The 134747-nt window shown below is 47.8% G+C and overlaps 3 protein-coding genes and 15 non-coding genes across 19 annotated transcripts; all 18 read left to right on the top strand.

Annotated features, from left to right (window-relative positions):
- The first annotated feature begins 69477 nt into the window (after positions 1-69477).
- LOC147717950 (large ribosomal subunit protein eL8-like) lies at positions 69478-78068 on the top strand. Its single transcript, XM_086924734.1, has 8 exons — positions 69478-69705; positions 70609-70729; positions 70927-71076; positions 71740-71880; positions 72246-72325; positions 72558-72688; positions 73196-73265; positions 77853-78068. Exons 6-8 carry the CDS (start codon positions 72591-72593, stop codon positions 77955-77957), a joined length of 273 nt encoding a protein of 90 aa, XP_086780860.1. The 5' UTR covers positions 69478-69705; positions 70609-70729; positions 70927-71076; positions 71740-71880; positions 72246-72325; positions 72558-72590; the 3' UTR covers positions 77958-78068.
- On the top strand, positions 70780-70853 carry LOC147717955 (small nucleolar RNA SNORD24). Its single transcript, XR_015296325.1, has one exon. It is a non-coding gene; the product is annotated as a small nucleolar RNA SNORD24 (small nucleolar RNA).
- LOC147717954 (small nucleolar RNA SNORD24) lies at positions 71545-71617 on the top strand. The gene has a single exon (XR_015296329.1). It is a non-coding gene; the product is annotated as a small nucleolar RNA SNORD24 (small nucleolar RNA).
- On the top strand, positions 72036-72110 carry LOC147717953 (small nucleolar RNA SNORD36). Its single transcript, XR_015296382.1, has one exon. It is a non-coding gene; the product is annotated as a small nucleolar RNA SNORD36 (small nucleolar RNA).
- LOC147717952 (small nucleolar RNA SNORD36) lies at positions 72417-72490 on the top strand. Its single transcript, XR_015296282.1, has one exon. It is a non-coding gene; the product is annotated as a small nucleolar RNA SNORD36 (small nucleolar RNA).
- LOC147717951 (small nucleolar RNA SNORD36) lies at positions 73050-73121 on the top strand. Its single transcript, XR_015296217.1, has one exon. It is a non-coding gene; the product is annotated as a small nucleolar RNA SNORD36 (small nucleolar RNA).
- Positions 78069-95664: 17596 nt separating the features above from the next.
- LOC147717944 (large ribosomal subunit protein eL8-like) lies at positions 95665-102069 on the top strand. The gene is made up of 7 exons (XM_086924733.1): positions 95665-95911; positions 96106-96255; positions 96960-97100; positions 97465-97544; positions 97777-97907; positions 98415-98484; positions 101921-102069. Exons 4-7 carry the CDS (start codon positions 97530-97532, stop codon positions 102023-102025), a joined length of 321 nt encoding a protein of 106 aa, XP_086780859.1. The 5' UTR covers positions 95665-95911; positions 96106-96255; positions 96960-97100; positions 97465-97529; the 3' UTR covers positions 102026-102069.
- On the top strand, positions 95960-96033 carry LOC147717949 (small nucleolar RNA SNORD24). Its single transcript, XR_015296323.1, has one exon. It is a non-coding gene; the product is annotated as a small nucleolar RNA SNORD24 (small nucleolar RNA).
- Positions 96768-96840, top strand: LOC147717948 (small nucleolar RNA SNORD24). The gene has a single exon (XR_015296327.1). It is a non-coding gene; the product is annotated as a small nucleolar RNA SNORD24 (small nucleolar RNA).
- Positions 97256-97329, top strand: LOC147717947 (small nucleolar RNA SNORD36). The gene has a single exon (XR_015296221.1). It is a non-coding gene; the product is annotated as a small nucleolar RNA SNORD36 (small nucleolar RNA).
- On the top strand, positions 97636-97709 carry LOC147717946 (small nucleolar RNA SNORD36). The gene has a single exon (XR_015296407.1). It is a non-coding gene; the product is annotated as a small nucleolar RNA SNORD36 (small nucleolar RNA).
- Positions 98269-98340, top strand: LOC147717945 (small nucleolar RNA SNORD36). The gene has a single exon (XR_015296148.1). It is a non-coding gene; the product is annotated as a small nucleolar RNA SNORD36 (small nucleolar RNA).
- Positions 102070-119401: 17332 nt separating the features above from the next.
- Positions 119402-126180, top strand: LOC147717938 (large ribosomal subunit protein eL8). 2 transcript variants are annotated; one of them, XM_086924732.1, is made up of 7 exons: positions 119402-119854; positions 120051-120199; positions 120902-121042; positions 121408-121487; positions 121718-121848; positions 122367-122436; positions 126038-126180. In XM_086924732.1, exons 2-7 carry the CDS (start codon positions 120094-120096, stop codon positions 126134-126136), a joined length of 627 nt encoding a protein of 208 aa, XP_086780858.1. In that variant the 5' UTR covers positions 119402-119854; positions 120051-120093; the 3' UTR covers positions 126137-126180. The 2 variants fall into 2 exon arrangements, with proteins under 2 accessions (XP_086780858.1, XP_086780857.1); XM_086924731.1 differs by lacking the exons at positions 119402-119854; positions 120051-120199.
- Positions 119905-119978, top strand: LOC147717943 (small nucleolar RNA SNORD24). Its single transcript, XR_015296324.1, has one exon. It is a non-coding gene; the product is annotated as a small nucleolar RNA SNORD24 (small nucleolar RNA).
- On the top strand, positions 120709-120781 carry LOC147717942 (small nucleolar RNA SNORD24). Its single transcript, XR_015296326.1, has one exon. It is a non-coding gene; the product is annotated as a small nucleolar RNA SNORD24 (small nucleolar RNA).
- On the top strand, positions 121198-121272 carry LOC147717941 (small nucleolar RNA SNORD36). Its single transcript, XR_015296328.1, has one exon. It is a non-coding gene; the product is annotated as a small nucleolar RNA SNORD36 (small nucleolar RNA).
- LOC147717940 (small nucleolar RNA SNORD36) lies at positions 121579-121652 on the top strand. The gene has a single exon (XR_015296131.1). It is a non-coding gene; the product is annotated as a small nucleolar RNA SNORD36 (small nucleolar RNA).
- Positions 122222-122293, top strand: LOC147717939 (small nucleolar RNA SNORD36). Its single transcript, XR_015296137.1, has one exon. It is a non-coding gene; the product is annotated as a small nucleolar RNA SNORD36 (small nucleolar RNA).
- Positions 126181-134747: the final 8567 nt, after the last annotated feature.

Raw genomic sequence — 134747 nt, 5'->3', positions numbered from 1 at the left:
TATGTAATGACAGTTCGTCCTGGGACCAATGACCCCCGGTGGAGACCTGTCCGCAACGTTCTCCACAATCCCAACGGCTGGCATCTGACTCGATCACCACTTCTGGAGTGAAACTAAAAATGGCTATGCTGTTCCAAGCCTCCATGTGGTCTAGCCACCACAACATGTCCTACCTCGCCTTCTCTGAGAGGGGACTCTGTTCTGCATAACCGAGGCCTTTCCGGGATTGTTGAATTTTTAGTCTCTGAAGCGTCCGATAGTGAAGGGCAACTAGGAAAATTGCTTTATATCGAAGAGGCCAGTAGACCAACAACCCGGGCTACTGTTCTCAATGAGGCCATCTGCTTGTTCAGAATCAATCTCAACTCTCTCTTCATTGATCTGACTTTCTGAGCTGGGAGGAGTACCTGGCATAGAGGGGAATCGATCTGTAACCCTAGACTATGTCAGTACCGATTTCTGAGAGATCACAATGAACCCCAGGCTCTGCAGGAGACTGATTAGGCGCCTTGACGCCCATTGGGCATAGCTGCGCAATATAAATAATGTTTCATTCATTCATTCATCAACCAGTCGAGATGGGTTACTACTAGTTGTGGGCAACGTGCCATGATTATTATGTCATCTAAGTAGATGATTAGACGTACTCCCCAAGCCTGCAAGGATTCTACCACCTGACGAAGGAGTTTCGTGAAATACCATGTTGCTGATGAAAGACCGAAGGGGAGAACCTTGTATTCATAGCAAACTCCTTGCCGGCAGAACTGTAGGAAGCTCCGATGTGGCATGGAAATGGGGACGGACAGATACGCGTCCTTCAGGTCCAAATGGACCATCCAATCCCCCGCTTAGAGAAGGTCATAAATAAGATGGATACCCTCCATCTTGAAATGTCGATAGACCACCCATCCATTGAATTCCTTGAGATTTAACACAAGTTCTGGATCCGCCCCCTTTCTTCACAACTGAGAAAATACTGCTGGTAAACTCCATGGGGTGAGGATCCGTGGTGACTGTGGCCCCTTTCTTCAAAAGAGATAGTATTTCGGCAGAGATTAAATCCTGCCCCTGTCGGGAAAAATACATCTGTGGGGGAGAGGAAACCTGACTGGGGGAACTCTACAGTTCTAACTTGTAACCCTGCACTGTCTCCAGAACCCAAGCGTCTTGTGAGATTGTGCGCCATACCTGCAGAAAGGGCTGGATCCTTCCCCCCAACACTACTTCTGAACATAGGATCAGTCTCACCTGTGGTTCCGGCATCCTGATTTCCACCCTAGTTTCCTCCGTATCTGCCTTTCCTAAAGCGATTTCTGGAGAGCCGGATTGGGTAAAAAGATGAGTTGCTGTTGTTGGGGTCTGGATAGCTCCAGCGCTGCTGGTGGTATTGGCCACGTGGGGCACCCTGATTATATCCTTGGCTGCACGATCGCCCTCTATATTGTCCGGCACTGCCAAAAACCAGTCGGAACGCACAGCTTAGGGACCCCTGCACTTTATCCATACCGCTAAATGTAGCAACAAACTTGGTGAGCTCATCAAGAAAAGGATGTCCAAATCTGAGCGAAGGGACCTGATTCTGACGTGGATAGCTCTGACAGCTTCTGGTCCACTTTAGGAGAATAGAGCGCCGCCTTTCGCTGAACATCGCACCGTTTATATTTCCAAGCTGGTATGTAGCCCTTTGAGCCCATTCTGTTAGCTCCTCAGGATCAATAGCCAAGGCAGATTCGTTTACCTTAAAGCCCAACTCCAATATCTTTGTCAGCGGGCCCACCATGTCAAGGAGCTTATCTTGGCATGGCCGCCATGACCTGTCTATGCCCTTCTTAGGGTCTTTTGAATATTTTTTCAAATAGGTCACCATGGTGGGGTCCACTTCTGGTGTCTCCGCCACCTTACCCGGCAGGTCTGGCCTTGGGTACTCGGAGCACAGTTGCACTCTTAAATCCTTGTCAAAGCCCTGTTGCAGGTGAGCCTGGCCGTAATCTGTCACCTCCTGAGGTGGCAACCAGGCAGTGGAGTTAGGATGTATAATCTCCGCCGGTTCAAACGTGAGCAGGTTCTACATGACGCTCCTTTTTTGAGCGTTTAGACGGTCTAGGTGCTTTGTCTTGGTCAGACGTATTGCATGATGAGGTATCCCTATTGTCATTGTGGAGAGATTCTGTGGATGCCTTCTCAGGAGGGGGGCGTTATAATCGTGGTCACTGGACCTGGTCTTGGCCAGTTTGGCAAAGTCTGCAGTGTGGGGGTTTCTGGGACCTTTCCCAGTGGGTCTGGGTCGTATGCTAGGGGTGGGGAGCCAGCCTTGCTGTTGGGCCTAAACACAAAGGTGGCGCCTCAAAGGCTGTACAGCTCACACCAGGGCTTTATTAACTGAATGTTGCACCCCTACATCAAGTGCATTAACGAGGTCCTGCTCCAAAGACTCAGAGGGTTCTTCGTCAAAATATACCTCATCGTAATAATACTCTGCTGTGATGAGATTCTGCAAAGCAGCTGTATTGTTCCAGTAGTATAGATGAGGTGGACCAAGGACCCAGATATGAGGGGTTAATACCCCAGATCAGGAGCAACTTTATATTTATCAAGGGGCAGTGGAGCAACCTCAAGCAAGCCACATGCAGGAATAGATATGAGATGGAGGGAGGGCTTGCCACAACCACTGTAGGCAAAGCCAATGCAATATTGTATAGCCATGCTGGTCAGAAACTTGCAGGACATCGCTGGTGTAGTGACCACTGACGTAGGGCACTAGGACCCTGTGGTTCACAGGGCAGTGACCAGGTCACTGGACACGACATCCTGTAGGGGACAGGAAGTGGACAGACGACCACAGACCGAGGACGAGGACAGACGTGCTGAGCTGTGCTGAGACAAGAAAGAAATAAAGAAATACCTAACCTTCTTTGGTGTCCTGTCATCATCTGATAGTTGCATCTACAACTACACGACATCTGGCGACGAAGACAAGACTGCCTCAAATAGAGGTAAAAGAAAGCACGAATAGAAGCGACATTGCAGAAAGAGATCATCAAGCAAAAAAAAAAATGAAAGAATATGCTGGCAATGAAGACTGCGCGTCTACCAGATGCGTGTCCTCGCTGTTTCTCCCTCTGCCCCAGGGAAACAGACACGGTGCGAGGCAGTGCGCTCCCAAAGCTGACGCCACGCGGCCCATGTAAACAAAGAATTAAATCGAGCACAAAACCTTGAGGCTAATTACATTTAAAAAGCTATACACAATAAAGCAAAATGTGCCTCGAGCTCATATAGTCATACAGTACAAAACGCAATCAATATACCTCAAGAATGAAGCAGTTCAAATATAAGAAAATTAATGAACACTTAACTTGCTGCGGAACAGCAAAGAAAGAGGACACTGTCACCTTTGTTAGAGCTTATATAGGGCTATGCTCTATGGATGGTCAGGTGACTTATTGGTATTCATGGATAATGTGGTGTTTTGATACTTTTCTCTCATTGGCTGCTGTGAATAAGTAGTAAAGAAATGAGAAAGCATAATCAGAGCCTCCGGTCCTGACATAGAATTAAAACCTGCTTCCAGGGTGGCAGTGGTAATGTGACTGGGTTATAGGCGCTACTCTGTAGCATGGATATTGTGTAACCATCCTGCCTGGCGGGGACTTGATTGTTGATATACGAATTGCTTGATATAGTTGCCAATGTCGTGTCCCACCTACATGGACCTTGTTCCTATTTTTTATTTTATTAGTACGGAACACTACGGCCTGAACGATAGTTGCATAACAAAAAACGTTAAAATTTAACCTTCATTCATCCTGTGACACGGTGCTGCGATATCCTCCAGTTTTTCTTCCTTTCAATGTTTGCGGTTCTGATGCAGTACTGTGTCGCCATAATGTAAGCTGTAGTGCTCAACTGAGTGTTCGTGGCCGGCCGGATGGTTGTAGGCCCGTATTTGTTATTTTTCCTCGTGCACAATAAAGGTTTTCAAAAATTTTAAAAAAAAAAAAAACCTGCTTCCATCGCAAGGAGGACGAGCGCTCTCTTTTTTTGGCCCTAAACTTTGAAACGGTCTGCCTCTAGCATTGAGAGAGTGTCAATCACTCCCCTTGTTTTGCAAATTGCTTAAAATACGGCTATTTCAACCCCCAGAACGTTTTTTTAATCCACATTTTTCTTAGACAGGACTTTGGAGTGACCCATAATCCGCAATGAGTCTAGCGCTGGAAAACCCTTTTTGGGTAGCCATGAGCTGTACAAAACATGCATAATAATAATAATAATAATAATAATAATAATAATAATAATAATTGATCAAATCCCTGTTTTGGTGTCCTATCTCTTGCTGTTTCTTTCTCTCCATATTCCCTTCCCTCGGACCAGGGAGTTTATTCCCGGTGTCGCGGTTTTAACCCCAGCACGTCATGCCATTGGTCATCTGCCGCTGCTGACAAGGGTTAGAGGCTTTTAAAAGAGACTTTGGAATTTGAATCCAGGAAGAAGAGTAAGGACAGGCGTAGGAGGTCTCGACCACTGAGCGAGGTACCAGGAGCCAACCAGCAGTGAGGTAGAGAGGTATACTCTGCAGGGACTCTATCCTTGCCTGGTGGAGGTCACACAGACTGGGCATATGCAAGTTGTGTGAGTAACACTGGGGTAGGGGGAAATGGCTGTTCCCAGGACCATCTACTACTTGGTAAGTGATGACTTGTTCCGCTGGTTCTTGGTGACACTGTCTGTAGGAAGGTGGATATCTGACTATGGTTACCCCCAAACTTTTTGCCTGGTGTTTAGCTGGTTTTTTACATAGTTGGCCTGGGATCCTGCTATTCAGGGCCCCAGGCTAATTGCTCTCTCCTTAAAATGGACTTCATGTACCTTAGGTGCATACACCATTGGAACTGGTTCACCTTATAGGCCCCTGTAACAGTGTACCATAGGTACCCAGGGCATAGGTGTTTCCAAGGCCTACCAGGGGCTGCAGCATGTATTGTGCCACCCCTGGCCTGGCCTCCATATTTGACACAACTGGCTGATCACTCAGCTGGGGTAGGTTGGTGTAATCACCTCTTGCTTAGATATAGTATCCCTATATCTAACCTTAACTGGACACATGTTAACCTATAAGCCATTCCTATGGAAGACCCCTGCAATCCTGGGGGCAGAGTGCGTGGTTACATGTGAGATGGTTCTCTAGCATGAGCTGAGCCTGTCTGCAGCTGTCGGGAACAACTCCCTTAGCTGTTCCGGAATATTGCCATACCATATACTCTTAAGTGCATTATAATCCTCGCGGTTATATGCTAACTTTGGTTTGGCTTTATCAAAACATGTCGAGTAAGGTGTCATACGATTTGGAATACTATCCCCAAGACAGTTCTGTCGACGGGGATAGCACTCCACCCTTCTAGAGGGACACAACATGTACATAGCCTTAACCCCGGTTAAAGTTAATCAGAGCCTCAACATCACAAAATGGATGCTGCCACCACAGACACAAGTCTGACCTCCTGCTGCTGGGAGTCCTTCCAGCGAGGGAGGCTTGGACAAAGGGTTTCCTGCCTTGGGAGGTGCGAGCACCACCCCAGACAGGATTTTGTGTATTGGGTAGGACAGGGCTGAATAGAATCAGACATGCCCGGGGCACACAAGGTGTTCCCGTGCATAAGCCAGTCCAAACCGGTCCTGGGACTTTCCAGACCCAGGCCTGGCGAGGAGCTGGACAAAGGAAAGGGGGTGTAACCACCCCCCTTCCTGGTCCCACCCAGAGGAGGGACCTAGCAGGTGATCCACCCCTCAGATTGGGAATAAGAGTGGGAGCAGTGCCATAGCACCTCAGATCATCCTGAATCAACTTGAAACTAAGAAGACGACTGGACTTCGACATTCTGCTGCACAGAAGACGGAAGAGCATCTCCCTTTTGGCCTAGGAGTGGCCACCCCGTGAACCCTGTGGAGAAGTGTGGCTCACTGGTTAGAGCAGGCAGACCCTGAAGCAGAGGTCAGACCCGGGACCAGGGTTCAATTCCCGACGCGGCAGGGTCTTGAGCTCTAATGTCCATGGACTCGATAATTCTTGCTTCGGTGCCTGACCTAATCGTGGGTTCACACTCTGCAACTCTGGGCATTAAGCTTGCTTAATCTCCACAACGGCCCCCGCGGCGGGATGCCTGGCTTTCACCTTGGGGATGCCCTGTAGGGGCTATCTCACAGGGAAAAGCCAGGGCGGGTTCCCAAGGCAAGCGTGAAGATACCCCTTTGGGGGTCGATTCAGGCGCTATATAAGAAACATAATAATAATAATAATAATAATAACACAGGCACCATCCAGCAACTCGACGTCTGCTTTGCCGCCGCCTCCCGCCGGAGCCCGAGCCCAGAGCCTGACAAGACTCAGACTCCCAGACTTCACATAGCCCGATCCACAGTCCCTGCAAATGTAAATGTAAATGTGTTGGCATTTATATAGCGCACTGCTACCCGTAGGCGTCCTGGCGCTTCGACCGCTGCGAAACCCTTCCTGGCTTCCCTGAGAGATGGTCCCTTAATGGGTATCTCCAGGGTGCGACCAGGCATCCCCGGCGGTCTGGGGGGCCGTTAGTGAAGATGAGGCAAGCTAATGCCCAGAGTTGCCGAGTGTGACCGCTGATCAGAGTGGGCACCGAGGCGAGAGAATTATCGAGTCCGCTGACCCTGGTCCAGAAACCTGCCGCGCCGGGAATCGAACCCTGGTCCCGGGCCGTCCTCTGCTCTCGGGTCTGCCGCCTCTAACCAGTGAGCCACACTACTTCACAAAGAAGGGACCCGTGGAGGCACCGAGAGATGTGGGACCGGACCTCTTGAAAGACCCCCGAGACGCTGACTGTGCAGCACCCTCGACGCTGTGCTTTGGGGCTTGAGAAGCCCCACAACCGAGCAGCCCTTGCACCGAAGATCAGCCCCCCCAGCCTCTCCACGATCTACGTGGGGCCCTTTTGCATTGTGCCACTCGACGCGCCATCCCGGCCACTTGCCACGTGGTCAGCGGCCATCTTGGCGACGAAACCTACAAACTATACTGCGGGCCTGGTTGCTCCAGACTTGCCCTCACTCCTGTAAAAAGGAGCACCCGCTCTGACCTTGCTGGTCCGAGTGATAAGCCTTTTTTGATTCCTGCGTGGCTTGCATTAGCCAAAGCCTGTTTTCTCCAATCAAGTTACCGACACCGCCAACAGCGAGAAGCCTGCGTGGGACACCTCGTGATCGACTCCTGGACGTCCTCGACCTCTTCGTGTCCACGTGGCTGCAGAGAGAAGCTACACCTCATCACCTGTTTGCACCCGACATCGCCTGGTTCCAATCTGGTTCCACGGTAGTCACTGGCTAGTGACTTTGAACATTGTCCCCTCTGCTTTCAGGTCTTCACCACTTCAGATCCACCCTTGGATCCACCGGAACTCTTCACATCGAGCCGCCTGCAGCATCTTCAGCTCCAAGCACCATCGACCAGCGTGACGAAACCCGACACTACTTCGACCCTATGCACCCGCGTCCTGTGGGTGAGGTAACTCAGCAACGCCAGTGTTCCCACACTGGTACCCACCTCTAGTGTCTGTGTCTTAAGTTTCACTCCTCTAGGTCACTCGGAAGGTTCCTAAATAACTAACTTTGTAACTTTTACGCACCATAGACAATGCATTGGTGAGTGCGTGCACTTTAAACACTGCACCCGAGCCCCGCGGGCCTTTCCCGACTTAGTCACTGCTAGTCCCGATCAGCTCCAGCGATTCCCAAGGCCCTAGGCCTATTTCCTTTTCGATTGGTATCTCTTATACCACTTTCTTAGTATAGGGTTTAGGTGGCCCCTAGGGCTCATCCATATTGTGCAACTTTTGTGTATTTTTTAACTGTGTTTTGTTTTAACGCTTGTGCTTCTGTGCTCATGAAGAGTATAGGGGATATTTGTAGTTAATAAATATATATATTTTCAATATATATCTGTGTGGTGTCCTTTCATTTGGTATTCAAGGGGGTTGTATATGGTAAAACAGCTTGCTTCACATGCCTTTCAGAGTTTAGCCTAAGACTGCTTTGTCCACGCTACCACTAGGATAGCTGGTCTATAAGGTTGACTTACAACCAATCATCATAAGGGTTGCTTGGCATGGTACAAGGTGATCACTAGAACTAGTGAGCATCATATACCAGGCCAACTTCTCACACTGTCCACAAGAAGAGCATGAAGCGACCAGGAGCAGACGATCCTCTGGTTTAAAACCCCAGGATTGAAAACGTGGTGGCCCCATCACAGCAAGGCCAGCTCCTTGTCTGGTCTTGAAGGGCCCGACCCCCTCATGCACCAAAGGACTGAGCCGGTCTTATCTTTTGGGGGTATTGCTGCAGGCCCATTGCACTGAAGGGTCGAGTCCATCTCCATCCTGGAGGTGTTGTCTGAGGCCAAAGACTCCTGCTGCTCCAGTCATTCCCCAGACTAGTCACCTGGAGTAAAGCCCAGCTTCTCCTAGGAGCAGTCTCTTGCACATTCCCAGCTTACCACTGTACATCCCTCTCCTGGCTTCTCCTGCATCACTAATATTGATCCCAGCTCCTATGCTGAGCAGATGACTCTTGAAAAGGAGAGCACGGCTAAGGCAGCAAGCGGGAGCCACTGTATATCACAAGTAGTCCGCGCCTCAAGTTATCAGTCTTACCCGAAGCACAGTGTGCAAACATAGACAAAAGTACTGGACCGCTGGGAGGCACTGGGCTGAGTCGGGTTACCTCTGCCAGCAGTCCATCCACTTCAGTCCATTTGGGAGGTCACCCCAAAGTTTGCAACACAGGGTTTTGCAGGCTCTTAGAAGCCAAATGTATTACTCTAACTGCAGTTCCAGAATATTTGAGGACAGTACATTTTGCTCAAAATATTTCATGAGAATTATTTACTGTCGTGGAACATTTTGGGAAAACTTGGTAATTCCCCAAGTATTTTAAGAAGGGACTGAAAAGTATTCATTTTGCATTGCGGAAAGTACTGCTGCTAAAGGCAAAAAGCAGGAATACCATGCCCATCTTATGAATTATGCCAGTCACTTCCTTGAGTAGCAGGATTTGGTACTGGTCTCTACGGTGCAATAGTTGGACTTTCAGGATTGCAGCCCAATACCAGCAGGACGCTGTTCGAAGTAGCAGTACCTTATGAGCTCTGTAGTGGAAAGGTCCAATTCATCTGATCCTTTGAGCCAAAAGCAACTGAAGGAGCTGCCCTCCCCTCTCAGCCTCCTGTGAATCTAACTGCAGTATTTGCCTCTGTAGGAGGATGGCTTTTTGCAGGTTCTCCCACAATTTTTGCACCCACCTTTTGATGACTTTAGGTGCTGTTGTGAGGACTCTGAACCCTGGGATGCTGATGTCGAGTGCCCAGTGTATGTGCTCTGTGTACCACTGGATGCAAATTGGCTAATCCGTGATTGGTGAGGCTAACTCACGTCTCAGTCCTTAGTAAAATGGACTCCAAGTAGCCAGGGCCTGTAAGTTAAGGTGCCTTTGATGGACTGCAGCACTTTTTGTGCCACCATTAACAGGGCAAGTAAAGCTAGGCTTGTGCTGCTGACTAAATGGAAAGTAAAAAGAGATCTCAATTGTAAATCCTAATTAGAAACTCCTTATAAATCACCCATAACGTCTACCATATGTTCCCTCAGGATAGGGTGAAAGATTCTAAGTAGCAAAGCAGGTTCCCAGGTATATCCACCATGTGCCTGCTCTGCGAGGCCTCCGGGTAGTTTGGCGCTATACAAATATAATTTTTCATTTCATGTGCTGCATGCACCCCATGGCCCTGAGGCAACAGGGGGGCCCGTAAGGGCGCTCTTTCTTTCCTCACTGCCACCGTTTTCATGGCACCCTCCCTGCCATGAAAACTGTGGCGGTGAGGAAACTCCAAATATGCTTGCACCGTTAAGCATATTTGAGGCTCTGACCACCAGGCCACCGCCCGGGATTGCGGATCCCTGGCAGTTGTGGTGGCCCTATGCTGGTCCTACAGCAGTAGTTGTAATACGGCAGTCGAACTGCTGGTGCAGCGCTCCCCGACCGCCACCGCAAATGTAGCGTTGAATGGACCACCAAACTCATAAGTTCACAGGTAAAGATTTGACTAATATTTTCAACAAGGAGCTACAGGGGTTCTATAGCAGCCAGGTCAAGCCCCCACTCACTGATTCAACACAACTATATGACCTGATGCTGTTTTTTTAACAGTTCTGTAAGGATTTCAATGTGTATAGTAGGATCCTCCTTGGCATGCTGCCCGGGCAATAATTATACATACTTTGTCCCTTATCATGAATCCCTGTTCAATCCCTGGTCAATGTGAATGTTTTGCTTCCTTTTCGCACAACCTGATGTGTAGTGAAATGTATAGTGAAAGAAATCACCACAGATGTGAAAAAATGTGAGAGGATGTGGAGTACCTTACGGAAGTAACACCATGGGAGTCCACTGGTTGGTTCTCACCAGTGGACTCAGGTTCTCATCATTAGCACTACCACATCCAAAATAATAAAGAAAAATGAAAAGGAAGTGTGGTGATGGTGAAAGAGAAATGTGCACCCCTGATAAGTGTGCTGGTGCTACGGAGAGGTATCTCCTGAGTGCGACTCCGTACTGACCCAAATGAGGTGGACCTATGACTTAGGACCACATTATGTGGAATTAAAAAGGAGCTACACCACCACTGGCTTTACGTCTTTATTCCTTGTCGTGAGGTTGCTCACTTTAAAAGACACTGTGTTGCCTTCTAACTCCTCAGAGAGCCAACATGTTTCATTGCCTTTATAATTATGGCATTTCGTCAGGGCGAGGGTTAGTATTCACCACATTACTTAAATTTCATATATATGTAACCGTTTGGATGCCCGACTGTGGCATACTGGTGACCCCCTTTTCTTAGTCACTTATACGGTACAAATCCCCTTGCGGCTTCTTGTCAGCTGGGTGTCTGAGTGAGTTTTGTTTGTAATCATCCGTATGAGTGACTAAGAAAGTGGGTCACTGGTATGCCACAGTCGGGCATCCAAACGGTTACATATATAAGAAACTAACTCGTTTCGTTTCAAAATGCTTTATTCGGTTTGTACAGGTACAACCATATAGCAACATTCATAAATACAATTGAAGTCACTTTTATAAAGGATTAAAGAATGATGAAACTTGCTAAAACAATTACATTAATACAGCCAATCAAGTTAAAAACCTGAAAAATAGAAAATAATCACTAAATATAGCGTCAATTTAAACGTTTGGTGCAAGGCATGCCAAGTGGGATAGTACTAAACAAGAGGCCTATGCTGGGCGTAAAGTGCAGTAATATGTGCAAAATAAGCAAAAATTGGACATAGTATTTAGCAGCAATTTAGCAAATTAATGCAAAACATATCACATTAATATACCATAGAATAATCACTTATATGTAGCAGCCGTTTTAAACGTTTGATGCAGCATGCAGATAAGATGGTACTAGACAAGAGACCTATGCTAGGCATAAAGTGCAATAATATGTGCAAAATATGCAAAAATTGACCGTTGTATTTAGCAGCAATTTTAAAATCTAGTGCAAAACATGCCAAGTGAGGTAGTACCAGTCGGAGAGGGGCCTAAACTGAGCATAAAGTGCAATAGTATGTGCAAAAATATGCAAGGATAACTAAAGTGCAATGTCTATAAAATCTCTTACGAATTTTAGCAGCAATTATGTACAAGTCAAAGAGAGGCCTGAACTGGGCATAAAGTGCAATAGTATGTGCAAAAATATGCAAGGATAACTAAAGTGCAATGTCTATAAGATCTCTTACGTATTTTAGCAGCAATTATATACAAGAAGTTTTAAAAGTATAAGTCCAGAGGGGTACAGAACCAAGGGAACAATCGATACGGGATCTAAAAACATAATAATAACCAAAGTTCATGTATAAGAGAAATGCAAAAGGTTTGGCAGTAGCTCACAGTTGGTCAATAGGTGTCTTTTCCAACGGAGATCATATAATGATTGATTTCTTGTGCCCGATACATTTAAGAACATAGGTGGCTACACGGTAACATACATTAGGGGACGACAGGTCAAACAACAGTTGCATTGCAGCTCTTATGTCACACGTACTGTATTCTAAAAATAGTTGCTTTAGATAAAACTTTCTAAAACCAGTATAAAAGTTGCAAAGTAGTAAAAAGTGGCAGATACTCTGTTTCGATTTCCCATCGCATGGGCACGGGCAGGACCCTGGCTTCTTTACAGTAGGGAAGGCCACCAGATGGTGGACTATACCCAGCCTCAGGCGTGCCAGAACGAAGCGATGGGAGTTAATACTGACAAATGTAAGGTATGGTGGGAATCCTGTGCTTAAATTGTATTCCAGGTACAATTTAAAAGTACTTTGTGTAGCATACCCCTTCATTCTAATCCCTTTTGCATGATCCATGTAGATGGATTTAAGGTCACGCTTCGTTAAAACTGATTCTGTTGGGGTGTCTTTAAAAATATCTTGACCAAAAAGGGAATTATACCAGTGAAAAATGTGTTTTAGCCAGGGGATTTTTAAGTGCTGGTCCAATTTAATGCAGTCTAAAATTAATTCCTGGGTAAACTTGGTTTCATCTTTAGCCCAAATGGATCGCCAAAGGGAGAGGGGGCGTAGTGCAATCAAGTCTGTGGCATGGTGTATGCCCAGCTCCCTATGAATGATTTCGTTGGAGGCTGAAGCAGGGAGACATAATAAGCGTTTAAGGTACTTGTTTTCTTCCTGCTGAATGGAGAGGGCAATCTGTGAGTTATATCCCCATATCCCTGCTCCGTATAGAGCAGAGGACATGCACCTGGAATTATAAATGGAAATCATCTCCCTTATTCTACGCCCCCCTAGTTTGGAAGCGAATCTGAAGATGCAGTTTGTATTTCTAATCATCTTCATGCCTATACAGGATTGCTCGTTTCCCCATCTCCCATCCCCTGAGAAAGTAATGCCTAAGTAACAGAAATGTTGCACAGACTCAAGTTTATCCCCATCAAGGAAGAATGACTTACTTTTCTTTAGTTTCTTCCCACAGGTCATAGTCATAGTCTTGCCCTTATTAATTTTAAGCTTTCTGCCCTTAATAAAAACATTAAATTTGTCGATTAGCTTTTGGAGCCCGTTCGCGGTCCTGGAAATCAGGTCCGCGTATAAGAGGACGGGTATTTGTTTACCATTTATCATAGGGGCATCAGCAAAAGACTCTTGTAGGGACTGATCGACCTGGTTTATAAAAAGGGAGAACAGCAAGGGTGCGAGAACACACCCTTGCCTAATCCCTCTGCCTATTTTAAAAAAGGGGGTGCATTCTCTGTTTGGTCCGAATCTAACTTTACTTGATAAGCTGCTATACATTCTGGCCAGCAAATGAATGATTTCGGGGGGTGCGCCCATAGCAAGTAATGTTGGCCAGAGCAATGTGTGTTCCACTAGATCGAACGCTGAGCTTAGATCGGCAAAACACATGAACAAATTCCCTTCCTTTGCTCTTGTGTACTTGCCGATAATAAGCTCAAGGTTCACACATTGCTCCATGGTTCCTATGCCCCTACGGAACCCGTACTGGATTGGTGACAGGACATTATTGTCCTCAACCCAGGACTCTAATCTTCCCAGAAGCACGCGACTCAGTATTTTTAGTGACGAGTCCAAAAGGGAAATTGGGCGATAATTACGTGCTTCAGCCCTTGAACCTTTTTTGAAAAGTGGCACCAAAATAGATTGACCCCATGAGGTAGGTAGTTCGTCCTCAATAGCAGCATTGAAATAGCGTGTTAAAATAGGCGCCCATAAATCAATCTTGGATTTAAAAAAGTCCACAGGTACCCCATCTGGGCCCCGGGTTTTCCCCCCCTTGCTTTTCTCTATAGCATCCCGCACCTCATTTAAAGATACTGAAAACAATAATTTCTCCCATTTAAAATTGATTGGCATTACAGTTAGAACATTAGGATCTGGGGCCAAAGTACAATTAAAAGAACAATCAGAGTTAAAAATCCCAGTGAAGTGTATAATCCAGTCTTGACAGCTGACATGCGAAGTAAGTTCGGGAATGTTGTCATTCTTTAAGAACGGGCTGTTTACAGTGTCCCAGAAGAGTTTATAGTCTTTTGTTTCTGCAGCCTGATCTAATTTAGCCCATGCCTCGTCCTGTAGTTCTCTCTTCCGAGTGGCTAGTGCGATTTTGTAATTGTAACGCTCTTCCCTTATCTTACAGGGGTCTCTCGGTTTTGTATCTAGCAAGATTTTTAGCCTTTTTAGTGACTGGGCACAATTATCATCAAACCACACTGTCTTAATTTTTCTTGGCTCCCGTGATTTGCGTGTCAGTGATTTCTCGACAGTTTGTGTAATGATTAGAAATTTAGACAGCAAAGTTTCTGGGCTTGGTGTTGGGGATAGACAGTACTCCACTTCTCCATAGCAGTTAATAATTACATTGGTGACAATTTTAGCAGGGTCAACTTTTGTCCATTTCACCCTCATCCCATTTGGCCTTCCTACGGAGATGTTCTGAATAGGTTGACCATATGAGTTCCTTTTTGACCCCCAGCCCAGTAATTCGACAAATACACTGTTGTGGTCACTGACCGTTTGTTCAATTACCCAAACATTTATATATATTGCAGAGCTGGATACGATGATGTGGTCTATAAAGGATTGGCTATTCCTTCCATGGAATGATGGACATCTGACATTGTTTGCATTCGTATCACATTCAAGAAGTTCCAGATCATATTTGGCCAGTAGGTTATTCAAGGCACTGCCTAGGATGTTGTGCGGAAAATGATTGAAAACACAGGTAGTTTCCCTTCCTGAGTATTCCTCCCTATGGCCACAAGCCCCCTTAAGTGCATAAGTGCACGTTTTAATGTTAAAATCTCCGGCCCACAAGATTACAGCTGGTTTAGAGGAGCTTAATAACATTGCATCAATTGCCTGCTCAATATCAGAGATGAACAACCCCTGTCTATGGCTGGCGATGTTGTTGTAGAAGTTCACAATTATTAAGTCTTTATGTCCATTATGGGCCACGCGCAAAACGGATGCATAATCTCCCAAGACTGCATGGTTACTGACCCAAAACTCGGTCAATGTTGTGGATAGCAGGGTCACTAACCCCCCCTTGGCGCGGCCGGCCTGTGAAGCCACAGCCAGCACGTTGAAGGAGGTATATCCCTCGACATATACTTCAGCTCTGTCCCAGGTTTCTTGTAGGCATATGATGTCATAGCCTTGTTTAAGAAAGTCATCCCATGCGGGTGTATTTACCTTGGAAGCTAGGCCCGTTATGTTCCACGTGATAACCCTCAGTGAACTTTCCCTGGATACATGAGATGGAGTAATTTCTGTTGTGGCTGTCGGCGGTATTTGCTCGCCTTGGTGGTTTACAACAGTACAGGTGCTGTTAACTACCGTAGACAGGTCGTTAGGGCTGATTATAGGGTTCTCTATGGGGGGTTCATTTGCAGGAGGGGTTTCAACCGGGCAGATGCGGGTGGTGTTGACTATCATGGTTAGATTATTTGAACTTAGAGCAGAAGTGTCTATATGGGATTCACTTTCTCCAACAGGTGTATCCGGGAGTCAGTCGTTTTCATCAAGGGAGTTAAACACCTGGAATCTGTTTGATGTTGGAACAGCGAATTGACCAAAGATGTTACTTCCAGACCCGATTGTATTGTGGTGATTGAGGTAGTTGGGGTTAGGCATTCTGTACAATTCCATAGGTGGTTGTGGAACATGCTGATTACTAAATACATGAGGGGTCGAAGGGTACAAAGGATGGGAAGGATACCCGGCTAATTGTACAGGTGCCTGCTGTACAGATGGGTAAGGTGTATTAGTTGCTCTAGGATGTTTAAAATTCTGCACCGGAGTCTTAAACCCCACCAGATTTCTATAAAAGTAATCCAAAGGAAACAGGGTTGTGTTGTATTCATTGTCAGAAGGGATGGGTGCGTTCAGGATGGAGTCTCGTGCCCATTCAGTGGTTTTGTAATTTATAATTACGCAGTCCCCGTTTATTTCCTTTTTGCTTGGGCCCACCCACCCTACTCTTTGAGTTGGGATAATCTGGCCTGCACCACTTAAGGGGAAACCACAATTATGGACCAGCCAGTGTAAAATTTTGTTTTTGAGGGTTTCGCTGTTTTCGAATTGGGAGGGTTTGAGTTTTGGTACGTTGGCAAGGATTGCTACCAAAGGCCTGCTTTCTGGTGGGAGATTAATCACGGCGGGGATAATATTATTATAGTAGCTACGCGCCGGTGGGTTCCTGCTTACTGGGGTATAGTCCTTGGGCACCTCCCCAGTTACTCTGTGAGAGGTGGATGAAGATGGGCCGTTGGAGACGCTACTTTGTAAATTTACCGGTAGGTGCTGGGGGATTCGTATTACTCACTGGTGGAGCCTGTGGTTTAGATACGGTATGGACAGTCGTTTTGGCCTTATTCCTGGTTGATACATTTGGGATGGGTAGGGTAGTTTGTGTAGTTTGTGGGCCTAGGTGTTCAAGGATGTCTAATTTGGCTAGGCCCAGTTTTTCCAGGTTTTCCACCTTTTTGCCTATTTGCTCAAGTTTGTCGTTTAGGGGAGCAATGAGGAGCTTCATAGCATCCATGATTTGGACCAGTATAGACTCCATATTAACTGCAGGTCCTGGATTTGGCACCGGTTGTACACTTCCATTAGATTGATCTATGGGGGGTGTTGGTAAAATGATCTTCTTTCTTTTGCCCTTTTGTTTCATACATCCCCTAAAAGGAACCTGTAGTTTCCTAATATGAGTGCGTCTGGTTCTACGATGGGCAGTGCCCTGGTTGGTTGTACTATTGTCGCTGCTAATGTTGGCTAGATCTATTGTATGCATAGTATCTGCGTTGTCGCAGGTAATCAATGATGCGCTAGGCGCAGTACTAGGGCCCGGTTCCTCAGGTGGTGTAGCATCGATCTGTAGATTAGGGGTTAAGGACAGACGACTGTCCCTATCTTGGAGTATTGTGGGGGGTGTGGGAAGGTCTTCTGTGGGTGGGGGCACGGTTCCAGGAAGGCCTGTGTAAGATTGCATCAGAATGGAGTCGTTTGATAATGCTGTCATGTTGATGTTATATACAGTGCTATCAACAGGTTGTGGTGTGCGGTGAATTAGACAAGCACTAGGTGGTAGAGACAGTCGTCTCTCAGTGTTTTCGATGGCATTTGCTACCACTACAATTGTCTGTTGAAGCATGCGATCAATAGCAGTTAGCGTTGGTAACGGTGTTTTAGTTTGGGCAGTGGTCCTTGCAACAGAACGTGTGTTAATAGGCGTTTTTTTAACCATGTTCTTGGTGGTGGGTTTGGGTGCAGTTGGAGCCATTAGCAATGTGTATTAAGTCACAAAACGTAGTACCTTGGTGGTCACTGCGAAATTGGCCAGGGGGTAGTGCCCAGCCCAGTCTCCTCAGGCCTCTGAGGGCCACAGAGGGCCCGCCCTTTGCCCGGGCTTAGCCCCGGGCACGGCCCCGCGCGCGGTCCCGCGACGCAGGAAGGCCGGCCCCTTAAGCAGCGCCTCCGGGCGCCAAGCCTCTACGCGACTTCCGCTCGCGTCGCGGAGGCTGCAGGGACTTGAAGTCTCTACTCCCCCTGCTCAGCTGCAGGCCCGGTGGTGGAGGGCTGCAGCGGGGGGAGGAGACAACAGGCAGCAGGCGCGGTGGAGGAGGCACTGGGTCCCCGTGCTGTGAGGCAGAGAAGTCACCTGGGTCCCTGGACGCTGACAGACAGGCTGGTAGATGGTCCGGCGAGCAGGTAGGCTCGCGTACTGTAATGCTGTGGCCGACACCAGCTCCCCAGCAAGGCCGGCCCCTTAAGCAGCGCCTCCGGGCGCCAAGCCTCTACGCGACTTCCGCTCGCGTCGCGGAGGCTGCTGGGACTTGAAGTCTCTACTCCCCCTGCTCAGCTGCAGGCCCGGTGGTGGAGGGCTGCAGCGGGGGGAGGAGACAACAGGCAGCAGGCGCGGTGGAGGAGGCACTGGGTCCCCGTGCTGTGAGGCAGAGAAGTCATCTGGGTCCCTGGACGCTGACAGACAGGCTGGTAGATGGTCCGGCGAGCAGGTAGGCTCGCGTACTGTAATGCTGTGGCCGACACCCGCTCCCCAGCAAGGCCGGCCCCTTAAGCAGCGCCTCCGGGCGCCAAGCCTCTACGCGACTTCCGCTCGCGTCGCGGAGGCTGCTGGGACTTGAAGTCTCTACTCCCCCTGCTCAGCTGCAGGCCCGGTGGTGGAGGGCTGCAGCGGGGGGAGGAGACAACAGGCAGCAGGCGCGGTGGAGGAGGCACTGGGTCCCCGTGCTGTGAGGCAGAGAAGTCACCTGGGTCCCTGGACGCTGACAGACAGGCTGGTAGATGGTCCGGCGAGCAGGTAGGCTCGCGTACTGTAATGCTGTGGCCGACTCATTATTTTCAGGAGAACTGGGGTAGTTCAAGCAGCAGGGCACATGACTGAGATGCAATGAAGGTTGCACTAAAGGGGGGTCTGCTTGCATACTACATACAGGGTGAAACAACAATTGGTCCTTTATTTGGAAAAAAATTAGGCCTGACTCTCTGACCTTGAGGGATGCCCTCGATGCAACCCCAGAAGCTTAAAGAATAGAGGCACAACCATAGTGCATTATTAGATGACTAGTGCAGGCTGGAAAAGGATACGTTCAGTGCATATTAGCAGAGACTGCGTGCCAAAGGGGAGAAGACGGAAGCCATGTTGGTATGATTGCTGCGGCAACAAGGGTCTTAGGGGCCCATTTTCGCCATACAGGATACTGGAGATCACGTAGTTAACTCCCATGCAGACATAAATGAAGTGTTCAAGGTTCACATTGAGAGGGTGTACAAGAAAAGAGGGACCGGATTGGACGGCAGGGTGGAGGACTTTCTGGCAGGTTTAAAGATCCCCAGGTTGGAATTGGAGGAGAGGCAATTGCTCAACGCAGACGTAACCAAAGAGGAGATCCTAGCATCATTGTCAGAAAATAACACCGGGGGGAGATGGCCTTCCAGACAAATTTTACCATAAATATGCTAATGTGTTGTTTGGCAGGCTACTGGAGGTGTACCAGATGCTATCCTTTTAGGCTCTTGTGGTGCTGGTGCCCAAACCAGCAAAGATGCTGGTGGAGGCAACGTTTTATAGACTGCTATCCATGTTATATGTGGAAAAATACTGAGCTGCCTGTTGGCTACCTGACTGCTCTGGTTTCTATCTGTCTTTATCCATGAGGATCAGTGTGGGTTCATTCCAAAGAGGAGCACCATGTGTAATCAGTGTAGACTGTTTCATGTATCTATACCCCTAGTCTACAGGAGGGTTCCTATCTGCTAGCATTCCTTGAGATCGAGCAGGCGTTCAATTCGGTTGCATGGAAATATCTGTGGCAGGTCCTAGACTTAGACAGAAAGGGATTAGGACCCAAATACTTCTCCTGGGTCAAGTTACAGTACAATGATCCAAAGGCCAGAGTCCGGATGGTTGGTTTGGTTTAACTTTCTTCCCTCTATATCGCGGTGCGAGACGTGGGTGCCCTCAGTCGCCGCTGTTGTTGGCGCTGGCGATGGAACCTTTGGCATTACTGTTACGACAGAGGTTGGAGCCTTGGGGGATCCGGGTAGGTGTCAATACACCAACGATCTCATTATTCACTGATGATGCCGTAGTATATTTACGAGTTCCGGAAGATTCTGTCCCAGTGCTGTTGAATGCCCTGGCAGAGTTTAAGGGTGTGTCCAGAATTTCTGTTAACGCTCAGAAATCACACCTGCAGCTGCTGCTGGGGAGGGGGGGGCGGGGGGGGGGGGGGGTCTGACAATGATGGACCCCGCTGGACTCCCTGTAGTTGAGTTACCTTGGAGTACGGAGGGTATACGTTATCTAAGGATTAAAATAGCGTATGAAAAACAGCGCTTCTTGGACTTAAAGGTAGTAAGTGGTTGAGTGACTGCGAGCTTCAGTCCGGTAGTGAAGGAACCTCCTTCTCTCACTGATGGGAAGGGCAGCCACACTAAAAATGGTGGTGTTCCCACGGTGTCTGTATGTCCCACAGGCACGCTATATGAGATATCTAGATGTTACATCAAAGATCTGGACATTCTAATAACAGATCTCCTCTCTGCCACAAAACGAAGAGACTAAGACGGACCTTGATGAAACAAACATTGGAGCGGAGTTGCATCGAACTTCCCAATCTTGAGCTGTAATAACTTGCAGCCCGCCTTCAGCACGTGGTCCATCGGCTAGACTAGGAGGATAATTGGACGAAAAGGCTGGTGAGAGGTTCATGTGGAAAGTGTACTTTTCAGGAGCTGCTTATGCGCAGTGCACAGATTCCGAAGTCACAACCATTTTTAATCCAACAAGTTGGGCACATCTGAGAATAAGTGGTTAGGAGGGTTCTTCGTCATACGCCTTATGCAAGCGACATGTCAATGTAGGTATTAAAATAATTTGCTGACATAATGAAAGTCATGTCGATACCAAAATTCCATGAGGGGCGTTGTGATGTCCTGGGGGACCTTTATCCAGGGGGCCAATTTATAATGCAGGACTATATGATTGGCTCGTTCGTGTTGGGTTCTGGATAATACATACAATACACCAATATATCCCCACAGCGTGCAAGATTTGGTCCTGTTTTCCTGAGAATCCACTGCCCTCACAATTGCTGCAGAGATTGATGGATCTGACTGGGAGACGAAGACTCCTAGCACATGTCTATAAGGCCCTATGAGATGACTTAACAGAAATTGCCCCAAAGACACACAGTAAATGGGAGGAGGAGCTGACACCGCAGGACTGTAGTGGGGTAAATGTAAATTGATACTTGTATAGCGCACTACTCACCCGCAAGGGTCTCAAGGCGCTTGTACAAATACCACTGTGGAACCAATCCTGGCTTTCCCTGTGAGGCGTCCACTCCTGGGCACCCGCAAGGTGGAGGCCAGGCATCCTTAGCGTTGTGGGGGCTGTTGTGGAGATTAAGCAAGCTAATGCCCAGAGTTGCAGAGTGGGACTCCATGATTGGAATAGGCACCGAGGCGAGAATTATCAGGGCCGAGGCGGGAATTGAACCCTGGTCCCGGGCTAGACCTCTGCATCAGGGTCTGCCGCTCTAACCATTGAGCCACACTTCTCACGCCGAGCTCAAATGCACGCTTTAAACTCATACAGTATAATTACGTACACCAGGCATACCTCTCACCAAGAACCCTACATGCCAGTACCCCACCCGGTCAGACAGGTGTCAGCGGTGTGGTACACCGGAGTCAGACTTTGTGCATGTAGTGTGGAGTTGTCTGGTTGTGGTGCCTTATTGGAGGGACATTTTACAAAGTTTGAAAGTTGCAACGGGATGGGAGATTATGGGCACCCTGCTTGAAATATTGCTGAGATTATTCCCAGCCCCTTCTGGAAAAAAATTTAGCAGCAAATTCTTCGTGCTAGGGCTGGTGCTGGCTAAAAGGCGGATCGCTATTAAATGGATGAATGCCCACTCCCCCAGATGGGCTGCATGGTTGCGTGATATGTCTGAATGGGCGGTGGTTGAAGAGGTTAGAATGAAACATGTGAGATGGGATGAACGGGTGGAAGACGACCTGGCAGCGTTGAGACAGAGGCTATTAGACCTGCAGAATGATGGGTCAGAGATGGGAAGACACATCAATGAGGCATAAATGGGTCACTAAGAGTAAAATAAGCACTGAGATACTATGACCCAGTGAAGCACCAGTACTACAGGCACAAAAGTAATAAAGTTAGTAACATGTTTCCACAGCACTGAAGAACACAGCGACATAGGCCACATGCTATATATCAATAGATATCGGGTGTTCAACTAAATCACCGCACGAGCAGCCAGGGAGTGGGGGTGGCGGGGAGGGGTATGTGTTCAAATCTGTAGGGAAACATTCCTGTGTTTTATGTAACAATAATGGTTGTAAAATAAACTGTATTGAGAAACCAAGAAAAAAATGTTTTTTTTTAGAAAGCCCACAGTCCACAATTATCTGTACATTTGCAGCTTTGGAGGCAAAGGTACAATCATGCAATTTTTGCTTTTTTGCACAAAATGGCTGCAAATAAAACGGTCTGCTGAAATAAAAAAAATAAAAAACGAGAATGCTCACCATGAAATAGTAAGTCAATTCTCTTCAATGTTTCATGGTAGGTAAATGTGTATTGTTTTAATGTTTTTAAATCGAAACAATATAAGACAGCTCACATATAATAAAAAACATAAAATCACATGATATCACAGTTCATCATTTGATGCCGGCGCCCAGCAAATAGCAACAAGATAATATTGGGCAATATCTCAATCTATCAATTTGTATGTTGTGTCGCTCGATCAGTTCATCCGAGAGGTATACACTTTAAATCAGTGGCTAGTTGGCATAATGACATCAATAAAAAGCCCTAATCATATAAAGCTTTAGAACTGTCCCACTTGTACCCCACCCGATCTAAAATAAGTGCCATTACTGATCTAAAATGTCTGAGTAGGGGTCAGGACATTGTTTTGTCTGGCAAGGAATAATAACAAGCTTTGGAAATGCAATAGGTCTCGGAATTATTTGAGTTAGAGCAAATGGTATTGTAAATGGCAATGTCTTTTTGCCTTGTGTTATGGAGTGTATGCATGTGGTGTGTAGTGGAATTATGTGGGTTGGATTGGAATTGTAGCAATGGTGGCATGCTGCGCTTTAGATGACTATGTTTAAAAGTAAAGTGCGCAATACTGCGATTGCTACAATGGTTAATTGTAGATGCGTTAACAATTGATGTGTGTACTGATGGCTGGTGGTGTGTGTGCCTGTAGAAATTGTGCACTGATGGCTGGGGGTGTGCGTGCCTGGTGGAAACGTGCACTGACGGCTGGTGGTGTATGCCTGGTGAAAGCGTGCACCCTGCATACTCACACACTGCTCACCCTGGACACCCACATACTGATCACTGTGCATACTTACACACTGCTCACCCTGCATACTCACATACTGCTCACCCTGCATACTTACACACTGATCACCCTGCACACTCACACACTGCTCACTCTGCACACTCACACACAGACATGCTGATCACCCTGCACACTCACACACTGCTGGCCCTGAACACCCACATGCTGATCACCCTGCACACTCACACACTGCTGGCCCTGAACACCCACATGCTGATCACCCTGCATACTCACACACTGCTCACTCTGTACACTCACACACTGATGGCCCTGGACACCCACATGCTGATCACCCTGCATACTCACACACTGCTCACTCTGTACACTCACACACTGATGGCCCTGGACACCCACATGCTGATCACCCTGCATACTCACACACTGCTCACTCTGTACACTCACACACTGATGGCCCTGGACACCCACATGCTGATCACCCTGCATACTCACACACTGCTCACTCTGTACACTCACACACTGCTGGCCCTGAACACCCACATGCTGATCACCCTGCATACTCACACACTGCTCACTCTGTACACTCACACACTGATGGCCCTGGACACCCACATGCTGATCACCCTGCATACTCACACACTGCTCACTCTGTACACTCACACACTGATGGCCCTGGACACCCACATGCTGATCACCCTGCATACTCACACACTGCTCACTCTGTACACTCACACACTGATGGCCCTGGACACCCACATGCTGATCACCCTGCATACTCACACTCTGCTCACCCTGGACACCCACATACTGATCACTGTGCATACTTACACACTGCTCACCCTGCATACTCACATACTGCTCACCCTGCACACTCACACACTGCTCACTCTGTACACTCACACACTGCTCACTCTGTACACTCACACACTGATGGCCCTGGACACCCACATGCTGATCACCCTGCATACTCACACTCTGCTCACCCTGGACACCCACATACTGATCACTGTGCATACTTACACACTGCTCACCCTGCATACTCACATACTGCTCACCCTGCACACTCACACACTGCTCACCCTGCACACTCACACACTGCTCACTCTGTACACTCACACACTGATGGCCCTGGACACCCACATGCTGATCACCCTGCATACTCACACACTGCTCACTCTGTACACTCACACACTGATGGCCCTGGACACCCACATGCTGATCACCCTGCATACTCACACACTGCTCACTCTGTACACTCACACACTGATGGCCCTGGACACCCACATGCTGATCACCCTGCATACTCACACTCTGCTCACCCTGGACACCCACATACTGATCACTGTGCATACTCACACACTGCTCACCCTGCCTACTTACACACTGATCACCCTGCACACTCACACACTGCTCACTCTGCACACTCACACACAGACATGCTGATCACCCTGCACACTCACACACTGCTGGCCCTGAACACCCACATGCTGATCACCCTGCATACTCACACACTGCTCACTCTGTACACTCACACACTGATGGCCCTGAACACCCACATGCTGATCACCCTGCATACTCACACACTGCTCACTCTGTACACTCACACACTGATGGCCCTGGACACCCACATGCTGATCACCCTGCATACTCACACACTGCTCACTCTGTACACTCACACACTGATGGCCCTGGACACCCACATGCTGATCACCCTGCATACTCACACTCTGCTCACCCTGCACACTCACACTCTGCTCACCCTGCACACTCACACTCTGCTCACCCTGCACACTCACACACTGCTGGCCCTGGACACCCACATGCTGATCACCCTGCATACTCACACTCTGCTCACCCTGCACACTCACACTCTACTCACCCTGAATACTCACACTCTGCTCACCCTGCACACTCACACACTGCTGGCCCTGGACACCCACATACTGATCACCCTGCATACTCACACACTGCTCACCCTGCATACTCACACACTGCTGGCCCTGGACACCCACATGCTGATCACCCTGCATACTCACACTCTGCTCACCCTACACACTCACACACTGCTCACCCTGCAAGCTCACACACTGCTCACCCTGCACGCTCACACACTGTTAACCCTTCATTCTGACACACGGCTCACCCTGCATACTCACACTCTACTCACCCTGAATACTCACACTCTGCTCACCCTGCACACTCACACACTGCTGGCCCTGGACACCCACATGCTGATCACCCTGCTGAGGGGGGCTGGAGATGTGGTGACAGAGGGCAAAGGGTGGGTGAAGGAGCGCTAGCTAGTGCTGGAGAGAGTGACAGGAGGGGGAATAGAGGTGTTGGAGATGTGGGAGAGAGAAAAACAGCGAGCATCTCCTGGATGACGGGCGTGGAAGGGGGCGGTGCTGGAGGATGGGGGGGGAGTAATCGAAGAACAGGGCGAGAGAAAAATTATCAAAGTAAGTACAAAAAAAATGAGAGGAGAAAATACCATTACCGGACAAAGGAGAGGCTACATTCCGAACCCGTGCTCAAGGGGGGGCGGGTGTTAGTAGTGGTGGAGGAGAAAGGGAGATTGAAGTTGGTGCCGGGGAGTGTGAGAGATAGGCGGAAGAGAGAGCGACGGCGGAGTCGGGTTCTGAGTTACAGCTAGTTGTGGGCAGAGAATGGAGAGTGCGTCCGGGGAGGGGGAGAGGTAGCGAGGGCTGAGGAGCAAGAGGAGTGAGAACCAGCGGCGAGGGGAAGAGTGATCCAGTGCTGGCAGATGAAAAAGGGTGCAGGGAGGTAGTGCTGAAGTGATGGGGAAAAGGGTCGTGATAAAAGGGAGAGCCCGTGCTGGGAGACGGCGAGGCATGGAAAGCAAACCACGGGGAGGGCAGGTGAAGTGTGCCTGGGGGAGGAGGCTAGCCAGTGCGGTGGGTGGAGAGAGGAGTGCTGTTTGATATAGCGCCAGCGCTCACCCAAATGTGAAAGAGCGCTTTATATATAATGATGATTGAGTACCAGGAAGGATGCAGCTACTAAATTGTGTTTTTTGTAGGGCATTTATCACAACGTTCCACAGAGGAAACAGGACCGACACTGGACAACTACGGTGAATGCTGCGTTAAGGGGGTGGGGAGTCAACTCCCCGAGACTTGCCTTTCTGCCCTAGGCGGCTCAGTGATTCGGCCTTTCCGTACACGTTTGGCACACATCTCCCTGTTACCCCCAGGAGGAATGGCACTGTCACCACTGCGATTAAACTGCCATGAGAATAAACAACCACTGCCTACAACCAACTGTTAAAATAATCCGATCTCTCTGAGGAGATTCCTGCACTGTCTTGCGCTCACTTCCAGTGGCAGGTAGTGCTTGCAGTAGGCGCTATATAAACAGACCGGTGTCAGAGGGAGTCGTCTGTGAGCCGTCACCCGGCCAATGACTGTCATACGCTGTCACCCTCCTCTGTCACTTGTGACCTCTAGTCTCACCAACGCCAGGGTCACTATGCACGCCAAACACAATTGTGATGTATTTTTTTCAAAACTATCATTGGGAATGGCAAACTTGAAATTCCACTGCACCATGTGGACCAAAATTATAATAAAATATCCAGAGCAGCAAGTGGTGTAAAAGCTGTCACTTGATTGGCAAGACTAGGGGAACATCTCTCTTGGAAGAGGGTTTCCCTCATAATGTTTTAGCGCTCATTACAGAGATCGCTTTTGTAATAAAAACAAGAGGAGGAGCCGAAGAAAGAAAACAAACACTTGCATCGTCCTCGCGCGCTCCGTGGACGGCCGCAGCCCCGGGTCTGCCGCGGCCGGTCCTGCAGGAAGGGGCACAGCGCATGCGTAAGCCCGAAACCTTCCATGGGGCACGGCGCATGCGCAAGCAGCGGGAGGTATAGCTAGCGGCTCAGCTTCCGAGGAAGACAGCACCTGGCAACTGCGTGCGCGTTCGCGTGCACGTGGCCGGCGCAAATCGCCTTGCGCGCGGCCAGGTGCTGTCCTCCTCGGAAGCTGAGCCGCTAACTATAGGTCTCTGGCGAGAGCGAGCTTCGCTCGCTTCTAGTCGAGACCTAAAAAAGAGTGACCACCCAGAGGACAGAATCAATGCAACTTTGCATGATTATGGCCAGCCTGCTTTGTAAAGTGCAATATGCAATGACTTCTGGTAATATTAGTGTTTTCTGGGTTTATGAACAGCTTTGTTAGTGGAGTGCAGTGGACAGTGGCTTATGGCCTAACAGTGCTGACATGCAAATCCTAACTTGCCTTGAAGAAAAAGTGGTCAGCCTGCTTGAAGACTGGCCCACATGTTCAAAAGGACTCCTAGTCTGATCTGAAGGGCTGGGTGTGATAGAGTAGGGCCTACCAACTCATCTCCACTGAACCTAACCAAATACTTGGGCAAGTGGCTCGAATTCAAGAACATAAACACTTTCTTAAGAAATGTCATGCATCTAGCAGAAAACTGCTCATCGCCACCACTCAGACATGCAATGACAGTCTGGTTTCATTGGGTGATACTCAGGGAGCGAAATATCGGCTTCAGCCAATAGCACCTAAAGTTTTTAAAACATATCAAATGCAGATTACATGCATCAGTGCTTCCTGCTTGAAGTTGCACACTCGACAGTTATAGTTGGAAGTGCCTTTTAAGCATCTTTGGAGGCCTCTATGAGCTTAACATAGTAGCTCATAAATCGAGCTTTTATCATAACTGCTTGTTCACTCAAACCAAATTCTAATCATATTTAGGACGATGGTGTGGCAATGAGGAGAAGGAACAGATTTCTGTAACATCGCAATTGCGCTCCATCCAGCAATTCGTCATTTTTATTTTCCGTAGGTTAAAGTTAGCATAAACTTAGCTTCTTCGATCACTCTGCAGATGCCTGTGAGGTCAGGGCCACACATTTTCTTTGCAAAGTTCTTGAAGCTCATAACCATAGCAAAGAAGTTCCTTTCAGGGATGAAAGATGAGTTGGTGGGAGCCTCGCTGATTGAGGTGGATGCCTAGATACTTTAGACTTGAAACTTCCTCCAAGGCTGCATTGTTCGTATTACATTTAAACTTCGGTCGATTGGAAATGTTGTTACTCCTGGCACCACATACCATAGTGTTCGTTTTAGCGGGGTTTACTGCTAGCTTGTTGTCCTTGCAGTGCTGTGTGAGAGCCTCCAACTGAAGCCCGGCTGCAGAACAGCCAAAGAATAATGTGTCATCTGCATATTGGAGGCCATAGATGTGTGTGCCAGCAGATTTGAGAGGGACCGCTCTAGCCGAGGCTTGTGTGTCATTTATATCTGCCACATAGAAATGAAACCAAAAGGGCTGCAAGAGTACATCCTCGTTTCACACCAGTTGTGATATATATCTTGTGGGTTGGAACTCTTTTTGCTGGCGTTTTCAATTGCACCCCGGTTCTGGTATAGAGGCTCCTGATGGTTCTGAGTAGGTTTCCTGGAATGCCCCAGTTGGACAGTTTCTGGCAGAGCCTCGCTCTGTCCACTTTGTCAAATGCTACTGTGATCTCAGTTGATGCTACGTACAGCGGCTGTTTTATGATTTAGGAAAGCTTAAGACTATGAAAGTAAAGCTGAATATTAATAGGAATATCTGTCCTGTAGGTGTAGAAAGATGGCTCTGTATATACTATAACAAAAAGAGGTATAGTGTGCACAGAGTTCAATGAGGCCCCAAAGGTATGGCAGAGGTTAAAGTAGATAATACCTTCCTCTCAATGTGCTGGTAGCTAGGCTGGGCACTTAGTCTTATCAGAGGGTAGTTGGGGAGGTGAGGCGTTGAGTGCCCTGTTGAAGCCAAAGGTGCAGAGTGGTGCAGGTGTCTCAGATCCTTTTGTTGGTTTCTTGCTGGACTAATCCAGTGTCCACAGAAGACCAGAGCCTTTGTTGAAGACAGCACAGATCCCCGGGGTTCTTGGAGGTTGTTGGCTGTGGACCACTCTGGTTTCTTGGAGCAGAGTTGCTGGAGGAGGAGACAGGCCAGGAGGGCTGGGGCCAAGTCAGTCACTGTCTTCTTCTCCTCTACTGCACAACACTTCGGTCCTTCTTCTTTGCAGGTCGTCGAATCTGAGGAACAAGGTTCAGGGGAACCTTAAATGGTAAATATAAGTATTTTACTGAGGTCAGGGGCAGTAACCAATGACTACTGTCCCCAGGGCGACTACGCCCTTTAGGGTGCACATCCCTGTTCCTATCGGGCCTAATTCTCCAATTCAGGTGGAGAATTTCTCAGAGAGGGATTCACCTTAGCACCTGGCGACCCTGGGGGGTGCCAGGCTAAGGTGGACACTCCTACTCTGCTTATTAATTTTCCTGCCTGTCATGCTGCCAAAAGTGGGGCTTGGACAGGGGTGGGCGGCATCTCTACTAGTTGGAGCTGCCCTAATCAGCACATCACTAGGTGAGAGCCTTTGAGGTTCACCGCCAAGTGTTACTGTTCCTGCCAGGGAGAGGTGTGAAGCACCTCCACCCAGATCAGGCTTTGTTTCTGGCCTCCGAGAGCACAAAGGCTCTTACTCCATGAGGTCAGAGACCTGCCTGGTGGTGGCTGGCAGGGACCAGTCAGCCAATGCACTAGAAGCTGGTTGTTTTTCAGGGGGAATCTCTAAAATGCCCTCTAAGTGCATTAAATAATAAATCCATCGCTGGCATCAGTATGGGTCTCTTATGCTGAGAAGTTTGATACCAAACATCTTAGTCATCAGGAAAACCATCATGTAGCTGTAGAGTTTATGTTGACAAACTCCCAGCCCATGTACTTAAAATGGCTTCACTGCACTTGCAATGTCTGAGAATGGCACATACACTGTAGGGGCATATTGTTCACGCATACATGTGGTATGGTGCACCCTACCGTAGGGCTTTGAGGCCTGCTAGAAGGGTGACTTACCTATGTTACAGGCAATGGTGTGTAGGCAAGGCACCCCGGAATGTGTACCATGTTGACTCTGTTAGTTTACCTACACCAGAACGCATAGACTGAGATGGCAGTGTGTATGTATTTGGTGTGTGGTCATTTAGGGTGGCACAATTCATCCTGCAGCCCTAAGAAACCCTCTCTGGTCACAAGGGCCTTAGTACCACCAGTACCTTTTACAAGGGACTTATATATGCGCCAGAGATGTGCCACTGATAGGAGCAATGGTACCGTTTTGGGAAAGAACACAGGCACTGGGGACCTGACTGGCCGGGACCCAGGTCACACTCAGTCAAAGTGCATCAGAAATCTGGCAAAAAGTGGCAGGATTACTGCAACAGAAACCCACTTTCCTACAGTTGCTCAAAGACATAGACACATTTTTGTTCATTTACAATATGTTGTTGAAAAAGAAACTTGAATTGTTACATAAAAATGACATCAATGAGCCATCTAAGGTCCCACACAACGGGTTTCTCCCATAGTGGTAGTGCCCAAAAAGGACAGTGAAGGAGCTGTACTCCTATGTGTTGATGTGCGTCAGGCAAACACGGCAATCGAACAAGAGCGACATCCAGGTTCACACATTGCTGATATCATGACAAAGTTAAGTGGTGCAAAGGTCTTCTCTATTCTTGATTTAAATGAAGGTTATCATCAGATGGAACTGGAAGAAAATTGCAGATACATTACAACCTTTTCTACACATGCTGGTCTGTTTCAATACAAAAGACTGAGTTTAGGTGTGTCATCGGCTGCAGACCTTTTTCAAGACGTCATTCGACGTATCATCCTGCCTGTCATGAATGTGTTCAATTATAGCGATGACATGTTCGTTTTTGGAGCTACACAAATAAAGAAAGATAAGGTTCTCACACAAGTATGTTGTTTACTTGCAGATACAGGTTTGATTTTAAATGCAAATAAATGAAATTTCCACAAAACAGCGTTAAAATTATTTGGCCATATCTTATCTGATGGGGGTATGACACCGGATCCTGCTACAGTACAAGTGCTGTCAAATGCTGATACCCCACAAGATGTTTCAGTGATGTGTTGATTTCTTGGCATGACCAGCAACTGTTCCAGATATACATTAGACGTTGCCACTGTAAGTGCTCCATTGAGAGAGCTGACAAAAAAGAATGTTTCATTTCATTAGTCACATGATTGTGAGAAGAGTTTTAAGAAGATCAAACAAGCCATTGAGAATGCTACTGAAATTGTGAATTTCAATGCGAAGCTTCATACAGAGGTTATTGTTGACGCTAGCCCAGTCGGGTTAGGCGCAATCCTTGCACAGCACAGCGAACACCCAAATGCTTCAAGGCATATTGTGGCTTATGCAAGTTTGTCCCAAACAGAATGTACTTATTCTCAACCTGAAAACGAAAGTTCGGTCGTGCTATAGGCTTCTGACCCTGTCCATGTATTGCTGTCTGGAAAGCTTTTTTACGCTAGTAAATAATCATCAAGCTTTATGAACTATACTTGGCAATCCAATGGCCAAGATGCCTCTTCGCATTGAAATGGGAACAAGGTTTACAAGAGTACAGTTATGACATTGTGCATCGTCCAGGAAAGGTCTAAATCCCTGCTGAGTACTTTTCCAGAATGCCTATCCAAGGTCATGGTACCCCATCCAAAACAGATGAAGTTTACATCAATTTCAATGTAAAATCAAACACACCAGCTGCTATTTCGTTAGCTGAGATTGTCGCTACCACGAGCGTGGTAAAGTTGAAAGATGTAATCACACATGAGTCATGGAACCGACGTTCTCTACCAGGGCCGGACTGGCTGTAGCATACACCGGGCGGTTTCCCGCTGGGTAGGAAAGGTTGGCCGGTTTTGGACCGATGGGGGGTGTTTTTGTTACTGGGGAGGGTTTTGCAGTATGGGCCCCCTGCAACAAAAGCGCAGCAGAGGTGTTTCCCAAGAGCACACCACTGTGGCTGCAGGCCACGGACATGTTGAGTATTTTATGAGTGTGCTAAAGAAAGCAGTGCAGCTGCTGATCTTGAAAAGCTCTATTTAAAGATTATATTACATTCTAACTTGAGAGCTTATCGTTCAGCACTTCACTCGACCACAGGTGAGAGTCCTGCAACTCTGATGTTGGGGAGAGCAATGACAACCAAGATAACTCAGTGGGTCAATCAGAGAGAGATAGATGAGAATGCAACTCATGAGAAGGACTTGGTTCAGAAACAGAAGATTACATTGTATTCCGACAAAAGACAACATGTGAAAAACATCATATTTAGGAGAGGAAATTAAATTGAGTGCTCCATTTGATGCAGAACCTTTTCAAGAAGTGTCTACAAAGGTACACATGGTGCCTGCCCAGTGGCCTGGGAAGTCTGTTACCAGTGACTATTCTCACTTTTGACATTTAATTCCCTGTTCAGCAGATCAACCTGTTGAAGGAGAGACTGGGTCTGATGTACCAGTGACTGCTGTTGTCTTTCCACCATCAACACAGATCCTGGACATTGACATCTCATGAGTTAGCGATGACGTAAACCTTCTGGCTCCTGATAAACTCCGTAGAGCTAAGACGTAGGTGTTAGAGCAGAATGCAATGAAGGCTATTTTATGTTGAGTTTGCAGTTACATGCATAAGAATAACTATGTGTAACACTAAGCTCTGTGTGTGGCATAGTCATTTGCAGGTACCCAGGCTGGGGAAGACACTACTTTCAGTAAACTAGAATTTGTAAATTTCAGTATGTTTTTTTAAAGTGTAAAATGTTACATTTTACCTGACATTTCCACCCAACTATACCATCACTTTATTGGTCGCCATTGAGCCCCACATTGTGGGTGCCCTGGTTGGGCTCCAGGGAAGCCTCCAATACAATAAGAAAAGTCGCCAGCTACCAAGATAATAAAGCCATTTTTAGGTCTTGATTAGGCAGCGCACATGCGCTGCTCTACGAGAGGGGCTTTAGAAATCGGTCTTCACTTTTCAAGCACTCGTGCTTGTGGCGGCATCCACCTTGCGGGAGCGAGCAGCGGCGCGGCCACGTTAATTACAAACAGCTGGCCCCTGTGCGCTGCTGCTCGCTCCCACAAGGTGGATGCCACCACAAGTCTGAGTGCTTGTTATCTCTGTCTTCTCCACTATCAGTTTGGTTCACTTTCTTGCATTTTCTTGGTCTCTTTCTCTCTCAAAGCATTATCTCTTCAATATTTCCACACCTCTTTCTCTTACATTGTTTCATCTCGCTGTTCCTCTCCTCCATCGTTCTCTCTTTACCCCTCCGTTTTCCTTTCTCTCCCTCCTCCCCTCATATTTTCTCTTAATTCCGAAATTCCATTTCTATATTTTTGTTTCAGTTTCTTTGTTATTCATTCTCTATCGCTCCTTCTGTCTTTCTCTCCAGCTCACTAATTCTCTTACTCCCAATTTCTGTCTTTCTGTCTCTCTCATTTCAATATTTATTAGGATACTTTCCACACAAACTCTCTTGGACCGGACTCGGTCGTGGAATTTGGTGCACATACTCTATGCTGTATTGCCCCCATATGATCCAGACCTGTGTGATGAGCGTACAGTGGGGGTTTAGCTTCCCTTGGAAAAAAAGCATGTTTAACGGAGAGGGGCACATTCTCTCCAAAATGACTCATGCTTCATACAATAAATGTCACCAGAAGGGAATAGAAAGCTCTGGTAACTTGGCAGCGCCTTGAGAAGTGACTGGTTTAAAATATCACAGACAGGGCCTGCTATTAAGTTTAGCGCCTCACACACAGGCACACTCGAGAGACTTCATGCAGTGAAAGTGTACTGAGGTGCCCTGCAGTCTGGTGGGCTCCAGGGCTGGAAGTGATCTTTTGGCTTTTGGCAGTGCACAAAAACAGGCAAGACATACATTGACACATCGAAGCCGGAAAGTTTTTAAATAAACCGAGCGTCAAGTGCAGTTTAACGAAAGATGTCATGTGAGAACAAAGAAAAGTCAGTAGCAGGCTGCAGAAAAGATAGCAAAGGCACCGCCCTTCCATTTCCCCCATGCATCTACTTTTACCGAATTATGAAACAAGTAATACAGGGAAAGGATTACCACTATTCTCCTACAGGTGAACGTGGCCTGTAAACTAGCAGTCTTTTCTGGTGGTCTAGCACCCTCAGAAAAAAACTGTAATTTTTTTGCCTTGATTGCCATAGCACCCAAGATCAAACACATACCCAAATGCCAAACAGACAAATCTGAGCGTCCTAGAACTCCCTAAGTGGGATAAAATTCGTAATTTCATCCATGCAAAGGAACAAACCGATTTTTCTGAACAGCAGGGTCAAAGTTCCCTTGAGATAAAGCAATTAAACAGTAGTATTAGACCCCTCCCCCACACAACTCCTCCCCCCAAACGGTCCTTTTGAACGTCACTGTGAAACCGCTGTGCAGAGTCACTGCCGGTGCCTTTCAACGCACCACATGTAGGATTGGAGTGAGTTTAGTGAGAGGGAGGTGGACTACCATTGAGAGGGTGGGATGGTAGAGGAATAGGGTGTCTGGCCCAGTGCTTAATTTGAGCCAGTGGTTTCCGGTGCTTGGCACCAGCACTTAATGGTCAACACTGGGTCTTATGACAGTGTGCACATGGTGGCCCTGTTTTTGGGGCGTGGCTTGGATGCCGAGGAGGTAGGCAGCGTGAGCTCGGAGCTCCGTGCCCGATCCCGGAAAATATCCTGAAAATTCATTTGAACCCCGAGATAAAAGACACTATCCGGTACTGGACGGTACTGCGGAGGGTCCGGGACCCACGGAGGACGACACCGAGCCTTCCCAAAGCAGTATCTCAACTTTGAAAGCTGAACTCGGCCGAGAAGTCGCGGAACCCAAAATGGCGGCGATGGCATGGGATAGCTTGTGACGGAGACATCTGCCCGGAGACCCACTGAAGACCACTCCCAGACACGCTAGAGGTGTTGGCGGCCGAGTCGCGCCTCTCCCCAGGTGCCGGATGGACTTTTGGCGCGCCCTTGGGCGGTGGTTGAGGACCGTCTCCTGATTGGGGCAACAACGGTGTGACAGTGACCCGGAGACGAGGACCCCAGACCTCTGGCGCAACTGGAGCTGGCCGGGCCACGACCGCTCGGTGCTTCCTGCTTCTTGGTGACATTTCTGGGCCTGAGAACCCGGCCGGAGGACGGTGCCCGGCGACGCTCGGAGGGCGACCAAGTACGCACTTGAGGACCACCGCCCATCCCGGCCCAGATGGGGAAGCCGAAGGGGAAGGGAGATGGCGCGACCGACACTGAGGCGGCGGAAGGAGCGGAGAGAGACCAAGCGGCGTTACAGCGGATGCAGGATCGTATCCTGGAAGCCATCGCCACCACAAAGGATGCCCTGCAGCAAGATATAGCTCAGGTGGCAACGGGCTTGGGCCTCCTGAAGGCCGACCACGACAAACTCAAGGACAGGGTGAAATCCGTGGAGTCCACGGTTAAGGACTTAGCCCCGGCCCAGGCAACGGTGAAGGCCCAGATGGCCGACGTGATGGACCGTCTGAAGGTGCTGGAAATGAGGGCCGAGGATGCAGAAAACAGGAACAGGCGCAACAACGTACGCCTAGTGGGCCTGCCGGAGAAAATTGAAGGCGACGACATGGTGGGCTATTTGGATAACTGGCTGCGGACGGAGGTAGCACCAGAAGGTCTATCCCCCTTCTTCTCCCTGGAGCGGGCACATAGAGTTCCGGCGCGTCCGCCAGCCTTGGGCCTTCCTCCTCGCCCGGTGGTGTTCAAGTTGCTCCATTACCGGGACAGAGACTGGCTTTTGCAGAGGGCGAGAGAGGCAGGGCCCTTTCAAGTGGAAAACAACAGAGTCACCATGTTCCCGGACTACACGTTTGAGACTCAGCGACTCCGGGCAAACTTCCTGTCCCTCAAACGGGAGCTCCGCCAGGAAGGCATCAAGTACTCCCTGTTGTTTCCTGCTAAGCTAAGAGTGGTGGTGGATGAGAAGTCTTTATTCTTCACGACTTCCGCGGACGCATGGGACTGGTGGGACACTTATAAGGCAGGAACGGACGGTGCTAAGGCCAGGGAGGAAGAGGCTAAGGTGGAAAAGCCGATCAGGCAGTCCCAACGGATCAGAAGGAACCGCAAGAGGACCGGGAAACCTTCGATGTCGCAGACGGAGGCGGAGAGGCAGGCGGCCCTACAGGCGGTGGTGGACTTATCTAGAGCCGCCAAGACTCAATCTGGGAAGGGTACGGATTCGGAGGCCCCGGGCACGGGCTCAGAGACAGGACAATCGGAATTTGGTGGAGCCCGGGGCCCTATTGTGACGCCGCAGACCTCGGGAGAGATACTGGAGGCGTGATGAACTGGTATGGCGGAATGGACTCGCTGGTTGGACACCGGGGCGATGGACCCGCAGCAGTGGAAAGATATTGATTGAGGTTTTGGGGAGCTGTAATGTGGGGATTGTGGGGTGGAGCGCGCGGGGCTGATTTGTTGGAGGTCTTATAGCATTGAGCCGCGCCTTACTGGCCCCTAAGGTCATCGCAGTGGGGACTGCGAATATTACCACCTTTCCTTGAGGGGTGGTCGGGAGTGTTGGTTTGGATGGGGGTACTTCCAGTTGCGGGGGGGCCTGTCCTGGGGGGGTGGGAGTTGCGAGCAGTTGGGGTTGCTCAGGGGGTTGTAATTGTTGGAGGGGTTTGGCTTCCTGTTTGGAGAGGGTGGGGGGGGGCCCGTGGTCGCGGGACTTATACGAACACTGTTCTTTGCTGTGGGGTCCGGTTGTGTAGGGGGGAATGGCTAGTACTGGAGCGTTGAAATGTGTGACCTGGAACGTGCGGGGTATGCAATCCATGACGCGCAGACATAAGGTTCAGGCATACCTCAAGCGTAGGGGGGTTCACATAGCGTTTTTGCAGGAGACGCACCTCAATAAGCAGGAAGGGGCGGCTCTACAAAGGCGCTGGAGGGGGCAGTTATTCTACACGACATTTTCAGCATTTGCGAGGGGGACATTGATTTGGATACGGGCGGGGGTCCCCTTCCAGGTCTCGAAGTCGTCGATAGACCCAGAGGGCAGATATGTGGCGGTGGAAGGAAGGCTGAGAGGCAGGATGATTTCTCTCTGTAATGTGTATGCTCCTAATGTAGATCTGCCCGCTTTCTTGTCTAACATCTCGGGCAAATTGGCGGGTTATTTGGCAGGGCCGGTCCTCTTGGGAGGGGACTTCAACTCAGTTGAGGATGTGCTACTAGATAGGTCCCATCCCCCGCTGCGCGCGTCCCCAGCACATAGGATCGCCAAGCGTAGATTAGAATGGCAGGAGAGCTGGGCCCTCACGGATGCATGGAGGGCGTTGCACCCCACCACTAGGGACTACTCCTTTCACTCGCACCTGCATGATTTACATGTGAGGCTGGATGCGTTTCTTTGTTCGGAATGTGTGCTCCCCGCGGTGGGGGGGGCGGAATACTTGGCCAGGACGATATCGGACCACAACCCCTTGTTGATGTCTCTGGAATGGATGGTGACTGTTAACTGCGTGCCAACATGGCGCCTGCAACCTGACACCCTGGACGACTTGTTGTTCAGGGAGACCCTGAGTGAACGTATTGAGAGGTATTTTGAGGAGAACAGTGGCTCGGCTTCCACGAGGGCGGTTGAATGGGATGCTTTCAAGGTGGTGGTGCGGGGACACTGTATTGGGCACACGGCAGGGGCGCGGAAGACTCTGTTGGATGACTTGGACAAGGCTGAGACACGGCTGAGGGATCTTGAGAAGAGGCGCCCGAATCACCCTGAACTGCAGGAGGGGCTTAGCGGGGCGCGGGAGGGGCTGGCGGTGGAGCTGGAGCGGCTGCGTAGCTTCGACCACAAGGCGTACGTGACGAGGGCGCATGCGGAAGGTGATAAGGCGGGGGCGATGTTGGCTTGGCTTGCTAATCCTATCCGGGGGGGAGGGCCGATCATGAGGATCCAGGAGCCAGGGGAGGAGCCTTGCCACTCCCAACCCGGGATCCTGAACAAGTTCCGAGCTTATTATGAAGGGCTCTATCTGAGTGGTGACACGGGAGGGACGGAGGAGCTTGAGGAGTTCTTGGACGGGCTAGAGTTGCCGCGAGTGGAGGACTCGGAGGCAGAAGAGTTAGGGCGGCCCATCTCCCTAGGAGAAATAGGTTGTGCTATAAAACAGATGGCTAGAAACAAGACCCCGGGCCTTGACGGTCTACCGATCGAATTTTATGGCAAATACCTAGAACATCTTGCTCCGCGGCTGCGCGAGGTATACAATGAGGCGCAGGAGAAGGGCCGACTCCCGGGCTCTATGTGCGAGGCCCTTATGATCCCACTTTTGAAGCCGGGCAGAGAGGGTGCGGCGCTGTCCTCGTATCGCCCGTTGTCTATGTTGACGACGGACTACAAGATCCTCAGTAAAATTCTGGCCAACAGATTACTAGTGCACATGACGGGCCTGGTTCATGGTGACCAGTGCGGTTTCATACCGACGCGCAATACCACTCATAACATCCGTAGACTTACGAGACTGATGGGTGCGGACTGGCCAGACACCGTCTCCCCATTTGTCCTGTCCATCGACATTGAGAAGGCATTTGATAGCCTCGAATGGGGATACCTGTATGAGGTGATGCGTCGCTTCTGGTTGGGAGACGGATATATACAGTGGACCAAGGTCCTCTATACTGAGGCGGTAGCAAGGGTCCGGGTGGGCGCACTGATCTCAAGACAATACCCGATTAGGCGTGGCACTAGACAGGGTTGTTCCCTATCTCCGCTACTGTTTGCGTTGGCAATGGAACCCTTCGCTGCGGTAGCCAGACTGGGCCGCCACTACGCAGGCTTGCCTTTTAGGGGGAGGCCACACCTCATCTCCCTATATGCGGATGACTTGTTGATGTTTTTGGCCGATGCCGGCGCCGAACTTCAGGGGGCGCGGAGGCTACTGGGGTCAACTGGCCTAAATCCTGTCTGTTTCCTCTGAGGCCGGGAGAGCCGTGCCCACTCACTGCTCAGGAACTCCGGTGGGAGCCGCGCTGCCTACATTATCTAGGGGTTTATGTTTACCACGCCCCGTCCGACCTGCTGGATGGCAACATAATTCGCTGTATTAACGCCCTGCGTGGATCTATGGACTTCTGGGCGACTCTACCGCTCTCCCTGGCTGGTAGAATTTCCCTGCTTAAAATGATAGCTCTGCCCAGGCTTTTGTATTATTTTAGGACACTGCCAGTATGGATCCCGAGTTCGGTTTTCAAACGTCTGAGGTCACTGATTATAGCGTTCCTGTGGGGCACGGGTAGGAGACGCATAGCGCTCGACACGCTGTTACGCCCCAAAGATGAGGGAGGTATGGCAGTGCCGGACTTCGAAGGATATTACCTCGCCGCGCAGCTGCAGACTTTTACTCAGGAGGTGGCGAGAGTTTATAGAGGTCCCGAGGACGCGAGAGCCGAAGGCACCCCGCGACACGTTCTGGCTTATATTACGCTGCACCAGAAACTCCGAGTGGGAGACCTGACGGTCGAGGAACAGACTTTCCGGCTATGTTGGGACCGGGCCCGTAAGCGGGCGGGTGTCCGCCTTATGTATGCCCCCGAAATACCGCTGGGAATGATCACTGCCCTCCCACATGGAGGTGATTGGTCACGCTTGCTAGGGTGGGAGGAGGCGGGAGTGCACGTGCTGGGTGACCTCTACGAAGATGGGGTGTTGCTGCCGTTTCGGGACCTGCAGGAGAGATTTGACCTACCGAGGGGTGACTACCTGCTGCACGCGGCAGTCACGGGCGCCATGCGAGCCCACTGGGGGGAAGGGCTGCAGGAACCAGGCACCTCGATGGCTTGCCAGTACGCCATGATGGCGGCGGGAACCTTTAAGGCCGTCACGTGCCTGTACTCGAGGATGCAGCGGGAGGCCTTGCAACCTTTGGCAGCCCTGAAGGCCAAGTGGGAGCTGGACCTCCAGGTGGAGATACCAGACACGACCTGGGGCCAACTGCTGAGGAGGGCGCGGAAGAGCTCGAGGAATGCCAGGTTCCAATTGATCCACTTTTATGTTATCCACAGGGCATACCTCACGCCCGGGAAAATCCAACAGTACTTTGGGGCGACCGACGCTGCTTGCCCCAGATGTAATACAGCGGGGGCGGATCTATGTCATATGCTGTGGGATTGCCCCTCTTTAGGCGACTATTGGCAGGAAGTTGGGCGGGCCCTTAACGGCGCGACGGACAGGGATATCCAGTATACTAAAGCAGTTGGCATCCTTCACTGGTTCCCACATACACCTAGAAATACGATGTCAAGTAAATTTATAGATTTAGGGCTTATCTTGGCCAAGCGGGAGATCACACGAAATTGGAAGTCCAGAGTGGGGCCCACGTATAAAAGATGGTATGGGGAGTGTCTGAGATGGGCAGCGTGTGATAGTACCCTACGGTACCAGATGGCTTGGAGGTCGAATGACGAGAAAGCACTGGAAAGGGCGACTGCATGGGAAGTGATGGTGCAGGCGCTCAGGGAAGTGGACGATGAGGGGCAGGAAGGCGAGAGCGAACTGGCCGGAGCAGACCCCAACACTATACAGGAGAACACACCTTAGCGATTGTTTGCTTCCTCCTACAACACACCGGGCACTAATACATGGTTACTCAAGCGCAGCGCGACCACGGGGGAGGGCGGGTAGGAAGCTGGTTTGGAGGGATGTTGGGGTACCGAAATTGGGGGAGGGGGAGGGGCGTAAATCACAAAAGCATTCCAGGGTTATGTGCAAAATGAAGCGGTCAGACAATGTAAGAAGTACGAGACCAGAACGGAAATGAAGCCACCCGCGTCAAGAGCGGGGTGATCCCTCCGGATGAAGATCGAATGTCATCAATCGAATCGGTTCATGTCGTGCTATTTTTTGCTGCATATCTTGTCTGTACATTTATATTGGTGATGCAATAAAAAAAGAAAAGAAAAAAAATGGTGGCCCTGTTTGTGTTTTTAGAAATGAGCACAACAGTCACTTATTTATTAATGTAATATACATTAAAATGACTAATACTGGCTACCCAAGCCATTCTTAGAGCTTTTGGGGCCTGGAATAGTATGAAGTGCCATACTTGAAGGCGTTTGTTGTGCACAGTGTGGTTGTATTGTCACCAGCAGCGCTGGCTGGAGGAATGAGTGGTGCAAGCTGCAGAGGACTCCGGAGAACTGCCCCGGAACTTATTTATTTACAAATTAAGCACTGTACAGGGTCACACGGGGTAGGTGTTAGGACAGGCAGTTGGGGGAAGGAAGTGTGGGAAGAGGATTTGGCTGGCTTTGGGGTGGGGTGGGGGGGGGCAGAAGTTATAAAAAAAAGATTCAGATGACAGGTGTTAGAGTGTAGTCACAGATGGGACGTTTGTATGCGGCTTTTGCCGCACTACTGTTATGTGTCAGATGTATCAGCTTAAAGTTATCTCCCTAAATGTCAATGGGCTTAAAATTCCCCCAAAAAAGAAAGGTAATACTGTCCTGGGCAGCCAATAACAATACATCTCTTTTGCTGTTCAAAGAGACCCATCTTAAAAGTTCTAATAAAGTAAAGGCAGCATTTTTGATCCTCACAGAATCCTCAGTGTTTGCTGCACACTGGGGGAGAGGTGGGGGAGGGGGGTTGTTGCAATTATAGCTCCCAATAAACGTTCAGTGTCTGTTAATGAGACCCACCATGATAGAGTGGGTAGCTTGGCGTCTGTCGCAGTAAAAGTGCAATGGTAACGTTTAACACTATTTTCATTCTATGGCCCAATCGAAGACAACTCTGAACCAACTCTGAACCACTGTATCAGTTGAGATTGTTGTTGGTCAACTTCCCTAGCCTACTTATTTATTGGCTGCAATTATAATTGACTTCCACCTAAGTCAACTCAAGCCCTCCAGCATAACTCAGGGCTGACTAATTTGTAAAGATCAGTCAACCCATCACTTCAGCTATATACTCTCTTTCCTAAAAGGTTCCAGTCAGCATCAAGAATCAATTTCTTCTAACATCTAAATCAGGAATAGATGAGCACTCTGATATTTTACCCAATTGTTCTGTTGATCACATGACTCTAACTCATGATTTATTTTTGCATCCTACAAGATCAGCAGCTCCTAGTTGGGGACTAGATCTGTCTTTGCTACTGGAGGATAAGTTTTGTATACTAATTTAGGAGAAGGGCCTGTTTTTTTTTAAAAACAGAGGCGGTCTCACTCAAGTTGGTTTGGGTAGCTTGAAAGGACATGCATTGAGAGGAAGTAATTTTATCAGAAACCCTTAAAAAGAAAAATCGGAATCTAGAGTTTCTCTGCAGACAGTAAACTGCCCTTGGCAGAAGCCACAATGAGTAGGGCAACCAACTACCAACATTTTTGCTAATGGGAAAAAGCCAAGCAGGACATTACACTTTTTATACTCAAAAAGAAGCTGTGAATTCCAAAGCAGTAGGGCAACAGCTCTATGCAGAAGCGGAGCATATCGAGAAGATATTGGCATGGTGCACAAAAACTAGAGCTATTGATGCTCAGATTACCAGGCTGCATGACCCAGAGACTCTAATATTCTAGGAATATTGTACATTTTTTGTATAAATGTATTTAAAACCACAGAAAACAATTGTAGCAAATTAAAAAACAGTTAATCATACATAGTGTATTTATGTTCAAAATCAAAAAAAATCACACTATAATTAAACAAATGTCAGTCAGTCAATAACTTTCTTTCGGCCACTGGGACCATAAAAGTACATCATCACAAAAACACAGCAAACATTAAAAAAAATAAAAAGGGTGTACGCTCGCAATCATATATCTACAGTCGCGCAGATTATAAAATGATATCCTCCAGTTTTCTTAACATCCATTAAAAAGCAACCATTAGATTAGTGACAGACTAAAATATCCACACAAAAAAAGATAAGTAAAATGGAAAGCTGAGGCAAGGTTCCCTGTTTGCTGAATCTTGTTGTGACCTTTTACAGTTTCATTGCGTGGTACATCCCAGAATGTTACTTTAGGAAATGCCGCTGCATGTGCCACATAGTGTTTACAAAGCGTGATACAGCGAATATGATTGGAGGATGGGTATCGAATTTTTAGACTCTGTAGGCCTCTAAGCAACGCCCAAACCCTAGGTTTCTACATATTTGAATTAGCCAGCGTTTGCGAGGCAGGTGGTATGCAGGGCAGAAAAACAATGCATGGATTTCAGACTCTACCCTGTAATTGCACGCAGGACAATCTCCCATTTTCTGTGGTGCCCATTTGCTCGTAAGTCTCGTTAGAAATGAACAAAGTTAATAACTTAATAACAAGGACAATTAGACGAGAGTATTAAAAAGACACAACACTTTGTCATAAAGGGACCATATCCGTACGAGATAACATTGGGGCTGAACTCTGACAATCAATATCTAGTGTGGCAGCGCACTGTGCGGATTATGGTTTTATTGCGTCAATGCGTTTCAATGGTATTATCTTGATTTAAACCATCTTTATCAAGACTAAAGATATAAGTCTCTGATGAAATCTTAAAAAGTAACGTGACCAAAGTGCAGAAGTACGTTCTATCCTGAAACTCCTTCTATGGGAATATAAAATGCTTCTACCAACACCAGAGAATGTTTTAACCCCTTCGCTGCGGGGGTTATTCCCCCGCTGTGCTGGGGGGTGGGGGGCGCACAGCGCCGCATGCTCATGACGAGCTCAGCTCGTCACAGGTGCATTGGCTCCATGGAACGTTCAGCACAGCGGGGGAATTCTCCCCGCACCTGAGCGTTCCACGGGCCATGACAAGCTTGTCATGAACACCGGAGCACCGTGGCTCATGACGAGCTCAGCTCGTCATGAGCATGAGAGGGGTTAAACAAGCATTGGCATAGCTAATAGGTCTCGCCTTTGGGACCTTATAAGTATTTACTTATACAGCACAATATCCTAGGTGCAACAACATCAACTGTTGCATGGCTAAACACTCATACGGTCCCAAAGGCGTGACACCTTCGGGTAATGTTCGCACTATAGAAAATCACATTAAAAAAATAAAAAAGACCTATTGGCTATGCCAATGCTTGTTGGCTTTAAAATCGGATGACTTCCGCTTGCATCGAGCGTGTTGGGATCTCTGTATTGGTTATTTATTTATTTATTTATGCGTTTTTATATAGCGCAGACTTTACCCGAAGGTGTCAGACCACTTCACAATAGGAACAGAACTGATACATGAGAACATTACAAGTGAACAAATTACAAAAGCAAACTCTAAGTTACATGAGGCAAAAGTGACAATCGTGAACAAACAAATACAAGAGGTAGCAAACGGTGCATTACAGGAGGTAAAAGTGACATGTGTGCAGGTTACAAAAGCGTACAAAGTACAAGTAGAGGTAAAATACTGCAATACATGGCAGACACTCAAACACAAGAACAAACGTTACGTAGGCAATGGTGGCACTTGTGCAAGTATCGAAAGCAAACAAAATGTAAGGGGTAGCAAACAGTGTGTTACAAGAGAAAAGTGACGTGGGCATGTTACAAAAGAGTACCAATCACAGGTAAAAGGGTAAAAATGCAATAAATGGTAGACTCTCAAACCACAAGAACACACTGGGAAGGCACTTCCATAGTTATGGAGAATAGAATTTTCTATAATAAAAGGTCTTCCTTCAGATAATAGAGAGGGCATGAATTATCTGTGAAAGCACACGGACGACAGCGGTATACACCGCTTGCTTGAGAGTCGAGTGAGATTCGGAACCGGGTACAGAACCGAGAATTCTTTCTTAGGTCGTGTGAATTGTGCACCGACAAGACCCCGAAAATCTAGAAATTTGAATGCTACCGGATCCGAGACATTTTGCGATTTCGGTCGTGTGACTCAAACACCGCCTTGAACCTGCATGAATCAGAATTGGCAAGGCTATTTGAATTGAACCTAACTCGCTCTTGGTCACATGATGGTAACGGCAGTATATCGCCAAGGCTCGGCCAACTAAGGAAGCCTCAGTTTGTTTGGTCTCAGTCTCACACAAAATTGGATGTGAGTAATTTGACCACATTCACCACTTCATAGGCCGTAGCTGTGGAAAGCTGTGGAAAGATCAATTTAGCGCACTCTCCTTTCCATGTCCTGAAGAAGACCCGCCCTAGACCCGCCCTAGACCCGCAATCAAGGCGTCCAGAGGGTCGAAACGTCGACGCTTTTTTGTTCGGACCAGTATAGGATTTTCATTTGTCAAACATTCCCATTTAAACAATACATTGCAAAATCCTTAATTGAGATACATACTGGCCATTTAATCTCATTATCTTTTTCTTTTTCTTTCTTCCTTGATTCACTGTATATAGTACACTTTGAATGTCACCACTGCACTTATTGTGTCACTTGTTTAGTCACCTTTTTCTAATAATGCGCCGCTGTAATTTTTGATGAACTGTGAATTGAACTTCAATTAAATGAAAATCATGTGAAACATCTATCAATGAATAACTATTGGATAAATTGATTTTTGCCTCATAGTGTGGATTTATATTATAAAAAGGAGAAGAGAGCTTGAATGGTTAGCCAAGCTCGTTTTTCGATTAAGTAACTGTTGGACAGGCCTCGTGGCCGGGCCGTCCCCTCCCCGCATGGCGGGTCGCGGACCCCTGCTCCTCCTGTTCCCCGGACAAGAACCACCCCTGCAACCCGCCGGGGCCACCCCCGGCCCTTCCCCGACGGAACACTGGCTCCCGAACACCACCGTATCGGCTGGCCCGGGTCCCTTCCAGAACCCCTGTTTCCGGCCCAGCCGCCATTTTGGACACTACACGACCAGGCCTCGTGGCCTCGGGTCGACCTCGGCCTCGGGCCCAGCCAGGCCCCGACATCGAGGCACCACCATCCACCCAGGGGGTGAAGAGACCTCTTGGCAGGTCAATGGGAGAAGGAGTGTCAATGGCTCCCCTCCGCCAGGTGTCGATCGCCCCCAGCCTCCCTGGGCGCTGGCTCCACCCCCCTGCTGGGTGTCTGGACTCCCTCATCTCGGACCTCCCGACCTCCAAGAGCGAGGGTCCGGACATCAAAGGGCGCCAGACCTATAACTGGGGAAGCTCCAGAGCAGGAAGGCAGTTGTATCCTGGAGTCGAGAGACACCGAGACAAACTCATCCTTGGAGGCCTGCTGGCGCTGCCGCGGCTCCTCTTCGTGAACCATCTTTAAGGCCTGCTGGCGCTGCCGCGGCTCATCCTTTCGTGAACCATCTTGAAGGCCTGCTGGCGCTGCCGCGGCTCATCCTTTCGTGAACCATCTTGAAGGCCTGCTGGCGCTGCCGCGGCTCATCCTTTCGTGAACCATCGTGAAGGCCTGCTGGCGCTGCCGCGGCTCATCCTTTCGTGAACCATCTTGAGGGCCTGCTGGCGCTGCCGCGGCCCCTACTTGCGAACCCATCAGCTCGAGGATTGTGAGCTCCACACCTGCTACCCCCGGACCTGTGCGGTACTGAGACTGTCCCGCTACCCTTTCCCCCAAGAGACTAGAATTGACAGGATCCTCGTATCCTGGTCCTGCTGTACCGTCAAGTACCTTGCTTAAAGATATATAAAAGTGTGCAGAACTCATCCCTGCGGGTGTCTATCTGTGGGGGGGGGAGTTACTTGTCTGTACGATTACCGGAGAGGGCTCTCACCGGAGGCCTCTCCCCCCTGTACTCGGCCGACCCTCCGGGTCCCCGTCTAACATTGGTGGCCAGTGGCACGATCCGAGCCGACGCATAATCGTACAGAGAGTAACTCACCCCGCGACACACAGCCACCATGACGACAAAGGAGAGTGGAACCACAGAAAAATTTCAGATGGAAAAGCTGTAAGAGTACAGCCACAAAGAACTGAAGCAATTTTGCATAGAGCTGGGCATTGCTACCACGGGACTGAGCACGAAAGATGACCTCAAGCACGCCTTAGAATCGTGGGTGGAGACGGAAACATCCCCACCCCAAAATCAAAGCCTCGAGACCACCGAAACAAGTACCACCCCTGCAGACGAAAGAAGATCGGGCCTCTCGGCCGAAGAGGCCCGAGAACGGGAGAAAAGCCGGCTCCACGAATTGGAGCTGGCTCGACTCCGCTTAGATGGAGAACTCAAATTGGCAGAACAAAAAATAACCCTCGAACACTTGCGGCTCAGGGAAGAACGAGAAGAGAAAAAGAGCCAGAGGGAGCTGGAAGAAAAAAGACTAGCATACGAGCATGAGCGCAACTTGATGGAGCTAGAAATTCGACGGCAGAACAAAGACCTCGGCGTCTCCGGGCACCAGAGCCCCACTGCCCCTACGGACCCCAAGGTCCACATCCCCAAGGACGTCGTCAGGGAATACTACTGGAACGATGATATCCAGCAATGGTTTAAAGCCTACGAGGTCGCAATGACCTCCCACCGAATCCCACAGAGCGACTGGGGAGCCGGGCTATGGGGAAAATTCGTCAACGGAGGAAGAGACGCCCTGCTGCAACTCCCCGACCACCAGATGACATCCTACGACCACATGAAGGCCGCCCTCCTCACTCGCTATGGGCTCACGCCCGAGATGTACCGGCAGAGATTTCGGGACTGCAAACGAATCCCTGGTACAACCTGGGTAGAGTACATGAACTTTTTTAGCCGAGCCTTCGAGGGATGGATCAAGGGCAGCCAGGTCACCACCTACGAGCAATTATTCGACCTTATTGTATGGGAGCACCTCTCCAATAATTGCTTCGTCGAACTAAGACAGCACCTCCTTGATAGTAAACTGACCGAACCTCGAAAACTCGCCATCGAAGCAGACCAATGGGAGAGCACCCGAGTCCCTCGAAGCTGGCCCAGCGAACAGAACAGAGCCTCCCAAGGGCCCCACCGCCCACGGGGGGGAGGAGGAGGCCAGGGTCGGGGCCGGGACACCGTCACGGTGCCCTCCACTAGCAACCCCCCGCCCCCGGCGGGAAGAGGAAGCCCTCCAACGCGACCAAGTTTCCGCTCCAACGTTACCTGCCACAAATGCCAGCGACCCGGCCACTACGCCAATGATCCCAACTGCCCGAAAAATCAGAGCCCCATGAACCGCCAGACCACCGCCGCCGCCCTGGGAGAAGAGCCGGGCCAAGAAGACGCCGAAGAGTACGAGCAGTACCAGCCCGAGTGGGAACCAGCCGCCATGTCCCTGGTCTGTCTAGGGGAGAGGGACATGGTCCCGCGGGCGCCCATCCCCGCCAACACGCAGAAATACAGCCAGTGGGTCACCATCAATGGACGCCGGGCTGAAGCCCTCCGTGACACAGGGGCCAGTGTGACCGCCGTCCGTTGCCATCTGGTGACCCCTGACCAGATCCTACCGAATGTACTTTGTCCAGTGCGGTCGGCAGACAACTCCGAAAGCCTGTGCCAGATGGCCCGCGTCCCCTTCGAGTGGGGGGGGTGTCCGGCATGCTAAAAGTAACTGTCCGCGACGATGCCCCAGTGGACTGCCTTCTGGGGAACGACCTCGAGAGCTACAGGACGTACTGCGCCTTAAGCCCTCTCCTGCCCCATGCTTTCACCGGTACAGACCTGAGGAATTCGCTACACGTCCCGGCTGTGCTTGCTTTCAGAGAGATGCGGATGAGCCTCATCTCTCTCTCCCTCCTCCTCCTCTGGAGCCTTGCCCTTTTTCAACATCTAAATGTCCTAGCGAAACTTGTCTTCTCCTCAATGCTCGCTCGCTTATTAAAAATAATATCGCTTTTAAGGAGCTTGTTTTTGATAAAACACCATCTTGGGTTTTTATCACGGAGACCTGGGCCAAAGACTCCTCAGGCCCTGATCTGGTCGAAGCGGTCCCTGAGGGTTACTGCATAACCCGATATGACAGAATAGGCCGTGTTGGCGGTGGCCTGGCTATTTTGTATCAGGACAAATTCCACTGCCACACTACACCCCTTTCTGACCCCAAGGATGTATTCCAGGTCTTATATTTTTCCCTATCTGACTCTGCTAACCCTGCATTTAATGGAATCCTGGTCTATCGCCCCCCCGGCCCAAGAGCAGGATTTGGGCTGAAACTGATGCAGGTTCTTTAACCCTACTTTGGCCGACAAAAGCTTACTATTCTAGGCGATTTTAATTTCCACCTAGAGCTACTGGAGGCTCACGATACTATCTCCTTGGTGGACATAATGTCAGCCTGTGGACTCACCCAACTGGTGAATGGTCCCACCCACCGAGCGGGGCATACGCTCGATGGCATCTTTTCTAACGACCCAAGGCTGACAGTCACCAACCCTTTCCATCTTTCTTGGTCGGACCATCTGGCTGTTCCCTTTAATATGACGTATCTGACACGGGACTCTGTCAGAAGGGTTTCGAGCACTATGGAAGTGCGAAGAAACTTTAAAAAGATCAGGGAAGACTCTTTCCATCCATGGACATCTAGCCTGTCCATTCCTCAGGAGGTGGATACCTCCACTGCGGTTTCTATATACGAAAACATCATTTCGAAGGCCCTAGAGGAGCTGGCTCCAGCTAGGTCTTGTTACTCTGCTAGGAAAAGACCTTCAGCTCCCTGGTTCTCTGAACTACTACGGCTTCGTAGACAGGAAGTAAGGAGGCAGGAACGCCTATGGCACTCTAGCTGGGCCCCTAAGGATAGAGAAGCCCACAGGGTCCTGCTTAAAAACTATAAATTGGAAGTAATTAAAACCAAGCAGGAATATTTTACGGCACTCACTTCCTCACTTTCATCTCCTAGAGAACTTTTTAGGATTGTTGATTCCCTCACTTCCCTTCAGACCCCGGATCCTGTAGTTGCCTCTCAGGACCTGTGCAACAAGATAGCTGCCTTCTTTCAGTCAAAGATCGCCGACATCTACACTGCTTTGGAGGTCCAAAAATCCTTGACCGCCGTACCCTTGCCGTTTGCTCTTTTTGAGCCTGGTGATGCTGAACCATCTCAACATCAGGATCTGGTATCCTTTCCTCCTCTTTCCTGTCAGGATCTTGAAATCCTGCTTGATAAAACCAAATCTGGCTCTCCGCTGGATGTCTGCCCGCTAAAGATCCTCAAGCAGTGCAGAGAATCTCTCCTTCCCCCTCTGGTTGACATCATGAACAGGGCGATGAAGGAAGGCATTTTTCCCCAGCAGTGGAAGAATGCTGTAGTAAAACCTTTGCTTAAAAAGCCTTCTCTGGATCCTGGGGTGTTAAAAAACTTTTGCCTCATTTCACTGCTCCTGGCTCCCGCAAAGATGCTAGAAGCCCATCTGAACAAACATCTGGCTGCATTCGTGGAGAGCTCGGGCTGTTTGGATCTTTCCCAGCATGGTTTCAGGAGGGAGCACAGCACCGAGTCTGCCCTCACCATAGTGCTGGATAATATCCGCACCCGGGTTGATGAGGGTCAGACCTCCCTCCTGATCCTTCTAGATCTCACAGCGGCCTTCGATACCCTATCTCCCGAGGTGTTAACATCTCGCCTGAGGGAGATTGGGGTCCGCGGATCTGCTCTGGGACTCCTTTCCTCTTTTCTCGATCTCAGAGAACAAAGGGTAATGCTGGGATCGTTTCTATCTCCATCCCTGTCTGTGCAATGTGGGGTCCCTCAAGGGTCAGCGCTTAGCCCTACCCTCTTCAATATCTATGTGACCCCCCTTGCCAGACTCATTAGATCTTTTGGGATGGAGGTAGTCTCCTACGCGGACGACACCCAGATCTTAGTCTCTCTCTCCCAGTCAGCTACGTCAACTGCCGCCAATTTTAAATCTTGTATGGAGGCAGTTGGCCAGTGGATGATTCACAACTCACTAAAACTGAATGGGGAGAAGACGGAGGTGATGGTTTTTGGAGGAAAGGAAACGATCTGGTCGGCTGAGTGGTGGCCGAACTCGCTGGGCCTATGCCCAGAGCCCACCTCGTCAGCAAAAAACCTGGGAGTCATGATCGACCCCACCCTTAGTATGTGCCAACAGGTCAACAGGACTGTCTCGACCTGCTGGGGGATTATCCACATTCTAAGGAAAATCAGGCACTACTTGTCACCCCAGGCAAGAAAGCAACTTGCTGTCGCACTTCTGGGCTCGCGACTGGACTATTGCAATGCGCTGTATGCAGGACTGAACAAGAGTCAGCTACAGCGCTTGCAGGTGGTCCAGAACGCGGCAGCGAGATTTGCTCTTGACCTACCTAAACGTGCCTCTGCTACCGAAGCCCGAAAGCAGCTTCACTGGCTCCCTGTTGAGGACCGTATCCTTTTTAAATCCATGTGTCTGGTGTACAAAGCCCTAACTAAATCCAGCCCTACAGGCATGGGATCGATCCTATCCCAGCACAATCCCGGCAGGAATCTTCGCTCTAGTCATAAACTTCTTCTCTCTGTACCTCGTGTTAGAAAAGCAAGATGGGGAGGCAAGGCCTTTTCTAACTTGGCACCTAAATGGTGGAATGCCCTCCCTTTGGAAGTAAGGTCCCGCCCCACTCTACAAGCCTTTAGATCTGCTCTTAAGACCCACCTTTTTACACGTGCATACCCGTAGTGGTGCTTTGCAAACTTTTGTGATTAGCTTTGATAGGCGCCTTGACACCTTCGGGTTTAGTTTGCGCGTTACAAGTTGCTTAATAAATAAATAAATAAACTCCCCTTGGTCAGCCGTTGAGCGGAGGGAGCACCTGGGGATGCTTGCTCTCCCTGAATGGGTCTGTGTAACGACCCGATCCATGGCCACCCGCGCCATCTCCAGCCCAGAGGAACCGGAGTGGCCCGAACCTCCTCCGCCGATCGTCACAGAAAAAAACACCCCTGAGCCTGGTCCTCCGGGGTCCGGCAACGAAGAACTGGATCGACTCCAAGACCTCCCGGAGCTGGCCCAGTGGCACCAAGAAGGTGGCCCCACTCAGGAACAGTTCCGCCAGGAACAAAAAGCGTGTCCCTCCCTCGAGGGACTCCGACAACAAGCCATCGCCCAGAGCGCAGGGGATGCCTCGGGGGCCCACTGGATCTACTGGGACAACGAGCTGCTCTACAGTGTGCAAAAGATCGCCGAGCTTGGAGCCAGCCGGGTGCTGGTGGTCCCCCTCCGATTCAGAGACTTCCTATTGAACTCTATTGAAGTCCCAGTGTAAGAATTGGCTTTTGTAGTTTGGTTTGCCCTGTTCCCATCATGCACTGGGACAGGAACAGACTAATTTGCATACAGCCAGGTTCTGAAACTGGGATGGTGCAGTGAGCTAAAAAACGGTGTTGGATCTAGCCCTGATCTCTTGACTGGGTGAGAGTATTCTGTTTAATTCAGAGACTCTGTCCCTCACCACCCCTTGTTGTAAATATTTTTGTCCACCCTAAGCGTGGAAGGGTATGCTCAGATGTGAGTCCCTTGCTCATTGCACCAAAAAAAAAAAAAAAAAAAAATTTCCCAGTGTAAGAATTGGCTTTTGTAGTTTGGTTTGCCCTGTTCCCATCATGCACTGGGACAGGAACAGACTAATTTGCATACAGCCAGGTTCTGAAACTGGGATGGTGCAGTGAGCTAAAAAACGGTGTTGGATCTAGCCCTGATCTCTTGACTGGGTGAGAGTATTCTGTTTAATTCAGAGACTCTGTCCCTCACCACCCCTTGTTGTAAATATTCCTATTGAACTTGGCACACAATGTGCCTCTTGCCGGGCACCTGGGGCAGGACAAGACGTACAGCCGCCTGGTGACCCACTTCTACTGGCCGAAGATGCGGAACGATGTAGCGAACCACTGCCGGGCCTGCCCCACCTGCCAGGCCAGCGGGAAAAGCGGCCGAAAACTGAAGGTCCCCCTGCAACCCTTTCCCATCGTCACCACCCCCTTTGAGCGGGTGGGAATAGACATTGTGGGGCCCCTGGAGCCCCGGACAGCACAGGGACACTGGTTCATTCTTGTCCTGGTAGACCATGCCACCCGCTATCCCGAGGCCATACCTCTCCGGACCGTGACGGCGCCCGTGGTGGGCGGAGCCCTGATGGGGATCTTCTCGCGTGTGGGCTTCCCCCGAGAAGTCGTCAGTGACAGAGGCACAAACTTTATCTCCAGGTACATGAAGTCCCTATGGCAACAGTGCGGGGTCACCTACAAATTCACGACCCCCTATCACCCGCAAGGGAACGGACTAGTAGAGCGATTTAACCGCACCCTCAAGGGGATGATCATTGGCCTGGAAGAGCCCCTACGTCGCCAATGGGACGTGCTGCTCCCGTGCCTCCTGTTCGCTTACAGGGAGGTCCCCCAGAAATCCCTGGGCTTCAGTCCGTTCGTACTCTTGTATGGGCACCCCGTCCGGGGCCCCCTCAGCCTGGTCAAAGAAGGGTGGGAGGTGGCCCCGCAGAAGACTCCCCCTGATGTATACAAGTACCTCTTGACCCTCCGTAACCAGACCCGGCGGTTCAGGGAACTCGCCAAGGCCAACCTCGAAGCCAGCCAAGAGGACATGAAGCGCTGGTATGATCAGAATGCCTCATCCATCGAGTTCGAGCCGGGACAACAGGTCTGGGTGATGTCCCCGGTTGAACCTTGTGCCCTCCAGGACAAATGGACAGGACCCTTCAAAGTGGTGGAGCGCAAGGGCCCCGTCACCTACCTGGTAGACATGGAGTCACCCCGAAACCCCCTGCGTGTCCTCCATGCCAACAGACTCAAGCCCCACTTTGTACGCTCTGAACTTAGCCTCCTGATGGCTACCGACAGTGGGGCTGAAGAAGACTCCGAGCCACTCCCCGATCTCATGAAAACGCTCGAGAAAGATGGCTCTATGGAGGGAGTCCACCTCTCAGATGCCCTGTCCCCAGCGCAACGCCAAGACTGCCAAGAACTGCTACTACAATTTGCCGACCTGTTCTCCCTCATCCCTGGGGTCACCCCTGGTGCCTCCGCGACGTTGACACCGGGGATAGCCCCCATATCCGACACAGGGCGTACAGGGTGCCTGATCGAGTACGCGCCTGCATCCAGTCGGAAGTCTCCAAGATGCTAGCTCTGGGAGTGATCGAGCCGTCCGACAGCCCCATGGCTAGCCCGGTCGTGCTGGTCCCCAAGGCCGCCGCCCCGGGCGTCGCCCCCGAGCTCAGGTTCTGTGTAGACTATCGGGGTCTGAACGCCGTCACCAGGACCGACGCTCATCCCATTCCACGGGCAGATGAACTGATCGACCGCATGGGGGCCGCCCGCTACCTGAGCATCTTCGATTTACAGCGGGCTATTGGCACATCGGCCTCACCCCAGGGGCCCAGGAGCGATCCGCCTTCTCCACCCCGGATGGACACTACCACTTCAAGGTGATGCCATTCAGAATGAAAAACGCACCCGCCACCTTCCAGAGACTAGTGAACAAAGTCTTGGCGGGTCTGGAGGAATTCAGCGCCGCCTATCTGGACGATATTGCTGTGTACAGCCGCCACTGGGCAGAACACCTCCACCACCTCCGGGAGGTCCTGAACGCCCTCCGGCAGACCGGGCTAACCATCAAGGCCAGCAAGTGCCAGATCGGCCAAGGGTCCGTGACCTACCTGGGACTCCAGGTGGGAAGTGGCCTGGTGGCCCTCCTCCAGCTCAAGATTGCCGCCTTCCAGGCCTGGGAGCCCCCGGTCACCCAGACAGAGGTACGAGCCTTCCTGGGGCTCACCGGGTACTACCAGCGCTTCGTAAAAGACTATGGCAGCATTGTAGGGCCACTCACAGAACTCACGTCCAAAAAGAACCCCCAGAAAGTCAACTGGACTCCTGAATGTCAGGCGGCCTTCGAGAACCTGAAGTCCGCCATGTGCACCGCCCCCGTGCTCCAAACCCCCGACTACAGCCGGGAATTCATAGTACAGACGGACGCTTCAGATCATGGCGTGGGGGCCGTCCTCTCCCAACTCAACACCGAGGGGATCGATCAGCCAGTGGTCTTCATCAGCCGACGCCTGCTGGCCCGAGAACAGCGCTGGAGCACCATCGAGCGGGAGGCCTTCGCCGTAGTGTGGGCCCTCAAGAAGCTCCGGCCCTATCTCTTCGGTACCCACTTCCGGGTGCAAACAGATCACCGACCCCTGCAATGGCTGATGCAGATGCGGGGGGAAAACCCGAAGCTGTTGCGTTGGTCCATCTCCCTGCAGGGGATGGACTTCACGGTGGAGCATCGCCCATGCCAAGATCACGCCAACGCAGACGGCCTGTCCTGCTTCTTCCGCCTCGGCGAGGAGAGTACCCAAGAGGATGGGTGACTCTCCCTGCCTTCAGCTGGGGGGACGCATGTTGCACAGGCATCGTGGCCGGGCCGTCCCCTCCCCGCATGGCAGGTCGCAGACCCCGGCTCCTCCTGTTCCCCGGACAAGAACAACCCCTGCAACCCGCCGGGGCCACCCCCGGCCCTTCCCCGACGGAACACTGGCTCCCGAACACCACCGTATCGGCTGGCCCGGGTCCCTTCCAGAACCCCTGTTTCCGGCCCAGCCGCCATTTTGGACACTACACGACCAGGCCTCGTGGCCTCGGGTCGACCTCGGCTCGGGCCCAGCCTGGCCCCGACATCGAGGCACCACCATCCACCCAGGGGGTGAAGAGACCACTTGGCAGGTCAATGGGAGAAGGAGTGTCAATGGCTCCCCTCCGCCAGGTGTCGATCGCCCCCAGCCTCCCTGGGCGCTGGCTCCACCCCCCTGCTGGGTGTCTGGACTCCCTCATCCCGGACCTCCCGACCTCCAAGTGCGAGGGTCCGGACATCAATGGGCGCCAGACCTATAACTGGGGAAGCTCCAGAGCAGGAAGGCAGTTGTATCCTGGAGTCGAGAGACACCGAGACAAACTCATCCTTGGAGGCCTGCTGGCGCTGCCGCGGCTCCTCTTCGTGAACCATCTTGAAGGCCTGCTGGCGCTGCCGCGGCTCATCCTTTCGTGGACCATCTTGAAGGCCTGCTGGTGCTGCCGCGGCTCATCCTTTCGTGAACCATCTTGAAGGCCTGCTGGCGCTGCCGCGGCTCATCCTTTCGTGAACCATCGTGAAGGCCTGCTGGCGCTGCCGCGGCTCATCCTTTCGTGAACAATCTTGAGGGCCTGCTGGCGCTGCCGCGGCCCCTACTTGCGAACCCATCAGCTCGAGGATTGTGAGCCCCCACCTGCTACCCCCGGACCTGTCCGGTACTGAGACTGTCCCGCTACCCTTTCCCCGAAGAGACTAGAATTGACAGGATCCTCGTATCCTGGTCCTGCTGTACCGTCAAGTACCTTGCTTAAAGATATATAAAAGTGTGCAGAACTCATCCCTGTGTGGTGTCTATCTGTGGGGGGGGAAGTTACTTGTCTGTACGATTACCGGAGAGGGCCCTCACCGGAGGCCTCTCCCCCCTGTACTCGGCCGACCCTCCGGGTCCCCGTCTAACAGTAACCGAATGTAAATTGTTTGCAGATATGTTTTGAAGTAATCAGTTTCGCACCCGACAGAACTGTGAGAAGTTGGCCTGATATATGATGTTTCCAATTCTGGAACCACCTTGTATCAGTCCAAACAACTCTTATGATGATCAGTTGTAAGTCAACCTTATAGACCAGTTATCCTAGTGGTAACGTGGACAAAGCAGTCTTAGGCTAAACTCTGAAAGGCATGTGAAGCCAGCTGTATTACCATACACAACCCCCTTGAATACCAAATGAAAGGACACCACACAGATATATATTGAAAATATATATACTTATTAACTACAAATATCCCCTGGACTCTTTATAAGCACAGAAGCACAAGCGTTAAACAAAACACAGTTTAAAATACACAAAAGTTGCACAATATGGATGAGCCCTAGGGGCCACCTAAACCATATACTAAGAAAGTGGTATAAGAGATACCAATTGATAGGGAAACAGGCCTAGGGCCTTGGGAATCGCTGGAGCTGTTCGGGACTAGCAGTGACTAAGTCGGGAAAGGCCCGCGGGACTCGGGTGCAGTGTTTAAAGTGCACACACTCACCAATACAAAGTCTATGGTGCGTAAAAGTTAGAAAGTTAGTTAGTTCGGAACCTTCCGAGTGACCTAGAAAGCTGAAACTTGAGACACAGGCCCTAGAGGTATGTACCAGTGTAGGAACACCGGCGTTGCTGATTTACCTCACCCACAGGAAGCGGGTGCATAGGGTCGAAGTAGTGTCGGGTTTCGTCATGCTGGTTGATGGTGCTTGGAGCTGAAGATGCTGCAGGCGGCTCGATGTGAAGAGTTCCGGTGGATCCAAGGGTGGATCTGAAGATATGAAGACCTGAAAGCAGAGGGGACAATGTTCAAAGTCACTAGCCAGTGACTACCGTGGAACCAGATTGGAACCAGCCGATGTTGGGTGCAAACAGGCGTTGAGGTGTAGTTTCTCTCTGCAGCCACGTAGACACCGGGGGTTGAGGACGTCCAGGAGTTGGTCAAGAGCTGTCCCACGCAGGCTTCTTGCTATTGACGGTGTCGGCAACTTGATTGAAGCAAACAGGCCTTGGCTAATGCAAGCCACGCAGGAGTTGAAAAAGGCTTGTTACTCGGACCAGCAAGGTCAGAGCGGGTGCTCCTTTTTACAGGAGCGAAGGCAAGTCTGGAGCAACCAGACCCGCAGTGTAGTTCTTCGGTTTTGTCGCCAAGATGGCCGCTGACCACGTGGCTAGTGGCCGGGATGGCGCGTTGAGTGGCACAATGCAAAAGGGCCCCACGCAGATCGTGGAGATGCTGGGGGGCTGATCTTTGGTGCAAGGGCTGCTCGGTGGTGGGGGTTCTCAGTCCCCAAAGCACAACATCGTGGGTGCCTCTGATGCTGCACAGTCAGCTCTTCGGGTGTCTTCCAAGATATCCGGTCCCACGTGTCTCGGTGCCTCCATGGGTCCCTTCTTCGCAGGGACTGTGGATCGGGCTGTGAGAAGTCTGGAAGTCTGGGTCTTGTCAGGCTCTGGGCTCGGGCTCCGGCGGGAGGCGGCGGCAAAGCAGACGTCGATTTGCTGGTTGGTACCTGTGTTCACAGGGTGGCCACTCCTAGGCCACAAGGGAGATGCTCTTCAGTCTTCTGTGCAGCAGAATGTCGAAGTCCAGTTGTCTTCTTAGTTTCAAGTTGATTCAGGATGATCTGAGGTGCTCTGGCACTGCTCCCACTCTTATTCCCAATCTGAGGGGTGGATCACCTGCTAGGTCCTTCCTCTGGGTGGGACCAGGAAGGGGGACGGTTACACCCCCTTTCCTTTGTCCAGCTCCTCGCCAGGCCTGGGTCTGGAAAGTCCCAGGATCGGTTTGGACTGGCTTATGCACGGGGACACCTTGTGTGCCCCGGGCTTGTCTCAATCTATTCAGCCCTGTCCTACCCAATACACAAAATCCTGTCTGGGGTGGTGCTCGCACCTCCCAAGGCAGGAAACCCTTTGTCCAAGCCTCCCTCGCTGGAAGGACTCCCAGAAGCAGGAGGTCAGACTTGTGTCTGTGGTGGCAGCATCCATTTTGTGATGCTGAGGCTCTGGTTAACTTAACCGGGGTTAAGGCTACACACATGTCATGTCCCTCTAGAAGGGTGGAATGCTATCCCCGTCGACTGAACTGTCGAGGGGATAGTATTCCAAATCGTATGACAGCTTACTCGACATTTTTTGATAAAGCCAAACCAAAGTTAGCATATAACCACGAGGATTATAATGCACTTAAGAGTATATGGTATGGCAATATCCCGGAACAGCTAAGGGAGGGGTTCCCGACAGCTGCAGACAGGCTCAACTCATGCTAGAGCACCATCTCATATATTTCCAAGCACTCTGCCTCCAGGATTGAAGAGGCCTTCCATAGGAGTGGCTGATAGGAACATATGTGTCCAGTTTAAGGTTAGATATAGGGATGCTATATCTAAGTAAGAGGTGATTACACCAACTTACCCCAGCTGAGTGATCAGCCAGTTGTGTCAAATATGGAGGCCAGGCCAGGGGTGGCACAATACATGCTGCAGCCCCTGGTAGGCCTTAGAAACACCTATGCCCTGGGTACCTAGGGTACACTGTTACAGGGGCCAATAAGCTGAACCAGTTCCAATTGTGTATGCACCTAAGGTACATGGAGTCCATTTTAAGGAGAGAGCAATCAGCCTAGGGCCCTGAATAGCAGTATCCCAGGCCAACTATGTCAAAAACCAGCTAAACACCAGGCAAAAAGTTTGGGGGTAACCATAGTCAGATATCCACCTTCCTACAAGAACCACTTTTGATATTATACAAAAGAGTACCAATCACAGGTAAAAGGGTAATAATGCAATAAATGGCAGACTCTCAAACCACAAGAACACACTAGGAAGGCACTTCCATAGTCATGGAGAATAGAATTTTCTATAATAAAAGGTCTTCCTTCAGATAATAGAGAGGGCATGAATTAAATTTGGAAGTGTCTTTGAAGGAGGAGAACTTTGAGGTCCGTTTTGAAGGCCTGGGAGGAGGAGGTGGTCCGGAGCTGAGGCGGAAGTGAGTTCCAGATTCTCACTGCGTTGCCTGAAAAGGATTTTGATGGGAGTAGTGTCCTATCCACTCAACACGAAGTGCAGAGACCGGCATTAATCAAATGAACTGAACACAAAAGAATAGATTTCCCACCATTTTTCTCACTTTAACGAGCGTTTATTTTTCATTTCATGTTATAAACTATAACCTGGTTAGAAACACACGACTGAGTGGGAGTGGGGTTGGCGAAAACCCTTCCAGTCTATAATGCTTTACGTGGCTCTATGCGTTCATTGGGTATTTTAACCTACAACGTGATTTTTAGGTCTCGCCTGGCGTTGCAGCGCGAAAGCGCTGTCGCCAGCTAAACCTATTGTTGTTGTTTTGCCTCCCAAGGGAAACAGACCGGTGCATGAGCCGCTTAGGGTCTGTGGACGCGCTTTGCGCGCGCACACACACACACACACACACAGCGTTACTGAGGCCGGCCGAAGGCACGCACACACGCGCATACACACACAGACAGACGCATACACACACAGACAGACGCACACCCACAGACAGACGCACACCCACACACACGCGCGCGCGCGCACACACACACGCACACACACAGACACACATTCACACACACCGCCCCCCCCAACGCACACACACAGATGCACACACATACACACACACCGCCACCCCCCCACCCCCCTTCCCCACAACTCCCCCTCCCCCCACAACTAAGCCCCACTTTCCGCATCAGCGGCCTCAGCCACCACTCCTGACTTCTGCTGCCACCGCGGGGCTCTCTCTCAGGCAAGGGAGCCCTGCGTCACCACTGCCCTTGGCCATCCACTCGGTGGGCGCGGGCTTCTCGCAGAAGATGGAAGTCCCGCCCCACGACAGGCATGACGCTCCCGAACTTCGGGTTTCGAGATTTGCACGCTCACAGCTTGTTGACAGTGTTTCCTCTTGTGGCGAGACAGTCGAAAGGTGGGTCTATTTTGCTAGCCCTCACTGTGAGGCGTTTTCGCAATTTTTCAGAAATCACTTGCTTGAAAGCTAATGCTAAGTTATTGGCAGCTATTGTGGGCTTTTATGTGGGATTTCCCTGTCCTAGAATGGGGCTAGGGCTTCAAATGGCAGGAACGGGACATGCCTCTACCTCGGTCTGCGATGTGCTGCCCTTGATCTACCCAGGTTTCTCCCTTCAAAAAAGAACATTCCATTCAACTCAGTCGCCCTTTAGCATTTCAATGTTGAGAGGGTCTTGACATTTGGGGCGGCTCATTGTTTGTAGTGCTTCGACATTAGAGGGTTTTCTTGATGGTTCAATGCCCGTAGCAGTCATGTCTCTGGAATGCAAGACTCTCTGGCAATACAGGTCTTCATCTGAGGTGTGCTAGCAGTGAGAGAGCTTTGAGCTGATTGAAACTCTTCCCTTGAAACCTCTACGCTGAAAGCAGTTGTGCCACAGTGAGCCCCATATTCTGCTGAATCTATCCAGAGGGTTGGCAGCGTTTATGCCCAGAGGGACATCAGACCTCAAGTTAGCACTGTCTAGGTTTCAAAGTCAAAAGAGGAGTCTGGTCATCGGCATAGCACCCCCAGGACACTGTTGTTTCTTTGTGGTTGGACTCCTCCTTCCCTTAATTCATGCCCATACATGCCACGTAATGCATGATCTCCTGGACTCCGAGTGGTACAAAGATCCTCAACACCTAGAGACCTAGAAGTTGCAGAGATTCGTCGATACGGTTTTTCCAGGGAACTTCCTTGGCTCATTCATTGGGTGTACCCTAGTTTAAGTTGTTTGGGGGTGCGTTTGTCTGTTCCTAAAGTGGATGTCCACATCTTTCCACCTCATCAAATGCTCTTCTTCCTCTCCTTAGTCCAGTAAGTCAAGTCAGAAGAAAGCTTTTCCCATTGCTTTACCTTAAAGACATTCATCATATTCATACTTAGAAGTGCCATTGTCTGGTGTATAGTCTATTGCTGCCAAGCAGTAAGGAGCAGAAGCAGAAATTGTTTAGTTAGTATAGCAGTTTGTGTACTTTGTTTGGAATGAACACTTCTTCTTCTTTTGGACAAATGAAGTGTCCAGAAAAGGGCTCCTTATTGATTTGATTTCATAGTTTGGCAATTCCATGTTAATTCTCCAATGACATAAGAGTTAAAATGGAAGTCTTAGTGACTGCTCAAGTCTGACAGGACGGACCTACTACTCGAGCGTTTTTATTTTTTCTTCTGACATCCATCAGTAAGTGACTAATAGATTAAGGCTTCAGGCCCCACCAAGTCTGGTTTGAGGCCTTTATTCTCTTTAAAAGAGACTTGATAATATGATGGTATAATGTGTCGACTGTTGTGTGTAATATTTTAGGATCTTTTCAGACATATAGGATTTGGGGATTTTTGCTACTGATGAAGAACAGCTTCAAAATCTACATTAACCTTGCCTTCAATCTCATAAATTTGAATTATAATGCGTTATTTCAGAAAGCGTAACCTATCTGAGTCTATTTTGTTATGATATATTCATTTTAATTGAGGAGCACGGCCTATGCAAAAACTTCTGAAAGCTGTATAATAACACCCACCTAGAGAAAAGCCAGGAAAATAAAACAGCAGAGGAGCCAGAGATTCTGACTAGTTATTGCAACAACTAAAAAGAAAATGGAAGAATAAAAAGCAGAAGAAGCATGGTTTACTGATGTAAGATCCAACTTTTCTGGCCTTTTCAAATTCCAAACAAACAGGACTCCATGCGCAAAGTCAGGAGAAGTGCATTCGGTACCTCGGCAGCTGCAACCAGAAAAGTGCTGTCTAAAGGGGCTGTTCTAGCTTTGGGGACTTCCATAAGGGAGAGATGGGTAAGATACAGTTTGAATTGTAGGCTGTGCCATCTGAAATCAGGTCCTGAATTTACAGCAGCTGTTTGATAAATTGTACTTTGGATAGTGACCACGGATTTAAGGAGCACCCCGGCGCACAGGATATTACTAAATGGAGGAGAGAATAGGACTGACATGGTGAGGGTTTGGAATTCTGGTAAGTAGCCGCGCTGGTCCACATCATTCTGCACCACTTGTAGCACATCCAGAAGCTTCACAGGGGCACCAAAGTATTTATTGGCAGAAGTGGAGGAGGGGCAGTGCTTACTTTGTTTTATTTGCAGAAAGCGAATGCTGAAGATGTTGGCTACCTAAGTAGCCAGCAATAATTCTGCATCAGTTAGTATACCAAGGATACGTACATTCTTTGAAGACTCAGGTGCAGAGCCCATTGCATCCGACCCGAGGGCCAGGTTCTATCTAGAGGTGCCATTCCTGTTGATAAGGATCAATGTCTTGGCCAGCCTAACTTGTAAAAAGTCAACTAACATTGACCGAAAAATGATAAACAAACAGTCACATAGTTGACGCAGATATCTGTTCCTCAGCTCTGGTTGGTTAAGAGACGCCAAAGGTCAGCAGGTGTTGCCAGTGTATATGTCAAACTGGAACATGGCACAATGGAGCTGGTTAGCTATGACCACATGTAGATAAAGAAAAAATGAAGACTATATTGACCTCTCAGGAACACAACAGCTGATCATATGAGGTGCAGAGTTAAATAATGCCTAAATTACAGATTTGGTCCTGTGGCTCAAGAATTATTCTAGCCATACCTGTATGATGCCAGTGAACCCAGCTTCCACCAGTCTGGAGAAGATAATTACATAATTGATGATGTCAGAAGCAGACAACATTCTTATAAAACCACACACCAACAAGCACAAGTCTCCTCAGATCATCTAGCAGCTACTGATAACTAATTTTGTGCAGAGATCCAGGTGAACCCCCCTGCCCCTGGAAAGAATCCAGCCATCTAGTACCTTCTGCACATTTTGGCACTGTGTAAAGACAAGCTAATGGTGCAGTTTGCCCAAATAGGGAGTATGAAAGTTAGTTAGAAGTTGCCTAAATCATCTCGCAGTAGTAAAAATATTTTGAGTAACGGTTTTAGAGCAGTCCTTCCCTGTGCTTTGGTGACCAGTGCACAGCTTAAGGAGCTGCTACTCCTTTGCCCTCTTCATTCATGTTCCCATCAGCTCCTCTTCATGCTTGTGGGGCTTTTCAAACCACCCAAGGCTGCGCTAGTTGCTCCAGAAACGTACAGAGCAGGCAAGGAATGGCAGACTGTAACTGACGGTTACAATTTTGCGTCATTAACCACAAATCCACCTAGAGAAACGACAGAGGTAGTCCCTGTGGGCCATCCCTATACTTCCTTGGGTATCAGGTTTTTTTCTGGTCTGCTTCTCTTAACACCAGTTCACACCACCCGACACATGTTCTCTGGAACACTGGGCCGGTGGTAAAACTATTTGACACATGGAATAAATAACTGAGCACTGAGCTGAAGAGGAGTTGGTGTGAGCACCACCAGCCATTTCAGCCATGGTCTCCCTCAAATAGCATCATTACCAACCCTTTTCCAGCTATGATGTCTCTACATCCTTTGGAGGTTAAATGAATCTTGGAGAAATCATATGCATGTGCAAGTTGAAACGGCTGTTTGTAAAATGTGACTCTATCTACACAGGCTTCACCTCCGTACAGCGCATGGCACAAGACACATGGTGTCTTGTATTGTATTGTATTGTATAAACCATTTTATAGCGCGCTCTTTTACTTGGGAGTATCCTGGCGCATATAATTATGGTACCGAAAGGCTAACCAGGCTTGCATAGGGAAGAACAAAGTGCATCCTACCAGGGAAAGCAGTCCACTACTGCTTTCATGAGAAACACGCCCACACATTTCAGAGTCTTGTGCAGCGGTGATTTCAATATCTTTGCCAAGCATTACTCTACTGACTCCAAGGAAGCTCTATTGTGTGACAAACCCCTCGCTTAATTGCCCTGGCAGATTTTCTGTTCACTTGGTTTTTCCTCCTCTTTCTTTAGGGTGGGATTAATATTCTGCTCTTATTGAGCATCAGAGAAAATCCCATGGTGGGGAAGGAAATTACTAGTAATCCGAGCTCTCCTTCCTGGGAATCATCATCAGTGCCTTGCCATCGACTTGCTGTAGGGGGAGCATTGTTGGACTGGTGTTGAATTTTAAGTCCATTGCCTTCCCTACTGTTGCACAGACTGGAGTTGGAATAGTAATTTATACTATTCCAAAGTCCAGCGGCCCCCTAACGCAAATCATTGTAACGACTTACGTGCTAAGGGACCACGTCATAACGACTTGTTCGTTCTAATACCCGCGTTGTAAATGCATGAATGCTAACCACATGCAGGATTACGTCATACAACTGCCCGTAGAACCAGGTGAACAGAAGAGTGCTAGAAGTGAGATTTTTGTTTAATCTGTTGCCTTAAACTGAAATGTTTCTAACTGACTCAAGGTTGTTCCTAGAATCGTCAAAGGAGCCAGTCCACAGTTTTTCTCCTTTTTAAACATAATGCCTGTCTAAATATGTGTTCCTTGTAGGGGAGGGTGGGAAATGCTGTTTTCTCAGCCACGTGCAATATATAGTGTAAGTTTACAAATGACAATCAAAACAAAAGGATTGGCTCTAAATTTGTATGTGAGATAAGCAACTTAGACCCTGGGAATGACAATTATGAGGGCATTACTGGAAGGTCACATGTTGAAATAGGGTCAGTGAGCACTGTAGAGTTCAAGACTGCTAAAGAACAGGTACACATCCTACCTTAGAACGTAGCAGGTTGGAGCTCTAAGCTCTCTGACCACTTATGGGGGGCGTTTCAATAAAAACTTTAATATTTGTAGCTTTCAAGAGACATGGGCCACCACTCCGGTGCCTTGGTCAGGGTATGTGGATTTTAGTCAGGAAGCCGGAGTGTTAGGGGTGGGGCACCCTTCTGGTGACTTAATAGTATAGGTGAAACTTTCATCGACCTGTGTGGTCAAGAAGCTAGACATATATGTTCACCCGACTCGATGGGACTGTTAATTAATTTTAATAGCAGTCCTTCCCTAACAGATTATAACATATACGGTCATACTACCCCAAAAACCTAGGAATCACCCTTATTAAGACTGCTGGGGTCGTAAGAATGGTAAAAGAACGGTATTGATGTCATGCAGTGGGTAATTTGTGCAGAATCTCACAAGGGGACTTAACCCAAAACACTTTGAGCATAAGAATGCCCCCAAATTTGAGAATTACCTCCGTGAAATTTAGGTTTGAAATGGTCCAAGTAAATGGTATTGGTCAAACTGGACACCAAAAAACTGAAACATCTTCTGTGTGTAAGCACGATGTTGAAATTGATCAACGTTCCTTTTTTCTGCAATGCATATATTAGCATTATAAAACAAGCATTTGCAATGCAATAGGTCTCGCATTAATTAAGTTTGAGCTATTGGCATTGCTAAATATTGCAACACCAATTGCAACAAAAGTCTATAAATTGTAGGTCAAAAAAATGTGTATTTATTTTTGTAGCAATGGTGGCATGCTGTGCTTTATATGAATATGTTTAAAAGTGAAGTGCGCTATACTGCGATTCCTACAATAGTTAATTGTGGATGTGTTACCAATTGATGTGTGCACTGACGGCTGGTGGTGTCTGTGCCTGTAGAAATTGTGCACTGATGGCTGGTGGTGTGTGTGCCTGGTGGAAGCGTGCACTGCCGGCTGGTGGTGTGTGTGCCTGGTGGAAGCGCGCACTGGCGGCTAGTGGTGTGAATGCCTGGTGAAAGCGTGCACTGACGGCTGGTGGTGTGTGTGTGCCTGGTGAAAGCGTGCACTGACGGCTGGTGGTGTTTGAGCCTGGTGAAAGCGTACACTGATGGCTGGTGGTGTGTGTACCTGGTGAAAGCGTGCACTGACGTCTGGTGGTGTGTGCCTGGTAGAAATGTGCACTGACTGCTGGTGGTGTTTGTGCCCAGTGAAAGTGTGCACTGACGGCTGGTGGTGTTTGTGCCCGATGAAAGCGTGCACTGATGACTGATGGTGTCTGTTCCTGGTGAAAAAGTGCACTGACGGTGTGGTTGTGTGTGGTTGTATGTGTGTTTGTGTGTGTGTGGTTGTATCTGTGGTTGTGTGTTTGTGGTTGTGTGTGTGGTTGTGTGTGTGTGCAGTTGTATGTTTGGTTGTGTGTGTGGCAGTGTGTGTGTGGTTGTGTGTGGTTGTGTGTGTGGTTGTGGTTGAGTATGTGTGGTTGTTTGTGTTGTGTGTGTGTGGTTGTGTGTGTGCTTGTGGTTGTGTTTGTGTGTGGTTGTGTGTGTGGTTGTCTGTGTGTGTGTGTGGTTGCGTGTGTGGTTGTCTGAGTGTGTGTGTGGTTGTGTGTGTTGTTTTTTGTGTTTGTGGCTTTCACCAGGCATACACACCACTAGCCGTCAGTGCATGCTTCCACCAGGCACACACACCACCAGCCGGCAGTGCACACTTCCACCATCCATCAGTGTTCAATTTCTACAGGTACACTGACACACCACCAGCCATCAGTGCACACATCAATTGTTAACGCATCTTTATTTTATTTATTTATTTATAAAATTTCTAGAGCGCACAAATACCTTTCGGTGTCTCGGCGCTGGAGTTCGTTAAGATTGCAGGGAGCTCTTACAGAAACTTACTGGTTAAAAAGCCAAGATTTTAAGTGCTTCCGAAATATAAGTAAGGAAGAACTTGATCTGATATTAAGGGGGAGCTGATTCCACAATTTAGAGGCAGCAACTGTGAAACGTTTGTCACCCCATGTTGCTTTCCTAGTGCGTGGAATATCAAGTAGCTGAGATGCCGCAGAGCGTAAGGAACGATTGGGTTTATGGAAAATGATGGATTTTTTTAGGAAGTCCGGTCCGGTATTGTTCAATGTTTTATAAATGATGCATAGAGCCTTAAACTTTGTGCGGCTTCTGACAGGCAGCCAATGTAGATGGCGAATGATGGGAGAGATGGATGAAAATTTGGGTGTACCAGTTAGGATTCTTGCAGCAGCATTTTGCACTAGTTGTAATTTATTCATGACTTGTTCCTGTGCATTCAGCCATAGTCTGTTGCAATAATCAATTTTTGAGAGGACTAGCGTAGACATTGGGGTTTTACCTGAGTTTGGAGGAAGGAACGGGAGAAGCTTCTTTACCATTCTCAAGGTATAAAAGGACGCTGAAACCACTGCATTGGCATGGCTAAGGAAAGTAAGCTTATTATCGAATAGAACTCCGAGGTACCTAACTTTTAGCACCGGGAGAGGTGGATCTCCCAGCTCTGCTGGCCACCAGACTGGTGACCAAGACGGGGTCAGGTCGCCAAAGAGCATGACCTCCGTCTTGTCGGAGTTTAATTTTAAGCAGTTCTGGTCCATCCAGGTGCAAATCGCTCTCATTCCTTCCTGGAAGTTAGCGGCCACTGCAGCTCCATTTCTGTGAATAGCCAGGACTAATTGAGTGTCATCGGCGTATGATGTTATTCCTATGCCGAATGACTTAATCACCCTTGCTAAGTCCGATACATAGATATTAAAAAGCGTCGGACTTAGCGAGGAGCCCTGAGGAACTCCACAAGGCAAGGTGAAATCAGGCGAATAATAGCTACCCATTTTCACAGACTGTTCTCTGTCTGATAAAAAAGATGCCAGAAGAGTCTTAGCTTTGCCTTGGATGCCCATGGCATCGACACGGTCGATCAAGATGTTGTGATCGACCGTGTCGAAGGCAGCCGATAGATCTAAAAGTATCAAAATTGCTGTGCCGCCTTGATCTAGAATTATTCTGACTTCTTCAGTTGCTTTTATCAGGGCGGTCTTGGTGCCGTGCCCCTTTCTAAACCCAAATTGGGTATCATCTAGTAAGTTGTTGTTATCAATAAAGCTTGAAAGTTGTAAATTCATTGCCTTCTCAAATACCTTAGAAGGATAAGGAAGCGAGGCAATGGGTCGATAGCTTTTTAACTCTGCTGGATTTAGTGTTGATTTTTTTAGAAGGGGCTTCACGATGACTTTCTTCCAGACTTTAGGGTAATCTCCTGTCTGGAACATCGTGTTGCATATATGGGTAAGCACCGGGGCTACCTGATCAGATGCTAATTTAAGAATGCTTGGGGGGCAAGAGTCCATAGGAGATCCTGATTTGACCGCATTCATAATTTCCTCTATAGATGCTTGAGAGAGTGAGGAGAATGATTCCAGGGTTGGTCTGATAGGCATATAAGGAGCGACTGGGCCAGCTGTAGCATCAGAAGTTTTTTTTGTAAAGTTATTAAAGATATCTGTGACTTTTCCTTTAAAAAAATCCGCAATTTCATTACAGAAGGCTTGAGAAGGTTCTATGGAATCAGGAACCATGGGGGTGGATAGCTTTTTTACCACCTGGAATAACTGTTTGCTCGAATTTTGAGCTGATTCTATTTGTGTGGTGTAAAAGTTACATTTTTCCTTAATGAGAAGTTTTTTATAATTTTGCAGGGCTGTCTTGTATCTCTCTTTATCGTTGTTGTCGTAGTTCCTACGCCAGCGTCTCTCTAGATTACGACACCTTTGTCTCTCGAGCCTTAGTAGTTCGGAGAACCAAGGAGCAGAAGGTTTGTTACGGTTAGGCTGCAGTTTTTTGACAGGTGCCACATAATCTAGTGCGTTGTTCAACCAGCGCACGTAGTTATTGGATGCTTCACCTGGGTCATTTGATTCTTTGCATTTAGTGGCTTTGAGTACATTATTAAAAACATGGTGGTCAATATTTTTCCAATCATCCACAATTAACTATTGTAGCAATCGCAGTATGGCGCACTTTTCTTTTAAACATATTCACCCAAAGAGCAGCATGCCATCATTGCTACAAAAATAAATACACATTTTTTTGACCTACAATGTATAGACTTTTGTTGCAATACTTCGGAATGCCAATAGCTCAAACTTAATTAATGCGAGACCTATTGCATTGCAAATGCTTGTTCTGTTGTTGTTGTGTGTTTTGCGCTATATTGTCGTCAATGCTTTGTTCACTACGCTTGAGAATATTTAGTTGGGCGGCGAAATATGATATGTTTATTTTGCCTCGATCAGCCAGGAGGACGCGGTCCCTTTAAGGGCGTAACGCGACCCTTCAACTCTCGCAGACGTACCTCCGCCGCCTGTCCTCTCGCGGTATTTGGCTCAGGATACAAATATTACCCACAATCCTCGTTACTTCCTTTCTCTATCACCGTCAGCCATGGTGAGTGGTATGAGAAAAGTGGCCTGTGCCGATTCCATCCTTCGCCATCCGCTGTCCGGAGTCCCCGGGACCGGCCCCGCGTGGACGGATGGGGCACAGGAGAGTGGTAGCGAGCCAGAGTGGAGGCTATTCCCGCAGAGCGAGCTCAACCGGGGGTGTCCCGGGGACGCGGCAGTGGCGGGGTGAAGGAGCGGCGGAGGCGGGTACGGTGGCCTAGGGGTTCACAGGGTGGGATCGCTGGGCACATGCAGCCCCTGGTGGCGTAGGGCTACACTTTACCTGCGCTTTAAATAGCTTATTAAAAGGGTTGGGTTGCAGAACATTGTTTGCTGTATGCGTTTTGTATGTTGGGCAAGGAGGTTTACTCAACGGCGGTTAATTCAGTGGTTTAGTTCAAGTTTAGTCCAAAAGCATTTAATTGTGTTCAGGTGGCCTTGTGAAGTCACTAAGTATTGTGGCAAGCGTTGGACTAAAAACGAGAGAACGTGCCAGGGTTAAGCAAATGTACCTTTTAGTTGTGACTGTCGCCGTGCCACGCGTTAATGGCATTGCAGCCAGGGTGTTGGTCTAATTTGGTTACGGGTTCATTAGGCTTTAAATGGGGAAATGAACAGGGTGATGTCCCTTTCTGCCACGAAGTACTTGTGGGAGCCACACCAATATAAATCGGCCGTTTCTTCTGTGCTTATTGCAGTTAGCACTTTCAAAAATCTGTGTAGATCATTTGAAACTTCAGAAACAAGTGTTTATGTTGCGACCTGGAACACAGATTGCCCCATGTTCAGTGTGGCACGTGCAAATGACGTGTTTAATGTTTGCTTCGACTAACCGTGATGTACAGATTTCTACAGAGAAATCTGATGCAATCATTTATTTAACTGCATGCGTTCAGGGGTTTTCTTTTAGAACAGTGAGGGGTTTTAGAACATTAGTGTGTTTTTTTCTTCTTCCGCTTCATATGTAGGACGTTTCAGATTGTTCGCATGTTGGCGCAAGGCAGTTTCGGTTCTTATTTAATCGGCATTGTGCTCGAATGATATGCAGATTTTGTTCCAGAATTGCTGTATCGTGAGTATTCATTGTCTGTTTTTATTTTTTTTTCTTAGCCGAAGGGGAAGAAGGCTAAAGGAAAGAAGGTGGCCCCGGCCCCTTCAGTGGTGAAGAAGCTCGAGGCAAAGAAAGTAGTCAACCCCCTCTTCGAGAAGAGACCCAAAAACTATGGCATTGGTGAGTATTGTCCTGCTAGCCACGTGGCCTGAAAACATGTCAAACCTCTGTGCAAATGATGTAAACGAATATTTGCTATCTGAATACTGGTGCTGACACGTATTCCACCAAGATCGCTGATGTACATGGAATTACGAGTGCATCTTCATATGTTCCTGTTTAGGGATCTGTACTTAAGGAGCATTTCTGTCTTGCAGGCCAGGATATTCAGCCCAAGCGTGATCTGACTCGCTTCGTGAAATGGCCCCGCTACATCCGGCTGCAGCGCCAGAGGTCCATCCTCTACAAGAGGCTTAAAGTACCACCTGCGATCAACCAGTTCACGCAGGCCCTGGACCGACAGACTGGTATGTAACCACTCCATTTATGCCTGGCAGTGCCCCACCCAGCATCGTGCCGTAAGCTGCCGGTCACTGAACTAGTTAGGCTGTGCTTATTCCACCATCGTCTTTGACATTTCCTAGAACAGCTCCTTTGTATACCACTCTGAACACAAACCAGATAATCTAGAAATCCCCTAAGGGGAAATGGGCCACTTCTCGCCTCTAAAAGCATATAAATAACCCCAGTGAGTCCTGTGTTCTGGCGGATGTTAAAGGTCTAAAAGTATTCTAACGAGTTTACGGCTGCTGGGGGAGTCTTTGCCCACACATCTGTAATTGGTCCGTGGTGACGCGTAACCCCTTTTCGCCCGTAACTATATGCTGCCCCAAGGTTTAGGTCTTTACATTGATGTAAATCTATCTGACAGCGGTGTAGGAAGTATTATGCGTGGGTGCACACGAGCTCATCGCATCTGCCCAGACAAACGTATGTGCAAATGATGTTAACAATATTTGCTATCTGACAAATCGTGATGGACACCCATCCACCAAGATCGCTGATGCACATACGGCCTTTCGGGGGGTGTGGAGGGGGCAGTTATACCTGTATCTTATTTTGTTAAATCAAGATGCATGCTTGCAGGAGTACTTAAACTCCTGGACTAACCCTGGCCATCTGCATTCCAGCTACTCAGCTCTTTAAGCTTGCCCACAAATACAGACCAGAGACCAAGCAGGAGAAGAGGCAGAGGCTCTTGGCTCGAGCTGAACAGAAGGCTGCGGGCAAGGGGGATGCTCCAACCAAGAGGCCACCGGTGCTCCGTGCAGGTACGTGCATGCGGGGCAGCCTTGCGCAAGCGTGTTTGATGCAGTTACTTCTGGGTGGTGGTCCCTATGGCCATTCTATGTATCCAAGCCTCTTACAACCACTGACCCACTCCCCGGAGTGGCTCCTACTGTACAAATGCGCCAGTGACCTGCTTTTGCAATGATGTTTGAATTTCTTCGTCTGAAAATACGTGTAGATGAAAAACACGAGCTTTTTAACCCTGAGCAAAGCTGGCTGGTTACCACTGGTTTTAACTACATGTTGCTTGCCTTCAGTGTGATCACACCTGGCGTACCTTCTGCAATGTTAAAGGAAGCAATGTAAGTCTTTACATATATTGGCACTAATTAATATCTCTTTGCAGGCGTGAACACAGTAACCACTCTGGTTGAAAATAAGAAGGCCCAATTGGTGGTAATTGCCCATGATGTGGACCCCATCGAGGTATGTACTTTTCTGTCATCACCTGGTTGTTAGCTTCTTTCACGTATGGCTTTTAATGTAGTTCATGATTTGTTGCCAAGCAGCCCGTTGATTGCAGTGATGTATGAATTTCTTCACCTGACTCCCAATGAAGAGTTAAACTTGAGCTTTTTAACCCTGAGCAATCGAGAAGCCAATGTTTTGTGTGGTCTGTCTCCATATGCTTTCTCTACAACTCTGCCTTCTCTTCCAGCTTGTAGTTTTCTTGCCTGCTCTCTGCCGTAAAATGGGCGTGCCATACTGCATCATCAAGGGCAAGGCCAGGCTCGGGCGACTAGTCCACAGGAAGACCTGCACTTCGGTTGCCTTCACGCAAGTTAATCCGTGAGTTTCAATTCGTTTGCTACCTACCAAATGTCTGGGTGGCAGGGTTGGTTAAATTCAAGGGGAGCTTAGAGGGCAGTTTGAAGTTGGTCTATATTTGAAAAATATCCATGTGCATTTTTTTGTGCTGTGCTAATATACGGTTAGGATTTTGGTCCGACTTAGACCTAATTGCGGTAGAGGCCTGGGTGGGGTTGGTTTTATGGGGCTGTAGCCAGTTACGTTTGTGATACATCTGTAAATCTTCTGTAATTTGGATGGTTTAGCTGGTTACTATGACTTTATTTTTGTTGGCTTGTGGAACTGCTGGGTCCTACACTTGTGCACTGGCCTGTAAAACTCTTTTGCTGGAAACCTTCTATGGCGATGATGTATCGAATTTCTTCACCTGAATAAATCATGTGGCTTTTTGAGCTTTTTAACCCTGAGCCAAATAGATGGTTTCTAAAAAAATAAAAAAAATCAACTTGATGTTTCTGCTGTAACTGACTATGGTTCCTTCAACAGGGAAGATAAGGGTGCGCTAGCCAAGCTGGTAGAGGCCGTCAGAACCAACTACAATGACCGATACGATGAGGTAAGACTCGCTGCAATAATAGCAATCAAAGTGGGGAGGGGAGATTCAATTGTCCGTTCAATTCCCCCGTGCAATACATATAATCAAAATGGTGAATGGACACTTGTAACCACGTTACAAACAGATTTGATGGATCACCCTCAACGCTGTTACTCGTGCAGTTTATATCGTTTTTCCGCCCCACATATGCGTTATGGCATTATCATTGGGTGTTCCAAATTTGTGCTACATGCCAGCCTCAAGCCGGAGGCAATCTCTGGTGTAGCGTGGTAGTGTCCAGAGATGAAAAGGGAGGGCCCCCAGTGAAATAGAAAAAATTCACTAAAACAAACTCACCTGGATAAGTTTTTAATTGTCAGGTGCGAGTTTTCATAATTTAAAAACAAGGGGTATAATGGGAGATCATGTTAATGAATCTCTTTATATCACTTCAGAGTCTATCTGTTTCTGTCCCATCTTGCCCAGCCGGGTCTGAGGGACATTCGTCAGGACAAAACACAGATAGAAAAATGTTAAAGGTGTTGATTTACACACAATTTGTGATATATAGTGATTATGTAATCACTCTGTATCCATATAGGCTTGTTGCACCTGTAATAGAAGGAAACACAAAAATACTGTGGGGGTAATAATAATACAGAGTTTTGTAAATCGCGAACAGCTACCTCACGAGGAGGTGTCCCGGCGCTGAAGAACAAGATGTAATGACCGCGGGAAGAGGGTGACATCTAGCGTGGCTGGGCAAACAGCCAGGTTTTCAGCACATGCTTGAAACAGACTTCTGAAGGGGACTATTAAAGAGCAAGGGGGAGCGAGTTCCACAGTGTCGCCACGTTGGCCGAGAAAGTTCGTCCTCCCAGTCGGGCTCTTTTTGCTCTGGGAACTGCAAGTCTGACATAGTTGTTGGATCTGAGGGAACGAAATTGAGTGTACCTTGGTAGTCAATCTTTCAGGTAATTTGGGCAGTTACCATAAATAGATCTGAAGGCCAGAGTAAGTGCTTTAAATTTTATTCTGCTTGCAACTGGTAGCCAATGAAGGGAGAGGAGATACGGAGAGACTGAGTGTTTGAAAGGAATCCTCATTAAAAGTCTCGCAGCCGCATTTTGGACCAGTTGCAGTTGCTGTATAAGGTACTTTGGTAGGCCCAGATACAGACCGTTAGCGTAATCCAGCCTGGATGTAACTGTGGCGTGGATTAGTTTTACGGCAGCTAGCTGGTAGAAGTCGAAGGATCTTGCGTAGATTCCTCAGCTTGCTCATACAGCAGCCAGCAACTTGCTGGATGTGTGATGCAAAGGACAACTTGTCATCCCACCGCACCCCTAGATTTCTTGCAGAATGGCTGGGCGAGGGGGCTTGTCCCATCTCCATAAGGTATAGCACTCTTCAAATTTGCTTATTTAGCTCTCATTCGATATACTCAATTACAGATATATAGTGATGCCTTATTGCATTCATATGGATTGCAAATTAAGAGACAATCCTGTTATGGTATAGGGGGAGCATTTTGCCTTCTATGCCGCCCTTATCTGACACCTACTGTCTGAGCTTATGAGTGGAAACGCAAGATGATAGTCATGAAACCTTTAAGACCGGCAAGACCTGGCTTGGCAGGCCGGTTTGGACTGTTCCCATGAGTAACAGGGACAATACTGATTGCATGATGACGTGCATATGGCTGGATCTGAATTGGGCGCGAATTGAGCTAAAGAACTGATAGATTTAACCCAGATCTAATGTCTAAAGTTTCAGCGCTCCGTACATCTCCTGGTTTTTCCTTTGAGCTTATCTGAGTAACTGGAACTGGTATGTAAAGTGGCTGTGTGACCTCGACATAGAATACCTACCAACTTCCTTTTGGACCAGGCTGTCATTTCCCTAACTTTTAGTGTAACCGTGCATAGCTGTGACTGAGCAGTCCTGATTACACAAATTAACATGTCTTAAGCATTTAAACTACACTAAAACGAAGAAACGAGACAAGAAATTTGTTAAAAAGATTCTATTTTTTTCACCCCAAAAATTGACCAGAGATGTACTGTATTTGCACATTCAACACATTTGTCACTTTAGCTAGGCAAGATTAAGTTGGGCAAGATGTAGTGTGGCCAATTAAGGTGCCCAGCAAGGTCCACAAAAGTACATTCTCCAGTGCAATGGACTAATGTTCCTGTACGTTGGTTCACAAGCTTGGCGATCCTGAATACAGGCAGAGTTTTTGTCGCCACTAGACTACCAGTCACCCCGTACAGCAGTTTCTTTGTGGTGTTAACTTGCCCCCCGGCCATGTGAGCTGTACTTTGATTACTTTCCTGGGTCCTGCATTGTTAACTTGGGGGAGGGGGTCCACTTCACTGCAGCCTTTCTTCACTTGATCATTGGTTCAGGCCCCTTCACTACAGTGATATGAATTCTGGGTACCATGGATGTCCTTTTATGCTCCGAAAATGCCCTCAGTCAATCCGGATTTAAAGTGGCATCTAGCCATTCCCTAAGTTTCCATTTTGCCCACTGACATGGCAGAACCCCTCTCGACCTTCAGAGGCAGCTTACTCTTTTACTTTTCTGGACCACACCCATGCGGTTACCTGCCAGGGAGAGACGCTACCTCCTTTCCTGTCCCCATATGCAGGTTTCTATTTTTTGTTCCTGGCAGTTTACGTGTCTTACTCACAGAGTTCTATGGGCTTGCTGTAGGGGTGATGTACAGCAGTCATAAAAGCAGTTTTTACGTCCTATACTACACAATAAAACTACAACAATATTAAAATCGTATATTTTAAGGAACCCATTAAACAAGGTGCTGTCATTTTACAGGTTTTAAATACATAAAATCGTAAATCCATGTCAGTTATATCATCAAGCATTGTCTGTTGTAAAGTGCGGGTGCGTATGGTCCATGACCAACCTAAGAATTTTGCTACGGCAATTGCCAAGTAAGGTGAGCAATCAGATTCCAATATTCTTATCGCCTCTAAACCCCTTCGCGTACCTAAGTTTAGGCACACTGGCTTTACCCATTTTCGTCGTGGATTAGCATAGAGTGGACAAACAAAATGTGGGCGGTGTTCTGTCACATCTTTACAGTAGGGACATTTATCATCCAAATTTGGTGACCATTTATGGGTAAACGCTTTTGTAGGTAATGTCACAATAAGGCTCACAAAATGGTAGATGTAATATCCAGATAACATCCTGTTAAGTTGGTGTTAGAGCCTATGCTTAGGGTCGACGGCCATACCATTTCCCAATACATGTGCTTAAGTGTAGCCTTTGGAAAGCTTTCAAGATTGGAAGAATTCCACAAATGCTCTAATTCCAACTTACTGAGCAGCCCTCTTATTTGTTTTAACCACAAGATCGAATGAAAGCGGTCAGCGCTAATATCCTTAAGGGCAGTTGCATAATGCACAAGTTCAGGAGTGGTCATAATAAGTCTCCAATATAATAGCGGTCGTAGCCTTGCCAGGTCCTTGATGTTTTTCCTGCCTAGGTCATATGCCAATGGTACAGTAGGAGTACTTTGGGGAACCCCAACCAGTCGCTGAATAAAACGATATTCCGCCAATGTTAGTTGTTTCAAATTGGAGATACCCCAAAGTTCTCAACCGTATAAGGAGGCACTAATCACCTTCATATTATATATTTCTAGGGCAGGGGTGATGGGCTTGGTCAATGAGATTTTGTGTTTATGACCCACTACTCCTGCCAACTGGTAGAATTTTAACACCGCCAGATCAATATGATTTTTCCAGCTCAGATTACATCAGATTTATTCCCAAATACGTAAAGACCTCAACCTGTTCTAGATGGATACCATTAAAATTTATTGAGCCCCTGAATGTGTTCCGCAGGTTCAGGCACATGAACTTTGATGTATTTATCTCAAGTCCACGTGTTTTGCAGAACTCCCCGAAGGCGTTAACTGCCTTCTGGTGTCCACTCGGTGTTCGGGATACTATGAGCGTGTTGTCCGCGAACATGAGTATGGGCACACGTGCCCCTGGCAGAATCGGTGGGAGAGCTACGATGCCGTTGATATAAATGGAAAACAGTGTTGGTGCCAAGACACACCCCTGCCGTACATATACTAAAAGGGAGGCTTGGGGGCTTGCCATTACTATCAACTGAGTAGGCCGTGAAGCTTACAGACTACAGTGGCAGTCAGATTTTTTCCTTTGCCATTCGCACGGTGGTGCAATCTGTGCTACAGTCCCTGGGTGACTATCTTGCAGGAACTTAAAAGTAGGTTAATGTATGACAATTGGGTGTAAGCCAATGTAATATGCACGTTTTTAGACAATGCCTCTTGATTGAATGTTTAGTTAGCTGGCCTCAGTGCACTGATGTGAAAAAGCAGCAGTCCAAAACTCTAGGTGACAATAGAAAGGGGTATTAACTTATTCATTTTATGCACGGATATCATTTCTGTTTCAGTGAGCTTGCCATTGATGGGTGCACTCTGTTTGACTAGACAATTGTTTTTACTAGTATGTCATTATTGCACTGTTTACCTGAATTCATTTATTTTCGCTTTTCTGAGTATTTGTGCCACTGGTTGTCTGATCTGTTTTTCTGTTTCAGATTCGTCGTCACTGGGGTGGTGGTATCCTGGGACCCAAATCAGTGGCTCGCATTGCAAAACTTGAGAAAGCCAAGGCAAAGGAGCTGGCCACCAAGCTGGGTTAAGTCAACAGCATCTGTTCTGTACATAATAAACTATGAAAGAAAAATGCTGTATTGTGTTTTTTTCTGAAATAAAATTATTTGGCAAGTCCCTGACTTGAAGCTCTAAACTGACTTTGGAAGTGTAGATTCGTCTTTAACCCCTTCCGTGCGGCCGCGATTTTCCCCGTGTGCGGCTGCCGGCAGAACACGGGCGGGCCATGACGAACCCCAGCCGTCATCAGCACACGAGCACCGTAGTGCATGACGGCTGGGGTTCGTCACCAGCATGGAAGGGGTTAAGACTACACTTTTTTTTTTTTGTTTCAGTAGTTTCCATTAGTGCAAGAGCTGAGTGTTGATGGGGAACATGATCGCGAGATGGAGTCCCTCAGCTCTACAGCATCTTGCTGAGCTAGCAAACTACCCCAAGCGGTTTTTACTCCAGGGAGAAGTGGAAGCTTTTTGAGCTAACAAAGCAGGCTTGCCCTGTATCTCAGCAGATGGAACTTAAAACTCTGCAAATTCCATCAAGTATCTTCCAGGCACTGTATCCATTTCCCATTCATAAATGCACCATAAAGTCCTTGGTTTGGCGTGGGCTAGTTTGAAATTCGTATATGGTGTGCATCTCTCCAGCCTTCTAGGGTGACTTCCATCCAAGTCACCGGTAAGTGGAAGAGAAGGTACTCGCACTGCACGATTATGGCCGTACTATGGAACCATTGACATCTTCAGCCATTGGTCTAGAATGCGCTGTTAATGTAATTTTGTAGGACGTTTCAGTTTTTTAAAAATCTCAAACCGTTTTGTTTGTCTTTAAAACACACAGGTTTTAAAATAAAATAGTCCAATCCAGCTGAATGGAGTTATATCCAGAAGTCGCCATGGAGTAGTTGACATGTGAAAGAAAAGTTCTGCAGAAGTGAGTCTTGGGTGGGACGAGTAGGCCTAGAGCATTAGGATACAATGGAGTGTTAAAGGAAACCCATGTACAATGGGGGATGAAACTTGGTGCAATGAGAGAATGTGGTAATTGTTTCATAATGAACTTTATTAAATGCATTTGTAATAGTCTGGAGGAAAAGAAGAGAGTAACAGCAGGTGGGTTAAGAATATTGGGATTTGGGTAAACCTAGATAATATGGGGCGTCTTGGTTGGTGGATGGTGTAGGGTAAAGGAGCTCACAGGAAATAAATACCTGTGAGTATATACTAGTGTCCAGAATGCATTTAGTATCGTCGAATCTGGTTTGAGCAAGTGAAGACAAGCTTTTCCCTTTGAAAGGGGATCACCAGATTTTTGGCCATCCATCAATAGGACAGTATTGCGAGTTGAGTTTTGATTATTTAGTTCCATTTCGTGACAATGTTTCTTGTTGGATGGGTTTTGGAGGCAGTCAGTCACCCGTATTGTTCAATACTTCTGTGAAAGTCCCTATTAATGATGGTAGTCTAGGCTCAGTCTTGCCTAATTTTCAGACTACTGATTTTTCATTTTAAGAATTTATAGTAGTCTACGTTAGATAATTATTGGTAGCTTAGAATGTTGAGGAGATTTGAGATTGTCTGTAGAACCTAATTCAGTATTGCATTACTGCCATTGTTGACCCAATTTTCACAGTAAATTGTTTTGCCATACCGTTTGGTGTGACCATTGGAGCTAGTCCAGATTTGGGCATGCAGCGCGTTAGTGTTTTTAATGTCTAGTTTTCAGAGTTTACTGCATTGTTAATTATGTTGAAGTGAGTAATTGTGAGATGGTTCATTTTTTTGATGTAAGCAGGGCTAAAAGGTCGAGGTTTGAACTATTGAAATAGTAAGCCACGTTAGAGGATTATTTTTTTCGGATGAGAATCACCTGGCACCTTGTTTGGTGTCTTTCAATTTCTTCCAAAATGTGTGGAATCGTACTGTGGGCTTCCTCTGTAAAGAGCAGGACATCTCTGTATGCAGCAGCCTTTTCTGGACCAGAGGAGAGAAAGATCGCTGGGATGTTACCATTAGTTTTATTAGTCCTAGTTTATTATATTACTATTTTAGGGGTTTTAGTTGCCTGTGGAGGATCCTTTCATGTGCCTCAGCGTGAATTCAAGTGTTTTTCTTATGGTTTGGTAGGAATTTGTGGTCACATATTTCTTGTCGCATTAATATTAATCATCAAACCTATTCTTATCGCTTTAAAGGCATCCCAAAAAGTCACAGGGGAGGTGTCAACATTTTCATTTAACAAGTGAGGAATATCTAAAGAGAAGCTTTGCAATTCTGCAGAATCGCCAGTAGATCATTCATCCTGCATTGTTTTTGTGGAGTAGGGGCGTCTCCTAGCCTAACACCCATGGATATACAGGCATGGTCGGATACTACTATTGGCTTGATTTGTGGGTTTGATGTTAATTGGAGGTGTTGACTTTCAATTACTAATCTATTCTACTTACACCCTCATGACTTTCTCCAGAAGTCACTGCCAGAAGGGTTGCGAGTTTTCCATATGTCAGTAAGGTTCTTGACTTTGCACAGGCTCAGCAATTTGACATGTGCTTTGGTAAAAACTTGACTTTCGAGACCCTATTGATGGTGCCATCTAAGGGAGGTTGAAAACTCCCAATATTTTACCCAAATTTGATGGTATGACGTGAATTTCTTTATGTAGTATTGACAAATTCTGGTGCGTCATTGTTTGGGGTACCAATATAAACTATATAGAATGCTGTATCGCCTTTTGCTAGTAGAATACGCTATCGGCCATCTTTCTCATATTGTTGATTGTATTGCAATGTTAGATCATTTCACGATCCGGGTGATCAACCTGGTTTTTTTTCCCCTATTGGGCAGGGGAACTATTCACACCAGTGGTTAATTAGTAAAAATATAACGGCCGGGGCTCTTGCCAGGAGGAAGCTTGCACTAGCCCATTTCTCATGTTGGCGCCCTCTAAAATAAAACAACCACGAAAGTGGGGAGAGTATGTGGTGTAATGGCCCAAGCTGCTGACTTGGCAGCGGGGGTTCGAGTCTCTGTTCGGTTCAACATTCTCTTTCTGGGTAAATCACTTCATCTCCTGGTGCATAAATGTCCTTAACTGGTGCTCATGAAAAGAAACTCTGCTGAGCACCGAATACCACCAGCTCAAATGAAGGAATTACCAAAGGCAAGAAGGTTGTTGCTTCCTCTAAGAAAGCACATTCTCAGTGCGCACCTTGATGCTGTCCTGCCCACAAATGTAACCATCAGAACACCCACTTGTGTCCCTTAGCTAAACTGCAACTGAAGAGCACTTCACACAGAATAACACCCTTGTCATTATTTCCCATATTGTAGGGTTGCTAGCTTTACGCTACCGTGTTAAATCATAAACTCTGAACATTTAGTGCTAGAAATGCTGTGTTTTCTTCAATCCATTTTATTGTCCACACTTTAGACCGGTTTGTTTTTTTCTTCGCTTACAAAGAATATGCCTCTGGACATGAGGACACACCAGGCGGCTTACTAGGCAGCAGCCACAGGAGAGCAGAAATTAATTTGAATTACTGGGCTATCGATCTGCTGGAGGAGAAAAATCTTTTAGACCTGGCCTGGTGAAATAAATGCTGGTGTTGAGCACCAGAAAGCACTGGCACAAAGTAAGCACTGGTGTATATATATACAAACAATTAAAGTGCACAGAACATGTTAAAACAGTATAATAAAACAAGTGCAATCCATGAAGAAAAGGGCAGCATATAAATTATAGCTATACCAATCATGAAGGGGAGGAGGGTACATTATAGTCCAATCACACGTTGAGGTCAACATTAGGCCTTTCTGAGTCACTAGGATGGCTACCAGCCTGAAAAGAGCCTTTTTGACGTAAGACCTATTATAGGACATAAAATTTCGCACGAAGCTAAAACCTCAGAACAGTAGGATTAAAGGACTTTGAGGAATAGTAATGATAAATCCAACGATATGGTATTGTTGAATTTCTTGTACAGACAAGAAGTTACAACTTTTTTGGTCTATAAGCCAAAATTCAACCTTGTATTGCTCTTCCCTGATTGGTCGGAGAAAAGTGGGTGAGCCTGGTGGCTTTGAAGAGGTGATAAATGACCCCTGGGGTTAGGAAGCCTCTCTGGGAGGAGCAATTGCTGTGCATAGGAATGCCAGAGCCAAGGGGCGGCATAGTAAATAATAATCTTCGAGGGAAGACGAGCTATAGACATTTTCATTTACAACTCGCCTCTTTGAACCAAGACACATACTAGGCGTAAGAAAGGAATGAGCAGATGCAAGGGGAGAGACTATGGAGATTGGCCATCATAGGGGTGCGTTAAGCCATCTCTTCTCACTCTGCTGAAAATTCGAATATATTGACTTTTGGAAGAATAGTAGTTTCTGGGTTAACATTGTGCCACACTTTGGAGGAAGTTATCATGCTCTGGAGATGTTGCACTGCATGCACCTCATTGGAAAGGGGCAGGCGCGCAACACCCATTGGACTCAACTGGCTCCCCCCTCCCGTTGTGTGTGGAGCCTGGGATGAGACCGCTTTCCAGGCGCACACACAGCTGCATCCACGCACTTCACAGGTCTTTAAAAGACCATTTGCATGGTAATGAGGCCTGGGATGAGACTGCTTCTAAGAACCTCTGCAGCTCCACTCTGCCTATTGATTACAGATTCAGCAGCCCCCGAACTTTGGCTCTAATTGTGTCTGGACAGGGGTGCCTTCCTGCTTGACCCCAGAGAACACTGAATAAGTATCCGAGAGGGGTGGTGCCACTGGGATCTGCTCTTTGAAACCTGAGAAACAGAAGGGCCCACACTGAAGAGTTTGATGTGCATTCACCAGGCCCTGCAACTCTGAAGATTGCGCCTTTTGTTGTGTTTTATTATGTTATGTTTTCTTATGCTATGTTTTCTTATGTTACGCTATGTTTAGTTATGCTGTGTTGTCTTTAGTTATGCTGTGTTGTCTTTAGTTATGCTGTGTTGTCTTTAGTTATGCTGTGTTGTCTTTAGTTATGCTGTGTTGTCTTTAGTTATGCTGTGTTGTCTTTAGTTATGCTGTGTTGTCTTTAGTTATGCTGTGTTGTCTTTAGTTATGCTGTGTTGTCTTTAGTTATGCTGTGTTGTCTTTAGTTATGCTGTGTTGTCTTTAGTTGTGCTGTGTTGTCTTTAGCTTTGTTGTGCTGTGTTGTCTTTAGCTTTGTTGTGCTGTGTTGTCTTTAGCTTTGTTGTGCTGTGTTATGGGTGAGTGTTGTGAAGGTTGAGGGGTTGAGGGGGTGTGAGGGTGGAGGGGGTATGAGGGTTAAGGTGTGTGAGGGGGTGTTAGGGTTGAGAGGGTGAGTGAAGGTGTGAAGTTGTATGAGGGGTTATGAGGGTGTGGGGGTGAGTGAAGGTGTGAGAGGGGGTAGATGTTAAATACACATATGCCAGCTGCTGGGTCTTCATAAACCATTTGTTACTGCTCAACTGGAATTTCCGTAGAATGCGTCCCATCTGTACAAATATGGCTGCAGTATGTCAGACTTTGGGGAGGAAGGGGAAGGGGGTCTGCCAAGACTATTCACATCATAAATTGTTCATAAACTTAATCCCCATCGGCTTTTGGAATACTATTTAATAAATTATTTATGCTGTGGCGCAGTTCCTTTTTATAGTTCTGGTTAGGAAAGTTCCAGTAAAGCCACCAAAACAACGTAACAAAAAAAAGTGTTTGATCCCAAATGAACAGTGAACTGTTTTCTTAACGTGGCGGCTGCTGACACCTCGATCTGAGGCGTTTAATAGAACGATAGTACATTTGCAGATATTTCCCCACAGTCTTTGAGTAAAATAACTGCGGGCTGTTGATACGGCGCACAGCCTAGCAGGGAAAAGCAGGCGGCACACTGAACTTAATGAACAACGCAGCGGGGCACTGCCACATCCTATACCGCGCCTGGATGCTCATACGAGCCACTGGCGGCCAAGCATATTCTAAAAAGTAAAATAAAATAGATGTAAAAAGATTCGCTTAAATGCTCCCAACTCAGAAGCATCTTACTATCCATACTCTTCAAGGCGCATAGGACTTGCACGTATGATAGGACATCAGAAAAGGCACATGTCGTCAGAGTTCGAGGGATTTTGATTTCAGTTATGAAAAAGTTAAGAAACCTTTTGACGGATGAAGGTGAAACACAATTTGTAAAAAAAAAACCACAAAGGCCTGACAAATGACCTAAATGTTTTTAGCATAACACGTTTTATGATTTTCTTTGTGCCACAAATTGTGCTCCCGTCACCCGGGAGCAGCTGGGTCATTACCTACCGCGTGGCTTCTCGCGAGCGGTCAGGTATGCGTGCGCTCGCGGCGCCTTGCCCTCATTTGCCTATCGTTCTGGGTTTTACACATTTTCCTGGCTAAAATATCGGAGTGAAGTACTCCTTAGTTTGGACACATCAATCTACCCATGACTTGACTGATGTTGAGTGACCAAGTTGCAGTATAGCAGCTCCCTGTAGCGTGCCTCTACGAAACATCTATTTGGTCCAATCTCTTACCCGAATGCTCCTTGTTCCTCATAATGTTGTAAGAAAATAGGCACACTTTTAAAATGTTCGACGCTGCTTAGTACCTACGTGTATACTCTCCCGCATAACTGCCAGTTTGAAAATGGCAGCCACAGAGCTTCCGCGTCCACAACTCCTGGCAGCCCCCACGCTCTTCTCTTCCGAATCCCGCCCTTCCCTTCTCTGCCTTCTACGAGTCCGGTGCCAAGATGGCGGCAAAGCGGAGTCTGGAAGATTCCAGAAGGTTCTGTGGCCTGGAGGAAACTGAGTTCACTCTGAGTCTAAATCTTGCCAGACATCAAAGAAAGAAAAGAACCCCAGTGGTGAGCCTAGCCCTGGGGACAGTAGCAGTTCTGGTGGAGAGAGCAGCCCGAGCCTGGGAGCAGTACCGAGCATAGCGAAGGCGGGGAGCAGATCTCAGACGACGACGAGAGCCAAGACGGAGGAGTCCACCCAGACGAGGAGGAACGTGGTAAGCCACCGAGAAGGGGCGCGGGGCTCCCAAGGCATCAGAAGAAGGGTCTGCTGGTGGATCTGGGTTGAACATCTTTGTCAATGACGGAAGCTTCCTGGAGCTCTTCAAGCGAAAGATGGTGGCAGCGCAGAACCCTGAGGCCCCGGCTGCAACCGTTGCCCAGAACAAAGCAGGGATTCCGGGACTGCTGGGGTTCCAGGGAGAGAGCAGGCAAGGCATAACTGTGCAAGCGAGGAAGGTCCTCCAACTCCCAGAACATCCCGTGACGTAAGCCTGGTGAGTGGGTGTGGGGGGGGGGGGGGGGGGGGGGGGGAGGGAGTATTAGGGGAGGTGTGGGTGTAGCTGTTTATGTAGCTGTGCGTGTGTGTTTCTCTGTGCGTGTGATTTCGAAAGCCTGACTTGCTCTGAATGTTGGACAGGGGATGTGCACGGCGCCGGCCTGGATGTGCGCGTTCAGGCAATGTAATCGTCGAGGAAAAGCGCGTGCACACCCCCAGTCCTCCATTCCCGGCAAACCCACACCAAAAGGGCTTTCGCTGGAGCAGCGCTATGCGCTGCCAACACCAGCGAGACCTAAAAATCCACACACACTTGATGAAGAATTATAATAAGAGTGGGGGCCAGGACAAAGCCCTGGCAGACCCCTATTTTTACAGGAATATGTCTTGTCAATTTCCTATTATAGATCCATCTAACTTGGTCATAGGTATCCTCATGGAATCCATTTAAGATATCCAAAAGTTCATGAGTCATCCGCTGCAACTCCAATGCCCCCCACAATTTCTCAGGCAAAGACAAACCAGATGTCAGCCAAGGCAACAAAGAAGTTGCCACCGGTGATGTCCAACGTCTTCCACTTAGTAAACAAGAATCTGAAGGTTTGGTCCATGGTGCCCACATTATCGCAAATGCCAGCTTGGAAGTGAGTTATCACTTGGCTGTCGGCTAGCCATCCATTACATTTATCAAGAATATGTCTACCATCGTTTTTTCTAATGGGGAGTTACGTCCTTTTTTTTTTTTTTATTTTATATACAGGGACAATCTCAATCCTTTTCAGGTATAAGAGCACCTGTAAGGATAAAGTTCAAGACTATTAATATATGGAACCTCAACATCCAAGTACAATTGAAAAAAGGTCCACAGGGAATTTTATCCAGACCAGTAGCCTTACTCTTCCTTTGCATGAAAACGGCCCTCTCTGTATTGATTAAAGAAAAGTGCCAAAAATATTCTGGACAGTTGTCGCTACTCTATCAAGGGCTGGAAGTACCTACAAATACACGTAGATCACAAGCCAAGGGTGCCATTTTTCATAGAAGAATTTAAAGTGAACCCTGTATATGGATTTCTGGGCACATTGCCGTGTGAGGAGCTATGCTTGACAATATGCCAAAATGTATTAACATCTTTGCTAGTTGCCGCATTTAAAAGTTCAGTCCATAATTTATCATTCCATTTTCCTTGGGCTGTTCTAAGAGCAGATTTATATTACGTTCTAGCTAATGGAATCACACTAGTTCCATCGATATCCTTCTCCTAGCAGAAACCTGGATCACTGAAGATTCAGCCCCCGACATTCTCGCAGCACTCCCTACGGGATACTACATCATGCATGCCAACCGGCCCGCTGGGAAGACTGGTGGCGGAGTGGCGGCTATCATCCGCTCTGAACATATCTTCTCCGAGATCACGGTGACCTCTATCCCTAAAACTGAATACCTAGCACTAAAATTTACCTCCCCTAAATCGTCTTATTTGTGTCCTCGTATATAGACCCCCCGATTATATGCCTCTTTCCCCAACTCTTCAGCGACGCTATCGCTCAACTAGCTATCAACCACGCTAATATCGTGGTAATCGGTGACTTCAATTATTGGCCATCTGATGTCCACGAAAGCCAATTGTCGGTGGAATTCACTGACCTTCTAAAAGGCATGAATCTCTCCCAACACATTCACACTCCCACCCATCTGAAAGGTCATATCCTCGACCAAGTCTGGACATCTAACCTTGACATCTCACCCCCTTCAGTTTTCCCTTGCTCCTGGTCTGACCACTACTTCATCTCCTATCACTTACAACTGCACACTCTGTGTCCTCCTCCCCGTACCAAGAATATTATGGCTCGCAACTGGAAAAGGGCCAATCTGCATGAGTTTCATGACTCACTGGCTTCCACTGCACTCACGTCTCTGGCCTCATTAGAGGATCAGGCAGACAAACTTGATGAATGGCTGCGTCAGGCTAGTGACGAAGCTGCCCCTCTAAAAAGAATTAAAGCTAAGCGCCCCCACGACGCACAACGTTGGTTTACGGCCCAACTCAAAGCGGATAAACTTGCCCTGCGGCAAGCTGAACGCCGCTGGCGTCGCCACTACGACCCACAGCTTAAACTCGTTTACACTGAGGCCTTAAAATCTTATAAACCATCGATCTTGGCAGCCAAGGCGGCATATTTCTCACAAAAAATCCTGAACTCAAACAATAAATCGAAAGATATTTTTTCAATCGTAAATGAGCTCTCCCTGCCGGATAGTCACCCCCCAACCCCAACCAACCCAACCCCTCTGTGACTCGCTTAACTCTTACTTCATAGAGAAAATTACAACAATAAAAAACAACATTCCGACCCCGGCATCTCCTACTCCTCCTCCTCTTCCCCCTACAAATACCAGTACCTTGACAGAGTTCCCACCTATATCTCTACAAGAGTTCGCCTCACTCCTTCATAAAGTCAGTTCGGGATCCCCCAATGATTGCTGTCCCCCACAGATTCTGAAAGAAGCCTTTCTCGCATGCCCAGGCCCCCCTCTAGCACTACTTAACAACTCCCTTGCTACCGGGGAGGTCCCATCCTCCTTCAAGCAAGCTGCTGTCTTACCTATCCTAAAGAAACCTAATGCAGATCCCACAATACTCAGTAACTACAGACCCATCTCCCTTCTCCCCTACCTAGGAAAGATCCTGGAGACCTACGTTACCCGCTGCCTGAGCTCTTTCATAGAGAAATCCTCTTTCTTAGACCCTCAACAAGCGGGATTCAGACCCCTCCACTCCACCGAGGCGGTCATAGTAGCAGTCATGAACACCCTCAGGAAGGGCGCTGACAAAAACACCTCTCAAGCCCTTGTCCTATTAGATCTCTCGGCGGCATTTGACACGGTCGATCATACCATCTTGATCGACCGTGTCCACAACGCCGGCATTCAGGGAGTGGCCCTTGACTGGCTCAGATCTTTCCTCCACCAGCGTTCACAGTCCGTTCACCTTTCCACCTTTTCCGCACCTTACATTTCCCTTCCCTGCGGTGTCCCTCAGGGCTCTGCACTATCCCCTCTTCTTTTTAATTTGTATCTCCAACCACTTTTAGCCTCCCTCCGCAACTCCCCGGTCACAATTTTTAACTATGCGGACGATCTTCAGTTAATTTTTCCCATACTCCCTTCCTTCCTCCCGTATCAACTTCCAGTCTACCATGCTGACCATTGCAGAGTGGATGTACCCTACCAAAACTGAGCTTGTCCTGGTAGGAGGCCCCAATCACCCATGGAATTCCACCTTCTGGCCAACATCTCTGGGGACTGCACCCACGCCCGTGCGCTCAGTCAAAAGCCTGGGGGTGATCATTTCTGAAGATCTATCAATGAGACCGCAAATCAACGCGGTCACCTCAGCCTGCTTCTTCCACCTCAGGCGGATCCGCAAGATCAGCATGTTTCTCACCAAAGAAGCCCTGATCCAAGTTGTCATCGCGCTCATCACCTCCAGGCTCGACTATGCCAACATGCTGTACATAGGAATTCCTGCATGTCACCTCCACAGACTTCAGCTAGTGCAGAATCAAGCCGCCCGCCTGATTGTCCGCCAGCCCAAACATCAGCACGTCACTCCCCTCCTCAGTAGTCTGCATTGGCTCCCTGTTTCCAAACGCTGCACGTTCAAACTGGCATGTTCAACCTTCAAGGCCCTTTCGGATGCAGCCCCCGCGTTCATCTCCTCGGCCTTGTCCCGTCACATCCCTTCTAGAGCTCTTCGCTCAGCATCACTTAATCTCCTCGAGGTCCCCAAATTCAAAAGAAAAAAGCATGGTGGCCTGAGCTTTTCTGTACAGGCCCCCTCCACCTGGAACTCCCTGCCACCGTCACTCCGTCTCTGCCCAAAGTACGACTGTTTCCGCAGACTTTTAAAAACCCTGCTCTTTCAATCCGGATATGACTAACCCTCTCACTCTGGATCACGTTGCCTGTCAATGAGCGCCAAGAAACCGATGGTGATCGTGCGCGTTACAAATAATTTTAACGTAACATAACTTGTATTCCCTTCTTTGATAGCTTTCGGTAGGGCATGCTTGGCTGTCTTGCATGCATAGTTAAAGCAGAGATTGGTTTTAGCTGGTTTAAAATCCTTTAAAACAAGCATTTACAATGCAATAGATCTCGCAGCATTAAAGTTTGAGTTACTGCCATTGTAAATGACAATGCTTTGCATTACATTTTTTTTTTATTTGAAATTGGTATATAAACATTGTTTGTGAATGGTTAGGTGTTGCTTATGCTAAGCAAAGTTGGCAGTAATATAGAGTGCTAGTCTTGCTTGTTATAAGCATGCTGATTTAAACAAGTTATGGAAACTGGCTTTAAGGGTAGAAAGGTATCAGACTAAAGTCACAAAATCAAAGATGGCATTGACTATTTTCCTGCTGATGTTGCCCATAATCGCTGTACTAAAACATATTTTCTATTCTTGTTTTCCATGGTAGGTATATTTTATTTCCAAGCCTTGAGATGTTTGCAAAACAATGAGATTTCTTGTGAGCCGTACTGGTTGTATGCAGCTCCAAACCCACGTCTTAGGAACATATTTGTATTTTAGAGACACAGAGACCCAAAGTGTCTACAGTTGTTTTCAAAATGCAGAGTAGTGTGACTGAACTGCTGACAGGAGTAAGACTAATGTGTGCACTTGATCCCTTGCAGTGTAGATTACCAGAGACAATTTGAGTGACATTGAAGAAAGTGTTCAATGTTTCAAAACAGAAATGAAAGAGGCGGACATGTTCCACTCTCCTTTCCCGTGCACTGTATTTTGAATTGTGTCCCTTAGTCGTCCCTCCCCCCTCAATATCTTTAGAAGACTAGACTTTGTAAATAGATATGGCGTTTTTACCATTGGTCTGTTTGAATACATGAGGTTGCAAAGTGTAGCCAAGAGATTATTTTACGTTAGAAGGGTAGTATACAAACACAAGGATTGTACACAATCTTTGTGTGCAGTTAGGTTATGCACATAATCTTAGTCCATCCTGCTACCATCCTTTGTAGCCTCCATCTCACCTGTCTTTACACATACCTCTTCCATGCGAGGCGCAGCCTTTCCTCCAAGAAGGTATAAAACTGCCACGGCACGGATCTGCATCATACGGATCTGCATCATACGGATCAGCATCATTGGCAATCGCCTTTGATTCCAAAGGGGAATCAATACTTGTTGATTTAACCTGCAAAGCGTTACTCCTCAGTATACCTACACAACTCAAATGTACATGTGCGGTGGCGCCTCCTACCAGCGTTCTCACCCACTAGCAAATCACCAGCAAAGGAAGTACATGATAATGGTACAATCCTTGCACTGTCCTGTCGACTGGATGGAGCAACACATGGAATGCGACACAATCCCGGTACACCCCTGGCCCTCAAGTACCATATCTACTCCCACATTCAGGCACTGCTGCCACTCACCCTCCTTTTGCCTACACAAATGTGCTCTCAGTGATCACTCAAAAGCACCTGGAGCATAGGCGGATTACTGTGCAAGCGCTCATTGGATCCATCGCGTAGCGGGCGCGCCCTCGCGTGGCCGGAGTCGTGCTAGAGTCCTGCCCGTCTGCGACAGGACGCGCTGGACGTGGCTGGACTCTGACTCCGCTCTTGGCCGTTCTCCTGTCCATCATGCTGTGGTACTCAAGAGATAGTCTTGTTGCCATCAACCGGTCATGGGGGACTTGTGGCGTGCCTCGGGTGGATCCCCTATGCGGCCCTTTTACGTGTGGATGCGGATGTTTCACTCTTCCAGCCCCCGTAAGTAGGAGCTGTAGGGATGATATCACTGAGACGGTCAGTCCACAGCCTTATATCAGCATCTGGAATCTAAACGCTAAGTCGCTTGTCAAGCATCATCTAGACATTTTTGACCTGCTAGGCAACGACTCCCCTGATCTATTTTGTCTGATGGAGACTTGGCTGCAGGATGCCGATACGGCCGTTGTCAATCTGGCCTTTCCGCCGGAATACTCTGTTTTCACTCTTAACCGAGCTTCTAGAGGCGGAGGGATAGCCCTTGCTGTTAAGTCATGTTATTCGTGTACCTGGCAGGGCCAACGTATCTCTGGTTGTGAAAGTGCAATGTTTAAGGTAGCCATTATGCCTAATTTCACCCTGTCGGGGCTTTTGATCTATCGGCCCCCAGGGAGTGAAGTGGCTTTTAGAGCGGCGCTACCTGACACCATTAGTGAACTGGCTGCTCCAACTTCTCCATCGTTGGGGATTTAAATTTGCACTTTGACAACCTAGCCAGCCCCACGGTGTCCAGTTTCATGGCAGATCTGGAGGCGCTCCAGCTGGTTCAGCTGCTGTCACAGCCCACCCATTCAGGGGGCCATACCCTCGATCCGTATTTCACCAATCTTACGGAAACCTGCATTTCCAGCTACACACCTTTGGCATGGACTGATCATTATTTGATACAGATCCACTGCCCTACACCGGCTATACAATCTAAGCCAGTGGTGTGCCCTATTCCAAGAAGGCGCTGGAATAAACTTAAGCTGGAAGAGTTTTTCCATCTCCTATCGACCGACTCATTTGACATTACTGGGTCGGCAGATCAGGTCTATGACAGGTTTTGCAACTGGGTTACCAGGGCTTTAGATACTCTTATCCCCATTGTATGCTGTAAAACCAGGACCGGCAAATCCAGCCCTTGGTACGATGACTCGCTACGGGCGTTGAAGGTTTCTTGTAGGCGTGCAGAGCGGGCCTGGCGCAAATCCTATAACAGCGTGAAGAAAGTTCTGTACTTATCCGCGGTGAAACTATCACCGGGCAGTGTGCAGAACCCGCGCCGCCTTCTATGCCGCTCAATTTAGGACTAGCTCGAACCCGTCTAAGGCTATTTTTCAGGTGTTGAAAGATCTCCCTGTCAAAAAGGTAACAACGATCCACCAGAGCTCTGTTGAGCACTGTGAAAAACTGTCTGATTTCTTTCTGGAAAAGGTCAATGCCATTTACCGGGCTTTTCCGTTGGCCACGCCTCCGGCTAATCCACCTCTTAAGCCGTTAACATCAGAGGGATTGCATTCTTTTCCTATTTTAACACCTGAAAGCCTTGACAAATTGGCTCGTCGAGTGAAGTCTGGGTCCCCAGCGGATCCGCTTTGCCCAGCGGTGTTCAAGGACTTAGCGGTACGTGACATCTCACCGCTATGTTCTCTGATCAACACGTCGCTTACATCCGGCGTCGTCCCACTGAAGTGGAAGCAAGCCATATTTCGTCCTATTCTCAAGAAACCGAACTTGGATGGTAGCAAGCCTGAGAGCTATCGGCCAATCTCACTCCTTCCGTGGCCTGCTAAGGTGACTGAGGCGCATGTCAACGCGGTCCTCTCGGAACATCTACTTCACTCTGACTTACTCGATGTGACGCAGAATGGGTTCAGGGCCGGTCACAGCACGGAGACGGCTCTGCTGTATATGGTGGAGCATCTCCGCTCCGTGCTCGATGCAGGGCAAACGGCGGCGCTGGTGCTATTAGACCTGAGCGCCGCCTTTGACACCGTATCGCACCCGATCCTTCTGCGTCGCTTAGAGGAGGTTGGTGTCACCAGCGTGGCTCTCCAATGGTTCCGGTCCTTTTTAGCCAATCGGGCCTTTAGCGTGACCGTCCCGCCTTATCAGTCCAAATACCATCCGCTGGGCATGTGTGTTCCCCAAGGCTCCTCGCTGAGCCCTACGCTGTTCAATCTTTACGTAGGGCCGCTAGCTGAGGTTGTCAGGCAATGGGGTATGACGATGGTGTCATACGCCGATGACACCCAGCTAGCGGTTACGATCAGCGGGGATGCTGATTTCGATGCTCCCAGGTTCCAACAAGGACTGCGGGCGGTCGCCGGCTGGATGACGACCAACTGTCTCCAGCTGAACGCTAGTAAGACCGAGGTCATGATTTTTGGCAAACAACCGGAGCTTTGGGGAGAGAGATGGTGGCCAGGGGACTTGGGTCCTACTCCCATCCCAGCTGCCGAGCTTAAAAACCTCGGGGTCTGGCTGGACCCTTCCCTTACGTTTGCTGGTCATACCAAACGTACGGCGGCTTGTTGCTTTGGCATCTTGCGCGGGCTCCGTCCTGTGCTCAAGTTTTTTGATGCTCCCACTAGGCAACTCATGATCCAAGCCACTGTCATCTCTAGGCTGGATTATGCGAGTTCCCTATTGGTTGGTCTGAACCAGGCAGAGATTGGGCGTTTACAACGGATCCAGAATGCCGCAGCAAGATCGGTGGTAGGATTACCTAGATCGTGCCCCACTTCTAGTACTTTGCGTTCATTGCACTGGCTCCCGGTGTCGCAGCGGATCCAGTTTAAGGTCCTCTGTGTCGCTTATAAGATTCTGAAGGGGTCCCCAGCTATGATTCTTGCTACACTTCTGGCCCATTACATTCCAGCCCGAGCTTTAAGATCTGCGGATTTAGAACTGGCTGTTGTCCCACGCTTTAAGCGAAGCAGGGCCGGTGGGCGTTCTTTTCGAGTTCGTGCGGCGGTTCTCTGGAACTCCCTTCCCCCGGCTATCCGTGCTCTTAGGGATCTGCTCTCCTTTCGCCATGCGGTGAAAACGTTTTTATTTCCTTAGTTTATATTTGTCTGTTTTATTGTTTCGTTGTGTTGTGCAGCTGCCTTGTCGGGCGCCAGGACGCTCCTTGGCTGGAGCATCTGTGCGCCTAATAAAAACACATAACATAACATAACGAATGCCCTCTTTCTTGGCCTCCCTGATTATCTGGTCCAGCGCCTGCAGGTGGCACAAAACTCTGCTGCCCGCGCCATCTTTGGCCTACATAGGCGTGCACGTGCTTCTGGGTTGCTGCAGACGCTCCACTGGCTGCCCATCCGGAAGCGGATTATGTTTAAATCTCTGACGATGATGCACAAAGCATTGCATGGCTCAGGCGCTGGGTACCTGCAGCGGAGGTTGGCCTTTTATCGCCCAGCCCGCTCACTGCGGTCTGAATCTCTCTTCACTGCTGTGGTTCCGCGTGTGAGGAAGGCCCGCACTGGGGGGCGCTCTTTCAGCTTCAAGGCACCCCAGTTGTGGAACTCGCTTCCACTGGCGCTACGCAGCACCTCCAATCTGCTTCAGTTCAGGACGAGCCTGAAGACTTGGCTTTTTAATCTCTAGTTTTTTCTGGTGGGCCTTTTCTTTTTCTTGTATCTGTTTTTCCTTGTTATGTTATTTTACACTGAGCTGCCTGTGGAAAGCGCCGGGACACTCTTTTAGAGTAGCCGTGCGCTATATAAACTTACTATAACATAACATAACACCTGTGCAAATTACACGTGCATTAACTGTAAAACATCTTTCATAGACACTGGATTTCATTGATGAAGCATCAAGTTCGTCACAACACCCTAAAAGTACTTCTTTGTCCCGAATGCACAACACTTTCCGTTCTGGTCGTACACTACATCTCGGTGCTGCGCAAGCGCGTCCATGCATGCGATCTTCACACAAGACCGCATCATTACTGAGATACAGTAGGGGCAGCGGAGGGTAGCAAACACATTCTGAGGTATGAACTTGGACTTCTACTATCACATGCCGCTGTGATTTCTTTCTCCTCCCCCACCTCCGCTCTGAAAGGTTATGTGTTAAATTTGTGGCCTTTTCCTAACCCTAACCGTGAACTTGCTTGACAAGGCTCAAATACTGCAAGCTGAGGAGGATCGCCGGAGAAGACATGGAGCCTGATGCCGAGACTGACCTGCTGCGGAGGGAGAGGGACACATGGAAAGAGCCCGGTGAGTGGGGGTGTGGGAATGTGTGTGTGTGCGCGCGGAGTGAGGCTTAGTTGTAGGGGGGAGGGTGCTTACAAGGAGCTAAAAGGGAGACAGTGAACGCGCGCGACCTGATCCGGCCAGGCTGTGCTTGCCAGTCTCTTGTCTCTTGTCTCCTCTTTTAGTTCTTGTAAGCAGAACCGCTGACAATACGTCTCTTCTGCGACAGCAGGGCTTCGCCCTGCAACGCAGGTGCGAGACCTAAAAACCTTGTGCTTAATGAAGCAAATGTTATGGCTTGCTAAAAGGAGTTAACCATTGTTTAGCTATTGTTTTCAATGTTAAAAATAAGATGACCTGATGCTAAATATTATTTATTGAGCGCGCGGTCACCAGCGGTTTCTTGGCGCTTAGTAGAAAATGCGTAAACATGTGCAGCGAGAAATGTATTAATTAAAAGCCAGGGGAAAAAAAAGCCACGCCTTGAGAGATTTCCTGAACAGGGCGTAGGAATGGATTTGACGTAGTTCGGGGGGGGGCGGGGGGGGAGGGGGGGGCAGAGTGTTCCATAACTGAGGTGCCAGGAACGCAAACCGAAGTCCACCATGTTTTTTCAGTTCGTTCAGAGTTTTTCTTTTGGAACAGTGAGGGGTTTTAAAACAACAATCTATGTACAGATTGTTCGCATGTTGGCGCAAGGCTCTTGTTTAATTTGCGTTGTGCTCGAATGACATGTAGATTTTGGTCCAGAATTGCTGTATCGTAAGTATTCATTCTGTTTGTATTTATTTTCTCAGTCGAAGGGGAAGAAAGGCTAAAGGAAAGAAGGAGGCCCCGGCCCCTTCAGTGGTGAAGAACTAGTGGCTAAGAAAGTCGTCAACCCCCTCTTTGCAAAGAGACCCAAAAACTATGGCATTGGTGAGTATTGTCCTGCTAGCCACGTGGCCTGAAAATGTCAAACCTCTGTGCAAATGATGTAAAAGAATATTTGCTATCTGAATACTGGTGCTGACACGTATTCCACCAAGATCGCTGATGTACATGGAATCCCGAGTAAATCTTCATTTGTGCCTCTTTAGAGACTGTTTTCAAGGAGAATTTCTATCTTGCAGGCCAGGATATTCAGCCCAAGCGTGATCTGACTCGCTTCGTGAAATGGCCCCGCTACATCCGGCTGCAGCGCCAGAGGTCCATCCTCTACAAGAGGCTTAAAGTACCACCTGCGATCAACCAGTTCACGCAGGCCCTGGACCGACAGACGGGTATGTACCAACTCCATTTATGCCTGGCAGTGCCCTACCCAGCATCGTGCCGTCAGCTGCCTGTCGCTGACCTAGTTAGGCTGTGCATATGTTTATGCCACCATTGTCTTTGACATTTCCTAAAACAGCTATCCAGCTGTAAACCAGGCTAGTAAGCTCCTTTATATACCACTCTGAGCACAAACCAGACACTCTTGAAATCACCTACGGTGTAAGGGGAAATGGGCCACTTCTCGCCTCTAAAAGCATATACTTAACCCCAGTGATTCCTGTGTTCTTGCGGATGTTAAAGGTCTAAAAGTATTCTAACGAGTTTACGGCTGCTGGGGGAGTCTTTGCCCACACCTTTAATTGGTCCGTGGTGACGCACCAACCTCCTTTCGTCCGTAACTAAATGCTACCCCAACGTCTAGGTCTTTAACATTAAGATGTACATCTAGCTGACAGCGGTGTCTGAAGTATTATGCGTGGGTGGCACACGAGTTCATCGAATCTGCCCAGACAAACGTATGTGCAAATGATGTTAACAATATTTGCTATCTGACAAATCGTGATGGACACCCATCCACCAAGATCGCTGATGCACATACGGCCTTTCGGGGTGTGGAGGGGCAGTTATACCTGTATCTTATTTTGTTAAATCAAGATGGCTGCTTGCAGGAGTACTTAAAGTCCTGGACTAACCCTGGCAATCTGTATTCCAGCTACTCAGCTCTTTAAGCTGGCCCACAAATACAGACCAGAGACCAAGCAGGAGAAGAGGCAGAGGCTCTTGGCTCGAGCTGAACAGAAGGCTGCGGGCAAGGGGGATGCTCCAACCAAGAGGCCACCGGAGCTCCGTGCAGGTACGTGCATGCGGGGCAGCCTTGCGCAAGCGTGTTTGATGCAGTTACTTCTGGGTGGTGGTCCCTATGGCCATTCTATGTATCCAAGCCTCTTACAACCACTGACCCACTCCCCGGAGTGGCTCCTACTGTACAAATGCGCCAGTGACCTGCTTTTGCAATGATGTTTGAATTTCTTCGTCTGAAAATACGCGTAGATGAAAAACACGAGCTTTTAACCCTGAGCAAAGCTGGCTGGTTACCACTGGTTTTAACTACATGTTGCTTGCCTTCAGTGTGATCACACCTGGCGTACTTTCTGCAATGTTAAAGGAAGCAATACAAGTCTTTACATATAGTGGCACTAATTAATATCTCTTTGCAGGCGTGAACACAGTAACCACTCTGGTTGAAAATAAGAAGGCCCAATTGGTGGTAATTGCCCATGTTATGGACCCCATCGAGGTATGTACTTTTCTGTCATCACCTGGTTGTTGCCTTCGTTCACGTATGGCTTTTAATGTAGTTCATGATTTGTTGCCAAGCAGCCCGTTGATTGCAGTGATGTATGAATTTCTTCACCTGACTCCCAATGAAGAGTTGAACTTGAGCTTTTTAACCCTGAGCAATCGAGAAGCCAATGTTTTGTGTGGTCTGTCTCCATATGTTTTGTCTACAACTCTGCCTTCTCTTCCAGCTTGTAGTTTTCTTGCCTGCTCTCTGCCGTAAAATGGGCGTTCCATACTGCATCATCAAGGGCAAGGCCAGGCTCGGGCGACTAGTCCACAGGAAGACCTGCACTTCGGTTGCCTTCACGCAAGTTAATCCGTGAGTTTCAATTCGTTTGCTACCTACCAAATGTCTGGGTGGCAGGGTTGGTTAAATTCAAGGGGAGCTTAGAGGGCAGTTTGAAGTTGGTCTATATTTGAAAAATATCCATGTGCATTTTTTTGTGCCGTGCTAATATACGGTTAGGATTTTGGTCCGACGTAGACCTAATTGCAGTGGAGGCCTGGGTGGGGTTGGTTTTACGGGGCTGTAGCCAGTTACGTTTGTGATACATCTGTAAATCTTCTGTAATTTGGATGGTTTAGCTGGTTACTATGAATTTATTTTTGTTGGCTTGTGGAACTGCTGGGTCCTACACTTGTGCACTGGCCTGTAAAACTCTTTTGCTGGAAACCTTCTATGGCGATGATGTATCGAATTTCTTCACCTGAATAAATCATGTGGCTTTTTGAGCTTTTTAACCCTGAGCCAAATAGATGGTTTCTAAAAAAATAAAAAAAATCAACTTGATGTTTCTGCTGTAACTGACTATGGTTCCTTCAACAGGGAAGATAAGGGTGCGCTAGCCAAGCTGGTAGAGGCCGTCAGAACCAACTACAATGACCGATACGATGAGGTAAGACTCGCTGCAATAATAGCAATCAAAGTGGGGAGGGGAGATTCAATTGTCCGTTCAATTCCCCCGTGCAATACATATAATCAAAATGGTGAATGGACACTTGTAACCACGTTACAAACAGATTTGATGGATCACCCTCAACGCTGTTACTCGTGCAGTTTATATCGTTTTTCCGCCCCACATATGCGTTATGGCATTATCATTGGGTGTTCCAAATTTGTGCTACATGCCAGCCTCAAGCCGGAGGCAATCTCTGGTGTAGCGTGGTAGTGTCCAGAGATGAAAAGGGAGGGCCCCCAGTGAAATAGAAAAAATTCACTAAAACAAACTCACCTGGATAAGTTTTTAATTGTCAGGTGCGAGTTTTCATAATTTAAAAACAAGGGGTATAATGGGAGATCATGTTAATGAATCTCTTTATATCACTTCAGAGTCTATCTGTTTCTGTCCCATCTTGCCCAGCCGGGTCTGAGGGACATTCGTCAGGACAAAACACAGATAGAAAAATATTAACAAAGGTGTTGATATTTACACACAATTTGTGTGATATAGTGATTATGTAATCACTCTCTATCCATATAGGCTTGTTGCACCTGTAATAGAAGGAAATACAAAAAATACTGTGGGGGTACGGTATAGCACTCTTCAAATTTGCTTATTTAGCTCTCATTCGATATACTCAATTACAGATATATAGTGACATGCCTTATTATTGCATTCATATGGATTGCAAATTATTATGAAAGAGACAATCCTGTTATGGTATAGGGGGGCTTCACTTTGGATTGACTTATGGGCTTAATTCAGAGAAATAAGCCCATAAGAGAAATAAGCCCATAAGTCAATCCAAAGTGAAGCCCCCCCTATACCATAACAGGATTGTCTCTTTCTTAATAATTTGCAATCCATATACATGCAATAATAAGGCATGTCACTATATATCTCTAATTGAGTATATCGAATGAGAGCTAAATAAGCACATTTGAAGGGTGCTATACCGTACCCCCACAGTATTTTTTGTTTCCTTCTATTACAGGTGCAACAAGCCTATATGGATACAGAGTGATTACATAATCACTATATATCCCACAAATTGTGTGTAAATATAAACATCTTTTTCTATCTGTGTTTTGTCCTGACGAATGTCCCTCAGACCCGGCTGGGCAAGATGGGACAAACATGTCGACTCTCTGAAGTGATATAAAGAGATTCATTAACAAGATCTCCCATGATACTCCTTGTGTTTAAATTATGAAAACTCGCACCTGACAAAACTTAACCAGGCGAGTTTAAGTGATTTTTTTTTTTTTTCTATTTCACTGGGGGCCCTCACTTTTCATCTCTGGACACTACCACGCTACACCAGAGATTGCCTCCGGCTTGAGGCTGGCATGTAGCACAAATTTGGAACACCCAATGATAATGCCATAACGCATATGTGGGGTGGAAAAACGATATAAACCGCACGAGTAACCTAGCGTTTATGAGGATGATCCATCAAATCTGCTTGTAACATGGTTACAAGTGTCCATTCACCAATTTGATTATATGTAAGACTCGCTGCAACATAGTGCGCTTCCCAATGTCTCAAAAGTTAAATTTCTTACTGTCACGTGTCCTTGGCACTCCCCTCATTGCCCTGCCCTGTGTAATAGGATGCTGGGAGAACACTAGAATACCTGTGTGGCTTGATTTGCTTTTTTTATAGTCTTAAGCCCACTTGCTCTCCTTTTCCAAAACGGCTGCAATGGAGGCCTCTTTTGCACCGCCCACATCTGTCCCTCATCACCAGCTGATGCCAAATTAACATTTTGCCTTCTATGGGGAACAGGGACAAGACTGATTGCATGATGATGACGTGCATATAGCTGGGTCTGAAATGGGAGGCGAATTGAGCTAAAGAACTGATAGATTTAACCCAGATCTAATATTGTCTAAAGTTTCAGCGCTCTGTACATCTCCTGGTTTTTGCTTTGAGCTTATCTGAGCAACTGGAACTGGTATGTAAAGTGGCTGTGTGACCTCTACATAGAATACCTACCAACTTCCTTTAGGACTGGGCTGTCATTTCCCTAATTTTAGTGTAACTGTGCATAGCTGTAACTGAGCAGTCCTGATTAAACAAATTAACATGTCATAAGCATTTAAACTACACTAGAACGAAGAAACGAGATACAAGAAATTTGACATTTGTTAAAAATTCGCTTATTTTCACCCCAAAAATTGACCAGAGATGTACTGTAGTTGCACATTCAACACATTTGTCACTTTAGCTAGGCAAGATTAAGTTGGGCAAGATGTAGTGTGGCCACTCAAGGTGCCCAGCAAGGTCCGCAAAAGTACCTTCTCAAAGCATTCTCCAGTGCAATGGACTGGTGTTCCTGCACGTTGGTTCACAAGCTTGGCGATCCTGAATACAGGCTGAGTTTTTGTCGCCACTAGATTACCAGTCATCCGGTACAGCTTCTTTATGGTGTTAACTTGCCCCTTGGCCATGTTAGCTGTCCTTGGATTACTTTCCTGGATCCTGCATCGATAACTTGAAGGAGGGGGTCAACTTCACTGCAGCCTTTCTTCACTTGATCATTGGTTCAGTCCCCTTCACTACAGTGATCTGAATTCTGGGTACCATGGATGTCCTTTTATGCTCCGAAAATGCCCTCAGTCAATCCGGATTTAAAGTGGCATCTAACCATTCCGTAAGTTTCCATTCTGCCCACTGACATGGCAGAACCCCTCTCGCCCTTCAGAGGTGGCTAACTCTTACCTTTCTGGACCGCACCCATGTGGTTACCTGCCAGGGAGAGACGCTACCTCCTTTCCTGTGTCCATATGCATGTTTCTATTTTTTGTTCCTGGAAGTTGTTTACGTGTCTTCCTCCCAGAGTTCTAGGGGCTTGCTGTAGGGGTGATGTACATGTACTAAAAGGGAGGCTTGGGGTTTGCCATTTTTATCAACCAAGTAGGCCGTGAAGACTAGCCTTACAGACTACAGTGCCAGTCACAGATTTTTTCCTTTGCCATTCGCAAGGTGGCACAATATGTGCTACAGTCCCTGGGGTGACTATTTTGCAGGAACTTACAAGTAGGTTAATGTATGACAATTGGGTGTAAGCCAATGAAAGATGCACGTTTTTAGACAATGCCTCTTCAGTGAAGGTTTAGTTAGCTGGCCTCAGTGCACTGATTTGAAAAAGCAGCAGTCCAAAACTCTAGGGGTGACAATAGAGAGGGGTATTAACTTAGTCATTTTATGCACGGATATACTTTCTCGATTGTTTCCGTGAGCTTGCCATTGAGGCGTGCACAGGTGCACTCTGTTTGACTAGACAATTACTCGTATGTCATTATTGCACTGTTTACCTGAATTCATTTATTTTCGCTTTTCTGAGTATTTGTGCCACTGGTTGTCTGATCTGTTTTTCTGTTTCAGATTCGTCGTCACTGGGGTGGTGGTATCCTGGGACCCAAATCGGTGGCTCGCATTGCAAAACTTGAGAAAGCCAAGGCAAAGGAGCTGGCCACCAAGCTGGGTTAAGTCAACAGCATCTGTTCTGTACATAATAAACTATGAAAGAAAAATGCTGTATTGTTTTTTTCTGAAATAAAATTATTTGGCAAGTCCCTGACTTGAAGCTCTAAACTGACTTTAGAAGTGTAGATTTGTCTTTAACCCCTTCGCTGCGGGGGTTATTCCCCCGCTGTGCTGGGGGGGGCACACAGCGCCCGCATGCTCATGACGAGCTCAGCTCGTCACAGGTGCATTGGCTCCGTGGAACGTTCAGCACAGCGGGGGAATTCTCCCCGCACCTGAGCGTTCCACGGGCAATGACAAGCTGAGCTTGTCATGAACACCAGAGCACCGTGGCTCATGACGAGCTCAGCTCGTCATGAGCATGAGAGGGGTTAAGACTACACTTTTTTTTTACACTAGTTTCCAAGAGCTGAGTGATGTTGATGGGGAACAGGATCGCGAGATGTGAGTCCCTCAGCTCTACAGCATCTTGCTGAGCTAGCAAACTACCCCAAGCGGTTTTTAGGTCTCGTAGAGTTACAGTGGGTAAGCCCTGTCTCGCCGAGATCTATTGTCACTGGGTGTGCTTCCCAGGAGACAGCACCTGGCCGCGCGCGTTGCCTCTTGAAGGAGGCGATTCGAGCGGGCCACACGCTCGCGAACACGCTCAGCTGCTGTCTCCTGGGAAGCACCAACACCACACACATGTGCATAAATGGACACACACTAGCGCCCATGCAACCACACATACAGAGAACCCACACCCGCCGTCGCATACACACGTGCACCGAGCGCCCGCCCGCTTACCGCCACTCCGGACTTCAGCCGCCACCGCAGGGCTCTCTCTAGGGCATGGGAGCCCCGCGTCACCAGCACTGCTTCTCTCCATGTGCGCAGGCTTCCGAAGCCGGAAGTCCCGCCCCGCGGAAAGTTTCGATTTGTTTTTAGCTGAAGTGTGACACACTGCACCGAACTGCAAGGAGAAAAGTAATTAAGGGAAATACGTAACTGGTGTCCCGAAGATAAATTAGTAAAGTGGGCGAAGCATAGCCATGAGAAAGCCAAGAAACTTGGCTTATGCAGTTTTCCAGATCTCTTTAAGCTTGATGCATAATTTTATCGTCATTATTTTTGGATGACCGTAAACATTTGTTTGCATTCTTTGGCACCTTTATTTTGACTTTGATGGAGCATGGGAGCTGTTCAATTTGAACTATTTTCATCCTCTAATTCCAGGCACATTGCACCTTTTTACATCGTACGCTGAAAAAGATTGGCCTCACTGAATTGTACTCTCACCATTGTGCCTGTACTATAATCTTCACTGCTTAAATACTTTTCTATTAGACAGTGGGGCTACGTAACCGTTTCTACCAATTCAACTGTTCATTTGACAGGAGACCGACAAACTGTGTAAATCACAGTAAATAATTTTGAAAACATTAAGATCCGTCTTTTATTTTTTCCTTGTATTGTACTATTTTTATATTTCTTTTCACGGATCTAGAGATATATTAGTGTTTGTTTTCGGACTCTAGAGCAAGCTGTGATGGTGGACCCATTACCGTGCGCTGTCACTGTGCCCCTGTTCCATCCTCCCTGTACGTATATTAGGGTGTCTTTGCGTCTACCAGAGCATGTCGGTATATCAACACGCGTGTCCGTTAGCGTCTCCTGTGTCGCTATCTACGGTCTATGTGTCGCTGTCTACGGTCTCTGAATTAGCCTATCTCTTCCTGCCCCAGTAGAATTTCAGTGTTGCCTGTTAATACTTTGTCACTGTTCTGTGCTCGTGCCTGTTAAACTCCCTGTGACAGTGTCCTTCAGACAGTGCTGTCCTTGATACCCGTCATTGCACGGTCAGTGTCTCATTGCCCAGTTTCAGCTCGTTACAACAAAGCATGAAATAGTCACAGCAGGGTCTCCCTGTAGTGTGCTGTCTCCCCTCCTAGAGTGTAGTCAGTCTTCCGTGCCCAAGTGTAAGTGAATGTCGGCCACTTGACTCAAAACTCGATGCCTTGCCATCCTAATGCACATAAGTGTCTCCCTAATTGAACATGTCAGTGTCTCATCTCCATTCTGTCCGTTTCCAATTTCCCAGTGTACTGCATGCGACTCCTGTCCTAGCAGTCACCGTCTCTTGTTCCAGTGTACAATGGTGTCTTATTCTCCAATGCTCGCATACGCAACAGCTAACCATTCACAAACAATGTTTATATACCAATTGCAAATTAAAGAGAAAAATTATGCAAAGCAGTCATTTACAATGCCAGTAACTCAAACTTTAATGCTGCGAGGCCTATTGCATTGCAAATGCTTGTACTCTAGTGAGTACTGGAAGCTTTTTGAGCTAACAAAGCAGGCTTGCCCTGTATCTCAGCAGATGGAACTTGCACTCTGCAAATTCTATCAAGTATACTATCCATTAAGTATCTTCCAGGCACTGTATCCATGTCCCATTCATAAATACACCCTATAGTCCTTGGTTTGGCGTGGGCTAGTTTGAAATTCGTATATGGTGTGCATCTCTCCAGCCTTCTAGAGTGACTTCCATCCAAGTCACAGATAAGTGGAAGAGAAGCTACTCGCACTGCGAGATTATGGCCGTACTATGGTACAATTGATATCTTTAGCCATTGGTCTAGGGCACTTACCTTCATACCCTGAAAGAGCCGTTGGGAGGGTTGCTCAGCACCTCTTCTCAGTAACCAGCATCCACAGAACCAGCTGGAACGGGTGAGAATTTCAAGAAGGTCCTGGAAATGACACTTGAAACCTGTCCCAGGTTCCGACCAGCCTCCAAGCTTAGTAGCCTGTGCAATATTGATAGCTTGTATCCATCCTGTAATCTGGTGGGCCAGGTGACCAGTTTGTCTCACCAAGGTGCTCCTATATCAATGGGTCTTTATGGCAAGTGCATCAGCAGTACGCTATGGATACAACTCTTTGCACCATCATGCGCACTAGTCCTAGCATAATTCACAGACTACCTGGCAGCATTACACAACTCTTCCACGGTCATGTGGGTAACGGCTGCTAGCAATCCATTTCACTCACAAAATGGTATAGAAGGCGCATAATGGAGACTTCTGACAAAACAACCAAATGACGACGACTACACAATACGCTTTCTTTTTGCATCTATGCTGTTAAACCCACCACCTTTATCCAATGGATTGTGTGTTCTGGCAAACCCTAAGTTGCCAGCCTCTCCAATTGGATTCGCACCCAAACCATTTGAAACTAGACTAAATACAGACAGACCACTGTGATGCTGGTCTGGGAACAGCCCAGGATCCAAAACACTGCCCAGCTCTGAAAAGGTTTTAAAACCAAAAATGGTGGGGGTGGCCTACGCACATGCACGTGTTTAACACCGCTCATGTCCTTTCCTGCCTTCTCAGCTGCTATTTTCCCTGTCTCGATTCCTCACCAGTGCCCACTTACCTGCTCAACAGGAGCCCATTGTTTCGTCCCCAGCTTCAGCAGTTGACAAAATGCGCTGTTAATGTGATTTTGTTGGACGTTTCAGTTTTTTTAAAAATCTCAAAACATTTTGTTTGCATTTAAAACACAGATTTTAAAATGGTCCAATCCAGCTGAATGGAGTTGTATCCGGAAGTCACCATGGAGTAGTTGACATGTGAAAAAAGTTCTGCAGAAGTGAGTCTTGGGTGGGACGAGTATGCCTAGAGCATTGGGATACAATGAAGTGTTGAAGGAAACCCATGTACATTGGGGGATGAAACTTGTTACAAGGAGAGAATGTGAGGTAATTTTTTCATAATGAACTTTATTAAATGCATTTGTAATGAATAGTCTGGAGGAAATTAAGTGAGTAACCGCAGGTGGGTTAGGAATATTGGGATTTGGATAAACCTGGATTAATAATATGGGGCGTCTTGGTTGGTGGATTGTGTAGGGTAAAGGAGCTCCTGGGAAATACCTGTGAGTATATGCTAGTGTACAGTTATGATTGCAGTGCATACAGGTGGGGGGAGCCGTCCTCCTCCCCACTGATAATCCATAACTGTCCCTTGCACACGCCAACAGTATATATTGTTTTAATAATGTGGGGATTTGGGTTGTGCAAAGAGGCATTTGAGGAACCAAAAATTTACTGAGATTCTAAGGTGGTTTATGAATTTCAAGTTAGATGTCCATCATAACTACGATTGAGTCTGAGGAAGGAGATTGTGTATTGCTGTAATTCATTGTCTGCACATATTGTGCCCATCATGTACTTATGGATCTGTTAGAGGCATTTTTCCAATCCTAAAATTAGCTTTTTTCTAAAGATTGATATGAGATTGATAAATGCTTCCATGATGCTGCTTTTGCACAGGTTCCTATATGACTTTAAGACTGCCTTTCACACGAGAACCATCTGATTTCTTTGTTTTGCCTTTAGTCTGAACATAGAGTGAAAGGTCGATAAATGCTCATTGTTGTTCTCGTCAGTCCGTTAACACTTAGACAAAACATGCTACAGAGCTGTGGCTGCTGGGAACTTGTGCTTTGATATTATGGGGGTGCATTTTGGTTTAAAATGCTTGGAGAGGGATCTTTCCAGGGAGAAGAGCTATGCGGTTCCTATGATATAAAACTAACATCTAGGCACTAAGGTATGGGGTCTGCTGACAAAACCCAGTGATCTTCCTTTATATCTTTTCCAAGGGGAGGATGTTTAGGCCTTGTAGTCCTCCCACTGTGCATAGGATGACATCCCCTTCATAGTCTGTATTTGCTACAATTCTAACTAGTACGTTTATGCTCTTTGCTGCACTATAGTTAAAAAAACATTTTGAACTATTAACAGTGACTTCTTGTGGACAAGTACGAGAGGGTGAGCAAAAGGGTATGTCTTGCTACCATGATTCCTGAGATAGTCGGGAGTGTTGTGTTCTGGGTTGTCTAATTTGTAGCTTCATGGTAATGTAGGAGAACGAATGAGATACTATAGCTGTTCACTACAACGAAAGCATCCATGAATCTATGGTAAAATTAATATTGAACAATTTCTGTATGAAACGTTGGATTTGATTCCAGAGGGGGGGGTGTTCTCAATGTAGGAGAATGGGGGATGTGCCCCATTTGAGTTGTGATTCTCACTGTTTGAACTCAATTAGACTTAGTTTATTTACTTTGCTGCGTGTCCAGAATGTAATTTGTATCGTCGAATCTGGTTTGAGCAAGTGAAGACAAGATTTTCCTTTTTGAAAGGGGATCACCAGATTTTTGGCTATGCCATCAATAGGACAGTATTGCGAGTTGAGTTTTGATTAGTTCCATTTCGTGACCATGTTTCTTGTCGGATGGGTTTTGGAGGCAGTCAGTAATCCTTATTGTGCAATATGTTCTTCTGTCAAAGTCCCTATTAATGATGGTAGTCTAGGCTCAGTCTTGCCTAATTTTCGGACTACTGATTTTTCATTTTAAGAATTTATAGTCTACGTTAGATAATTATTGGTAGCTTGGAATGTTGAGAAGATTTGAGATGGTCTGTAGAACCTAATTCAGTATTGCATTACTGCCATTGTTGACCCAATTTTCACAGTAAATTGTTTTGCCATACCGTTTGATGTGTCAATTGGAAGCCAGTCCAGATTTGGACATGCAGCACGTGAGTTTTTTAATGTCTAGTTTTCAGAGTTTACTGCATTGTTAATTATGTTAAAGTGAGTAATTGGGAGATGGTCCATTTTTTGATGTAAGCAGGGCTAAAATAGGTAGAGGTTTGAACTATTGAAATAGTAAGCCACATTGGAGGATTTTTTTTTCGGATGAGCATCACCTGACCGCTTGTTTGGTGTCTTTCAATTTCTTCCAAAATGTGTGGAATCGTACTGTGGGCTTCCTCTGTGAAGAGTAGGGCATCATCTCTGTATGCAGTAGCCTTTTCTGGACCCGAGGAAGAGGATCGCTGGGATGTTACCATTAGTCTTATGGGGGTAAGGAGAAGTTCCATCATAGCAAAGGGGATCAAGAACATCCTTTGTGTGCCCTGTTTGAGGGTGAAAGGGGTGGAAAAGAACCATTGACTTTATCCTGAAGCTTGAGGATTTGAGTAGGCCATTGACATTCTAATGAAGCCATCGCCAAGGTCAAATTTGCGATGTGTGACCAGTAGAAAGATCCAAGAGAACCTATCGCAAGCCTGCTCTGCATCCAGAGCCATGGCCTCTGCTTGAGTGTAGTAGCTGTGCCTTTTCTAAGATGTGACAAAACTACCTAATACTGTCAATAGCAAGCTGTTCTTTGAGAGCCTGATTGTGTAGGTGGGTCAGAGCGGGTTCCAGTCTGTTGGCAGGAATTTGGGCATGGATCTAGCAATCTAGATTTATTAAGGAAGTTGGGCAATTCTTTTCCAGGCTTAAATGGTCCTTTGATTAGTAGCTCAGTTACTAAGTTTAAGAGTTCGCTAGAGCGTGGCTTGCTTTATCTTTGGAACATAGACTTTCTGCTTTTTTTTAATCGAGGCCCATTAAGCTTTTTGGCGTCCTAGTTTATTATATTACTATTTTAGTGGTTTTAGTTCCCTGTGTGGAGGATCCTTTCATGTGCCTCAACGTGAATTCAAGTGTTTTTCTTATCATGGTTTGGAAGAAATTTGTGGTCACTTCATGTCGCATTAATATTAATCACCAAACCTATTCTAATCGCTTTAAAGGCATCCCAGAAAGTCACTGGGGAGGTGTCAACAGTTTCATTTAAGAAGTGATTAATATCTTAAGAGAAGCTTTGTAATTCCGCAGAATCGCCAGTAGATCATTCATCCTGCATTGTTTTTTGTAGTAAGGGCGTCTCCTAGCCTAACGCCCATGGATATACAGGCATGGTTGGATACTACTATTGGCTTGATTTGTGGGTTTGATGTTAATTGGAGGTGTTGACTATCAATTACTAATCTATTCTGGAGAAAGTCATGAGGGTGTAAGTAGAAGTCACTGCCAGAAGGGTTGTGAGTTCTCCATATGTCAGTAAGGTTCTTGACTTTGCACAGGCTCAACAATTTGACATGTGCTTTGGTAAAAACTTGACTTTCGAGACCCTATTGATGGTGCCATCTAAGGGAGGTTGAAAACGCCCAATATTTTACCCAAATTTGATGGTATGACGTGCATTTCTTTATGTATTATTGACAAATTCTGGTGCTTCACTGTTTGGGGTACCAATATAAACGATATAGAATTCTGTATCGCCTTTTGCTAGTAGAATACGCTACCTGCCATCTTTGTCATATGTTGGGATTGTATTGCAATGTTAGATCATTTCACGATCCGGGTGATCAACCTGTTTTTTTTCCCCTATTGTGCAGGGGAACTATTCACACCAGTGGTTAATTTCTAAAAATATAACGGCTGGGGCTCTCGCCAGGAGGAAGCTTGCACTAGCCAATTTCTCATGTTGGCGTCCTCTAAAATAGAACAACCACGAAAGTGGGGAGAGTATGTGGTGTAATGGCCTGAGCTGCTGACTTGGCAGCGGGGGTTCGGGTCCCTGGCCGGCTCAACATTCTCTTTCTGGGTAAATCACTTCATCTCCTGGTGCATAAATGTCCTTAACCTGGTGCTCATGAAATGAAACTCTGCTGAGCACCGAATACCACCAGCTCAAATGAAGGAATTACGAAAGGCAAGAAGGTTGTTGCTTCCTCTAAGAATGCACATTGTCATTGCTCACCACTTTTTTTTTTTTTTTTTAATTTTTGAAAACCTTTATTGCACGATATCATGAGAACAAATACGGGCCTACAACCATCCGGCCGGCCACGACAATGAGTTAAGCATATCCGTACACATTACAACCACAGTAGTTCGCAATCTAAGTATAGTAGGTTGAAATTACACTGGAAAAAATACGCACTACTGATGAAGTGAAGGTTCATTTTTAAAGGTTTTGTATATGAAGGATAATAACTAGAGAGACTAGATAGGATCAATGACCAGACATATCCCACGGACTGAAGTGGGTTACGCGTAGCGAGCAATCCAGCGAGCAAGAAGACATCAAAATGGCGGCACCAAAACAATATACAAGGATAGACAGTCTCAGGATACGTTGCGTGCCAATCGCTACCCACCCCCTTACAACCAACGCCATTGACCCAGGAAAAAGGGAGAAGAAAAAGGAGCACAGAAATAAGACAAAACCAAGGCCCATAGAAACAAAGTGGACAAAATATTATCCCCCCACCCCGACCCCCCACCCTACACGCATGCAGAGGCTACGGCCTACCCCCCCCCCCCCCCCCCCCCCCCCCAGCAGTGTGCCTGTCGCCCAAAAAAGAGTACCAGAAATGAAGAGGAGAAAAAAGAAAGAAAAGGAAATATTTATCACCGGAGGAGGGCCAACCCTAAGCAACCAAAATAACCAACAGGAGTGTAACCGGCCACCACTTCCCCGACCCCTAATCAAACCATACCCAACGTCCAGCTTCCCCGTCAGTCCATCACTGTCCCAGGAATGTAAGTACCGGTATCAAGGCAAGAAAGAGGAAGACTCAACCCTGACCCCTACGATCCAGTGCGCCAGCAAGGTGCAGTAGTGGCGTAGCCCCGTAGAGCAGGAAAAGCAGCCGGCATGACCACCTCGAGAAAGGGCAACGTCCATGAAGTGCCATCCAAAGCAGGACTGTGTGATCCACAGTAGTACAGTACGGGCAGGCACACAGTTATAGTCCGCCGAGACTAGGCAACTCAAACCCAGGTAACATGCCCAAGGTAAACGGAGCAATCTTGTCAACAGTACCCGCTGGTGTTGGTAGACCTGGCATCCGACGGCGAACTTCTGGTGTCCGTACAGGTATAGAAAGCACGATGTCCTCCGTAGCTGCGACAGTCAGTGCAGCAGCGATGTTAAGCTCACTCACATTTAACCCCTTTACATGTCTCCGAAGAGGCTGCACATGACTGCCGAGCCCTGGGCTCGACGATATACTCCGCTCACAGCTGCTCAACCGGTCAGCCGAGGAGAGTAGGGGCACAAAATCGTCCAGTCGGTGCTCCAGGTCACGGGCGTCGTGGCACAAAGCAGCTCGCAGATCAACCAAAGCTTCCAGGACGTCGCCGATATTCAAGGGTATGACGAGAGAGGATGATATGCCAGTTCCCTGCCCACGGAACTCTCAGGCGTGTGGCAACCATCGATCCCAGTCTTCGGCATCCATTTCTAGGTGCCGTGTATTAGAGCAGCTACCAGACAGGCAGGGCCAGGACGCAGGGACCAGGGCAGCAACCTCCACTTCAGCGCCTCGCACGGGGACAACACAATGACGGTCCAACCAGGCGCCGTGTGCAAGCGCCAATCACTCAGCCCAAATGGCCCCCTCTATTCCACTGCGGAGCGAGAACGCACAGAAGCATCCGAAGAGGGGGATACAATTGTTGCAACGGCGGTAGTGCAGTCACGTAGCCGAGAGACTCCAAAAAGAAACAGTTGCGCTACTTCTGAAGACCTCGGCAGTCTGTCACGTCTCGCCGACGGTTTCAGTATCCCCTGTAATGGCCGACGTTGTTGCCTTCCAGCCGGGCGCTGGCGAGAACAAAGGACCGGATCCACTCAGCAGTCGCAGGCAGGAGTTCAGGGCATTTCGTCACTCCCGGTGCAGGAGGAACGACGGGGAGCACATCGGATTCAGCGTCGCTTCCCCTACCCGTTACCGCGCAGCAGGCACGATTCAGCAATCAGGAGAAGAAGCGGTACGGGAGGGAAGTGGACGGGTCGGGCGGAGCCGAGGGCTCAGGCGGCCATCGTCATTGCTCACCTTGATGCTGTCCTGCCCACAAATGTAACCATCAGAACACCCACTTGTGTTCCCTCAGCTAAACTGCAACTGAAGAGCACTTCACACAGAATAACACCCTTCTCATTATTTCCCATTTTGTAGGGTTGCCAGCTTTACGCTACCATGTTAAATCATAAACTCTGAACATTTAGTGCTAGAAACGCTGCGTTTTCTTCAATCCATTTTATTGTCCGCACTTTAGACCTGTTTTTATCTTCGCTTACAAAGAATATGCCTCTGGGACATAAGGACACACCAGGCAGCTTACTAGGCAGCAGCCTCAGAAGGGGAGCAGAAATTAATTTGAATAATTGCTGGGCTATCGATCTCCTGGAGGAGAAAAATCATATAGGCCTGGCCTGGTGAAATAAATGCTGGTGCTGAGCACCAGAAAGCACTGGCACAAATTAAGCACTGGTGTATATATACAAACAAAGTGCACAGAACATGTTAAAACAAGTGCAATCCATGAAGAAAAGGGCAGCATATAAATTGTAGCTATACCAATCATGAAGGGGAGGAGGGTACATTATAGTCCAATCACACGTTGAGGTCAACTGTAGGCCTTTCTGGGCCACTAGGATGGCTACCAGCGTGAAAAAAGCCTTTTTGACATAAGACCAATTATAGAACATAATAAAATTCCGCACAAACCTAAAACATCAGAACACTGGGGTTAAAGGACTTTGAGGAATAGTAATGATAAATCCAACGATATGGTATTGTTGAATTTCTTAAGTGTACAGATAAGAAGTTATACAACTTTTTTAGGTCTATAAGCCAAAATTCAACCTTGTATTGCTCTTCCCTGATTGGTCGGAGAAAAGTGGTTGAGCCTGGCTGCTTTGAAGAGGTGATAAATGACCCCTGGGGTTAGGAAGCCTCTCCGGGAGGAGCGGTTGCTGTGCATAGGAATGCCAGAGCCAAGGGGAGGCGTAGTAAATAATGATCTTCGAGGGGAGACAAGCTAAAGACATTTTCAACTCTCCTCTTTGAACCAAGACCCGTACTAGACTTAAGAAAGGAATGAGCAGATGCAAGGGGGAGAGACTATGGAGATTAGCCATCATAGGCGTTTAGCCATCTCTTCTCCCTCTGCTGAAAATTCAAATATATTGACTTTTGGAAGAATAGTGGTTTCTGGGTTAGCATGCTCTGGGGGGTGTTGCACTGTATGAACCTCATTGGACAGGGGCAGGCGCTCAACACCCATTGGACTCAACGGGCTTCAGCCCCTCTCCCGTTGTGTGTGGTAGCCTGGGATAAGACCGATTCCCAGGCACACACAGCCGCATCCAAGCACTTCACAGGTCTTTAAAAGACCATTTGCGTGGTAATGAGGCCTGGGATGAGACCGCTTCTAAGAACCCCTGCAGCTCCACTCTGCCTATTGATTACAGATCCAGCAGCCCCCCCCGGAAATTTGGCTCTAATTGCGCCTCTGGACAGGGGTGCCTTCCTGCTTGACCCCAGAGAACACTGAATAAGTATCTGAGAGGGGTGGTGCCTCTTGGATCTGCTCTTTGAAACCTAAGAGAAACAGAAGGGCCCACACTGAAGAGTTTGATGTGCATTCACCAGGCCCTGCAACTCTGAAGATTGCACCTTTTGTTGTTTTATTATGCTATGCTCTGTTTTGTTATGCTTTGTTTTGCTATGCTTTGTTTTGCTATGCTATGCTTTGTTTTGTTATGCTTTGATTTGCTATGCTTTGTTTTGCTATGCTATGCTTTGTTTTGCTATGCTTTGTTTTGCTATGCTTTGTTTTGCTATGCTTTGTCTTGCTATGCTTTGTTTTGCTATGCTTTGTTTTGCTATGCTTTGTTATGCTATGTTTTATGCTATGTTTTGTTATGCTATGCTTTGTTGAGTTTTGTTGAGTTTTGTTATGCTATGTTAGGCTATGCTCTGTGTTTTGTTATACTAGGTTTTGTTATGTTTTGCTATCCTATACTTTTTTTGTTATGCTATGCTGTGTTTTGCTATGCTATGCTGGGGAGGGTGTTGGTGGGAGGGGGTGTGAGGGGGAAGGGGTGTGAGGGGGAGGGTGTGGGGTTGGGTGAGGTAGGGTGAGGGTGTGAGAGGGGGTAGATGTTAAATACGCATATGCCAGCTGCTGGGTCTTCATAAACCATTTGTTACTGCTCAACTGGAATTTCCGTAGAATGCGTCCCATCTGTACAAATATGGCTGCAGTATGTCAGACTTTGGGGAGGAAGATGAAGAGGGTCTGCCTATTCACATCATAAATGTCATAAATTGTTCATAAACTTAATCCCCATCGGCTTTTGGAATACTATTTAATAAATGATTTATGCTGTGGCGCAGTTCCTTTTAATAGTTCTGGTTAGGAAAGTTCCAGGTAAGCCACCAAAACAACGTAGCAAAAAAAAAAATAGTGTTTGATTCCCAAATGAACAGCGAACTGTTTTCTTAACGTGGGGGCTGCTGACACCTCGAGATCTGAGGCGTTTAATAGAACGACAATGCATTTGCAGATATTTCCCCAGTCTTTGAGTAAAATAACTGCGGGCTGTTGATACGGCGCACAGCCTGCCAGGGAAAAGCAGGCGGCACACTGAACTTAATGAACAACGCAGCGGGGCACCGCCACATCCTATACCGCGCCTGGATGCTCCTACGAGCCACTGGCGGTAAAGCATAATTTCTAAAAAAGTAAAATAAAATCGATCTAAAAAGATTCGCATAAATGCTCCCAACTCAGAAGCATCTTACTATCCATACTCTTCAAGGCGCATAGGACTTGCACGTATGATAGATAGGACATCAGAAAAGGCACATGTCATCAGAGTTCGAGGGATTTTGGTTTCAGTTATGAAAAAGTTAAGAAACCTTTTGACAGATGAAGGTGAAACACAATTTGTAAAAAAAAAAAAAAAACACAAAGGCCTGACTGAAATTACCTAAATATTTTTAGCAGAACACGTTTTAGGGTTTTCTTCGTGCCACAAATTGTGCTCCTGTCACCCGTGAAGCACCGGGAGCAGCTGGGTCATTATCTACCGCGTGGCTTCTCGCGAGCGGTCAGGTATGCGTGTGCTTGCGGCGCCTTGCCTTCATTTGCCTAACGTTCTGGTTTTTACACATTTTCCTGGCTAAAATGTCGGAGTGAAGTACTCCTTAGTTAGAACACATCAATCTACCCATGACTTGACTGATGTTGAGTGACCAAGTTGTCTTATAGCAGCTGTCTGTAGCGTGCCTCTACGAAACATCTATTTGGTCCAATCTCGTACCCGAACGCTCCTTGTTCCTCATAACGTTTTAAGAAAATAGGCACACTTTAAAGATGTTCGACGCTGCTTAGTACCTACGTGTATACTCTCCCGCATAACTGCCAGTTTCAAGATGGCAGCCACAGAGCTTCCGCGTCCACAACTCCCGGCAGCCCCCACGCTCTTCTCTTTCGAATCCCGCCCCTCCCTTCTCGGCCTTTTACGAGTCTGGTGCCAAGATGGCGGCAAAGCGGAGTCGGTGGAAAGATTCCAGAAGGTTCTGTGGCCCGGAGGAAACTGAGTTCACTCGAGGAGTCTAAATCTTGCCAGACATCAAAAAAAGAAAAGAACCCCAGTGGTGAGCCTAGCCCTGGGGACAGTAGCAGCTCTGGTGGAGAGAGCAGCCCCGAGCCTTGGAGCAGTACTGAGCATAGCGATGGCGGGGAGCAGAGCTCAGACGACGACGAGAGCCAAGACGGAGGAGTCCACCCAGACGAGGAGGAACGTGGTAAGCCACCGAGAAGGGGTGCGGGGCTCCCAAGGCATCAGAAGAAGCGTCTGCCGGTGGTCCTGGGTTGAACATCTTTGTCAATGACGGAAGCTTCCTGGAGCTCTTCGAGCGAAAGATGGTGGCAGCGCAGAACACGGAGGTCCCGGCTGCAACCGTTGCCCAGAAGAAAGCAGGGATTCCGGGACTGCTGGGGTTCCAGGGAGAGAGCAGGCAAGGCATAACGGTGCAAGCGAGGAAGGTCCTCCAACTCCCAGAACATCCTGTGACGTAAAAGCCCGGTGAGTTGGGGGGGGGGTGTAGCTGTGTATGTAGCTGTGCGTGTGTGTTTCTCTGTGCGTGTGATTTCGAAAGCCTGACTTGCTCTGAATGTTGGGCAGGGGATGTGCACGGCGCGGGCCTGGACGTGCGAGTTCAGGCAATGAAATCGCCGAGGAAAAGCGCGTGTACACCCCCTGTCCTCCATTCCCGGCAAACCCACAATAGGTCTTTCGCTGGAGCAGCGCTATGCGCTGCTAACACCAGCGAGACCTAAAAATCCACACACACTTGATGAAGAATTATAATAACAGAGTGGAGGCCAGGACGAAGCCCTGGCAGACCCCTATTTCTACAGGAATGTCTTGTCAATTTCCTATTATGGATCCATCTAACTTGGTCATAGGTATCCTCATGGAATCCATTTAAAATATCCAAAAGTTCATGAGTCATCCCCTGCTACTCCAATGCCCCCCACAATTTCTCAGGCAAAGACAAACCAGATGTCAGCTAAGGCAACAAAGAAGTTGCCACCGCTGATGTCCACCGTCTTCCACTTAGTAAACCAGAATCTGAAGGTTTGGTCCATGGTGCCCACATTATCACAAATGCCAGCTTGGAAGTGAGTTATCACTTGACTGTCGGCTAGCCATCCATTACATTTATCAAGAATTGGTCTACCATCGTTTTTTCCTAATGGGAGTTACGTCCTTTTTTATATACAGGGACAATCTCAATCCTTTTCAGGTATAAGAGCACCTGTAAGGATAATGTTCAAGACTGTATTAATATATGGAACCTCAACATCCAAATACAATTGAAAAAAGGTCCACAGGGAATTTTATCCAGACCAGTAGCCTTACTCTTCCTTTGCATGAAAACAGCCCTCTCTGTATCAATTAAAGAAAAGTGCCAAAAATATTCTGGACAGTTGTCGCTACACTCTATCAAGGGCTGGAAGTACCTACAAATACACGTAGATCACAAGCCAAGGATGCCATGTTTTCAAAAAAGGATTTAAAGTGAACCCCCCACACATCACCCTGTAGATGGATTTCTGGGCACATTGCCACGTGAGGAGCTATGCTTGACAATATGCCAAAATGTATTCACATCTTTGCTGGTTGCCGCATTTAAAAGTTCAGTCCATAATTTATCATTCCATTTTACTTGGGCTGTTCTAAGAGCAGATTTATATTACTTTCTAGCTAATGGAATCACACTTGTATTCCCTTTGATAGCTTACGGTAGGGCATGCTTGGCTGTCTTGCATGCATAGTTATAGCAGAGATTGGTTTTAGCTGGTTTAAAATCCTTTAAAACCAGCATTTGCAATGCAATAGATCTCGCAGCATTAAAGTTTGAGTTACTGCCATTGTAAATGACAATGCTTTGCATTAAAACATTTTTTTAATTTGCAATTGGTATAAAAACATTGTTTGTGAATGGTTGGCTGTTGCTTATGCTAAGCAAAGTTGGCAGTCATATAGAGTGCCAGTCTTGCTTGTTATAAGCATGCTGATTTAAACAAGTTATGGAAACTGTAGTTAAGAGTAGAAAAGTACAAGGCTAAAGTCACAAAATCAAAGATGTCATTGACGCCCTGCTGATGTTGCCCATAATCGCTGTACTAAAACATGTTTTCTATTCTTGTTTTCCATGGTAGAGGTATTTTATTTCCAAGCCTTGAGATGTTTGCAAACCAATGAGATTTCTTGTGAGCCGTACTGGTTGTATGCAGCTCCAAACCCACGTCTTAGGAACATATTTGTATTTTAGAGACACAGAGACCCAAAGTGTCTACAGCTGTTTTCAAAATGCAGAGTAGTGTGACTGAACTGCTGACAGGAATAAGACTAATGTGTGCACTTGATCCCTTGCAGTGTAGATTACCAGAGACAATTTGAGTGACATTGAAGAAAGTGTTCAATGTTTCAAAACAGAAATGAAAGAGGCGGACATGTTCCACTCTCCTTTCCCGTGCACTGTATTTTGAATTGTGTCCCTTAGTCGTCCCTCCCCCCTCCCCCAATATCTTTAGAAGACTAGACTTTGTAAATAGATTAGGCGTTTTTGCCATTGGTCTGTTTGAATACATAATTGACAGTACATGAGGTTGCAAAGTGTAGCTAAGGGATTATTTTACGTTAGAAGAGTAGTATACAAACACAAGGATTTTACACAATCTTTGTGTGCAGTTAGGTTATGCACATAAGCTTAGTCCATCCTGCTACCATCCTTTGTAGCCTCCATCTCACCTGTCTTTACACATACCTCTTCCATGCGAGGCGCAGCCTTTCCTCCAAGAAGGTATAAAACTGCTACGGCACGGATCTGCATCATACGGATCTGCATCATACGGATCTGCATCATACGGATCAGCATCATTGGCAATCTCCTTGTATTCCAAAGGGGAATCAAAACGTGTTGTTTTAACCTGCAAAATGTTACTCCTCAGTATACCTACACAACTCAAATGTACATGAGCGGTGGCGCCTCCTACCAGCGTTCTCACCCACTAGCAAATCACCAGCAAAGGAAGTACATGATAATGGTACAATCCTTGCACTGTCCTGTCGACTGGATGGAGCAACACATGGGCTGCGTCACAATCCCGGTACACCCCTGGCCCTCAAGTACCATATCTACTCCCACATTCAGGCACTGCCGCCACTCACCCTGCTTTTGCCTACACAAATGTGCTCTGTGATCACTCAAAAGCACCTGTGCAAATTACACGTGCATTAACTGTAAATAGACACTGGATTTCGTTGATGAAGCATCAAGTTCGTCACTACACCCTAAAAGTACTTCTTTGTCCTGAATGCACAACACTTTCCGTTCTGATCGAACATTACATCTCGCTGCTGCGCATGCGCGTCCATGCATGCGATCTTCACACAAGACCGCATCATTACCGAGATACAGTAGGGGCAGCGGAGGGTAGCAAACACGTTCTGAGGGATGAACTTGGACTTCTACTATCGCATGCCGCTGTGATTTCTTTCTCCTCCCCCACCTCCGCTCTGAAAGGTTATGTGTTAAATCCGTGGCCTTTTCCTAACCGTGCACTTGCTTGACAAGGCTCAAATACTGCAAGCTGAGGAGGATCGCCGGAGAAGACATGGAGCCTGATGCCGAGACTGACCTCCTGCGGAGGGAGAGGGACACATGGAAAGAGCCCGGTGAGTGGGGGGGGGGTGGGAATGTGTGTGTGCGCGGAGTGAGGCTTAGTTGTAGGGGGAGTGTGTGTGTGCGCGTGTGTGTGTCTGCTTACGTCTGCTTACAAGGGGCTAAAAGGGAGACAGTGAACGTGCGTGCGACCTGATCCATTTCGGCCAGGCTGCGCTCCTCCTCTTTTAGTCCTTGTAAGCAGAACCGCCAAGAATAGGTCTCTTCTGTGACAGCAGGGCTTTGCCCTGCATCGCAAGTGCGAGACCTAAAAACCTTGTTCTTACTGAAGCAAATGTTATGGCTAGCTAAAAGGAGTTAACCATAGTTTAGCTATTGTTTTTAATGTTAAAAATAAGATGACATGATGAATATTATTTATTGAGCGCGCGGTCACCAGTGGTTTCTTGGCGCTTAGTAGAAAATGCGTAAACATGTGCAGCGAGAAATGTATTCATTAAAAGCCAGGGGAAAAAAGCCACGCCTTGAGAGATTTCCTGAACAGGAGGTAGGAATGGATTTGACTTAGTTCGGGGGGTAGAGTGTTCCAGAACTGAGGTGCCAGGAACGCAAACCGAAGTCCACCATGTTTTTTCAGTTCGTTCAGAGTTTTTCTTTTAGAACAGTGAGGGGTTTTAAAACAACAATAGTGTACGACTATGTACAGATTGTTCGCATGTTGGCGCAAGGCTCTTGTTTAATTTGCATTGTGCTCGAATAACATGTAGATTTTGTTCCAGAATTGCTAATTCGTAAGTATTCATTCGGTTTGTTTTTATTTATTTTCTCAGCCGAAGGGGAAGAAGGCTAAAGGAAAGAAGTGGTGAAGAAGCTCGAGGCTAAGAAGGTTGTCAACCCCCTCTTTGAGAAGACACCCAAAAACTATGGCATTGGTGAGTATTGTCCTGCTAGCCACGTGGCCTGAAAACATGTCAAACCTCTGTGCAAATGATGTAAACGAATATTTGCTATCTGAATACTGGTGCTGACACGTATTCCACCAAGATCGCTGATGTACATGGAATCCCGAGTGAATCTTCATATGTGCCTCTTTAGAGACTGTTTTCAATGAGAATTTCCATCTTGCAGGCCAGGATATTCAGCCCAAGCGTGATCTGACTCGCTTCGTGAAATGGCCCGCTACATCCGGCTGCAGCGCCAGAGGTCCATCCTCTACAAGAGGCTTAAAGTACCACCTGCGATCAACCAGTTCACGCAGGCCCTGGACCGACAGACTGGTATGTAACAACTTCATATATGCCTTGCAGTGCCCCACCCAGCATCGTGCCGTCAGTTGCCGGCCACTGAACTAGTTAGGCTGTGCATATGCTTATGCCACCATCGTCTTTGACATTTCCTAAAACAGCTATCCAGCTGTAAACCAGGCTAGTAAGCTCCTTTATATACCACTCTGAGCACAAACCAGACACTCTAGAAATCCCCTAAGGTGTAAGGGGAAATGGGCCACTTCTCGCCTCTAAAAGCATATAAATAACCCCAGTGAGTCCTGTGTTCTGGCGGATGTTAAAGGTCTAAAAGTATTCTAATGAGTTTACGGCTGCTGGGGGAGTCTTTGCCCACACATCTGTAATTGGTCCGTGGTGACGCGTAACCCCTTTTCGTCCGTAACTATATGCTGCCCCAAGGTCTAGGTCTTTACATTGATGTAAATCTATCTGACAGCGGTGTCTGAAGTATTATGCGTGGGTGCACACGAGCTCATCGCATCTGCCCAGACAAACGTATGTGCAAATGATGTTAACAATATTTGCTATCTGACAAATCGTGATGGACACCCATCCACCAAGATCGCTGATGCACATACGGCCTTTCGGGGTGTGGAGGGGGCAGTTATACCTGTGTCTTATTTTGTTAAATCAAGATGCATGCTTGCAGGAGTACTTAAACTCCTGGACTAACCCTGGCCATCTGCATTCCAGCTACTCAGCTCTTTAAGCTGGCCCACAAATACAGACCAGAGACCAAGCAGGAGAAGAGGCAGAGGCTCTTGGCTCGAGCTGAACAGAAGGCTGCGGGCAAGGGGGATGCTCCAACCAAGAGGCCACCGGTGCTCCGTGCAGGTACGTGCATGCGGGGCAGCCTTGCGCAAGCGTGTTTGATGCAGTTACTTCTGGGTGGTGGTCCCTATGGCCATTCTATGTATCCAAGCCTCTTACAACCACTGACCCACTCCCCGGAGTGGCTCCTACTGTACAAATGCGCCAGTGACCTGCTTTTGCAATGATGTTTGAATTTCTTCGTCTGAAAATACGTGTAGATGAAAAACACGAGCTTTTTAACCCTGAGCAAAGCTGGCTGGTTATCACTGGTTTTAACTACATGTTGCTTGCCTTCAGTGTGATCACACCTGGCGTACCTTCTGCAATGTTAAAGGAAGCAATGTAAGTCTTTACATGTATTGGCACTAATTAATATCTCTTTGCAGGCGTGAACACAGTAACCACTCTGGTTGAAAATAAGAAGGCCCAGTTGGTGGTAATTGCCCATGATGTGGACCCCATCGAGGTATGTACTTTTCTGTCATCACCTGGTTGTTAGCTTCGTTCACGTATGGCTTTTAATGTAGTTCATGATTTGTTGCCAAGCAGCCCGTTGATTGCAGTGATGTATGAATTTCTTCACCTGACTCCCAATGAAGAGTTAAACTTGAGCTTTTTAACCCTGAGCAATCGAGAAGCTTGTTTTGTGTGGTCTGTCTCCATATGCTTTGTCTACAACTCTGCCTTCTCTTCCAGCTTGTAGTTCTCTTGCCTGCTCTCTGCCATAAAATGGGCGTTCCATACTGCATCATCAAGGGCAAGGCCAGGCTCGGGCGACTAGTCCACAGGAAGACCTGCACTTCGGTTGCCTTCACGCAAGTTAATCCGTGAGTTTCAATTTGTTTGCTACCTACCAAATGTCTGGGTGGCAGGGTTGGTTAAATTCAAGGGGAACTTAGAGGGCAGTTTGAAGTTGGTCTATATTTGAAAAATATCCATGTGCATTTTTTGTACTGTGCTAATAGACGGTTAGGAGTTTGGTCCGACTTAGACCTAATTGCAGGAGAGGCCTGGGTGGGGTTGGTGGTGGGGTTGGTTTTATGGGGCTGTAGCCAGTTACGTTTGTGATACACCTGTAAATCTACTGTAATTTGGATGGTTTAGCTGGTAACTATGAATTTATTTTTGTTGGCTTGTGGAACTGCTGGGTCCTATACTTGTGCACTGGCCTGTTAAAACACTTTTGCTGGAAACCTTCTATGGCAATGATGTATCGAATTTCTTCACCTGAATAAATCATGTGGCTTTTTGAGCTTTTTAACCCTGAGCCAAATAGATGGTTTCTAAAAAATAAAAAAAATCAACTTTATGTTTCTGCTGTAACTGAATATGGTTCCTTCAACAGGGAAGATAAGGGTGCGCTAGCCAAGCTGGTAGAGGCCGTCAGAACCAACTACAATGACCGATACGATGAGGTAAGACTCGCTGCAATAATAGCAATCAAAGTGGGGAGGGGAGATTCAATTGTCCGTTCAATTCCCCCGTGCAATACATATAATCAAAATGGTGAATGGACACTTGTAACCATGTTACAAGCAGATTTGATGGATCACCCTCAACGCTGTTACTCGTGCGGTTTATATCGTTTTTCCGCCCCACATATGCGTAATGGCATTATCATTGGGAGTTCCAAATTAGTGCTATATAATGATTATGTAATCACTCTGTATCCATATAGGCTTGTTGCACCTGTAATAAAAGGAAACACAAAAAATACTGTGGGGCTACGGTATAGCACTCCTCAAATTTGCTTGAGGCTGGTATATAGCACAAATTCGGAACACCCAATGATAATGCCAGAACGCATATGTGGGGTGGAAAAACGATATAAACGGCACGAGTAACACAGCGTTTATGAGGGTGATCCATCACATCTGCTTGTAACATGGTTACAAGTGTCCATTCACCTAAGACTCGCTGCAACATAGTGCGCTTCCCAATGTCTCAAAGTTAATTTCTTACTGTCAGGTGTCCTTGGCACTCCCCTCATTGCCCTGCGTAATAGGATGCTGGGAGAACACTAGAATACCTGTATGGCTTTATTTGCTTTTTTATAGCCTTAAGCCCACTTGCTCTCCTTTTCCAAAACTGCTGCAATAGAGGCCTCTTTGGCACCGCCTAAATCTGTCCCTCGCATCACAAGCTGATGCCAAATTAACATTTTGCCTTCTGTGCCGCTCTTATCTGACACCTACTGTCTGAGCTTATGAGTGGAAACGCAAGATGAGTCATGAAACCTTTAAGACCGGCAAGACCTGGCTTGGCAGTCCGGTTTGGACTGTTCCCATGAGGAACAGGGACAAGACTGATTGCATGATGATGACGTGCATATGGCTGGGTCTGAACCCTCATCCTCCTAGACCTCTACGCGGCCTTCGACACTGTCTGTCACCACACCCTAGTGCAGCGCCTCAGCAATGTCGGAATCCAGGAGAAGGCACTGAAGTGGATCATCTCCTTCCTCGCCGGAAGGACACAGTCCGCCTCCCCCGTTCAGATCAGAAGCCACCAAAGTCATCTGCAGCGTTCCTCAAGCTCCTCGCTCAGTCCAACCCTCTTCAACGTCTACATGAGCCCCCTTGCAGACATCGCACGCCAGCACAACCTCAACATCTCCTACGCCGACGACACCCAGCTGATCCTCTCCCTCACCAACGACACCGCCAGAGCCAACCTTCACGAAGGGATGAAAGAGTTAGCCGAATGGATGAAGAACATCCGCCTGAAACTGAACTCGGACAAGACGGAAGTCCTCATCCTGGGATCTTCACCCTCCGCCTGAGACTACTCCGGATGGCCCCCCGCCCTAGGCAGAGCACCCAAACCAACAGACCACGCACGCAATCTGGGCTTCATCCTAGACTCCTCCCTCTCCATGACCAGACAAGTCAACGCCGTCTCCTCGTTTTGCTTCAACATCCTGCGCATGCTACGTAAGATCTTCCAATGGATCCCCACCGAGACCAGAAGACGGTCACCCAGGCCCTCGTCACCAGCCGGCTGGACTACGGCAACTCCCTCTACGCCGGAACCACCGCCAAACTCCAGAAGAGACTCCAGTGTATCCAGAATGCCTCAGCACGACTCATCCTGGACATCCCCCGTCGCAGCCACATCTCCGGACACCTGAGAGACCTGCACTGGCTCCCGGTCAACAAGAGAATCATTTCCGTCTCCTCACCCACGCACACAAAGCCCTACACAACCAAGGCCCAGGAACAGCCGCCTCAACTTCTACGGTCCCAAACGCCAGCTTCCCCCGCATCCGAAGAGCCACCACAGGGGGACGGTCCTTCTCCTACCTCGCCGCCAAGACTTGGAACTCCCTCCCGACCCACCTCCGCCTGACCCAGGACCACCTCACCTTCAGGAAGCAACTCAAGACCTGGCTGTTCGAGCAGTAGCGGACCCCCCTCCCCTAGCGCCTTGAGACCCTCTGGGTGAGTAGTGCGCTATATAAATGCTTTGATTGCTTGAACTGGGCAGCGAATTGAGCTAAAGAACTGATAGATTTAACCCAGATCTAATATTGTCTAAAGTTTCAGCGCTCCGTACATCTCCTGGTTTTTGCTTTGAGCTTATCTGAGTAACTGGAACTGGTATGTAAAGTGGCTGTGTGACCTCGACATAGAATACCTACCAACTTCCTTTAGGACCCGGCTGTCCTTTCCCTAACTTTTAGTGTAACCGTGCATAGCTGTAACTGAGCAGTCCTGATTACACAAATTAACTATTCTTAAGAATTTAAACTACACTAAAATCAAGAAACGAGATACAAGAAATTTGACATTTGTTAAAAAGATTCGATTTTTTTCACCCCAAAAATTGACCAGAGATGTACTGTATTTGCACATTCAACACATTTGTCACTTTAGCTAGGCAAGATGAAGTTGGGCAAGATGTAGTGTGGCCACTCGAGGTGCCCAGCAAGGTCCACAAAAGAACCTTCTCAAAGCATTCCCCAGTGCAATGGATTGGTGTTCCTGCACGTTGGTTCACAAGCTTGGCGATCCTGAATACAGGCAGAGTTTTTGTCGCCACTAGACTACCAGTCACCCGGTACAGCAGTTTCTTTATGGTGTTAACTCGCCCCCTGGCCATGTGAGCTGTACTTGGATTACTTTCCTGGGTCCTGCATCGATAACTTGGGGGAGGGGGTCCACTTCACTGCAGCCTTTCTTCACTTGATCATTGGTTCAGTCCCCTTCACTACAGTGATCTGAATTCTGGGTACCATGGATGTCTTTTTATGCTCCGAAAATGCCCTAAGTCAATCCGGATTTAAAGTGGCATATAACCATTCCGTAACTTTCCATTCTGCCCACTGACATGGCAGCTTCCTCTTTTGCTTTTCTGGACCACACCCATGTGGTTACCTGCCAGGGAGAGACGCTACCTCCTTTCCTGTCTCCATATGCAGGTTTCTATTTTTTGTTCCTGGTAGTTGTTTACGGGTCTTCCTTCCTCCCAGAGTTCTATGGGCCTGCTGTAGGGGTGATGTACATGTACTAAAAGGGAGGCTTGGGGTTTTGCCATTTTTATCAACCGAGTAGGCCGTGAAGACTAGCCTTACAGACTACCGTGGCAGTCGAAGATTTTTTTCTTTGCCATTCGCAAGGTGGCGCAATCTGTGCTACAGTCCCTGGGGTGACTATCTTGCAGGGACTTACAAGTAGGTTAATGTATGACAATTGGGTGTAAGCCAATGAAATATGCGTTTTTAGACCATGCCTCTTGAGTGAAGGTTTAGTTAGCTGGCCTCAGTGCACTGATATGAAAAAGCAGAAGTCCAAAACTCCAGGGGTGACAAAAGAAAGGGGTATTAACTTAGTCATTTTATGCACGGATATAATTTCTCGGTTGTTTCAGTGAGCTTGCCATTGAGGGGTGCACTCTGTTTGACTAGACAATTGTTTTTACTCGTATGTCATTATTGCACTGTTTACCAGAATTCATTTATTTTCGCTTTTCTGAGTATTTGTGCCACTGGTTGTCTGATCTGTTTTTCTGTTTCAGATTCGTCGTCACTGGGGTGGTGGTATCCTGGGACCCAAATCGGTGGCTCGCATTGCAAAACTTGAGAAGGCAAAGGAGCTGGCCACCAAGCTGGGTTAAGTTAACAGCATCTGTTCTGTACATAATAAACTATGAAAGAAAAATGCTGTATTGTGTTTTTTTCTGAAATTTATTTGGCAAGTCCCTGACTTGAAGCTCTAAACTGACTTTGGAAGTGTAGATTCGTCTTTAAGACTACACTTCTTTTTTTTTTTTTTTTTTTTTTTTTTTACACTAGTTTCCATTAGTGTAAGAGCTGAGTGATGTTGATGGGGAACAGGATCGCGAGATGGAGTCCCTCAACTCTACAGCATCTTGCTGAGCTAGCAAACTACCCCAAGCGGTATATACTCTAGTGAGAAGTGGAAGCTCTTCAAATTCCATCAAGTATCTTCCAGGCACTGTATCCATGCCCCATTCATAAATACACCATGTAGTCCTTGGTTTGGCGTGGGCTAGTTTGAAATTCGTATATGGTGTGCATCTCTCCAGCCTTCAATAAGTCACAGATAAGTGGAAGAGATGCTACTCGCACTGCACGATTATGGCCGTACTATGGTACCATTGACCTCTTTAGCCATTGGTCTAGAATGCGCTGTTAATGTTGTTTTGTAGGAAGTTTCAGTTTTTTAAAAATCTCAAAACGTTTTGTTTGTCTTTAAAACACAGATTTTAAAATAAAAATAGTCCAATCCAGCTGAATGGAGTTGTATCCAGAAGTCACCATGGAGTAGTTGACATGTGAAAGAAGTTCTGCAGAAGTGAGTCTTGGGTGGGATGAGTAGGCCTAGAGCATTGGGATACAATGGAGTGTTGAAGGAAACCCATGTACATTGGGGGATGAAACTTGTTACAATGAGAGAATGTGAGGTAATTGTTTCATAATCGATGCATTTGTAATGAATAGTCTGGAGGAAATGAAGTGAGTGTCACAGCAGGTGGGTTAGGAATATTGGGATTTGGGTTAACCTGGATTAATAATATGGGGCGTCTTGGTTGGTGGATTTTGTAGGGTGAAGGAGCTCCTGGGAAATACCTGTGAGTATATACTAGTGTCCAGAATGTATTTTGTATCGTCGAATTTGGTTTGAGCAAGTGAAGACCAGATTTTCCCTTTGAAAGGGGATCACCAGATTTTTGGCCATGCCATCAATAGGACAGTATTGCGAGTTAAGTTTTGATTATTTAGTTTCATTTCGTGGCCATGTTTCTTGTTGGATGGGTTTTGAAGGCAGTCAGTAATCCGTATTGTGCAATATGTTCTTCTGTGAAAGTCCCTATTGATGATGGTAGTCTAGGCCTCAGTCTTGCCTAATTTTCCGACTACTGATTTTTCATTTTAAGAATTTATAGAAGTCTACGTTAGATAATTATTGGTAGTTTAGAATGTTGAGAAGATTTGGGATTGGCTGTAGAACCTAATTCAGTATTGCATTACTGCCATTGTTGACCCAATTTTCACAGTAAATTTTTTGCCATACCGGTTGATGTGACAATTGGAGGCTAGTCCAGATTTGGGCATGCAGCGCGTTAGTGTTTTTTAATGTCTAGTTTTCAGAGTTAACTGCATTGTTAATTATGTTGAAGTGAGTAATTGGGAGATGGTTCTTTTTTTGATGTAAGCAGGGCTAAAATAGGTAGGTTTGTGAACTATTGAAATAGTAAGCCACATTTGAGGATTATTTTTTTCGGATGAGAATCACCTGGCCGCTTTTTTGGTGTCTTTCAATTTCTTCCAAAATGTGTGGAATCGTACTGTGGGCTTCCTCTGTAAAGAGTAAGACATCATCTCTGTATGCAGCAGCCTTTTCTGGACCAGAGGAGAAGAGGATTGCTGGGATGTTACCATTAGTCTTATGGGTGTAAGGAGAAGTTCCATCATAGCAAAGGGGATAAAGGACATCCTTTGTGTGCCCTGTTTGAGGGTGAAAGGGGTGGAAAAGAACCATTGACTTTATCCCAAAGCTTTAGGATTAGAGTATAAGGCCATTGACATTCTAATGAAGCTATCGCCAAGGTCAAATTTTGCGATGTGTGACCAGTAGAAAGATCCAAGAGAACCTATCGCAAGCCTCCTCTGCATCCAGAGCCATGGCCTCTGCTGGCGAGTGTAGTAGCTGTGCCTTTTCTAAGACTTGACCAAACTACCTACTTTTGATTGTATAGGGTGGGTCAGAGAGGGTTCCAGTGTGTTGGCAGGAATTTAGGCATAGATCTAGCAATCTAGATTTATTAAGGAAGTTGGGCAATTCTTTTCCAGGCTTGAATGGTCCTTTGATTAGTAGCTCAGTTACTAAGTTTAGGATAGTTCGCTAGAGCGTGGCTTGCTTTATCTTTGGAACATAGGCTTTCTGCTTTTTTTAATTGAGGCCCATTCAGCTTTTTGGCGTCCTAGTTTATTATATTACTATTTTAGGGGTTTTAGTTCCCTGTGTGGAGGATCCTTTCATGTGCCTCAGCGTGAATTCAAGTGTTTTTCTTATCATGGTTTGGTAGAAATTTGTGGTCACTTACTTCTTGTCGCATTAATATTGATCATCAAACCTATTCTTATCGCTTTAAAGGCATCCCAGAAAGTCACAGGGGAGGTGTCAACATTTTCATTTTACAAGTGAGAAATATCTTAAGAGAAGCTTTGCAATTCTGCAAATCGCCAGTAGATCATTCATCCTGCATTGTTTTTGTGGAGTAGGGGCGTCTCCTAGCCTAACACCCATAGATATACAGGCATGGTTGGATACTACTATTGGCTTGATTTGTGGGTTTGATGTTAATTGGAGGTGTTGACTATCAATTGCTAACTAATCTATTCTGGAGAAAGTCATGAGGGTGTAAGTAGAAGTCACTGCCAGAAGGGTTGTGAGTTCTCCGTCAGTAAGGTTCTTGACTTTGCACAGGCTCAGCAATTTGACATGAGCTTTGGTAAAAACTTGACTTTTGAGATCCTATTGATGGTGCCATCTAAGGGAGGTTAAAAAAAACTCCCAATATTTTACCCAAATTGGATGGTATGACGTGCATTTCTTTATGTAGTATTGACAAATTCTGGTGACTCATTGTTTGGGGTACAAATATAAACTATATAGAATTCTGTATCACCTTTTGCTAGTAGAATACGCTACCTGCCATCTTTGTCATATTGTTGGGATTGTATTGCAATGTTAGATCATTTCACGATCGAAGTGATCAAACTGTTTTTTTTCCCCTATTGGGCAGGGGAACTATTCACACCAGTGGTTAATTTGTAAAAATATAACGGCCGGGGCTCTCGCCAGGAGGAATCTTGCACTAGCCCATTTCTCATGTTAGCGCCCTCTAAAATAGAACAACCACAAAAGTGGGGAGAGTATGTGGTGTAATAGCCCGAGCTGCTGACTTGGCAGCGGGGGTTCGAGTCTCTGGTCAGCTCAACATTCTCTTTCTGGGTAAATCACTTCATCTCCTGGTGCATAAATGTCCTTAACTGGTGCTCATGAAATGAAACAACTCTGCTGAGCACCGAATACCACCAGCTCAAATGAAGGAATTGCCAAAGGCAAGAAGGTTGTTGCTTCCTCTAAGAATGCACATTGTCAGTGCGCACCTTGATGCTGTCCTGCCCACAAATGTAACCATCAGAACACCCACTTGTGTCCCTCAGCTAAACTGCAACTGAAGAGCACTTCACACAGAATAACTCTTCTCATTATTTCCCATATTGTAGGGTTGCCAGCTTTACGCTACCGTAATAGATCATAAACTCTGAACATTTAGTGCTAGAAACGCTGCGTTTTCTTCAATCCACTTTATTGTCCACACTTTAGACCTGTTTGTTTTTTTCTTCGTTTACAAAGAATATGCCTCTGGACATGAGGACACACCAGGCGGCTTACTAGGCAGCAGCCACAGGAGAGCAGAAATTAATTTGAATAATTACTGGGCTATCGATCTACCGGAGGAGAAAAATCATATAGACCTGGCCAAGCACTAGGAGCGCTTAGCAGGAGCTCCTACCTTGCGACCAGCAAGGTAGGAGCTCCTGCTAAGAGCTCCTAGTGCTTGGGATCCCCCACCGGACTTATCCCTGTTAGCACCCACTATTGTATGTGGCGGATCAAAACCGAACATCGGCAAGTAACTGGATTGCACTTACTTATTTTCGGAGCCCGGAGCCTGCTGAGTCCCGCGATCTCACACTCCTCCACCGGGCTGCTGCTGGACGCTGCTGCTGGACGCCGGTTGAGGCTGGGCCGGCTGGTGGGAGACTGCTGCTGCGGGACATTGTTGGCACAAGACTTTGGGCACCCCCATCTGCATCGGATGGTGCCCGGGCGGAACGGCTGGAGCACCGGGACCTACAGGGCGCGCTGGGTCCCGCGACCACCCCCACCAGGCTGGCTCTGACTCTCAACACAGGTGGTGTCCGAGATGGATGGACGGAGCCTGCCGGAGTCTGGACACAGGCGGGGTCTGAAACGGATCGACTGAGCCTGAGGAGGGTCGCACAGCGGCTGGAGCACCGGGATATATTCCCCCCTCCTGGATTGGCTGCGGACTGGCTCCTGGACGGTGCGGCGGGACCGGGACACACTGGGCAGCGCCCCGCCACTCTGAGACGGTCTGTGGCTCACGGGGGACGCAGCAGTGCGGTGAGAAGGTGAGGAGGACGGCGGGCGCTGCGGAGGTGCTGGAGGTCTGGTCCCTTCACTGGAGCATCTGGCTCCGGTCCGTGCGGCTCGTGGCGGGGGTGAATCAGACCTCTCTCCCCTCCAGCCGACTACACAGAGGGAGCTGTGGACGTGTGGGGCTGCGGGACGGCTGCTCAGCAGCGGTTTGACGACGGGGCTGTGAGATATCTGGACGGTGGGTCGGCGGACCCATACGAAGCCTCGCACTCGGTGAGAAGGCGCCTAATAGCCCCCCCCACCCCCCCCCCAGAAAATGCCCAGGAAATGCGAGGAACTAACAATGAGCACTGATAGCTCGAACATCGGCTAGTATCCACTAACGGAGTGCTCACTTCTACTCAACCCGCAACTGCACATACATACTTTTTGCATCAGATCTGAACAGCCTCAGAGAAGCCTAACAACTGTGATGGCCTGAAGGTACTTGTACGCAGTCTCTTAATTATTTTTTTTATCCTGCTCAAGCTGGTTTTACATTTCTGGCCCTGAATCCTATAAAGTTTTCTGCTTGCAAACTATCCTCGCGACATGGCGGGCTTTTCTCTCCTTTCACTCTCCATTCCTAAGATGGCTGGGGCCATATACCGGAGCCATAAATCGCCCCACTGCCCACCAGATGACCATGAGACTACATACCAACGTGGTCACAGGTCAACAAAACAGTGATAAGACTCTCTCCTCGCCTCCAAGCAGCAGGGAAACTAAGCTCTCTCCTCCCCACCTAACACAGAAGATGGACTAACGCGACCTGCCCCCAATCAGAAAGGGAAACCATCTCTCTAAGCCACACCAAAAACAGAGAAAGGACTACTACTCTTGTCTCCATTTATGCTATTCTGGTGGCCATTTTTGACTAGTCCTCCATTGGGGGTGATCACCTTAAACTAGTCATCCCTACCAACTGCCCATTCGTAAATCCACCTGGGTTTACAGCCCTGTAATTTCACACACCCACCCACGGCCACCCCCCCCTCCTCTACCTACGCTTCTTCCACTATGGAACGCATGGGTAAACACACGTACAAAATAAACTACCCACCCGAGCTCTCCAAAAAAAACGCCAAACGCTACAAACACAACTTCCTGAAGGCTCACCCTGAAATCCCATTTGTGGACACCTACTTCTCACTGACCAATGGAGCCACAAGCACCGATATCATCTTCTATACACTGCGTAGAGCACAGTGGAGGAAAGCGCTCCTCTCCACTCTCACGAGCTCCACCCCTAGCAAATCCACTCATGCCCTAACGCTGTCTATCACGCCATCCCAAGTTTTCCCAGGCAAAGCCACCATCACCATCTACAACAACGGGACCATACTATTCCAAGCCACTGATAGGAACCTCGACCGACTCGACAACCTGTTCCCTACATTCTTAGAACACATCGCCAAACGGCGGCCCTCCACTCCGAACACATCAAGTTACACAACACCGTCCAACTCCAATCCCCTATCTCCATCATCTCAACAGCTGATCGACACCCACCTCTCCCATCCCCCCAGCGCTATAGTCAGTCACACACCCAACCTAACATCTCCTCACCCTGCTTCTATTGGCAGAGAACACTCTCCCTCATACCCCACGCCTAACACCACGGGTTACACAACACCCCCTAACTCCAAGCGTCAGTACCTCTTGCCTAAACTCTCACAGCAGAGGAGCATCTCACACCTCTCCCCTCTGACCAGCGTGGTAATCAGTCACCCACCCGATCATACTTCCCAAAATCCCCCATGCGAATATCACCCCCCCCCTCGCACATTCCCCATACCCCCACCCTCGTCACCCCCCACCTCACGACTCCTGCGAACGCCGCAGATCCTACGTTAATCAATCACCCATCTGATCTCACTTCCCCACACCCCTCATGCACTGGTGAATATCACCCCCCTTCACACATACCCCATACCCCCCACCCTCCTTACCCCCATCCCACACCTTACACGAGTCTCGCAGAACCCACCTCCACCGCACTGTGCTTATCTCCCACGCCCCGTGACATGACCAACTCTCACCCTTCCCCCTCCCCCCCCACTCTCACTCCCCACTACCCCACTCTACAGGCCAGACTCACGGAACACACCACCTCCCTCAACCCAACCCCTTATCCTCTATCCCCCCCCCATTCTTAGCCCCCACCATCCTACTGTCACTCCTTCCCTCTCCAGCCTACACCCATCCCTCATCTCACCTGCGCCGCCTTCCACCAGCGCCATCACCTACGCTACAAACCTCCCCCTGTCCTCATCCACGCCCCTTGCTCACAAACTCACTCATCCATCGAATACCACCCCACCTACCACGGCCGCAGAGCCCTGTACCCCACCTACTACGGCCGCAGAGCCATGTACCATCGCATGCACATCCCGCCCCATTCGACCCAGTGCCCACCCCACTGCTCTCACTCCCAATACCATTCCCAATCCAACGCTGGACATGATCATATCCACCCTCCTACAAGTCAAAGAAGATATTCACTCCATCAAAGAACTTCTTTTCACACACCCCAGACACACACTACCCTCCACTTCTGCGCCCAACAAATACACCACTCTCCCCTCAAACCTTTTCACTCATCCTTCCCCGCGCTGGCCCTCTATCCCCGATCGCAAGGCCACCAGCCGCCCCCGTCGCATCCTACACCCCCTCTCTGACCGAGACTTGCACACTCTACTCCGCTCATATGGCCCAGGTCCCACAAAACTCCCACCCACCACACACCTTCCCATACCCACGATTCTCACAAATCCCCTCAGGCCCCCCACAATGAGCAACAGAAGCTCCATCCCCTGTAGTCTCAGAAAAGTCCCCCTCTCCCTAGAACACTCACCCACTCTCATCACCCCCGGACTAAAGTGTATCCTACTCAACTGCAGATCGGCCCAGAGACACTCCGCCGGCATCGCGGATCTCATCTCATCAAGGGACCTCGATCTAGCCATTCTGACTGAAACGTGGCTAACTGAAGCCTCCACACCTATAATGGACATACTAGTACCCCCCAATTATCACATTATTAGACTCGACAGAAATGGCAAGACTGGCGGGGGAATCGCATGCATCTACAGGGGCAACCTCGTTGTCACTGAAGGTACCTCCCCCTCCTCCTGCGAACTCATCTGCCTCTATTACTAGCGAGGGCAAACCTGTGTGCTCCCTTCATGTTATCTACCACCCACCCAGGGACAACCTCTCCTTCTCCCAACAACTCATGGACACGATATCCACCAACGCCGGTCGGCAAATCAATCAAATCTATTTGGGAGACTTCAACCTCCATTGGAACGATCAGAAAGACGTTGTGGTGAATAGCCTTAAGACTTTCCTCAACGCGCTGGACCTCACCCAAATCTGCAACCGTCCAACACATGAAAAAGGCTCTATCCTTGACCTTATCATCGCCAAAGAAGACTACCCAGCTGGATGCAATCGAACCCTGTGACTGGTCAGACCACCACATCATCACCTTCTTCATCAACGAAAAGGTCAAACTTAACCCGGCTCAACCTGCCAAAACCAAGATCTGGAAGAGGGACATGAAGAATCTAAACCCAAACTCCTTGCCTGCCCACACAGGCAGTCTCCTTCCCCCGACGGGCGTCTCTGATGTGCATTCACTGACCGACCCCTACCTAGACACTATGTCTGCAATAATCAATGAAGCCGCACCCCTTGCAAATGAAGAGAGTCGTCACCAAGAACTTGAACCCATGGTATGATGGTAGACTCAATGAGGACAGACGTGCTATGCGAATGGCAGAGCGCACGTGGAGATCTGACCCCTCAGCACTACACCTTAGAGCCCTTAAGAGTAAGAGAAACGCTTACTTCAGAAAAATCAAACGCTCGAAATCAGTCTTCTTTAGCCAACAGCTGGATCAAGCAAAAAACCGACCAAGAAAACTGTTCGAGTTAGTCAAAACCCAAACCAAGACGCAACCTCTACAACCTAACAGTTCAACAAAGGATATTCCAAGCTGCGAAGACTTTTCTGCTTTCTT

This window comes from Lissotriton vulgaris, chromosome 5 (assembly GCF_964263255.1).
Source record: "Lissotriton vulgaris chromosome 5, aLisVul1.2, whole genome shotgun sequence".
Classification (NCBI taxonomy): domain Eukaryota; kingdom Metazoa; phylum Chordata; class Amphibia; order Caudata; family Salamandridae; genus Lissotriton; species Lissotriton vulgaris.
The sequence above is the reverse complement of the archived record's forward strand: the minus strand, read 5'-3'. Positions and strand labels throughout refer to the sequence as shown.

What these genes read in the sequence shown, in the direction of transcription:
- LOC147717950 (XM_086924734.1), top strand. Translation starts at nt 72,591, where the DNA reads ATGGGCGTGCCATACTGCATCATCAAGGGCAAGGCCAGGCTCGGGCGA. An exon ending in GCCTTCACGCAAGTTAATCC is followed by an intron (nt 72,689 to 73,195) that starts GTGAGTTTCAAT and finishes TTCCTTCAACAG; the next exon opens with GGAAGATAAGGGTGCGCTAG. An exon ending in ACAATGACCGATACGATGAG is followed by an intron (nt 73,266 to 77,852) that starts GTAAGACTCGCT and finishes TTTCTGTTTCAG; the next exon opens with ATTCGTCGTCACTGGGGTGG.
- LOC147717944 (XM_086924733.1), top strand. An exon ending in GCCTTCACGCAAGTTAATCC is followed by an intron (nt 97,908 to 98,414) that starts GTGAGTTTCAAT and finishes TTCCTTCAACAG; the next exon opens with GGAAGATAAGGGTGCGCTAG. An exon ending in ACAATGACCGATACGATGAG is followed by an intron (nt 98,485 to 101,920) that starts GTAAGACTCGCT and finishes TTTCTGTTTCAG; the next exon opens with ATTCGTCGTCACTGGGGTGG.
- LOC147717938 (XM_086924732.1), top strand. Translation starts at nt 120,094, where the DNA reads ATGGCCCGCTACATCCGGCTGCAGCGCCAGAGGTCCATCCTCTACAAG. An exon ending in ATGATGTGGACCCCATCGAG is followed by an intron (nt 121,488 to 121,717) that starts GTATGTACTTTT and finishes CTTCTCTTCCAG; the next exon opens with CTTGTAGTTCTCTTGCCTGC. An exon ending in GCCTTCACGCAAGTTAATCC is followed by an intron (nt 121,849 to 122,366) that starts GTGAGTTTCAAT and finishes TTCCTTCAACAG; the next exon opens with GGAAGATAAGGGTGCGCTAG.